Source organism: Siniperca chuatsi, linkage group LG13 (genome assembly GCF_020085105.1).
Source record: "Siniperca chuatsi isolate FFG_IHB_CAS linkage group LG13, ASM2008510v1, whole genome shotgun sequence".
Lineage (NCBI taxonomy): Eukaryota > Metazoa > Chordata > Actinopteri > Centrarchiformes > Sinipercidae > Siniperca > Siniperca chuatsi.
In genome coordinates this window covers 14,621,292-14,743,859 of record NC_058054.1, presented here as the reverse complement: position 1 = coordinate 14,743,859, position 122,568 = coordinate 14,621,292, and the positions used below count along the sequence as shown (strand labels likewise).

The 122,568-nt window shown below is 39.9% G+C and overlaps 8 protein-coding genes, 1 long non-coding RNA gene and 4 other non-coding genes across 22 annotated transcripts; 7 read left to right on the top strand and 6 right to left on the bottom strand.

The window, feature by feature from the left end:
* Positions 1–1,887: 1,887 nt before the first annotated feature.
* hes6 (hes family bHLH transcription factor 6) lies at positions 1,888–3,667 on the bottom strand. The gene is made up of 4 exons (XM_044219252.1): positions 3,530–3,667; positions 3,349–3,435; positions 3,129–3,210; positions 1,888–2,798 (listed from the first exon to the last, which is right to left on the bottom strand). The coding sequence occupies exons 1-4, from the start codon at positions 3,602–3,604 to the stop codon at positions 2,377–2,379; spliced, it is 666 nt and encodes a 221-aa protein (XP_044075187.1). The 5' UTR covers positions 3,605–3,667; the 3' UTR covers positions 1,888–2,376.
* On the top strand, positions 3,306–4,000 carry LOC122886724. Its single transcript, XR_006380416.1, has 2 exons — positions 3,306–3,446; positions 3,541–4,000. It is a non-coding gene; the product is annotated as an uncharacterized LOC122886724 (long non-coding RNA).
* Positions 4,001–5,552: 1,552 nt separating this feature from the next.
* On the top strand, positions 5,553–10,759 carry itm2cb (integral membrane protein 2Cb). 2 transcript variants are annotated; one of them, XM_044219251.1, is made up of 6 exons: positions 5,553–5,800; positions 7,861–7,998; positions 8,154–8,342; positions 8,447–8,557; positions 8,734–8,884; positions 9,571–10,759. In XM_044219251.1, the coding sequence occupies exons 1-6, from the start codon at positions 5,714–5,716 to the stop codon at positions 9,660–9,662; spliced, it is 768 nt and encodes a 255-aa protein (XP_044075186.1). In that variant the 5' UTR covers positions 5,553–5,713; the 3' UTR covers positions 9,663–10,759. The 2 variants fall into 2 exon arrangements, with proteins under 2 accessions (XP_044075186.1, XP_044075184.1); XM_044219249.1 differs by having other exon boundaries at positions 5,557–5,800; positions 8,151–8,342.
* Positions 10,166–17,174, bottom strand: LOC122886721 (G-protein coupled receptor 55). 2 transcript variants are annotated; one of them, XM_044219247.1, is made up of 3 exons: positions 16,754–17,174; positions 14,977–15,721; positions 10,166–13,692 (listed from the first exon to the last, which is right to left on the bottom strand). In XM_044219247.1, the coding sequence occupies exons 1-3, from the start codon at positions 16,972–16,974 to the stop codon at positions 13,486–13,488; spliced, it is 1,173 nt and encodes a 390-aa protein (XP_044075182.1). In that variant the 5' UTR covers positions 16,975–17,174; the 3' UTR covers positions 10,166–13,485. The 2 variants fall into 2 exon arrangements, with proteins under 2 accessions (XP_044075182.1, XP_044075183.1); XM_044219248.1 differs by having other exon boundaries at positions 14,977–17,170.
* Positions 17,175–19,181: 2,007 nt separating this feature from the next.
* snorc (secondary ossification center associated regulator of chondrocyte maturation) lies at positions 19,182–26,826 on the bottom strand. 2 transcript variants are annotated; one of them, XM_044220114.1, is made up of 3 exons: positions 24,336–26,826; positions 20,408–20,575; positions 19,182–20,293 (listed from the first exon to the last, which is right to left on the bottom strand). In XM_044220114.1, the coding sequence occupies exons 1-3, from the start codon at positions 24,409–24,411 to the stop codon at positions 20,184–20,186; spliced, it is 354 nt and encodes a 117-aa protein (XP_044076049.1). In that variant the 5' UTR covers positions 24,412–26,826; the 3' UTR covers positions 19,182–20,183. The 2 variants fall into 2 exon arrangements, with proteins under 2 accessions (XP_044076049.1, XP_044076050.1); XM_044220115.1 differs by having other exon boundaries at positions 20,408–20,569.
* A 127-nt stretch (positions 26,827–26,953) lies between these two features.
* On the bottom strand, positions 26,954–47,656 carry gigyf2 (GRB10 interacting GYF protein 2). 2 transcript variants are annotated; one of them, XM_044220104.1, is made up of 29 exons: positions 47,506–47,656; positions 42,439–42,490; positions 42,091–42,250; positions 41,812–41,907; positions 41,495–41,603; positions 40,279–40,384; positions 40,077–40,117; positions 39,946–39,978; positions 39,560–39,736; positions 38,789–38,991; positions 38,512–38,659; positions 37,315–37,560; positions 37,032–37,204; positions 35,123–35,279; positions 34,848–35,014; positions 33,409–33,503; positions 32,954–33,082; positions 32,660–32,790; positions 32,458–32,558; positions 32,181–32,321; positions 31,904–32,062; positions 31,566–31,814; positions 31,359–31,481; positions 30,933–31,175; positions 29,971–30,167; positions 29,683–29,834; positions 29,371–29,576; positions 27,919–28,063; positions 26,954–27,818 (listed from the first exon to the last, which is right to left on the bottom strand). In XM_044220104.1, the coding sequence occupies exons 2-29, from the start codon at positions 42,474–42,476 to the stop codon at positions 27,751–27,753; spliced, it is 3,993 nt and encodes a 1,330-aa protein (XP_044076039.1). In that variant the 5' UTR covers positions 42,477–42,490; positions 47,506–47,656; the 3' UTR covers positions 26,954–27,750. The 2 variants fall into 2 exon arrangements, with proteins under 2 accessions (XP_044076039.1, XP_044076040.1); XM_044220105.1 differs by having other exon boundaries at positions 39,635–39,736; positions 47,506–47,655.
* Positions 47,657–47,933: 277 nt separating this feature from the next.
* Positions 47,934–58,866, top strand: kncn (kinocilin). Of its 6 annotated transcripts, none has more exons than XM_044220109.1 (7): positions 47,934–47,983; positions 48,108–48,188; positions 52,047–52,221; positions 54,418–54,486; positions 54,623–54,694; positions 55,854–55,947; positions 58,565–58,866. In XM_044220109.1, exons 3-7 carry the CDS (start codon positions 52,074–52,076, stop codon positions 58,638–58,640), a joined length of 459 nt encoding a protein of 152 aa, XP_044076044.1. In that variant the 5' UTR covers positions 47,934–47,983; positions 48,108–48,188; positions 52,047–52,073; the 3' UTR covers positions 58,641–58,866. The 6 variants fall into 6 exon arrangements, with proteins under 6 accessions (XP_044076044.1, XP_044076046.1, XP_044076047.1 ...); XM_044220111.1 differs by having other exon boundaries at positions 47,935–47,983; positions 52,052–52,221; XM_044220112.1 differs by having other exon boundaries at positions 47,965–47,983; positions 48,144–48,188.
* On the top strand, positions 48,961–49,032 carry trnap-agg. The gene has a single exon. It is a non-coding gene; the product is annotated as a tRNA-Pro (tRNA).
* Positions 49,814–49,885, bottom strand: trnaw-cca. Its single transcript has one exon. It is a non-coding gene; the product is annotated as a tRNA-Trp (tRNA).
* trnai-aau lies at positions 50,119–50,192 on the top strand. Its single transcript has one exon. It is a non-coding gene; the product is annotated as a tRNA-Ile (tRNA).
* Positions 50,425–50,496, top strand: trnag-ucc. Its single transcript has one exon. It is a non-coding gene; the product is annotated as a tRNA-Gly (tRNA).
* A 1,955-nt stretch (positions 58,867–60,821) lies between the features above and the next one.
* Positions 60,822–65,061, top strand: tmem275a (transmembrane protein 275a). Its single transcript, XM_044220107.1, has 2 exons — positions 60,822–61,336; positions 62,418–65,061. Exon 2 carries the CDS (start codon positions 62,538–62,540, stop codon positions 63,156–63,158), a length of 621 nt encoding a protein of 206 aa, XP_044076042.1. The 5' UTR covers positions 60,822–61,336; positions 62,418–62,537; the 3' UTR covers positions 63,159–65,061.
* A 31,462-nt stretch (positions 65,062–96,523) lies between these two features.
* On the bottom strand, positions 96,524–100,369 carry LOC122887155 (glutamine synthetase). Its single transcript, XM_044220103.1, has 7 exons — positions 100,225–100,369; positions 99,286–99,473; positions 99,036–99,197; positions 98,118–98,264; positions 97,901–98,028; positions 97,595–97,794; positions 96,524–97,493 (listed from the first exon to the last, which is right to left on the bottom strand). The coding sequence occupies exons 2-7, from the start codon at positions 99,449–99,451 to the stop codon at positions 97,181–97,183; spliced, it is 1,116 nt and encodes a 371-aa protein (XP_044076038.1). The 5' UTR covers positions 99,452–99,473; positions 100,225–100,369; the 3' UTR covers positions 96,524–97,180.
* Positions 100,370–122,568: the final 22,199 nt, after the last annotated feature.

The following is a 122,568-nucleotide window of genomic DNA, read 5'->3' as shown; positions in this document are numbered from 1 at the left end:
GGCTATAATAACAGCTTCTACAAACTATTTTTAAATAATAAATATGGGCCTAATGTTTAAAAAACACCGTAAGCAATTTGTTCTTCTCCATCCTGAAGTCATGACATTCACCTTCCCAATGCAAATGGCTGTCTGGCAGACCACTGAAACAATAGCTGCTTGTGGTGTCCTCTCTGCAGACAGTCGACGGATCAGCAGGCCTGATCAAAGCGACCCTCTCCCCTCCCTCCGCCACTGTTCACACCTTCATACTTGATCCAAGTTGAGGACGAGGTGCGAAAATTAACAAACTGCCCTCCTGCAGCGGTCATTTGCACCTCTGGGGACCCGCAAATCCGGTCTACTCACCACAGCCTCACAGATCCGAGCGGAGTGTTTCAGGTTCTTCGTCCTGGAATAAGCTCTTCTTTCTTTCTTTCTTTCTTTCTTTCTTTCTTTCTTTCTTTCTTTCTTTCTTTCAATAACCTTCTAGGAGTTAAACAGTTAAAAGGATAACATTTATAATTTGTCAGCTAGTGAAATCTGCAGTGGTGGAAGAAGCAGGTCCACAACACAACACAATGTACAAATACTCATAATGCAGAATGTCCCCTTTCAAACGTTTATATTATCATATATTATGTTATTAGATCATTATTGTTTTTGATGCATTAACATGTAAGCAGCATTTTGTACCTACAAAAGTCTCAACCTTACCTCAAAAGTAATTTAGCTGCAGCTGTCAGATAAATGTAGTGGAGTAAAAAGTATAACACTTCCCTCAGGTATGTAGTGAAGTGGAAGTATAAAGTAGCATAAAATGGAAATACTCAAGTAAAGTATGTTGTAGCTGGTCGAGCTAATTTTAACTACTTTAAATACTGTTGCAGTTTAATCTATAATAATGAATCACATTTTATAGATTGATCATTGTTTTGTTTGAACAATCGTAATCTAACTGAAATGAAGTGGGGTGGCATAAAATAAACATATAAAGTACAAGTAGCTATCTAAGAATTATACTTAATTAAAGCACTTGAGGACGTAGTGACTTTCAAACACTAGAGATATGTAATGCTAAATAGGAGAAATGCTCCACCATAATTCAAGGCTTTGTATATTAATCTTTTTCCCTCTCAGTACGGGTGTTTTTAAGACTGTGGACAGTGTAAGAAGTGACACTTGGGAGTGAACATCACAGAAACACCAGAGGAGGGGCCTCTGACTAGAGATAGATTCAGGCTGGGTTCAGGATTGCTGTCTTTTCTTATTCATTTGTGGTTGTGCAGCTGATGGTCCAGAGGCAGAACCACGTCTGAGGCTCTCACCAGGACCACAGAGGTCATGCAGACACAAGCTTTCAAGTGTCTCTCTGAATTAGCATGGGAATCTTGACCCCCTATAGGATGGTATTACAGATTTTACAGATGGCAAAAAAAAATTTTTGTTGCCCTGCATGAAAACCCCATATACAGTGTAATACAGTACAATATAGCTGATATAGCCTACACTCAATACAAACTGATCGGTTGATAAAATAATGCTTGTGGTGGCTTTGTTAGTTAGAGCCCAGTTCCATGACTGAGCAAGTTATTTGTTCCTATGTTAATTTAAAACTGTAACATCAAAAAAAAAGCTAAAGTCAAGTAGCGTTATAAAACCCATTTGTCAAGTCCACAACTAGGCCTATATAAGGAGTGGATTACTCATTTCACACCTCACAAATGCCTACGATGTGTTAAAGGATCTTGGAGAGAGAGTGCACACAAATGGCCCACAATTGCCGAGTAATAACTAATATCTTGAAAACAGCCGTGGGTGGGTGGATAGTGGGATCCTTGTGTGTGAAATGTGGCTTCATTTTTTAAAAAAATAGGAAGCTGCTGCACAAATAGAATTTAAAACAAGTAGTTTGTCAAAAAGATATTTATTGAAACTTTTTAGGTGAGGTAGCCTACTAAATGTCATTTGACACTTATAAATACAAAGTTAAAGACATCCTACATAAAAAATAATTTACACACAACTAACAATGCGTTTCTAGCTATCTTCTATACAGCCCAGTCATATTCAACAATATTTACATATGCGTTTACCCCTTCACTGAAGGCAGGCCCATACAAGTCCAATACACTTCCAAATGAAGACCCTACATGTCTCTGACCTCTGCAAAACAGATTTAATTACATACTTTATTTATTAAATACATTTTAGTTTATTTGTAGTTCCCCAATAATTACACAAAGAGCTTCTCAGATGCCTTTCAACAAGTTTCAAAGTTGTCATCTCAGTAGTGTTTTTGTCATGTACTGAGGCCTACCCCACAAAACATCCTAACACAAAGCATTAAATCATCTACTGTGGTTTAAAACATGCTGTTCCTTTTTTTAAAATGATCTACCATGGTCTCCACATTGACTTGGAGTACGTTAATGAGGGCAAGCTCAACACATCCTGGCTGTCAGCCTCCTCTGAAGAAGAAACATGACTATGCTCTGAGTCAGTCTCATCCAGGTCAGAGCAGAGGTCATCGGTGGAGGTGGTGGAGGGGGCTGGGGACACCAGAACCGTGTACATGCTCTCTGACAGGGACCAGGTGCTGTTACTGCGGGGATACTCTGCCACCGTGTCCGGCAGCATCACCCGGAGGCGGTCTTCGTCGTTCAGGGGCATGCTCTCCAGGAGGTGGTTCAACAGCTCCGCGGCTACTGCTGGGTCAATCCCAGGACAGCTGGACACAAAAGTGTGCACGTCATGCATACACTGGATGTAGCCTGCAGCAAACCGCTCACAGGCCTCCCGGTTCACGGCGTCCATTTCTACGGATAGATACAATAAAATAACCGTTAGCTCAGTTAGCAAAATTCAACTGCAAACGGTCAGTTACAAACGTCGAGCTCTCTGTTCTGATTGGCTGAGCTGCGCTCGAAGATGCACACGCGCACCTGTGGCCGCAGTACAGTTGATTAGAATATTAATGCGCTAACCGTTATTAATTAATGCGTAGGTTAGTTTTAAAGAACTATATTGTTCGGCGGAAGAATGGCATGTAAGTAATGTGCTAGTTTAGGTTCATCAAAGTAAAATATTTAATTAACTGTTAATGAAAGTTAATGGCGTACTCTAAAGTAAACGTAAATATATAATACCTTGAGCCCGGTTTTGCAGGATGCTCTCCACACGTTTCACTGTCATCTCCAGCACTTCGGCATTCTCCATCTTTGATTCTAACTGCAGCGGTTGACAAAAAAGCGTAAGCAACAAGCGCTGGCAACGCAAGCTAGCTAAAACAAGACATCAGTTTAGTTCATTTTGAGGAACAACACTACATGAAACAGGGGCCTAAAAATATAACACATATTATCTTACGTCTGCATCCGCGATGAGAACTCTGAGTTCTTGTAAACTTTCATTGATGCGAGCCCTTCTTTTCTTCTCGACCAGAGGTTTCCTCATCTGCCAAATCAGTAAGGACAATGGAGTTACTTTGTCAGTTATCAGCCAAGTTAAAACAGAAATACTGGCAGTAAGTGCTTACACAGGCCCTTACCTTTCTGTCAGATTTTATCCCACTGCAGTTATCACCTCTGTCCATTCCGTTTGTGTTGCTACGGATGGGGGCCATGTTGTTGAAGTTTAACCCAGGCGCTGCCAGAAGCCCACTGGACTGGAGGTTGGTGTGTAATCCTAAGAGCCGTTACAGCGTGTCAATGGGTGGGACAGATGGCCGGGCGATCCCAGCGACCAACAAAGCTTGCAGAGAGACTTGGCTCCTTAATGCTGCTCCGAGGGGGTATGTACTAGGTATATATGACGGTTCATTTACATGTGAATGGATGAACTGGCTACGAGAGCAAGACACATCGAGGGCGCGCAACGCTCGTACCCGCCAATCATCAGTGGTCATGTTAGCTTGTGTCCCCAACTTCAGTCTGAACCATTGACTGTATATAAAGATGGTATTAACCTACATACAGATTAAAAACATAAACTGCTGAGATACATTCTACAAGAAAAGGGCCCAAAACAATGGCCACAACTTCTGTAGCCACAGCTGAAACAAATGAGATATAACCAAGTAAATCGGTGGAAATAATCATTAACATTTATCTTGGATAGAAATGCATGACAACAAACACTCTAGACTGCTCTAAAAACAATTAAACAATCATTTACATGTAGGTTATTCCAGTATATCAAGCTCTTCTTGCAAAAAAACAAAAACAACACACAACATTTAACCTTTAATGTTAACTTTCTTAAGCACTCTTTTATTGTGTCACCACTATAGGCTATATATCTGCCAATTCTCACATTGCATCATTAGTCAGGTGGGCCTATTTCAAGCTTGATTGTGAGCTATCAGTCCACTTATGAGGACTAAGCTAGTGCTCCACTAAAAAAAAAAAAACTAATGTGAATTGGAAGATATGAGCCATTTGTCAAGTACATTACTCTCATGTGTAAAGAGTGTAAGAGCTTGTAGCCTGATGAACAAGCAGCCTCAAACAGTACTGGCTCTATTGTAGTGACAAACAGAAAAATAGGTCATTCCTGTATTTGGAAGGTTTCATGACATGTTTCCATTGCCTATTCTGGTATAATTTGTAGAGCTTTTCAGAAAATGTAATTGTATCATCAACTCAAATGTCCTATATAGTTCAAATGTAACACACTGTGTGGCTTATGTCTGTAGTGAGTCATATGGACACACTGTCATGACTGTTCACATATGGTGAAGAGAGCCATGTGCATTTCTGTGCAAATTTGCATGTGTTGTGTAATTTGCATTTTGAGGGGTTTGCAGTGATCCACTGTTTAAAAGTTTTATTCATGAATAGACTTTGGATTAGATTTTGTAAAATAATTCTTAAATATTTAAATTATCTACAGCACTAAGACGGTGTAGTCCCTCATTCGTCCAGGACGATATCTACAGCACTAATACCCCATTTTGTAACCACATGCAGTGACCTATTTTAGAAATGTTTTTGCTTTAAGGTCCACTTACAGGTGTATACATACTAAAGACTCCATTATATTGCATTACATTAAAATATACATGAATTGCCCAAACCAAGGCACAGATAATTCACAGTACACACTGTACTGTACAACACTGTATGCATTACATGCCGTGATGAGCCCATAAATAAGTGCAAACAGTCATTACTATTATTATTAGTGGTAGTAGTATCATTGGTATAATTCTTATTATTATCACTAGTAGTGACCTAGTGATAACTTTATTGCAGTCTAGTAGCTGGCTGAGAGTTTGAAACATCTTTACATTTCCGGATGATAGTGTTGAGAACAGGAGATGCAGCTTTAAATAAAATACGGAAAACACTACCATATCTGGCACTTGCCTTCAGAATAAGGGCACGATGTAGTTTAATATCAACTCACAGGAGATTCATTTTGAATTTTTCATCCTAAACAGCTATAAATGTTCAAGTATATTCATTTGTTTAACAAAGAGCCCACGAACTGTGTATTATGTGTTAAATTTAAACGTTTTAGCCGGACTCGGACTCTTATTTTGACAGCGGCGAGGCGGCTTTTCCTTCAGACCCACACAACGCATGTTCGTCAGAGAAGACGCTCTTCTGATGTCACTGAACCCCGGGGGCGAGAGTGGTCCGCTGCTATATAATGTTCCCGGCTCGGTGGATGAAACCAGCGCACTAAAATCAGATACGAGATAAAGCAAATATACACTGAACAAACAAACATGGTGAAGATCACTTTCCAGACAGTTTCGGCGCAGAAGCCTGAAAAAGAGAACGATGAAGAGAAGATCATTATACCTCAGGCTCACGTGAGTGTGCACACTTCGTGTTTCTTTGTCTATTTGTCTTGTGTCTCAGTATAGCACGAGTAGCATATACTCCTTTTGCATGTGTTATAACTAAGTAGATTAACGTTCTGTTTATTCCCGGTTGTAATGTTTGATTTGTCTGTCGATGTATCATCATGTCACTTGATGGGATTTATACTGGTAATCTATGATCTATTTAATTATGCAAACAATTTTATATACAAACATAAGGCAGTATATGCTTAAAATAATATATTGCATGCGTTTTCTTTTACTATAACCTTAATGCAACTGAATGGTTGAAAATCACACCACGTATTGCAGTTTATTAGATTGCTTTTGCTGGTGCAGTTACCATAGGACAGCTTATTATGCGATAATGTTATAATAACAAGGGTATAGACCCAACATTGCAGGCCATCCCAGCCTGGGGGATGTTGACATTACGCCACCTTGTTTGGCCACCGCGAGGACACGCTGCAGATGGTTGTCCTGTGTGTGAGCCTTCAGCAGAATGTGACACCAAAAGTGGTTCATAAAGTACGCAAACAGAAAATAAAAATCTCCCCTTTTTATCAGTATGGGCAGCAGAGTGGTCACTGCACCAGTCAGTTACATCACGAGGTGTTATGCCACGTGAGTCCTGAGAGCCTGTGAGTGAGAGTGGTAATCCAGGATTACTGTGTGTTGTATATAAATAGTGTGCAGGGTCTAAAGGCATCTTATCTTTTTATTCTCTCTCAAAATTGTCTATTGGCATAAAAACTCAGGAGCAAAAATATGGACAAATACTCCAGTTTTATTATACTTTAGGTATTCCTGTATTCTATGAATAGGATCTATAGTAGATTTTCATTTGAAGGTTCATTTGAAGGACCAGGGGGTTCAGAAAGGAACTGAACATCTAATTTTGTTACAATGACAAAACTACACTGCAACATGGCAGCTCCCAGGTCCTTAATTTTCAGCCTCTAATTCTCAAACATAGGGCTCAACTGGTGTTACAACATTTTGAACAGAATGAAACTGTGCTTTAAAGTTGATAGATAGATAGATAGATAGATAGATAGATAGATAGATAGATAGATAGATAGAGTAGTTTATTGTGCACATGACGGCATCTTATCTTAAATTAGCCTGATCATGTTATCTCTGAGATTGTAGCATGGCTTAAATTAAATATTTAGCCAGTCAGGCATGTCACAATAAGTCCAGTTTCTCTTAGCTTCCGTTCTGGACTACCTCCCAGGAGTTAAACATTAGATATCTGGCACACAATGGATGTACGCCTGTCTAAGTCTCATGTTTTTTTCCCCCAGCACACTGTATACAATGAATACCACTTGATGACGCATCCATCACGTCTGCAAACACATTTCTTCACCTGTTTGTTACGTCAGCAGACGAATAAGACATGATCTTGAAGGCTGTGTGGATTCAGATTGGCTGCGACAGTAGGCTAGGCGTCAGAGCCAATGTGTGTAGTTCTATTAATATGGCCGCCTCTACTGAGGGACTCCTGCTCCACGCAATTGTTCTCATTTTGACTCCCACTGAGGGTGCTAGCTAACTGCAAATATGGAGTGTGGAAGTAGGCCTCTAAGAATAGACCCAGATGGCCACGTGCCAGCATCTTCGTCAGAGCCTGGCACTGTCTGTTCTCTCTACTTCCGCTCTCCATAGCAACAGTAGTAGGGAAAGGCAGCAGATTGACTGAGAGACTGTGGGTGGGCATCGGGCATGCCTCATTCCAGTCCGTCCTACGTCTACCAGATCTCCTTGCTTGACTAACGACTTGGCATCTGCCTCTTGTCAGAATTAATTCTGTTACGATTTGGACTTTGTATTTTAAAGCATGGCAGCGTGAGAGGACATTTTGTCCACTGATACTCCATCATAAACTTGTGGCCGTAACTAGAATTGAAAATAAAACTATATGTTTTACAAAATACCCTCCCAAAAGATCCAGTTCACACCACAATCTCCTGGCTATCTATCTGACTTTTCCTTCCTTGTCGATCCTGACTTGTCTTCTAACCGAACTGCGTTTCTCTTTACAGGAGCAGCTGGTTCTTCCTGTCAGGCCCAAGAAGCCTTTTCCAAACGGCCTCTGCTGCCTCACCTTTGGCCTGTTGGTCTTCATGTCAGGACTAGTGCTGGCCTCTATCTACATCTATCGCTACTACTTTATACCTCAGGTCAGTTCACTCTACCTCCCTTTTCTTACATTATATCCTGAACCCAGTGGCACAGACTGTTAATGAACGAAAATGTAAAACAAACAACAACAAAAAAAGATAGAATCTAAAGTCACTTCACATGCTAACTCAGCTCTGTTGCGTCCCATTAGCAGATCCCAGAAGACAGCTTGTTCCACTGCCGGGTTGTCTTTGAGGACTCTGTGTACGCTCCTCTGAGGGGCCGGCAAGAACTCGAGGAGAATGTCGGCATCTATCTTGACGACAACTACGAACAGATCAGTGTACCTGTGCCACACTTTGGAGGCAGTGACCCTGCTGATATCATCCACGACTTTCAGAGGGTAGGTTAAGGCATCCATGTGTTCACTGGTTTGCTCTCATTACATTCTCTTGTTAAAGTGTTTCCTTATGGCTTAGGCTTTAACATTTTTGTTATTGATTCCAGGGCCTCACAGCTTATCATGACATTGCTCTGGACAAATGCTACATCACTGAGCTGAACACAACCTTGGTGATGCCTCCACGGAACCTGTGGGAGCTGCTCGTCAACGTCAAGGTGAGGCACTCACTACAGTCGCTGTTGATGTCACCAGTGAAGCTGTTGTGAAAGCATTGTTAGAGATAAATGGCTGTGTGAGAGAGTGAAGGACTGCATCTTTCCACCTTCCTGTCTGCAGTGTTCCTCCCACAAACAGATCGACTGAGTGATTAATTTGTGTCTCTTTGCCACAGAGAGGGACGTACCTTCCTCAGACTTACATCATCCAGGAGGAGATGGTGGTGACGGGTAGGGTGAGGAACATGAGGCAGCTGGGCCCGTTCATTCACAGGCTCTGCTACGGCAAAGAAACCTACCGCCTCAGACGCCGCAACCAGCGCAGACGTGAGTGCACACATCCACTTCCTTTTACGATCTACTCAGGCAATATGAGGGATGAGTGCTGGGTTACGTCTGCTAATTTGTCACCCTCTTTCACACCAAGTCTTGTGAGATGTTGAGTCATGTGACATGTGCTGGGTCACTGTGAGCTCTCTGAACTCACGGAGGAAAGTATTCCTCCGGTGAGTCACAGGGGATGCAGTGTTCAGTTTTGGTGTGTAGGAGCAAACAGAGAGCGAGTGACCTTGCAGAAAACAAATACAACCAGAACCAAATAGGGGCTTCCTAGTGGACATTTCAGACAGTGTGTCCGCAGTGTAAAATCCTCCTCTAACAGCCCGGCAGCCTGAGTATCATATCTGTGTGTGTATATGTGGGCGCAGCCTGGGAACTTCCTGCTATGTGAGTCACTCGTAGTGCAGTGGACACATCCACACACTATGTAGGAGGTAGTGATGCACATGAGTGTTATCTCTGTTGTTGCTGCCTTTTGATTGGAGCGAGAGCGTTAGAAATGATGCAACAAACTTCCCCTGAGTACATATATGGATGTGGTTTGCAGGGATCCCCACAATTGATTCAAAATAGACTTTGCTCGCAGGCACGGTAGCAATAGAAGTGTAATGAACACTGCAAACCTCCACTTTCAGTACTGAACAGATTTTCTGAATGTGTCTTCTCTCTTCCAGGTATTGAGCGCCGCGAGACAAAGAAGTGCCACAGCATCCGTCACTTCGAAAACACCTTTGTGGTTGAGACCATCATCTGCGACAGGGTCTAAATCTGAGGCGGAAATCACAGCCATCTAACACTGAAGCCAATTCCAAACCATACCTCTTGAATTCTTTAGGCTTTTAACTGCACTTTAAGAGCGAGTATTTGTCCAACAGTTTTGTTTCAGTTGAAATATTTGTTTTTTTGTCTCGAGTTGGAAATGCTCTTTTATTGTTCACGCACAATGTTAATGTCTTTTTTATTCAGATAGTCTGTATATTTGGATGAAATGTGTTTGGATATATCTGTAGCTTGTCATGTTGTGCGTAAGATGTTAATGTGTGCCAGTTTGTGACATTTTCATCAGACGACTTAATTTAGTTTCATTTTAGACTCGTCCTTATTGTTATTTGGTAACCCAGTGCACTGTGGGTGGTGGTAAGGATTCTTGGAAGCTGCTTGCACTGTGCACTCGTGTTAATATCCGTTTCTCGGTTGTTATTTTATTTTGTTTTGAATGTCAGAAAATGGCAAAACATACCTCATGTAGTTTAGACGTTTCTTTGTTGGTTTATATCATTAATGAATGGTGTATATAACTTTGATTGTTCCTAAGCAATATATAATGTAAAATGATTTTGAACATATTGTTACATGCATAGATTTTTATCTGAAATCGACTTGTTTTGTGAACAATCATTTCCTTTGGTATCACACTTTCCTACTCCTTGGATATAATAGCTTTAGACTGTAATTAGTAGCAGTGCTTTAGAGGGACAGAAGGAACCAAAGTCTGCAGTCAGCGATGCTATGCTTATTGTTAAGGATTTATAAAATATTTAGAAAGAATGCTTTTTACTGTAGATGATATCAAAGGCTAAAACAAAATGATTTTTGTCTTGCTCTTCCTCCTCTTGGATTTGCCTGTTGTCTTTAGCTCTTGCCAGTTCCCAGTCCTTCCTATCTTGGCATTATAATCTCTACAATGTTGATTTGTCCCAACTTTGGGGTGTCTTTCTAATGTGCAACCTGGATCAAATAAGTCTCTGTTGAGAGAGACCCGTGATATGTGCTCATATTTCATCGTCTTGGATACCTTATTTTGCTGTACAGTCGATTTTTCTTGCAATATCTTGCTGCTTTAAGAATAAATGATCAAACTTTCTTTTTGTCTTTTGAATGTTCATCAGTATCAGTTTCAGTAACACATACACATTATCAATCTGCAAATTATGGGTTGGAATAATTGGAGATTGTGCTAACAATGTTCTGACATGTAAAAATTGTTAAGGAGAACAAAGACTGTATTTTTCCTTTGTGAAGTAAAGACATAATGTAACTGGGACATTGGCACAGCCCTGATCAGTTCTGTTTCTGTGGGACATGCTACCCGTATTTTAATGTGTTGCTTAGGATGTGTGGATGATTGTTTGTACAGAACATTAAACTGCAGCTTCATTGTGGTGAATGTAACGCACATCACAAGATAAATCTCTTGTGGTTAGCTGTACTTGAAAAATGGAAGAGGAAAATTTTGGTTTCGAAATTGATGTCTTGCCAGTTGTTGAGAAACGTTGAGTAAATGAATTATTTCTGCAATTTTCTTCAAAGGCCAAATTGATCCATGTGTCATGTCTAACATAAATGTGAGCTTTAAGTTTCAGAACAGACATCAGCCATAGAAATAAAACTTATGCTATAAAAATACAAACACCTTCTGTGAGTCAACAAAATCTACACTATCCTTTTGTAGAGGGCTTTGCTCTGATAAATAGTCATTTTACATCATTATGTTTTTGTCTGGGCTTTCTTTATTTTACAGACCAGTTGCACAAAAGAACAGAAAAAGACCAGATGAAGATGCTCCATGGTTTCACAAAAACAAATTTCACTTGAGAAAAATGACAGAAACAGAAATAAAAACAAACAGAAACTAAACGGAATTAAGCCCAAACAAATAACATTGAAACTTAACAAAGAGGAGGATAGTGCAAAATGAAAGTAACAAGACACAAGTAATGCAAGTAAACCAAAACACAACAGTTTTATGACTTGTTTCTGGTTTCAGAAGAGAGCTTTACACTGATTATTTTGTACAATAAAAACAGCAATAATATAATCGGGTGATGTGTAGACTTATGAACACTTTCCACTGTTACCACGAGTTGACTCTGTTCAACATGAGCAAAATAAGACAGAGAGCGGCTTCATGTACTACATGTACAACTTTCCATTTGGGTTTAGCTTTAACTGCATTCACATAACTCCTATGTCCTCTTGTAAACAAACGAATATCAAAATAGTCTCCTTAACAGTCTTGTAGTACAGAGGTCAGGCTGACTGCCATTAACAGTTGGCTTTTAACAACTTTAATAATATTATTGCACATGTTTGAAGCTACAAAAAATAAACAATTCAAATAAAAAGTACATATAAAATTATATTTACATATGTCATGACCATATTTATGCAATGTGGTGAGTCTAAGGAAGTTGATAAGTAAGAATACATTTAGAAAAAAACAGTCAGTCGGTTTGCATTCATAAAACTTTCAGCCGAACTTGCCTCCTTTGTCATATTAGGACAATCATAAGAAATGTGTTATAATCCCCTGAACATTATTTGAGATTGCATTAATAAAGTCAGAGATCAATTTTAAATCTATACAAGTAGAAAATCTTTGCCACTCAGCCTTAGGCTTTATTTACATATTAATTTACAGGATGGATACAGAAATGTAATTTTAATTAATGTCTCAGCATCAAATTCTCAAAAATGTGAGAATACCCAGAATTTATTTGTTACATATATTTCTGATGCTATATTTACAGTAACTTATTAATCAATGATAGATATACTTACTTGTATTAGAAGTAAGTAATATTTCTTCAGTCACAATGTGCCAAAGAACCAAACTAAGAAAACATCAGCAATTAAGACAGTAATGAAACGTTTTGTCATTTAAAGTTTATAAAAACCTGTTATTAAGATAGTAATTCTAAATAATTATTAATGAATGCTAATTAATTACATTCATGTGTTTCAAGATCACAATTGGTTGGTGTCTTTGTGAGATTTACAGATCGTGATTTATTCATGTACTAGATACGTAAATATGGAAATATGTATATTATGAATGTTTAAATGAACATTTTAATTTGACTTTTTATATAAATCTGCATTTTATATATGTGAGATGCTTTATAAATAATCCTATGATTATTATCATAATTAGTTGTGTCTTATAAGAAGTTTCACAATTTACTAATTGTATTTATTGAGCCATATTGGTCTGAAATGTATCGGCCCTGATCTCAGATGGTTGGTGTTGTCTTTAATGACGGCTTCAGAACAGACTCGACTTCTTGAGCACAGATTACAAAACTCTGCAATGAGCTGCTGGTGCCCAGTTTTACTGTTTTAAAATGAATCGTACACCGCATCAGTTTCTCACTCATTGTCAGTGTGCACGACTAGGTGACCCGAGTGTGCTTTGAGCCATCTCACAAGCTCTTCCTTAAATCATTTTAGAAATAAGTCACATTGTTTTTGCAACGTTTGGTTTAGCTCTTTGAGGTTACAGAGGTGCCTACCGGCTTCCTGTCACTGGACCAAATCATATATCACTGCTCGTCAGATCTTCTCCCTATACAACACTGTAGCTTTACTCTCAGCACTGTGGTTAATTGAGATTGCACTCTAACCTGCTTCATTTCCACACCTTGCTCTTAGTGCTTGCCACATTTGCCTAAATCACCTACTGGAAACAACACTGGCCCTTTTTCAGTTTCGCTGCCTAGCTAAAACTCAAGAAGCCAGCGCTTGTATTCACTACCAGCAGTGCTCTGAGGACAAATTATGTTTTTACTTGAATTGTCTTTGTCCTGTGTTTAGACCTCTGAAGAGCTGAAGGTGGCTCTTCTTTGGCTGATCATTGACAGCCTGAAGGTGCTTTTGGTGCTCCTCACCTCATGAGCGATGAAGTAGTAGCACAGGGCGTCCAGACAGCAGGTGATGTTGGACAGGCACATGGCTATCTGTATGAACAGGCTGATCCTGGTCTTGTTGCCGCAGTCCTGAATCACTCCTTGGTGCACCTGGAGTTGAGCACAGAGAAACATCAGTCAGCCATCCTCCCTACACGCATGAAAATCTTAAAATCTTATAATAACACTAGAGGTAACCCAGTAGGCTCTGCTGTAGTTTTGCATGTTCTTATCTTTTCTGAAGATGATCTCTTCGTACATCATCTGTACTTGTTACATGTTGTTATATTGTCGAACTCTGTAGTAATGATTTTGTTCCAGATGAGATCTCTTACATTTAAATAAAGATTATACCAACCATCCGAGTATCAGGGCTGTAACTGAGATACACCACTGAGGACACTGAGGTCATGTCCTCAGCATTTCCTCATTTAAACAATCTGTTATTATGTGTTGCTTTCAATTTTGATGAAAAACAGGTGCTAAAACAGTTGTCCAGGACAACGTCAGTGATTAGTTTGACTTATTCTTTCAAATGTATGCCTCGGATCCAGGATGTCAGGATCTTTTATAATTCTATATAGCCTTTTTTTGTTGTGGCTGAAATGAAATGGTCACAGATACCACGTATTATAATACCGGTTAAATTGGCTGCTTTTTTGTTTTCATGCACATATTTTTGTAACATTTACATAAAAAAAAGACCTTAAGAAATTAGTCACTTAAGAAATGTGTCAGAAAATGATCAAATAGTGTAACCATAAGCCTACTGGTTTGTCATTTTTCTAACCAAACCAGGCAAAAAATACTTAATATCCTGGTCACAGCCCTGCCCTGTATGCCTGTTGCTATAAAAGTTAAGTAGTTTGTTTGATGTAGTGTAAAAAACAAGGCAGGCAGCGCTACTTCTGACAGCGATGTAACACAAAGAAGGTGCTCCTGATGCACGGGTTGGCAAATACTGACTGTTCATGGGAAAGCCAATAATTTCCCCCCAAAACAATCAAGGCACACTGCTCCAGTAAAGTGATTTGGGAATCCATTCCCTTTCTCGTGGACCTGATTTAGTATAAGATAGAAGTCATCTTAAGTCATTTCGATCATTTGTTAATTGCAAAATGAATTATGATTTTTTTAGACATTGCTTGATACATTTTTATGGATATATTGTGTTTTGGAATAAAATCCATGAGAAGTCCTTCAAGTGGTCAGAAAAAAACAGAAATTTAAACATTTACAATTCCATGAGAGCTGGGCAAAACCCCATTTGGTGATGAAGATTATGTAATGTGATCGAAAGCTCCAGAACAGCTACTAAATGGGCCTTGAGGTGAGATTGTTTAGCTTTCATCACTCAGTTCAGTTTGCTTAAAATTAATTTGCAGTTGATCTCACCAGGAACTGCAGGAGGATGCCCAGGTGGCTGGGGGTGAAAGGCACCAGGAAGGCACTCAGACTGCTGTAGATGATCTTCACGCAGGCTCGGCTCCTGGGGCTACGCTTGCCGGACTGCTGAAGCACCCAGATGGTCTGGACCGAACAGTAAACCACCACCAGCGCAGGCACCAGGAACCCAAACAACTGCAGACATATGATCACTTGAGGACTCCAGCCATTCTCTGAAAACCTGTGGAAGCAGTGGAAGTCCGTCTCCCCGGCCTGCCTGAAGCGATAGATGATTGGAGTGATCACAACCAGCACCAGCACCCAGACCCCCATGCAGGTCCCCAGAGCCGCTTTGGGTGAACGCAGTTGCTTGGCTTTGAACGGGTGACAGATAGCCAACCATCGGTCTACAGCTATGCACATGATGGTGTAGATGCTGCCGTATATCCCAACAAAATACAGGCTTTCCAAGACTGAACAGAGAGGTTGGAGGTAGGCCGGCCAGTGGTGAGTGGTGGCGTGCATTTTGAAGGGAAGAGGGAAGAGGAGGAGCAGGTCCATCAGAGCCAAGCTGGTCATGTAGATAGTTGACTCCATCCATTTTTGCAGAAAGATGCAGAACACTAACAGAGCTACAACATTAAGGATCAGACCAAAGGGGAATATGGGGATGTAGATGACCAGCTCCAGATATCTCATCAGGTTGTCCACCTCTTCAAATGAACAGTTGCTTGTCATGGTGTCGCTGCCGCTGCTGCAGGGAATGTAGATTTGATTTGATTTAATTTCAACAGCTTTGTCAGGATTTCAAAGTGAACTTGTCTTTCCTGTCATTACTCTTTGTTCCCACACAGATATGCTCCTGTATCAAGCCACTTGAAACCTCTCAGTTGTGTGAGTTCACTAGCTGAGAACTAGTTTTTTGTATCTGCTTTCTGATGTAAAGGCCAAAAACACCAAGAGAACATGTTGTATTAGTTTAAATCACATGCTCTAAATGTTCATTGTAAGTTTAAATTAGAAGTAATACATCAGGTATATGTTGAAGTAAATTGATGAATTATTTAGACTTTTAATTTAATTTAGATTTGAAAAGAAATATCTTAATCTTGACTCTTGATCTATCAGATTAGGCACCTGCAGCAACATAGCTATGTGTTTTCACTGGCTGTTGGACCTTTCCAGTGCACCTGTCTTTATTAAACACACGAGTCCCTTAAGGATCTGAGAGTTTAGAGATTTTAATACAAAGAATCAGGTCTTTTGTGGAACCTGGAGTTACTCTGCAGTCGTCTCTAGAGGAAAATGTCAGCTCGTGACAAAGAAACCCCAAGCTGTTATAACACAATGGTTGTACAGAGAAAAACCAAAATCATATCTCTGAACTCTGTGGCCGTGCATCTAGAAGAAAAAAAATAAATAAATAAAACATCCACTTGACCTCCAAGATGATAAAAGTGACAATAATTTTGGCAGATATATACACTGTATGTTGCTGGCTCATATAAGTGATCAAGATTGAGGCCCTTTCCAATTAGTTCAATGTCGTTCCCAATAAAATTAATTAATATTTTGTAATTCCTTTACACTTATTCGTTACTTAAATCTTCTCATTTTAGAGTATTTGCAATAAAAGTCTGGCTTGTAATTTAAACATTTAAACAAAAGTGCTACACACACGTTTGGTTCGTCGTTAACTGCAACCCTTAAAAAGTCTTAACCTGGCACTGTTTTGCTGTTAGGGATCTTGTACAGTGGAAAATGTGAAATGTAGTTGTGCTCTTACCTCACGGATGCCAGTCTCTCAGTGGAACGTTCAGTGTGTCTGTCTGACTGTCTGCACTGTGCCAGACACACTTCTGCTTTCTCTGGCTTTGTTGTTTCATTACCACTTCCTGATTCATGCCACACATCATGCCATGTGCATTGTAGCCGTTTAAAATCAAAGCAGCGGTGAATTCGTCCCGCAGTTCTTAATCTAGTATGCATTTTTAAAGATACATGCATGCATGATCACTGCAAACTGCTAGAACAAAAGATTTAATTTGTATTTGTAACACCTGAAGAAATCAACAGTATGTGAATGATACTCATAATGCATACATGTGTTGTTTGTGTTGTGCTTTGTAAGTGCCGAGAAGTGTTTCATAAACACATAAAAAATACAATAATTACAGCTGGAACAATTCATTGATTAAATCTAAAATGTGATGATTTGCTGCTTCTCTTTCTTTTTTATCGTTGTAAACTGAATATCATTTTGTTTGAACCGCTGCTCGGGCAAAACAAGACATTTAAAGACATCACTTTGGGCTCTGAGAAATTGTGATGGGCATTATTTCACTATTTTTTGACATTTCATAGACTAAATGATTAATTGATTAATCAAAGAATAATCTGCAAACTAATCGATAATGAAAATAATCGAATGAAAATTAGTTGCAGCCCTAATAATAGTATTAAAACAAAAGATAAAAAGACTTCATTCAAATTCATACATGAATCAACATGAATAATTGAAGAAACAAGACTGAGAGTCTACAGACGTGCCATTGGCTTTGGGAGACTGTGCATATACACAGCAATGCTTTGAGCTAAATGCTAACATCAGCATGCTAACATGCTCACAATGACAGTGCCAACATGCTGATGTTTAGCAGGTATAATGTTTACCATGTTCACCATTTTAGTTAAAAATGCTAACCTTTGCTAATTAGTGTGTTAATTGCTAACACACAGCTGTGACTGATGGGAATGTCAATAGTTTTACAGGTATTTGGTCATAAACCAAAGTATTGGATAAATTGAAATGTTGGCTTGTTGGTGGCAAAAGGGAAAAGTCAGGGGATCAACAGTCAGTAGGGTTCATTCTCTAGGGACGATGAATGTCTGTACAAAATTTTATCTTAAACCATCCAGTAGTCTTTGAGATATTTCAGTCTGGACCAAAGTTGTGGACCGTCAGACTGGGACGAAAAACCACGTCCCTTGTGTGGCTAAAGATTAGATGAAAGACTATAAAGACAAATATCAAATATGGACACAAACTTAAACAGTGTAAACTGTATAAACAGAAATACAATTGAGGAAACTGTAGTATTGGCTAACACCACAAGTATTTCTGTTAGATTGTGGTATTATATTTCCTCAGACTGGAATTTCCATCACTATACAACAGTTAAGTCACATACGTTGTGTTCACTGCATCTCGTGAATGTAGGTGTTTAATAAGTGTCAGGAGGTTGAGATGATTATCAAATCAAATCTGATCTTATTTGTGCTGGTATTAGTTCTGAGCGTCTGTGGAAGTCAGTCTTCTTCTCAAAAAGAAAGACTGAAAGGCATTCAAAGCGTTCCTTTAAGTCTGTGAAGCTGCAGAAGCAGATTTAGGCTGATAACATTTGAGGGTTTCCTGGTTTCAGGTGGTGAAATAACTGTATTTAAAGTGTGAGAAAGATGTTGCCCCCTTTTTTAGAGATGAAAAACGAGACTTGTTAATGACGATGTTTGTGGAGGACACTTTGAACTTAAATCCTCATCAGTCAGCAGAGAAATGTTTTTGAATTGGAATGGTTTAGGGCACATTACTGTAAGATGACACTTTCATTTTATGGAAAACTATAACCTTCTTTCTGTAAATGAAAATGAAGCTGCCAGCCACACTGCCACCTACTGTTGTGACTGAAGTGAGGCCAGTGGTCTCTATAGATAAACTCAAATTTCTTCTCACTTAAAATTACATTCTCCTCTGTGTTTTGGGACCCTAAGGGCTTGGATGGATTTCTTTTGTATAGACACACGTCTTTTTAAAATTAACATATGCTGCTGCATTTTCTTTTATATCAATGTATTTATTTAAGTACATTTTAACACAACACAAACAGCAATAGAATAAAGGGATTTCAATTATATAGTAATAATGTGGTTATGATTTGTCGCAACTATAGGCAAAGATTACAAACTACAGAAAATGAAAAATGAATGTTGTGCAGGCACTTTGTCATCTTTTGTGAAAACATGACTTGTCTATTTTGTATCAGTCTATTTTTTATCACTAGGTTTGGCATTACAGTACCTCAATGCTAACTTACAAAAAAGACATGGTTATAATAATTAAGACATTTAAAGAAATCCTCCATAAATATCATTCTCTTCACTGTGTTGACTCTGGTAATGTGGTAAAAAAAAAAAAAAAAACGCAGCAGTCACAGACGTTTTGGCATATGATTTATTTATTCAACTTAAATCTCAAACAAAATAATTGGGCAGTGACATTACCACGGCAACATCCAGCTGAATGGCTGAAGTACTGAGGACTCTGAGGCGTATAGAAAAAAGACAATAATTTTACTAAAATATCCCCCCAAATAAAACAACAACAAAAAACTACAAACACTCACTTGAGTGCGAACACACATTCATCCACGCTCTAACTTTATATTTGCTCTGCAGGTAAAACAAACAACCCAAATACCCTGTTTACATTCATCGAAGAAGCCTTTTTAAAAATGTTTTCTTCTTATTTTGACTCCACAAATGTTTGTAAATGGTGCAATACAAACTTCGAAACTTGTACACGGGTGACACCAAGGGAATATTTTAGAAATTATTTTGGCACAAGTTAAAATCATTGTGAAAGACTAATACAAACCTCATCTGTAGGCACATAAATCTCAAATAACTTTCTTATTGAAAGAAAAAAAGTAAGGCACGGACTAACAAAAGCACACAAATACACACACACACTTCATGTACAAATAAAGGCAAAGACATGCAGGACACTTCACATCAAACTCTCAAGACAAACAGCCCACAAACGTTAAAAACCCTTTAGAGCATGCATGTAAGACCTTAAAAAGAAAGAAGAAAAATGGACATGGACATGCTATGATTTCCACTGGAAGAGCCAGCCAGTTCTAACATTATACCTTTAGTAACAAGTGGACATGTTGAGCAACAACTAAGAGTGTTTACAGGAGTACATCTGTAAATAGTCAGTCAAGGGACCTGCCACATTTTTTTAGCATCTACAGAAAAGCAAAAGACACAACTCATCTTTGAAAGAAAGACAAGGAGCGAGTTAAGAGTTGAGAAATTGAGATGAGAGGCAAAAGAGAAACGCTGACACACTCATGACATACAAACATACACACACACACACACACACACATACACACACACACACACACACACACACAAGATGGGATGTATTCACTCTAGGAGGTGGTGAACTTCCTGAGCGTGATGACAATGAGGGCGAGGAGGACTGATGCTCCAAGGAAAACTGCTATAACAATGGCTGTGATGGCCCCTGGCCCCAGTACCCCTGCACGCACACACACACAAACACACATAAAGAGATGCAGTTTTAATCACTTGAATACATAAGATTGACACAAATTTGGTGGCTCTGAAATGCTAGATCAAGTGTCAGGTTCACCTTCCTCCTCGTCCATGGGCTGGGAGTGTGTGGTGTCCTCGTAGTCGAAGGTGAAGGGCTGCTCCGTCATGTCCTGGAAAGGGTCTTTGGTGGTGACGTCACTGGGTGGCTCTCCAGACATGGTGTCCTGGTTGTCCCTGGTTGTTGAGGCAGGGTCTGCAGCTGTCTCTGCAGACCAAGAAAAAAGTCACTTAATCCCTGTACTGCCAAAGACTGCCTGCTGTGCAGTATTGACTTACTGTGTGTTTTCTTAAGGCAGTAATTTCACAGACGAGGCGCACGGCTTTGCTAATGGCTCTGTTTGACTTTTCTCTGGGCGCTGAGGCCTTGGGGATGCAGAGCTGCATACATGGCCCCGTATGTAATGGCTCCAACAGCCTCTCTCTGTCTCACTACGGCTCGGGCCTGGGCATAAGGATGTCTTTGTAGAGGATGAACATTTTGTCCGTTTGAGCTACAGACATGTTTCTCTTTTGCCCAAGGGTTTAACCAAGCTTGTCTATTGTCTAAAAAACTAATTGAGCCAAGGTTTGGTTAATTATCTCAGTGGAGTAGTAGATCTGTTTAACAGTTTGTAGGAGAGAAAGTGATTTGCTAACTAGTGCATGAAGCTCAGGTTCTGTACAACTCTTTGCTCTCTTGTCCTCTGCCAATCGATTGTCTGTTCTCTTTCCATCCCAAATTGTCTTTTGACATTCCTCTCGTCTGAGCATGAAGTTACCCTGAGACTTTTCACACCTCCACAGCAGCCAGAGAAACAAAGTCTCTTTCTAGGCCACATTTCTGTTTCCTAAGACAACTTTTAGAACCTAGATTCCCGGAAATGCTCATTTTGAAGAGAAACCACAAACATGACTGTGATTGTGGTTGCTGCCATCGTGATGGTATCTGAACGGCTGCACAGCTTTTCTTTTGATATCCAGAGGAAAAGGATGAAAATTTGATCTTCATCTCCCCTGAAAAAATAAACTCGTCACACACACGCCCACCCACTCACTGATTCACTTATCCTATCCACAACTTGACGCATACCAACAAAACCGTAATCCAAACATATTTACACTCAGTTTATTTAATGCTACATATTTATTTTGTAGCCTCTGACGCCCTCAGTAAACTCCTTCACCCTGTTTTACATCTCGGTTGTCTTTTCTATGGCATTATCAAAGAAGCCTCATATTATTCTCTCTCAAAGAGCTGAATACATGTTATGATTAATAAGAAATTAGTGCATATGATATAATCTCAAGTGTTTCACATCAGCAATTCTGATATGCACTTCTGATGTGAGTATTTTGATGCTGCTGTGTTGACTCTGAGTCGTGTGCAGCTTCCTGTCCTGTAGCTGGCTGGAGGTTTGGAGGCCCGGGCCTCTGGCCAGCTCAGCCATCAATGAGGCCTTCAGCCGAGCTCACAAAAGGTAGCTTGTGCGGTCGCGGAGGGCGGCCGGGCTGCAACCGGTAACAACCGGCCAGGCCCAAACCAGGCACCGGCTGGGCACTGGATGTCAAACAAACTTGTTTATTAAATAGTCCCTGTGTGTAAAAGGCTGTGCCTTCTGGACAGCTTGATTTAATAGGAAGGCAAAAAATAATAACATGATGTTTTCCGTTGGCGTTTGTTTCCACGAGGAGGGGTTCACTCGAGCTTGAAATTTCTGTTTAATGGAATTAACATCAACTGAAGCCTCTAGAAAAACTATTATTCTCAGCTGACAGCTACCTAGGTCGGTGGTTCCCAACTTCTGTTGTCTGATGTACCCCCACAGCCCTATCAAATGAGCAAGCACCCCTTCATCGTCATGTTCCAACTTAACTGTTAGCTCAATATTTTCAACTGTTTATTCATTACTTTTAGCTAGATATTAGTTTTTCCATGACTTATTATTTCAACTTCTCTTCTTGTTCGCTTACGACTTTTTAACGCACGCTCAACTGCAACACATGATGATAATGTGCTGAAACGGTCTCAGATATGGCAGCTTGTTTATTGTATCACAACAAATTTGTAATCCTTTTTGGCTGTTTGAAGGCTGATTTCAGACACTAAAAACACAGAAGGCCATTTGTTGGTACCTCAGGCCTCTTCAGTCAGGATTTCACACCAGCCAGAGAGATGACAAAGCGCGCACACGGGTGTGTGTGAAAAGCAACCTGGCCAAGCATCTAAACCACGAGCGACACATCCCAAACATGACATCGGTAGTGTCGTTTGTCCTTGCTTTAACCTCTTTGACTTCCACAAGTGGTGACCGCATTTTCCTTTGTAAAATATTTGACAAATGACCATTGTGTTTTATTCTAAAACTAGGAGAGTAGGAATGGGGCTAGGTTGCTAGAATTGGCCTCCATGTCCAGTTACAAAACTAGTGATGAACCCTTCTCTAGCACAAGGCTCTGCGTCTCGCACACTTTATCAGCCATTTTGAGGAAGATCAAGGAGAGAGTGTGTGAGTAATTATGACACTGTGTTGCTTAAACTTCTTATTTGACACGTTTCGGTTTGTTTCTCATGTTGCGTCAACCATCGGGGCTGCATATCATGCTGGTTCAGTCAGTAGGTTGGTGTCGTGGTCAACACGACCTGATGACACTACTTGAAAACAACACTGTACGTGACAGCCACATCACTCACGACAGACAGATAAGAGATGGCTGCAGAGTGGAGACTCACTACACAGCCAAGCTGAATGCAGTCGTTCTTAATAACATTTCTCTTGGCTGTGTTTGAACTCTATAAATGGGAAATTAATTTTCCTGAGTGTTGCATTAAAAATATGTTTCCACCTTAAAATTGTACAGTCCAAAGTAAGAAGAGATACTTTTATAAAGGTGTAGGCAAGTCATAGCACCTCAGTGTGAGAAACCATGACATAGTGTTTTGGCCCAGAGCATTTTTTTCTACCACAGTAGGTTTTGTATCCCATGTAAGAGGTGACACTTCAAAGCTATGTTTTTTCTTTTTTCACAGCACAGGGAGGACATTGTGGACTTGCTATATCCCTGTCATCCCATTGCCCCCTTGACCTCTACTGTGACCTCTGGGCCTGAGATCTGCTCTACTGTGTCCAGTGCCTTTTTCAAGTTGATTTGTGAGATGTCACAAAGAGGAACATAGAAATACAGACAGAAGTAAGTGAAAGTGAAAGGTAGACCAGTGAGTGTGCTGATCTGTCAAGTCTTAAATACCACTTGTGCTAAGAACCGGTTGGTGTTAGGTGTAAACGCTTTGTACATCACATAAAATGTTCACAGATGAAGACAGAATCATTCTTATTACTACCTCAAAATTTCTACACTTACATGAAATAAACTCCACACTTTTGGGCGTTTCACTACGTCAAACTGATACTACACAGAATTAATTCAGCTTTATAGCTTGAGTCAGAGGGCAGCAGGTATTCAGTTTCATGTGAACATCAGGCATCATGAAAGCAACTGAGTCATCCTGTTTGTCAAAGAGCAGCTTTCACAGCTCTCAACAACTGCATCATTTACATCAGGCTGCAGACTCACACATACAGGCATGCGAATGTGTGTGTGTGTGTGGAAAAGAGGGCAAAAATGACACGTGTACACACATCTTTGATTTCATACTTACAGAGGACAAAAACATCAGTCTATGAATCGAATACAGTAAGATAAGCAAACAACTATAATAAGAATAATAGTAATAATAATAATAAGAAGAATAGAATATAAAACCTTAAATTTACCCATTCTAAAATAGTGCACAAATGTAAAGACACAGCGTTAGGGGAAAAAAAACAAAAGATGTTTTCTACTACTGTGCTTTTGCATGCTTTGTCTTCCCTTTCTTGGAAAATTTCTACCATAATTAGTTGCAGCACACACAGGCGAGGTTACATATTTGTCATGCAACCAATGAAATTAAATAAAAATATCAATCACACCAAAAGGAGGTTTACCTGTGTGTACAAAGGCTACCATGAGGCCTAGGAGCACAAGGAGGAGGAATCTGCAGATACTGCTGCTGTGAACCATGGTGGCTGTGAAGGATGAGCGTCAGACAGAGCAAAGCGTCTCCAAAAAACTTCTCGAGGAGTAACTTCAAACGAGTAACTGACCCCGGGAGAGGAGCAGAAGAGTACAGGGGAGCAAAGGAGGGAGAGAGGTAGGCAACTGAGGGGGTGAGAGAAGGGGTGGGACTAGGTGTGCACACAGGACTGTCTGGACACTGTGGACTTTGTGAGCACATCATTGCAGGGCACACCCACTCCAAACTCCTCCGGGCCACATAGTTGGGTGTGAGGGGTCAACATTCGGTAGCCGCTGACCTTGGCCAGGTCACGTCACGAAGGTCTCTGCTGGACATTTTACGCCTGTATTCTAAGAAGGAAGTACCGGACAGCAAAGAAATTATTAATTTTCAAAATCAAAATCTAAAGATTGCAGTGGTGGAGGTGGTATTGAGATCTAAAAGTACCAATATCCAATAATTCATTAAACAAGTAGTAGAAGTACAGAATTATTAGGAGCAAAAAGTTTCAAAAAGTTTAAGTATTCATTGAATTGAATACAGCATTTTAAATGAATGAATACAGTGTATAATACAGCATTTTAAAGGGTTACTCCAGCAATTTAGTATTACACTTCCAAAAAGTTGAGAGACTCACAAGAGAGAAGTAGAAAAAGAATGGTCGAAGTTGTAGTTGCTGAGATATTCTGACATTTAGTTCCCAGTGTGGGTCAAGCTCCACGAATGCTGGGTCCTACATTTCCCATAATGCAACAACTGATAATCAGACTGAATTGCCATTATGTTTCACTTAATTCATTCAGCCTGACGTTGTTTTCATGTTAGTCGATTTCTTGTTGGGAGGGGACTATGTATTCGTCCCACATACACCATTTTCAGTTGACATGGAAGCTGCTACAGCGGTTGCTAGGAGCAATTAAAGTTTTTCACATTGATCAAGGAAACATATTGATTTAAGAGTTGTTTCTGTAAAGGAAGTTACAGCAACTTGTGCAACTGTGTCGATCTCACCTACACTTGTCGCCATCTTTCTGTTGCTATTTTTCATGGATGTAGCCTGGTAGCTAGCTACGTAGATAGATGACGTCCCCATTCTTAATCCTGCCGACTAAGGTCTGATTGGTCAATTGTTGGTCAGTAACTGAGAGAAACAGCTGTAAATGGGCACGATGTCAGACCTACATAAATCGCTGAACAGATCTGAGATGCGGGTGATAATTCAGAGGTCTGGAACCAGGCTAGAATGCAACCAGCAATTTCTTCGTTATAAATTCATAGTCTGCAAACCCACATCATCAGATTTATATTCTGACTTGACAAAGCTCTTCCTGAGCCACAGACCACACTCAACTGTTTTGTTTCACTCTTCATCTTTCGTAAACTGACCCTGATGTCAAAGGTCCTGATCATTAGTTTTGTAAGTTAAAGTTTTGTCTGCAAAGTAAGTAGTAACTCTAGCTGTCACATAAATGAAGTTGACTAAAAGGTACAATATTTGCCCAAATAAAGTATAAAGCAACATAAATTTAATAATAAATTAATTATTTATTAATTAATGTATTAAAAGTACAAATACCCCAAAAATGTACTTAAGTCGGTGGTTATCAAAGTTGGGGGCATAGAGTCACGGCGTGGATGTTGAGCGGACCTAAAGTTGCATGAATATGAATCATGTGGTGACATAAACAAAAGTGCTCTGATGCTAGCATGGCTATCTTGCAGAATCTTTTCTTTCCTTCATTCGCCTGTATTGCTAATGATTGTTAAAATTAAATCCACTTTTACTGCTAGGGGGTTGGGGGCATGAACTTTTTTCGGCTTCTGAAGGGGGGCGTGACAGAAATAATTTGAGAACCACTGACTTAAGTACAGTACTTGAGTTAATGTACTGACTTTTACTGTTGGAGGGAGAGGAAAACAGTAACAGTTTGATATTTTGTTGATCTGAGAATCAAGTCAAGAGTGTCACATCAGCTAAAGAACAATTAGCCTGAGATTATAAGGGTTTGGTATATTGTTAAGGGGCATTTTGACAGAACAAATGCTGACCAAATCTCATTTTTGTCCATGGCCTATTTCTTTTGGAAGTGTCAACACATTCAGTATTGACAGTGAAGGTTTTTGCTTCAGTATGGTGGCGATTGGTGTGCGTGCTTACAGTATGTTGTTGCTTTTCATTAAAAGGAATTAGCGGGTTTCATTTCCTCTTTGAAGAGTAATAGTCAGCAGAATATATGTAGAAGATGACTGGGGAAAAAGGCATGTGATAGGATTACTCGGTCAATTTTGAATCTTAATTCTCACACCGAGAGGGATTTAAAATGTTCTCTAATTAATTAACATTGTGAATGCTGATACCTGGCTTCAACTCATGTTCTCTGTAACACCTGGCAATGAATTATGTTTATTTATACATTTCCAGCTCTTAATAGGATCTCTGTAAAATGCGATTTATCGTAGTGTGACTGGGTGAATGCATGTGAATCAAATTAATTCTGCACATGGTTTTTCTGAATAGTTCAGACACAGGTGTGAACAGCCCACACATCAGACTGTTTTTTTTTTATTTCATACCGCAATAAAAAAGTATGACTCCAGCAGATCTTTTTCATATATTATAATACAGATGCAGAATTGAAAGTTTATTCTTTAAACAGCCTAGTATTTTACAAGAAATAGATAACTACTTGGAACTTTTGAACATGTCCTTAAAACAGGACATAAGTGGGCACGAATCCTTGGGCTCTACTTTGCTGTCATTATCCATGAACACCCAGCAGAAAACAGGGAGGGAAGGGGGGGAGATTAAAGTGTGAGGGGAAAACTTTCAATAAATAAAACAAAAACAATGGATATAATCTCTCCAATCTTTCCCATGATACCCCAACCACCCCACACATATATCCACACTTAAAAAAATCCCATACAATAGAGGCCAAATTTGAAATTTGTTGTCACTGTGATTTTCTACAACAGGACGTGAGGACTGAGCAGCTGATGCTGAACAGACATCAATGCCTCTGCAGACGTTCTCCAGAAATTTTAGTTCATTTGGTGATTGCTCTCTTGGCTGGTCGGATGTTTCACTGGCCAGTTTGCTCCAGTCCATTTCTCTCAATGGTTTTCATCAGATTATAGGTCCGTAAGCAACAGGAAAACACACCCTGCCTCAGAGATCACAATTGGGAATTTATGAGGGATTACCAGAGTATGTCTGATAAATGGGAAACTGAAAATAAAAGGTGAAAGTTGTGGAAGCAGTCGGGGGACGCGGCAGGGGTTCAGGTAAAACAGCTGCTGTTCAAATAGGATACAGTCAGTGGGGTTTGCTTGGCTGCAGTCCCTTAAAAGTCCTCCAAAGTCTCAATCTCTCCCATATTCAGTCTCTCAGATGACGCATTCACAGAAAAACCTGAAAAATTAACAAAAGAAACATCCAATTAGCAGATGAGATATAAAAAGCAGCGACGCATCGTTGCAGATTTTTCAGATGCTCAGGTGTTTGCTCTCACCTAGAAGGCTGGGGTCTGCACGGACCATCTTCTGCTTCTTTTTCTTCTTCCCTGAGGTGACGGTCTCAAAGCGCTGCTGCTGCTGGCCACTCGTATGGTTGGACTGGTAGAGTGACGAAGATCCTGTTCCACCCCATACAGAATCCTGGGCAAGACAGAAATGTGGATTTAAAAGACTGATTGGAGAAAAAGCTATTCTGTTAAGTTCTGGTCTATGATGCCAGCAAAGTCAAAATGTTACCACTTGACTTAATGTGGTCCAGTAAATTTTTTATTTCAGTACCAATTAAAATCACCATGACAATCAACCAGTTTGCTTTTTCAAAACTGCACAAAGAATGAGCTAGGGCTACGATTATTCAAAATTATGATGAGTGATTTTCTGGTACAATTAAATGCAAACATGACTTTCATGTAACCTGATGACAAAACATTGGACCAGATTGAGCTAAACTGCAATATTCAATATGTTTCTCAAAACATGTTTTGTGGTGCGTTTTAAGTACTTTACACCAGATATTGTATCTTTGGACAAATTTATAGGAACCATTACTGCAGAGTTATTTTGCCAATAAATGGTGTTTAGCCAAAAAAACAAAAAAAACCCAAAACACTTTTCCAGCAGGATGAAAATGTTTTCAGTGTAGCGATTCTTTAAGTTCAATGAATCAAAGTTCCCACTTGTGACAAGCAAAAAGAAAGTGTTGATGGTTGAAAGTAGTCGCCTCAAGACAGTCAAAATATTGAAGATAAAGACAATGCTACCTTCAGAAGTTACAGTGCACACCAGGTGTGGGCAATTTGGATTCATATTCACATCAATGCAAAAATAATTTATAAAATTGAATGTTGCCATACAACCGTCCTGCCCAGTTATATTCCAACATTGCCTACAAAGGCCTAACACGCCCAGAAAAACTAAAGGGAGACAGACCACAGAGCGGTGCAGAATTTTTTTTATCATCTCATGATATACAATATATCATCATAACACCCAACCCTAACAGACATCTGATTTACATTTTGAGAAAAAAAAGGAGAAAAAAGTAATGTTAGCATACGTAGCTTTAACAAGCCTGACCAGTTTTGAAAAAGGATCAGATTTGGTCTTCATCCCCATTGGGAAACAAGGAATAAGAAGTGCTACAACATCTTTTGGGGCTGATCCAAAGGGGTGACGCAAGAGAGATTTACACCAGAAATGTAAACAGTAGTGGTCATGAAGTATGACGGCATTGGCTATGTCAGATGACTTGAACTGATTGGTCTGAACATGCCAGGCAGAAATGCCCCAGAGAGAAAAACCATGTTTGGGGAGTGAAAGGGACAGATGTTTCTCTTTTTGATCACATTACAAGACTCACATGGCTTTGCGAGGCTAAATGGAACCAAAACATTTAGTACCCATATACGGTGCCTTTAACTCACTGGTACCACTTCAGTCTCGCTCACCTGCTGCTGCTGCTGCTGCTGCTTGAGGGCTTGCTGTTGGTTCTGCGGTGCCTGTTTCTGTTGGTTAGCGTTCTCTTTGGCACGTCGTTCCAGGAACTGCTTGGCAAAGTCCTTGGCTTCGGGAGTGTCCCCCAGATAGGCCCTGACATAGTCGTGCACCTCGTATGGAGAGTCCACTTCTTTCAGGAAGGATGCAAATGTTGGAACTGGCATGGAGACAGATGGAGAATATTTGTGAGTTTGGTTTCCAGAAATGGTCCATCAATAGTTGTGGGTGGATTTCCTTTGCAAAACATATTTTTATAGTCTTACCATCCAGATTGTTGGCTGTGTTGAGGGTGTGAAGGGTTTGCTCACACCATAGCATGAAGGTGTCCTGCTGGCTCTTACTGACCCCTTGAAACAACTTTAGCAGCTTCTCCTCCTCTTCTACCTTCTTATTGACCCGCCCACTCACAGAGTTACTTTACACGTACATACAAATACAGGAGGAAGACGAAAAGAAGTCATTAAGATCTGTGTATTACTCATATCCTTCATATGGTAAGTCATGCTTGTCATCAGAGGTTGTGACTAAGACGTGGCATTCTTAATTAATACCTGAGGTTGGCGTTGCCTTTGTTGTTCTTCTGCGTGCTGGCTTTCTTGGGTTGGGGAGGTTGCTGCACAGCCTCTTTCACAGCCTCATCCCAGAAGCCCATGTTAGAGTTGTGGGTGTCACCCCAGATACTGTCTGAGCCCCAATTAGTGCAGGTGCTGGTATTCACAGACCCCCACACTGAGTTACTCAGAGATGTCTGTGACGAGAGTGAGATACTGTTACTGACACAACACTTGTTTTTAAGTCTGCAAGTCACAATTAATGTCATTACTGATTAATCTTCCTATTACTTGATTAATCAGTTGCTTGGTATAAAATGTCAGAAAATGGTGGAAAAACACCCATCGCAATTTCCTAAAGTGATGTTTACAATTTGCTTGTTTTGTATTTTTGTTTAGTGACATTTCAAACCCCCAAGATATTCAGGTTTCTATCATATAATACACAGAAAAACATAAGATACTCACAACTGAAAAGTTGGAACTAAGGAATGTTTTGCATTTGTGCTTAGAAAATTGCTGAAAGAATTAATCAGTGATGACAATAGTTGCCGATTAATTTTCTGCCAGCTGACTTACTGATTGATCTACTAATAATTTCAGCCTTGCTGCCTTCTCTTGCAAAAGATCACTCGACGTAGAATTAAAGGGTGAAAAACAACATGGCCTTATCGACATTTTACATGATCATTTCAATTTCTAAAAGATTTGTGAAGTGAGACTGTTTAGAGCCAGTCATATCTTCAAGCAGCCATTCCTGAGATTTAGAAACTGCCTAGAGTAATTGAGCATTGAAATGAAAACTGCATTAAACAAAATTTTGGATATTAACATTGAATTTCTAATGTAAAAATGTTGCTTTAAGTGCTGAATCCACTAAAAATCCACACCCAACTTGGTGGCTCTACATAACTTTTATCCTCTTTTAGCGAATAAGACGCAGTATCACATAGGTCACGTACAGTTCTGGTTTGAGTGCGGATCTGTTGGGTGACAATGGGGTGTTGTTGTGGCTGCTGCTGCTGATGCTCCTTCCGCTGTTTCATCTGCTGGGCTTCTTCCCTTTGAATCTCCAGCAAAGATTTGGTAATAACTGGCTGTTTGGGCACACTACCCCAACCAGACAGCTTAGCCTGGGGCTGCTGAGCCAGTTGCAAGGCCTGCTGCTGCTGTAGCTTCAGGAGCTCTTGTTGCTGACGTCGATGCTGTGAGGAGTGAGGAGGGAAGAACAGGACATGAATTAGTGTGCATTCTTGCTAAATGACAAGAATTTGTCAAAAAGCATTACATTTAACTCTAGAGAGGAACTGAAACATTGCTGGTGATATAGACACAGAACACAACCAGGCTGACTTGAAAAAAGAAGGACCTCTACTTGCTGCCCTTACCTCCTCCCGCGCCTGTCGTTCTCTCTCCTCTTCCAGTTTCTGGATCTCGGCTAGTGACAGGGCATTCTGAGTCTGGTTTATAGCGTTGGTCGACTGCTGGCCCCACTTTGAAGAGGATGGAAGCTGAGGAGCAGGACAAGGTGTTTTGTCAACTTTAAATACATTTTGCACTGTCTATTTTTGCTGACTAATCCTCTGTGCCCTTACCTTCATTTGTGCAAGCTGCTGCTGCTGCTGCTGTAGTTGTTGAAGTCTCCTGAGGGCCTCTTGTTGCTGCTGCCTCTGTCTCTGCAGCTCCTGCTGTCTTTGGGCCTCCTGCTCTCTCCTCTTCTGCTCCTCCTCCTGTTGTTGGACCAGAGCAGCTGCTGCAGCAGCTGCTGCCTCTTCCTCCACTCGCCTCTCCTCCTCACGCCTCCTCAATGCTTCAAGTTCCTCCTGCTTTCTGCGCTCCTCTTCCTGGTAAGGTAGAAAACATTGCAATTTAGGGAGACATTTCACAAGTCCAGAAAGGAGGTAAAGCATATGACTTGTTTTCATTAGCTTACCTGTTTGCGAAGGAAATCCTCCCGTTTCTTTCTCTCCTCCTCTTCCCTCCGCCTCTCCTCTAATCTACGGAGAGCTTCCTCCTGTGCCAGTCTCTCCTCTTCCTCTTTTTGCCTACGCTGTGCCTCTTCTTGCTCTCGCTGCCGTCTTAATGCCTCCTCCTAAAATTTTACAACACTGAGTCAGTCTCAATGCCAATCGAGAAAAATTACTCACAATGAAAGAGTAGCGCTCAAAAGGCTTTAAGTGCTTCAGATGGATATTGTTCAAATGCGTGACCTGTTTTTGCCGTGACAGCTCTTCTTCTTCCAAGCGTTTACGTTCCTCCTCCTGTCGAGCTCTCAGGGCCTCCTCCAGCCGCTTCCTCTCCTCTTCCTCCCTTTTGGCTCTCATTTCTGCCTCACGCCTCTCCAGCTCCAACTATTGGATGAGAAATTTTATTTAGAGATATCAGACAAACAGACTTTTTCAGAACCATTTTACACTGACAAAAAACAAAACAAAAAAACAAAAAAAAAAAACAAAAAAACAGGGAAGTGGACAGAACTACTTTTACCTTTGCAGACTTTGACTTCTCTAACTGTTGCATCTGCTCAATGGTTGGAGCCTGTGCCATGGAGTCTATAGGTAAATCCCACACACTGCTGCCATCCCACGCTGTTGAGAGTGATAGAATATCATGCTTTACACCTGCTATAACATGAGAACGTGATTCAAAAAGAAACCAACACTGAAGAATCTTTACGGGAGAAACTCACTGCTTGGAGTAGCTTGTTGAAGGTTGGGTGTGCAGGAAGCCTGAGAGGACGGGTTCTGCATTTCCCACACAGAACCAGAGTCTGGTACAGACAGGGACCGGGTAACAGGAGGTAGGAGGCTCTCAGACGCTCTACAAAAACATAAAAAAATTAAAGAATACACATTAATAAATGCCATGATGCTCCCTTGATGTCAATGCAAGGTAAGATTGCTAAACACTGAACAGGTACTGATGTATTTAAAGGTATGGCAATACAGACATAATTGTGCAATAGTGTGTGTGTGTTAGCAACCTTATCTTGAGAGCCTGGTATTGCTGTAGAAGCAGGTTGATCTGCTGTTGGTGTTGCTGCTGCTGTTGAAGAGGAGCTGAGCTAAGAGCTGCAGCTTTCTGCTGGGCCAGGGCCTGAGCATACTGCTGCCTGAAAGGTGAAAGACAAATGGTTAGGAGAAATGAGAGAAAAACTTAACATTTGAATGAATATCAGTGGATGAATTTGTACTCTGCATGTTAGATGTTATTATTTATTATTTCCTATATGCATTAATGTGATTTAATGTTGGATGTATATTTTATTATTAGGTGTGGTGGAGAGTAATTTTCATTGTGAGGTAGATCAACTCTGTAACCCTTTTCTGTTTTAAAGAAGGCAGTTTATAAATGTGTATATTTGGATATTTTTATCACATGACACATGAACAATCATGCTGCAAATAAATAAAAGTGTTAGATCTGAGTCTGGCATACCTGAGGAGGTATTGATATTGGAGCTGCTGTAACTGATAAAGGTTGAGAGCAGTGAGCTCTTGCTGCCTCTTCAACCTCTCTTGATCACCATCCCCCTGCATTACATAAGATGACGCAGTCAGAATAAATCATAGCAGTCAAACAAGCAAAAGGTAAACTTCTGGGCCGAAATCCTGATGGTGGCTTAGCAAAAAAACTGGAAGAGTTTAGACCTCAAAACTGCTGTTCACTCATGGCCTGTGAACAATTTGACAGTTTGAACATCGAGTTGTGCAAAAGCAAATACAGACATTTCCATATTCAACCAAGGCTGCAATTACCACTTAAGGTGCCTCTACTAAATATCAACTTCAAGGGGGTGAATACTTACGCAATTGATTATTTTGTGTTTTTTTATTTGTACTTGACACAGATCAACAAGTAAAGATTTCTTTTCACTTTGAAAACAAGGTCAGTTGGTCACAAAAACATATCCACCACTGTTATAAAAAATAAATTACAATTTAATATAGTACATTAAATAATTAAAATGGAAACATTTTCCTTGTCTTTTAGAATGACAACTTTTATTTTAAAAAATGATAAATAATAAAAACATGTTGCTGGCTGTTAAGACATTCGCTCACTTGGTTCAAATGGATAAAGGGTCCACTTACACTTGTCATTTTGAGTATCTCATATCCAGATAAAAACCGTATGAGATTTAAGAAACTTTCATTCACGCTACATGCAAATCAGGGTTGGCCCTCCTCCAGTCCAGGAGGTGATAATGCACCTGAAGCAGTTTGGTAAATGGGATTATAATTGCTTCAGGTCAGACTTTCTCAAAGTCTGCTAATTTAATATCAAAATAGAAAACTTCACAATTTCAATGATGATTTGCAGGGAAGAGAAAGAAAAAAAACTATTCAAAAAACTCAATTGTTACATGAAAAACCTCGACAAAATTGAAAAAGGGTCTTAAAACACTTAACAACTGATACATGAAGGATTCCCCTAACACATCTTACTGGTAAAAAGAGTGGAACACCACACCACCTACAGGTCATGGCTAGTACTGCCAGACATAAGGAATACAACAGGCCACATTAAAGTGACAGTTCACCCCAAAATCAAAAAAACATATTTTTCCTCTTACTTGTAGTTTTATTTATCCATCTAGATTGTTTTGATGTGAGTTGCCGAGTTTTGGAGATATCGGCCGTAGAGATGTCTGCATTTTTTGAATATAATGGGACTATATGGCACTCGGCCTGTGGTGCTCAAAGCGCTAAAAAAAACAATACATTTGAAAAACTCAACAGCAATGTCTCTTTCCAGAAATCATGACCCGGTTCCTCAAGATAATCCACTATCCATCTAGATGGACAAATAGCACTACAGGTAAGAGAGAAAAATACGTATTTTGGGGTGAACTGTCCCGTTAAGCAAACACATACCTGTAGAGGTGGAGGTGCAGGGCCTGGAGTGAACGGTACCCTCCCCCATATCTTCATGATCTCTCCAAGTGCTTGAAATACTTCGTCACACCCTCTTTTGACTAAGAGAGACATTGTGAAGTAACCAGCCTGGAACCACTCAGCCATTTCATGGTTACTGAATGGACCTGAGAGAACACCAAAAGAGAGCAGATGAGATTCAGGGGTGATACTGGAGCAGTTTTGAAAATAATGTACAGTATTTTGAGTGCATAAAACCTCTTTTCCAATCTCACCCTGTATCTCCCCTTGGGGGTCTTTGTAGAACCACTTGAGAGCAGCCTCATGGGTGAGTGGCAGGCCTGCAGGTTTGGGCTTCTCTGAAGTCTTTGCTGCAAGTCTGTCATCATCCAGCACACCATCCTGTAGGTATGCTACCATCTTTTCTGCCTCCTGGGGAAAGACGGGAGCCAAGACACAGAGAGACAAATTTTAAAAAGATATTACATTATCCATAGTCCTGTTCAAAGCAATACAACCTAACATAACATAGCTGCCTACTCTTAGCTGATTAGTCAACTAATTGGTCGTTGGGTTTTAGTGGACAGAAATTGTGTGACAACTTGTTTTATCGTCTTTTATGGGAATTTTAAATTCACCGCAAAATAAAAACATATGTTTCCTCATACCTGTAGTGCTATTTATCCATCTAGATTGTTTTAGTGTGAGTTGCCGAGTTTTGGAGATATTGACCGTAGAGAAGTCTGCATTATTTGAATATAATGGGATTAGATGGCACTCAAGTTTGCGGTGCTCAAAGCGTCAAAAACGTTTGAAAAACTCAACAGCAGCATCTCTTTCCAGAAATCATGACCCGGTTACTCAGACACAGACCTTGCTGTGATTCATTTTATGTAGGAACTACATTTTCTTTCTTCCGATAGTTCCCAACAAGGTCTGTGGATTATCTTGAGTAACCGGGTCATGATTTCTGGAAAGAGATGCTGCAGCCCCTAAGTTCATCCTCTGTCTGAAACGAGCTGTTTTAACTCCTGTCTCTTTAAGGTCCCCCTCCCTAAAAGCCCACTTTCTTCTGATTGGCCAACTTCCAGGAAGCCTACCAAGGGGCAGCACCCAGTGCTTGTGAGATGAACACCACCCCACACAGCCTCATCCTAAAAATAGCAATATGGGGCACTTAATTTGATGAATTTACCATTTATCAGACCATTAATGAAATAAGAATTAGGTTGGAAAAACAACAGAAGCCGCTGGAGCGGAGTGTTTCTGAGGGCCAGGCCTTATTGATTACTGTACAAAAACACAAAACGTTTATAACTTTATTCATTGATTTTGGTGAAACTGGATCATATTTTCTGGAGAAATATTTTTCTGGTTGTCCCACTGATGCCCTCAAGCTGCTATGCCTCAACTCTTGGTGATTTATGGAGTTTCCTGATGGACAGATAGCTTTAACATAACTGTAGCTGCCGTTAGCTAGTTAGCTCCTATTAGCTTAGCTGACTCAGCCCAGACTGGGAGCTTGGGCCTGAAAACCTCTGCCTCCCAGCGGTCCAAAGCTCCTGAGCTAGCGGTGTAAACACCAGTTTACTGCCAGTTCAGGCAGATAGCAGTAGTTAGCAGTTACTTTAGCAACAAGTAAAGCTATCTGTCCATCAAGAAAAAAAAACTAACTTTCCTTCACAACCGAAAAAGCAAAAGTATGCGAGACATACTGAACAACCTCCTAAAACTTTTAGAGTAGTCCTGAGCAGAGCAGTCAAATAACTTGGACAGACTGAACGGGTGGATGGCCGTGTCCTTGTACTTCATGGGTGTGCTGTGCCCACAACAGATCATGAGCAGATGCGCTCGGCACGAAAGTAGAAAAAAACCCAAAAACAAACAAAAAAACCTTGGATAATTAGTATTCAGAGCAGTCTGAAGCCTGAGCTTTTTGCTCACAAGGATTACTTTTACCTAATTATTTGAAACTTTAATATGAATATCTGACATTGTAACACACATTATATATAGAAAATAAGGTAAAGCATAATAGGTCCCCTTTCATAATTTACAAAGGGTTCATTTGAAGTATCATAATATTATCTATAATCTATATCTTGCAACTGTTAGTGGAATTGTAGTTGACGATAGCTCTACCATCTCATGACAGTTTTTCATGTTAAACGGCTACTAACTTACCTGCTCAAAGTGTTTCAGACCCTCATCTTCATCTGTGTCGTGTGGCACAGTGGTGGGCCTGCCAATCGGTGCCAATATACTTGAAGGAAAGGGCAAAGGATTATTCATCACCACAGGAACCTCAATGGGCTTTTGCTGCGGTAGCTGGACAGTGGGCGATGTAGCAGATACTTCTGCATAGAACAGTATGAGGAAAAAGCAGATATTAGGAGGTTTTCCAGGTAGGTGGAACCAACTGGCAAAAAAATACTATTTTCAGTGTAATTGAAGATCCAAATCCCACCTGCAAGGGTGGTAGAAATGTGGGTCATGGGTAGGGACTCCAGCATGCTGTTTGACATGGGTATATGCAGGGGGACTTTGCAGGGCTCTGGCGGGAGCTCCAGGGGCAGCTGCCGTTCAGCTGGCCTCTCAGACTCTTCTGTTCTGCTGGGCTGGCTCGGGGGCTGGGCAGGAGCCTGGGGCTCTGACAATGGGGGAGCAACAGGTGAAGCAACAGGTGGAGCCTCCTCTGCCACTCTTGCCAACTCTTAATAAAAAAAAATAAAATAAAAAAAAGACATGAGATCATAACCAATATACCTATGATCCTTGAACATGAGAACTTCTTCTACATCACAGCCATTTTCCTTTTCTTTGGTCATTCTCACATCACATGGCTTTGACTGCTATGAAATTGCCGTCAGTAAATTCCTATTTTAACATGATGGCTGCTGGACAAAGCAGCCACCATCTGCCAAGTAATCTATTGTGTGACCATAAAACTTTTCCCTGTTTTGGTCTGAAAAGTATATTTTAATCCTGTGTGACTTCTTAAATCTGGTGCCAGCATCCCGTTTCACAATTGCAGATAAATTTGCTAGTCCATTTAGTCCTCTTTCATGCTCGTACATGCATCCCAAGTATGGTGTCTGTAAGCTTAGGTGCTTCCATGCAAGACACTACAGTTTTAACGGTACTTTTCTGTAGCTGAATTTAAAATTCTGACCACAATGTACAAAGAGGCTGAGGAAAATTCAAACAATGTAAAAATAATTTTAAGGCAAAAGATAACTTAACTATGAACATAGAATTCCAATTCTTGCACAAAGTTCATTTATTTTAAATGCATTAAAAAAAATAAATAAATCAGCACTGAAACTATCAAAAGCCCTTTTTAAAACAGAGAACCTTTTTTAACCTGAACCAAACAATGATGGCATAATGTGTGTGATTTTAGATAGCATGCCGGCGTTCCGGAAGCAAAAGAGGCGAAACGTTTAACACAAAAGATACAGCGTACCATCCTGCCGGCTCCCTCGTTTTACACGTTTTTTGGCTCTGTTACTAACCTCTGCTCTGTTACTAACCTCTGCTGCCGGCTTAACAACAACGCATCCCCATTCCATGTTCGTACATTTTATACAGAACGGCAGGGTCGCATAATGGCGCAACATTCCCGCTTTGAACAGGCTGTATATAAAAGGCTAAAGTGACTGACCTTTACGTTCGGCCTCTCTTTTGGCCTCTGTTTCCGTTTCTTTGGTCTCCTTCAGATGACTGTCCTCCTCCTCCAGGCCCTCTTCACACTCTTCCAAGGGTTTGAAGTCGAGCTCAGCCTCCTCCAGGATCGGCTCCTTGGAGGCTTTCTGAATGCACAAGAAAAAACACAATTACTATAACATACATTTATATAAACAAATGGCACATCAATACTTCATTTAAAAGTCTTTGTAATTCATTGAGTTATTCAAAACTCTTCTCAGGTCTCATCTTACCTTGAGTGACAGAAAGGCCCCTGAGGAGTCAAAAGTGCCCGCCTCTTCGTCTGCGTCCTCCAGACACCACTCTGGCAGGCTATCCCTCTCGTCCTCCAGGCTACCGCTGCCTGACCGTGGCCTCCTGTAGCCACGCTCGTCTTCTCTAGCATCAAATGGGAAACGGCGCCGCTGATCTGGCCACCCTGCTGACCGAGGCCCGTCTGGGGAAAATGGGAAAATAGTTAGTCTTGTACATCCAATCTTTATCTCATGATCCACCTTAGCATCATCAAGATGGACAGCAAACTTTTGGGCCACCAGTTGTGCTACTGAACAAAGTGCATTCACATACAATAACACAAAATAACAGCATGATTTTTGAGCATGTACATTAAGACGTGCAGTTCAAAAGCACAGGGAAGTGAAGAAAGGAGACACCAGTGCACCACTGAATTGACTGAAAATGTGCCCTTAATTAGTATCTGTCATATGTAATATCATTCTGATAATTCATTCATTGCCAAGCTGACAAACCAGCCACTACAGAAAGAAATAGTGGAGCTGGAGAATACCCTTTAATTCAAGCAGGTTGTTTTGTAAGAATGTGTATTTCCTGTGTGCTACAATGAAATAACAGACCACACAACTGTTTACAGACTGCAATACGCAAAAGGTACCTTATTCAGAAACAAGCCATACGACAAACCTGGCAGGACACCACAAATACATTTATCAAAGATAATTTATCAAAGATAAATGTATTGGTAATGTGGTCAGTGCAGTGCCCACCTGGGCTTGGGGGGCACCACCGGTCACTGTCCCGTCGAGTACCCGCCAGGCGCCAGCCCCCCTCATCATCCTCACCGTTCTGATCATCACGAGAAGTACGCCAGTTCTCACTCTCTGAACGCGTGAAGTCGTGCTTCCTCGGTAGGCCTGTTCCAGCATCCTCATAGTTGCCTCGGACTGCGAAGAATAGTGGGTAGGGGGAGGGTTAAAGGTTAAGCCATCATCATTTTATTGATGGCTGACATTAAAGCAGGATTAGCAAACTTACTTAATGCTGTTAATCAAAAAAAAAAAACAACAACTGGCATTTGTGTCATTTACACCTACTAAAGAAATCTGAACTTTCTATAGGTCAGTTATTGAACTTGTACAAAAGGCACACTTACTGTGATTCATCGGAAAATGTCCTGCAGCAACATCTGCCAGGTTGATAGAGAACAACAAGTAGATAAGGCAGTGCATTTGCCAATGAGTACATCATGTATTGATTATTTGAGCTACAAAATTTAACACCAACCTGGGTCTTTTCGACCTGGCTTTTCAAACCTTCTATCTCCCCTGGTGAGAAAACAAAACCACAGATTTTGTAAAGTCATCAAACAAAAACAAAAAGATGTTTAATTGCTGTCTAGCAAAAACTCATACTGAATATCTGTACACGGTCAAAACAAGGGCAGATTTCTAACAAATCTTGACCACACAAGTGGGTGTTTTGATACCTTTCTTCCCAGCTTTGGGAGCGATGCATCTCTCTCCCTCCACGACCAAAACCTTCCACATCATCAAAACTTCTTTGGTAAAACCCTCCATCTCCCCTTCCTCGGCCTGAAAACAACCACAGGTTGACGTGACCCAATGTGAGGTCTAGTTACTATTGACTGTGTGCAACTGCTAAGCAGTAGGTAGGATATTTAAAATTGTGATCAAAGGACCAAATGTGGTTCAAACATCAGGAGAGGGTTGCACAAAACGTTTGACATTTTCCACAACAATGATCAGAAAGTCTATACCCACTTTCTACAGCTATTGGTCACGGGTGCTCAGGTGAATAAATTGGCTGAATTCTAAATGGTTTACATATTCTTTACCCCCCCCCCCAACACACACAGCTGAACTACCATCCTCCATTGCACAAACCTGCTGAATCATGATGCTGTACTTTCCCTTTCCTTTTTCATCCAGAAGATATAACAATAAACCAGCTCTTGTGGTTTTCAATTAATCTTTCCTCTCCGTGATTCATAGACAATATCCTCTAAGATTGTAGTTTGCCTATAGTATGCTGTTGCGTTTTCCTCATACTCTCTTAGTGTCTGCCAGACGACAAACAACAATATTGTGCACTATTGTCAACATCTGATTTTTGTACCTAATAATAATAATGATGTAACCCTCTATATGACATGACTTCTCAAACAACCTTCAATTTAGGTGGTTCAGAAAAAAGTTCACACACAGTTCATTTGAAGCACACAGAAGCCAGCGTTGCTATATACTGAACTTGTTTAAACACTTAAGGCTGACCAACAGTCAACAGTAAGTTAAGCACATACAGGATGTATATAGGTATCTGAGTGTGTGCGTGCTACTAGCATTCCGATTTCAAACATAGTTTTTCACATTTGAGACACATCAATTATGAGTTCAAGCAGCTGGGGAAGAGTATGCTGAGTAAGCACAGCACCTTCAGAGTACTAATATCACACCCCTTGTCTCAAGCTGTGGCCCAATTGGTGGGATTCTTCAAAAGGTATATCAACTATCTGCAGTTGTTAAGACTTCTGAAACTGCATAGACAGAATAGCTAAATAGCTAAAATAAAGGCTCATTAAAAAATTAAATACACCATAGTGCTTCCACAGAATAACCTCCTACTTGTCCTTGATATGAGAAAAGGAAACATGACACATTCAAGTACGATCTTTAAATTCTTACCTCTACCCCTTGAGGTACTTCGGCCTCTTGGTGCCGGTAATATCGGACCACCTCCTCGTCCTGTCAGCCGAAGTACAGCTGCACTGTTTACAGACATGGAAAAATTTCTCTGCAAATACAAACAGGGGGAGGGGAGCAAGGGGACGAACAGCAAGCTCTCAGCTCTCTCTGTATAATCCAAGAAATTACAATAAGTAGCCAACTGGCCCGAGGCCAATATGGCATTTAATTTAGTCTGGTTGGCGAGTCAGAAACTGTTTCTGATCTTAACATTTCTAACCAAGAAGGAGACCTGATATTATAACAAGCACTCCTACCTGTTCCTCTTCTGTAAAAGACACGAGTGCCAGAGGCGGCAATGGCTCCTCTTGCAATATGGGCAGGAACTCCTTATCGTGTAGGTCTATAGGGATCTGGACGAGAGAAATATACAATCACACTTCACTGTTGAGATGCATACAGGTTTGAAAGAATGTGTTATAACACACCAAATAAGATGTAAATCTAATATTGGCAGGAACATAATTTGCTAGCAAATCACACTGACTGCAAGCCTGCATCAACAGCTACGATGCGGATGTTACAGGCCTACCAACCTTGTTATCCTTTACATAAAGTGCTAACATTTCTTCTCTCCCGTAGCGATAGTCTGCAAGTTTATACTTTGGCAATGCAGGTGAGAGGGGTGGAGAGGCAACCGCACAGCTGCTTCCACCACCACCACTACTGCCACCACCTCCAGACAGGGCACGGAGCCTGCAGAGAGAGAGAAAGGGTAGTAAAAGCAGAAAGAACAGAGGATTGGGGGACAACACTAAAGCTGAGGTGGCAATTGGCATGTCTGAACATGTATGGAGCTACACTGGGCTCCAACAGAAAACCAGTTTCACAACCTACAAATCATTTCCTTCAGATTAATCATGAATTCATGCCAGTTCATTTACCATTCTGGTCCAAAGTTAAGTGTCTGGGTTTCGGCCATTCTTCCTTGAAGTTCTACAAATACGAAAAGGGAGGAAAAGGATTAGTGCCACTCAGTATATAACATTATGGTATAACAGTACTATTGCTGAAAAATAAATTAAATGCAAGAAGACAAATGTACACATCTAGTTTTGTTCCCACCTTGCACAGAAAAGTCCTACTTATTTACTTATGTAGCCTGTTTTGCTTAAACATTTACTAATATTTTAGTGGTCTGTGATTTCAGTTTTGTTCATATACTAGCGATGCAACACTTAGCTGTATTAATTTTACCTCTTCAAAAATACTTTTGTGTATGTTCTGACTAGGAAAATTAGCTTAGGCTCAAGGTTGTGCGATATGACGGTATATATCGTGCAACGGTAGAAATGTGTCCACCGGTAGAGATTTGGCAACACCGTTTGCACTGCATGAATAGCTCATGCAGTGTCCCATCCCTTAGTGTCTCTGCTATATATTTGGGGCAGGCTACGTAGCTATGTGTGATCTCACAAATCCAGCTGCCTTTCAAGCAGGGTACGAAATTAACACTTGCCAAATGTGGGTAGATTTTCCGTTTGGCGAGTAAATTTCAGAAGGCTATCCTCCACACTGGCGGGTAAATGTTTGTACCAAAAATGTAATTTAATAACAAACTATGCTGAGTGTCTCTACCATGTTTTGGTGTCATATACAGGTGTCCTGTGTTTGACCCATTACTTTAATATTTGAGCCTTAAGTACATTTAATAGCAAATACTTCAGTAGAGTTTTGAGATCAAGATTTCTTTAGTTGTATTCAGGCTTGATTGATTAACCATTTATCAATAGGCTATATTAAAATAATTTTGCTTTGGCCTCTTTAAGTTTATATTCAACATAATACCTTATTGTCTCAATGAAATGTACTGAAACGAATGTGACACAAAAAGGCAATTTATTGTTTTGGCTGGTAAAAAATATGCATGGCTGGTGGATTTTTTTTCATTGACCAGTCCACTTGGCTGGTGAATCAAAAAGTTAATTTCGGACACTGCTCGCAAGGTAATTTGATTTGGGCAGCAGGACTGCTTACCGCGTTCTCGCGTGACGTGAGAGCAACAGTTGTTGGTGGTAATGCACCTCTAAGGTAGGCTTGGCGCAGTAGTCAGTGTTACATGGTGTTAGGGTATACACAGATTAAATTACTTGCTTCTTTTTTATAGTAATAAAACCCATTTAGTTCCACGTTCATCAAATAAAAAAACTCTAATTTGTAAAACACTTAGTGTGTTATCAATAGTCTGACTACGGAACTACAATTATAAATTAAGAGCGTCTGCTTCATGCAACAGCAGCAGTTTAGCATGTCAAGAGAGTCAATAAAAACAAATGGAATGGTCAAAGTTGTCATATTGACATTTAAGGTGTGTTGACTGATTCACGGCGTCAACTCATGCATTGAGTAACATGGAAAAAAACATTCTACCTTTAAAGTTGCCGGTAGCTGCCGGAAGCCTTTGAGCTGCAGTCTGTAGCTAGCTAACGTTAACTAGTACCGATGAAAAGGCAGCAAATCATCATTCACTCTGACGGTTTCTTTATTTGTGATGCATTTGCAAAGAAACATTACAAAGCCAGGCTGCTAAACTTGGCCAGGTTGTGCTGCATCCACAATGCCTGCAGAAAATGAAAGCTTGCTTAGCTATGTTTTCAAGGCCTAGCCTATTAGATGAGCCTGACCTCCACATGCACTGCAACTGTTCCTCAGAAAGGATGTTTTGAATGCGGTTTCATTTGTTCGGCACGAGAATGTAAATTAAATCATTCAAAACACAAATTACTTGTGTTCATTCACCTATAAGTTACTGCTTAATGCCATGCTACATCCATGGTATCGCCTAATACTACTTAGCTAGATGTTTGGCTGACTGCTGTGTAATATTCTCAACATGATGAAACTATTCATAAAGTCAGTAACATTTGATTGTGTGATCAATTATAGTTGACTAATGTATGTAAACTTGCCACCGCAGGAACAGTGGCTAAATAACCTTCTAAATGAGCCACAACTTAACCATGCGTGTTCATCGTAGGTGCGGTTCGGTACTTAAACAAATAGTACTATATCTCAGTAAATTTTTTCTGATGAATGTGGAAGCATGTGGAAGCAACACCTCTAATCTACACACACACCTTCAAGCACACCACAACAGGCTGCCAAAATGGGCCCCGCAGCACTACAGATATTGAGTGTCATCGATGCATATCTTTTCTTGTAAAATGTCCAGTGTAATCGTTAACACTGGTGTTGTCATGAGTGTATTAACCGCACTGACTGATGTCAGTCTGGTATTTATTTGCACCTGATAAATCTTAAAACCTCTAATACTTGAATTTATTGTTTTCATGTGGAACCTTAAAGCTTCCATTTTGAAGGAATGTTAGTTTTACTGTTTTGAGTCTTTTGTTTTTAGCTCAAGTGTTGTCTCATGTGAGGCAGCTGTTTTTGTTTTTATGGAAGTTCCAAATAAAAGAAGAAAATAATCGAATGTGATAAACATGTAGAAAAGCGGTCCGCAGTTTCTCATCCACCGCCGCTGTGTTTTACACAAGCACAGCATGCTAGCTCGGCTAATAGCGAATTGTTACAAACAACTAAAAAGAAAGCTGTCTGTATGTAGTCTAACTGTTTAGCTTAGTTTGCCATGATTCTTAAAATTTGGCAAATTATTGTAAACTTACTGCTGGCTGAGACAAACCAGCCCCTCCTCCTCTCTACCAGCGTTAACTTACCTGCAGCAGCAGAGCGAGGAGGACAGAGGGCAGGAGGAAGGAATGATACTGTCTGAGTTCTTTATTCTTTCTAAACTTCACAGTATTTTGAAGTCAGGAATATGATTTATTTTATTGACATTTTAGATTTGTTTCCAGTGGGATATTAGTGAGTTTATATAGTGACTTTGCCGTTGTAAATATTACTGTTGCTGTATTCGTAATAACATTTAGTTATATTTGAAATATTACATTCTAATCCTGTTCTGAATTTAAAGACAACTAGGCTGACATAGAAACTGTATAGCTAATATGCACATTTCAATATTTCTTTATTTATCGCAAGTCATATCATCATCATCGCAATATTGAACAATGTTATCACACATCGGAGATTTTCCTCATATTGTGCAGGTCTACTATACATACAGGTGTTGCGTATGTTGATTCATTATCACTTACTATATACTGAAATCAGGATAACCAAAATCCCATAATTTTTCCATCCCAAACACATCTGAAATCAATTTATATCTACACAAATATTATCTCACCTACGTCGTTTTACCATATCAGTTTGAGTAAATGTTTTATTTGACTGAGGCAATTAATTTACCATGGCATTATTCTGCTGGGCAGAATTTGGAAAAATACTTTTTGTGACCCTGTTTCCTTTAATGTATTCCAACTCCTCAGGATATACAGCCCTCCCTCTAGCAGTGTACAATTTCTATCTGCTAAAGCTATTTTAGGAAGTCTCCTAGCCTGCAAGGAGGGTATGTCAGACACCTGTAATTGACAACAGAAGTTGCCTTTACTTCAGCAAATAAATAATCATGTTTTGCTAACAAGGGTAGTTGTTTGTTTACGTGAGTGTCTCCACTGCCAAGACTTTCCTTTTCACTTAGGCTTTAAACAAGGATTAATTACTAAGCGAGCCTTCCTCAAATATCGGGCACAAAAGGCGACAGTGGACTCTCAATACCACTGACCATATGGAAGCCAGGATAAGCCACGTGTAAGTTGGTAGTTAACTTAAAGTAATAAATACAGCAACTCAATTTAAGTTAGCGATATTTGTGTCAATTCTCCCGCACGTTTTGCATTTTGCCATTGAAAACCGAAAGACTGGCTGAGTTTACATAACGTTATGACTTGTCAGAAATTATTTAAGAGTCAAAACTCGCCAACTACCCAATCTGTTCACAACACAACTTTTATCAGTTTGATTATGTCAGACTTGAAAATTTGATTGGGGGGGGTTCCAGTCAGCGGAAAAAATTACTGACTATTATGTTATTGCAAAGTTTTCCTTGTGTAAAGCACTGAGTCTACCGTGTAACGTTAAAGCTAAGTTAACCAATCTAAGCAGGGAATACACAGCTATACTACCCAACGTTAGTCAGACCGATCCATCATGTTGTTATCATGGTCATACTGAAGCTAACGTTAGTTACGTTACTGAACAATGTTAAAAGTTGGCTTGCAATGTTCACTACGAGCCGTGATGGTCCCTCCGCAAGGTTAAGTTGAAATCATCCTCGGTTAGCTAACGTTAACATAACAAGCTAACCAGTTAAATAAACAACTAATATGGATAATTGAGCTAATCGCAGGACACTAGTAACTGGTATTAGCCAACGCATTTCCTAACGGCTAAAAGTTGACAGTAGAGATAAAAGTTAGTTAGTTATGTTGAAAGGTGGCAGCAGAGTTGTAGATAGTCAAAGTGCCACTTGCTACATGCTGGTGCCACACCAGGGTATTTTCGCTAGCCAGCAAGACGATAGCTAACGGTGGTTATGCTAGCGGGTTAGCTAGCTGCAATTGGCCATCTAACGCTAGCTAGCAGCGTTTTATCCCAACGTAGCTAATGTATGCCTGTCATACATGAAGATACAGCTAGATACATATGTATTGACACTCAGTTAGTTTACCATATGAGACGACGTCTTGTCACAGTTCTATATAACAATTGAAACACTGCTCTGGCATGAGTTAATCTATATCCTCCACACTTGTAGTTAGCACGCTAACAGGTTGGCTAACTAGCCACACGCGGCCTTCGAGCAGCACTGGATCCACAACAAAATTTCCTTGTCACTCCGTTCCGCACTCCACACGGCCCGGGCGCGCACACAGAGACACCGGAGCCCGGTGCTGCAAGGCCAAGTAAACATGGTGGTTTAACAACAGTCCCAAGGACCCCAGCTCGCCAGTATATGGCTCTCTGACATGGCACTTTACTTAAACGTACGATCTCTTTGCTAGTGTATTAAACTTCGGCTGTCTTACCTCTGCTTGTTCTGACAGCACAAGGTTTGTATGCGAGTTGTGTGGCTCTCTCCGGTCGGTCGGGCTCGCTCGCTCGCTCGCTCTCTCTCTCTCTCTCTCTCTCTCTCCGTTTTCCACAAGATGGCTGAGTATGGGTCACGTGACACCGGATGAAACCTGTGTGCTGTAGAAAGACTTGCTGACTAGTCACAAACGTATTCACAAACTACGAGGTGAATATTACCACTGTATTTATCACTGTCACTATGTTATATGCGCCTTCAGGCATACCAACCATGTCACATTAAATTACTTTTAAATAAAGCGGCTATTACTTTGTTTTTGCACATCAGAAGTATTCAGGAAGGGACATGGCACGAGCCCAACGTGCCACCCCCAAGTACACACTGTAACGTTAAAGTAACGTTAATGTAACGTTAAAGTAACGTTAAAGTAACGTTAAAGTAAGCTTCTCATATACACCCTCTGAATGTGACAGGTATTTAAATGGTTCTCAACAGAATAATTACTGTATAGACTACAGCCATGAATGAGTAACTCAAGTTGTCGTTAAAATTTTGGTTAAATCTCAATTAAGCAAACAATTCTTCCATTAACATTAGATCCTTTTTTTCGGGGGGCAATTTCTGTGTCCAAAGTGGCGACAGGTCTTGTCGCACCTCGACTCTACAGAACAAATTAAGGTATGTGATTTTGCTAATAGTGAATAGCCATTTCCCAAACAGTTAACGCTTGATAGCAATAAAAAAAACCTTTATGTTTACCAACTAACAGCTAACTACAAGTCAAACAGTCTCTAGCTAGCTAACATAACATGCTAATAATTAGCGAACACAGCTCCTGCGCACATTTAGCGGTTAAAGTTAGCTAGTTTGGGGACTGCCACATTTAAAGGTAATGCCAATGCTGGCAAACTTCTAATAGAATATAATATAATGTAAAGGCTCACAAGAGCCTCTATTACTTTATTTTGTCTCATTGGAAAATATCTAACGAAAGTCTAAGGTTTTAAACCTTGAATACCGTTCTTCGTGTGAGCTTTTGCAACAGCGGGACATTTCACTCACTAAAGTTATAACGTTACCTTTATACCTAACGTTATATATACACTATAGTGGCTTAATTTGTGGAAACAACTGTTTATAGTAAAAACATAACAGTTTACTAATAGGGAATCTTTTAAAGCATCCTCTAAGTAGGAACATACACATAACTAGGAAGGCCTTTGTGGAAAAAATCTTGTGTTTGTGATCTAATGATTGTCACAATAATAATTATAATGTTGTACAGTCAGTCCACATTGCTATGAAATTACTGCAGGGCCTTGGTGACAGAGTTCGTGGGTACTTTGAAATACGAAGTTTGTGAACTCCTGTATAATAAAATGTTCCGGAAAATAACTTTAATTTGAAGCAGGAATTTTCTCAAGTCTCACAGCGCGAAGCTGTGCACGTCGGCTCGTTGGTCTAGGGGTATGATTCTCGCTTAGGGTGCGAGAGGTCCCGGGTTCAAATCCCGGACGAGCCCAGTTTTCTTCTGACGGTTATTGCCTCAGTCTAATTTTTATTAACTTTTATTATTATGTCTGTCCTGCAGTAATGCGGAGGACGACAATTACAACGGATGTAAGATGTGGGTCCTGCCAAAGTAATAACTAACCATAATGCTATAGGAGTATTTGTCGCTGCAGATATGTGATCGTACTCTACGTCTAGAGAATACAGGATTTATGTATACGGTCAAAATCCTTGAGCTCTGCTACAATGTGCCTTCACGTGTGCATGTTAGTCAGTCCGTTGTGCAGCTCTTTATAAACGAGCACAAGTTCAGGAGTTATCAACAGGTCAGAGTCTTACGATGGAGCCTGACTTACTTATTATTTATTTGTGTTATTTATTTTTTCATATTAACAATATGCCCGTATTTGAGTGCCTTATCTGTTACAGCAAGAATTATGGCCAATGAGCCACTGTTGAATGTTTACATTTTTTTCAAAATAAATGACACGAAGTTTATTTAAAACCCTAAAACTGAGGTACATACCGAACTGTGAATTTTGTGTACCATTACACACCTAACGAAAGTATAACCATATAAAATCAAACACGAATTTAACACTACAATTTGTCAAATAAAACCCCACATTTTATAGGGACCTACTCAATTTTCATTTCTATATAATCGTATAAAAGAGCATGTTAACATGTACACCAGTTTACCAGTTGACTTTACCAGTCAGTGGGATGACAGAGGTACGTTAGTCAATAGAGCATGTAAAAAATGTGAGAGTAAAAAAAAAAAAAAAACATGACCCCGACGTGATTTGAACACGCAACCTTCTGATCTGGAGTCAGACGCGCTACCGTTGCGCCACGAGGTCTGAAATGTGTTTTCGCCATAGTTTATAGATAAACATATCACTACTTTGTTGTGTTGGTCAACAATGTTGTTGTGTAAATAGACTAAAATAAATATTCACATCATGGATTTATATATAAACGGTGGTATGGGGAAGTCTTTATTGCTGCTCATTATTGGCACGTAATAGTATCATTCAAATAAGTTCTACATTCATCTTAATAATGAAATTTGACAGACATGCGCGTTGCGAATGGCCGGTTAGCTCAGCTGGTTAGAGCGTGGTGCTAATAACGCCAAGGTCGCGGGTTCGATCCCCGTACGGGCCACTCCCTGTTTTTTCCATATTAAACAGATCATACTGTGTATTTACCCTGTGAGACCCACACTTCACTGCCACCACCACCGGCGAGCACAATGTCTACCGTTTCAATCGTCCACAGCCATGGTAAAGTTACGGCTAACAACGCCACATGGTGGACTTGATCCCCATTTTATAACTAACATCCACAGCTAATGTCTGTCAACAAGAATTAGTCTCTCCCACTTGCATTATCCCAGGCGTTGGTGGTATAGTGGTTAGCATAGCTGCCTTCCAAGCAGTTGACCCGGGTTCGATTCCCGGCCAACGCAATCACATTTTTGTAGTCTCCTCTCATTCAAAAACAACCGATTTACTAGTAACTGTTGTATGTACAGAGCTGTTATTATTATTATTATTATTATTATAACAATCCCTTTAATTTAGATAGACAAGAAGTCAGCAATTAAAAGTAAATAGAAATCAATCATTGCTAATATTTTTGCACAGTTAGATTGTTTTTATTGCACATTGTTATCCCTCTTTTTTTTAAATGAATGTGTTATGTGTGGGAAGGCAAGTGATACTTGATAATTAAAGTCACAGAGAGATTGCAACGGTTGGGATAAAATTATGCAGCAATGTCATCAGGTCTGTTTTTTGTATGCTAAGTGTTTTGAAGCTGTTTTTTTTTTTTTTGATTGTTTTTAAGTTATTTGAGAACCTAAGTAATTTTTTCTTGAGCAATCAAAAGTCTCCCGAGACCTTTGAGAGGGCACAGTGCTGGTGACCTCAGAGACGTTAGAGAGATGAGTTACATTTGTGTCGTTAATTTGTGGTTATTGCTTCACATGAGTGTGCTCAGCCTCCCACACTAATAGCTCAAGGTGTGGTGGTTGAGGTAAACCAACCATTTAGTGTGTTCATTATGTGAACACTAGAGACTTTGCTTCATTTTGAAGGGTCACAAGCCACAAAGACTACAATAACTCAATAGGTATGGGCTGCGTATGACACACACACACACACACACGCACGCACACATTAAATCACCAGTATTGATTAATAATAGATGTAGACATGGTGGCTCTAGAGAAAGATAGAAGGAATTTACCTGCTGAACAGGAAATGTGTCACTGTTTCTCCTCTACCCAGTAAGTTAATTTGCTATCCTATTCACCAGTGTTTATCCTGCTTACCCTCTTTTTCCCTCTGTTGCCATGGATATGCTATTCCTATGGCAACTGCAGGCCTTTATGGATGGCCTCGGGCCCCCACCGTAGAGGACTCTCTGAACCTTTCATTACACATTCCCTTCAAGCTCACAGACAAATCACACAAGTAGCACATACTCTAACTCTGTCTAACTGTCACCCTTTTTGCCCTCCCCCTTCTCTCCTTGTGTCTTTGTGCTGCTCTGTCTTACTTTTAAGTCCTTGATGCACTGCACGTGTCCACAAGACAGCCACACAGTGTACATTTGTCCTAAATGACACTCTAGGCATTCACTGCGTACGTGATACTTGATGCCGGTACTAGTGGCAAGAGGGCTGTGATCAGATTTGTGACATTCGTATCGCTGTCATAAGAGTCAGCGCCACCAAGCTTTCTAATTTTCGGTGGCAATGGAAACCAGAGCTCCATCTTTAAAGATGCATGAGACGTCTTGAGCAGCGGAGAACAGAGATGGAGGCTCTGCCAGAGAAAGTGGTTCTGTGTCAGAGAGAGTGCAAGAAAGGGAGGGGCGAGGCTCGTGCAGGTGACAGTAAAGTTGCCAGTGGCAGTCAGGGCCCAAGTTGAAGCACAGTGTCAGGACTGTTCACTGTCTGTGTGTGTGTATGTGTGTGTGTGTGTGTGTTTGTGTGTGTGTGTGTCTTTGAAGGGCAGGTGGGGGGCCTCCACCTGCTGAATGAACCCCATCAGCGTCGGGGAGTACCATGGGCTACGGGTGGGCTCAGCCCTGCTCAGCATTGTGGCGGGCTGCATCATCATTGGGGTCTCCAGGGAGTGTGACGCTGATGCTGTAGGAGGTATCTTCCTGGGAGCGGGGGGCCTCGGTGAGTGTGTGTGAAACTGTTTAGGAACTACTGACCCAGTTGTGGGAAATTTAGTAATTGTGAAAAGTAATTGAGTCATTGGTTGTCTAAAGCCATACATTAGTCTTTTTCTTTAGTGTTACTGAATATTGATAGAAGATTAGTTAGTGTAATAGTGGTCCCGGAGACCCCTGGCCCTCTTTAACAGCTAAAAAACATACTTAACATTGTTTTATTACCTTGACGCTTCATGAATTTTCCTATTTTTACGAGAATTGCTTTTAAGCATGATTTTGACCTCATAACATGTTTCGGGAGGCCGCTACAGAAAATGTCACTTTACTTCTGTTTGTAGTCTCAGAGACCGCAGCTGTAAAACATGGTTAAATGCAATGGATTTTCATATGCTCTATATCTGTGATTGGTTAAATTAGTCAAGTTGAATTTCTCTTTTTGTAGTTTTATAGCGCTTCTTCATAAGAGGTCAAACAGGGAGACCTCTTTGGGGAATAACTGAGCCCAAATTTTAAGTTACGTCACTATGTAGGAATAATCTACTCTACATTTGTTTGTGAATGAGTTATTGGAAAACAAAAGATATATATATATATATGTGTATATATATATGTGTATATATATATATGTATATATAATACAGAATTTTTCATGCATAGCCCATAAAACATATAATAATTATCATATTTTGTCACCGTCATCAAATGTGCAAGCTAAGGTTGTGGCAAAAGGAAAGGTTACCACTTAAGTACTTTTCTACATATTGGGTTTTAATAAGGTCAGAAGGAAAACAAAATCTATCTATCTATCTATCTATCTATCTATCTATCTATCTATCTATCTATCTATATATATATATATATATATATATATATATATATATATATATATATAGAGAGAGAGAGAGAGAGAGAGAGAAAGAGAGAGAAAGAAAAATTGTTGATTTTACAATTATTATTATTATTTTCATTCATGCAGCAGTGGGATCTGTGCGACCAAAAATAGTGAGGAACTGAAGCTTCTGTCAACAAAGCACAAGGGTTAAAACGATCTCAAGAATGTTGTTTGGTTCAAGGAGGACACACTCATACCTGACGGATGGGCAAACAGGAATATTTGGGTTTTTTTTTTAAAAGAACAGAAATTCATGATGAAAGATCTGTGGCCTGTGACATTTTCCATCCACTGCTCTTGAAAAACGCACCATGTGATTATTTGTAATTGGATCAACAGTGTAACTGGAACCAACTGCAGCCTGATGAGTTGCACTGCCAAGATAAAGGAGTGTCTTAACTGCTTTCCTGGAGTGAAGAGCGAAGGGCAGGGCTTTTGATCTGAGGAAGACAACATCAGCATGCATTGTTAATGTGAAATGTATTCTCACTGCTGATTTGATCAACTTTCAATAATTTATTTCTCTTTCTAATGTGCACAAGAATTTGGCAAATCCAAACTGCACAGCAGCTTGACAGAGACATTCACTTTGGCTGCACTTGTGCAGCTAAGTAGCATCTAATTATGTGTTTTGGGGCTTATCTGCCTTGGTGCCTCCTCCGACACACAGGCTGACTAATGCGTATGAACACAGTGTTCTCGGCAGATTCTTTTCACTCCTTCTGCAGTTTCATGACATTTTGAGCACATACATGCATCACAGCCACCCCGAGGACCTGCCAGGGTTTAATGCCAGCTCTTGTGACTTGTAAGGGAAATCAATAACTGTGTTGAATTGGAGCTGAGTACCACTGAGAGGCACACAAGCCCTGCGGTTCAGATATTACTTTATACTTAGAGTTGAACAGGAAGAAACATCACACACTGTATCTGGTACACTGAAAATAATCTGAAGGCTATTTCATCAAACAATCTTATTGTTGGTTGTGATGTCTACAAGTATGAGAAACTTCTACCACGAAAAAGGGAAGAGAGCTTTTCTATCTTCTGGTGTGACTTGCAGGCAATCTATGGTGCTTAAAGTTTGTATTCCAAACACTTAAGCAAATGATGAGCAGATTGCAATAAATTAGACTATGAAAATTCAGGGCAAAGAATACGTATGATTGATTATAATTTATTTTAAACCCAAGATAAACACTGCAATTAATCTGTTATTACTTCTTATTTAGTCAACCGATAGGACACTATAGTAAAAACTGTGTGTTTATATCATTCATCAAATTAATTATGCTATCTGCTTTCCAGGCCTGCTCATATCGATCTACCCCTTCATAAAAGCCTGGCTGAACATCAACCACATACTTCCATCCTTTGGTAAGTTGTTTGATGTTTTTGTTTGTTATTTTAAAATCCAATTTAAATACTTTCATCACATGTACTGTGATAAATATCAAAATGTGTTCACTACATTAATGACAATAATGGGTACATTATTTTGTCTTCTTTACAGGAAACTTCAGAGTGCACCCCACACCTGCCAATCCAGCTCCTGATCAACCCGTAGAGACACTAAGAAGAGAGGGTGAGTGAGTGTGTGAGCCAGCCTTTTCCTTAATGTTTCAACCAAAAGGCAGCCAAGCATATACAGGTATCATAAAACCTTCAAAGATATTGTGTTCAGTTTGCTACTTGAAAGTGAGCCATCAAGTCCATGTCCCCTACTTGCTGATAACCAATCTGAAACCTGTCTGCACACTGGAGAGCTAATAGTAAACACCAGTGAGAGAGGTGCTGTGTCTAGGTGGTTATTGCAGCGCATCAGTCATCTCTCTAATATCACATGGGGTGCAGTTGAATAGTCAAAGACATGCTTTCTTCTTTCACAAACACTTTTACCTAGATGGAAAACATGAGATCAAGGAAAGACGTAAGAGTGAAAAGAGCCACTGTGCTGAGAGAATCTGAAATTTTACAAGGTGACATGAACATGTAACACCTAGTAAATATTTTCATATAAATGTTAGTTCATCCAAAAATCAAGGACAAAATATACTGTACATAGCCAACCATACAGACATGAAAATAGATTAATACAATTTGAAAAGAAGACCTCCAATGAAAATAACTGAAATAAAAAATCTAAAATAATATGCATATTCAAATCAAACACTGTTAATGATATTTTATCTATTCATGTAACACAGAGGTAATTTGAACGTGTATATTTGGTTTGCATTCATCTTTGAGATTCCATTTAAAGTAACTCCCCATGATAATTTCTCAAAGAGAGGTGGCTTTGTGCATGAGAAATGTTGCCAAATTAAGTGAAACATTTCTTAATAGTATTTTATTTAATGCCACTTTCTCCTTTCATTTCCTCAGCATTCAGAGTTGTCATCATGGCTGCAGAGATAATGCTGTGTCAATTCCCTCTGTTATGGCTATTTAACGGCACCCATGCACTCATATGAGATGGAGATGGGTGTTGTTGTTTTTTTAGAAGCTGCAGCTGCTTATATATGCCCATAACAGCTTTCCAGTTGATCCAGTTTATCTAGTTTATCTTGTGGTGAAGACAGACAGCTAAGTGAATACAGGACAATCATATGTGTACGTGTGTACCTTTTTCCTGCCAGCCTTCCTAATACGACACAGCTCTCCAATTTCCACAGATTGGTGAAACATGTAATGTCATACTGAAAGTTGCAGTGTGGTTATCTGCTCTCCTGTGCTCTTGGCAGGAACGCAGAGTCAACTGAATCTGGAACGTTCTAAGAGTCGAATGGGAACCTTTGTGGAGGGCGGACCGATGGCTGAACCCAACCCAGATGAGGGGTACGAGACTAATATTATATCTTGTGAATTAAGTTCATATGCAGTTAATGTGGATTAGCGATTTACTTGCAAGAGCAAGAAGTAGTGTGACGTTCCTGTGGTGCAAGAAACGTAATGGTGAGCAGGATGGGTGTACAATACAATTGGCTTCAACACCAGAGGCTTGGGTTCACATCCCATTTGAAGTCACAACCACAGTCATTTCCTCACCTTAAAGATCATAATGTTTCCCTAACCTCAATGTGCTTTTAATACCTTGAACTTAACTATACTTTATTCAGGTTTTGCCACAAGCAGGTTGTAAGAAAAATAGTGAACATTTTGCAGATATATTCCATATGAATGTTTTGTGTTTTATGTTGATAAAAATGTAATCTGGGCGGCGTTACATTTCCTCCAAACTATATTAAACTAATCCAAAATATTGCAAATGAACATTATTCTTAGTAAAAAAATATGAGACATGCCTCTAAAAGAATACATGCACATACAGGTACATGCATGGTGAAAGCATCGAAAGTTTGAAGATTTGCATACCCAACCTAAGCACTGAGCAGGAGGTTGTCTTGCCTCTCTTGTAGGTTTAGCGTAGGTCTTGGTGAGAGTAAATTATCCATCCAGAGCTCTTGGTGATCCAGCAGCGCTTGGCCTAATTTTATTCAATTTACATGCAGGAAACACCTATCTCTCACTCACAATATCAGTTTCCAATTTATGCACAATACACATTTAATTGAGCTGTGATCCAAAAAGAGGTGATCAGTGATCAGATCAGCATGAGTCGTTGGTTCGCTATGTTTAACGTTTAACTTCTGGCGGCCATGTGAATTGTGAGTGTTGTCTGTCAGGAGCTCAGGCAGGTGCAGTGTGAGAGGAGACAGCTCTTCACTCTCCGTTTCTTCCCGACAGTCAACATTGTTTTCTTTAAACCATGATGGTGATCTTTCCCTCACCTCAACCAAGTAGTTCTTCTTACAAGATCCTCAGTCTAACCAAATTTTAATCATTTAATCATCAATGGTTTCTGTAACTGACAGACAATATATGTTGTCATTTCATTTGGAGGACTTGTTACCTAAAAAACAGTGTCTCTCTCCACAGTTCTCTTCATTCCAGTGTGTCTCAGAACTTCCTGCAATAGAAATCTCAGATCCCCATATTTAACCCAAAATCCGTAAACCTCCTGATGTGCCCTTGGTTATTGTAATGTTATACTGTTTTGACACTCTGTTTTCTACCAGTGTATGTCATCTGTCAACAAATACTTCAGGAATGTTTTTGGATGCATCACAAATTCTCATGTAAATGTCCAGAGATTAATTAACTGAAACTTCAAAGACTTTTGGTGACACATTTTCTAGTCTATAAAGTTGTGTGTTAACACAAGTGGAACAATCACTTTTACTTACTATAGTAACAGAGATCTTCTAGAATAATGTTCAGTAGCAGTGTAGTCATGTAGTCACTGTTGTAAGGTTACGCTGCCCTGCCAGACAGAGACTCTATGCCACTTCAAAGCAGTGCAATGATTTGACCTACACTGTTTACACTGTGTCTGCTTTCATTTCACAGAGTTAATTTTGGGTTTGAGGCAGTCACTGCAATGCATGAGTTGATATGGATTGATCTACGTGATTTGATGGCTAATTGATCTTATTCTATGTTGCTCTTTTTGTGGTATGTCCAGTTTTTATATACATGACATAAAATATGATGAGGTGCCAAAAACTTAGTTTACTTTGACAAGATTAAGCTGTAGCACTGATTGATGGGCAAAATTGTTGTTGATGATAGGAGGACAGGTAAGTAGTAAACTTCTTATTTTTTTATCATAGCAAAATTGTCAGAATAGCCAAAAATGTACTTTTTTGTTGCCTTTTCAAGCCATTTAGAGGATAAAATGGGAGTTTCAAAAGTGAACATGACAAGATATCACCTCCTTTTCATAGTCAAATAGTCACTGTGTGTGTTTTTGCTATGGTAACCCAGAGACTGGATAGATTTCAATCATGTCAGATTAGATCTGTGTGACACCAAACATACACACACACACACACACACACACACATATATATATATATGTGTGTGTGTGTGTGTATATAAGCATTTTTACAAACCTGTGAGTGACATATATTCTTAAATCTAGATGATTAAGGTCACGTTTATTGCAATGCCAATAGGTTTCCATGATCCAAAGAGGCCATAAATTGTGTGGGACAATCATGTAAAATGATGATTTCTATCTTTTGAAGAAAATAACAGGTTAACTGGGCGATACTGGGAAAAAATCATCAAGATTTAACCTCACTCTTTAAAGAATAACGCATAAAGAATAAATCGTTGATTCATTCACAGAGGTTCATTTTAATGCATTATACACATACCAACACACAAATTATGCAGTACAGTCATTTTAAAACTCTATTTTAAATGTTGGGGAATAAAGTGATATAGGTTGTCACAAATTGAAGAAAGACATTGTCAACAGATAAACAAATAATCTTCTAAACTTTCTTTTTTTCCCCTCAGAGATGTTTTAGTTTAGCTTTATCAGACAAACACACAGACACAATACAACATCCCTTGCTAACATGAGTCATGCTGTGGTGTGTTGCAGGACATCTTCAGACATGCCAGACGTCTTATCTAGACGGAAACTTAAGCAATCACCTCCTGATCAAGACCTGCCATGATGTCACCACATGACCTGACTGACCAATGTTATTCATCTTCCCCGCTAATCTTCTTCATTAGGTTTCTTTCAAATGTGGGACAAAAGACTTTGATTTGAATCTTTCTGGGTCATAATTCTTTTTCTGTAGAATTGTTGTACCTCCTGAACTTGATGTTTGTTGAGATTACCTCATGATATTGTACTTATGTGGTCTAATAAACTCTCCAAAGATTCGGTTGTGATTGTTAGTGAAGTATTTCCATACTTCCTGACAGTGAGTGAAGCAAATTAACCACAGTAGTCCCCCTTGTGTGCAGTACATCTCATCATCGCACAATGTTCTCAGCCAGCAATTAAGAAATAATTGTGATCGTTATATGATGAAGGGACTCGTACACTATTCCACTCAAGTTCTCCTGCATGTATTTGTCATGAGCAAAACAAATTGGAATACATGCATGTGTACAGATGCACACACACACACACACACACACACACACACACACACACACACACACACACACAGACAAATAGCTACATCCATTGCTTGCATACAGTGAACTGCACCCCCGCAGTGAAACGTAATACATTGATATTCAAGACAGCACAGGCAGAATGGCTGCTGCATGGGAAGTGGCGTGGGGAAGAACACTGTGCTCTGACAAAAACTGTGACGTGCTGTGAGGCTGAATAATGAAGGCAACAGGAGCCCGAGGAGTCTGCAGCGCCTTGATGACAACCAGCAGTTTGATTGTCAGGCCTCAAATCACAATGCCTCTCCACAGTCCTCTGTGTCTGTGCGAAGGTAAACAATGGAGGGACACATACTGAACACACATCATCCAGAACTGACAATTAAAACATGTGAATATACATTTTTATAAAAATCACCTGAATGAAAGCCAGAGGGTATAAACCATTTTACCACCTGTAAACCATCCAGCCATACAGTTACCTATCCCAGCATGCACTTGTAAAAAGGCAGTCAAAGACCCTTGACCTCACCTTAAAATCAGAACTAGGAACATTTAAAGCATCACTTCACCCAAATCACAAAAAACACATTTTTCCAATTAGCCCTAAAGGTGTCCAGCCACATATATATTTTTGTTTAATTTAAAGAGATTTTGAGGTATCCATCCATGAGAAGTCTGTCACTGCCCAATGCAACAGACATGAATGGAATTTCAATTGTGAGGCTCAAAGCACTGAAAAATTACATTTGGAAAAACACATTTCCCCAGAAACAATGTCTTGGTCACTCTGGATAATCCACAGACTTCCCTATGAAAATAATTTTCTTTGTAACTAAATTCTGTTGAATAAATAGTCGAGATACCACTAGAAAAACTTATGGTCTCACGGTCGAAAGCACCGGAGTGAGCGAGTGAGAGGACCTTGTGTTGGGATTGTGGGACATTTTAAACATGCAATGGGTTTTAAAGAAAAAAGCTAGTAAGTGGACCTTGAGTTGCGATTATTTTGTCAACTACAACCAAGATCTAGAATGAGCTTTAAGGTATTATTGGTGCCAGTTTCTAACACAGCAACCTCTCTGAAGGATTGTAGAGTTGTAACTCATTTTACCAGTTACAACTTTTTACATCATCTACTGATGCTTTATAAACAGTTATCCGCCCTTAATAAGCTTTTGGGTTGCCAGGTGGTGTTTATCCTCCACCAGCATTTCATTTGCTTTGTCTTTTTAGCTCTTTAAATCATCAGAAAGACGCTCCAATGGACTGTCTGACCTCTGAATCCTTTCTTAATGATTGATTAACATTTAATTACAGACGACTTACTAACTTCTGTTGTTGGCTTATTAGGTGACTCTTGACCGTTTATTAATGACTTATTAATGACTTGATTATTAATGACCAAGCATCCTGGCAACCATAAGGTCGTTCTAATTAATGACGTATAATTGATTTATTAGCCATGAATCAAGCCATTAGTTACAACTCACGAACCCTTTATAAAGGGTCCCTTATTAGAAAGTGGCGTCATGTTATTTAAGGGCATGGCTGAATACACGGTGATTGTAAATACAATACTTTTAATTTAAATTTCAAAGGGGAAATCGGATTTCGAAAGAAGAAATGGTGAAATTAAAATTGTTTTAAAAATCAGCAACAAGTAAATAAAGGTGAGCTGGTGACTTACAGGCAAGGTGCAACACACACACGCACGGACACACGCACGCTCACGCACACACCAGGTTGACTACGGTAAAGGATGGATCGGTGAGGAGGAGGCAGGAGAGTCGCATCCAGAGGTCCTCAGAGGAGGGATATGACATAATGAAATGTGACGACTTCGCGCCGACTGCCAGAGATGTCTCGCATATTTTGGCGTTTTCCTTCCATTTCCGTTGCAGGATGACCTGTCAGGTGCTACGTGAGTCTCGGTCCACATCAGGAGCAGCGCGCGGTGTTGCGTCTGTGTGTCAACTCAGAGGAAATGCCCTCGGATTTAATATTCCTCAGCGGGTCGGATCGCCTTTGCCTTGTATTTCCGCGGCCACTGATTGAATGGCTGTCATAACTTGTGCCCTCAGGACTGTAAAGCTACGAAAGCAGGATGAAAATCCCTCGTTTGGTGTTAATGCGTCCTTTCAACCCTCTCAGTAATTACACCCGGTAATTAAGACTGGGAATCTCGGTGAAAATCTACTGATTAAACAATGGAAAAATCTTCAGTATATCTACACAAAGGGTAAGATCTTTTCTTACGGTTTAATTTTTACCGGAATGCAACACATCAGTGCAGTAAGCATGCATTTCAATGTGTTCTCAGCAAAGCCTGGTTCATAATTAAACGTACTGTTTGTAATATATTCAGGGTCATAGATTTACTGATATACACATTTACAAACAAAAATGAGCCTTTCCCCACATCCCCTCTCTTCATTTGTTCTGGATGCTCTTGAATGGGCTACATGCTGGAATGAAAAGGCTGATTTGATTGCAACTAAATACTGAAATGCTTTCCCCCAGTGGCCTAGCTGGCACCAATGAAGCAGCTGCAGGCACATGTTTTACTTCACAAAACAAGATGAAATAAATAGAGATTTTCATAGATCATGTTAAATTATGGCAGTTGGGACTTGGAGATGCAAGAGTCACTGGGTGCATGCATCTAATGTATACTGAGGCTTAGTTATCATGTTATTATGCAACAATATGAATCGTTGAATTCCCCATTGATGGGGAACACCTCTCAACTGTTGTACTATTATTGTTTATTTACATGTTGTGTATTTTTCTTATGTGTAGTTTTACATGCAAGAGTTTGTTTTTTTAGCAAAACAAGCCAATTGCTATTATAAAAGCAATAGTTTAGTTCATTTTTCAAGATTTAAATGTACAGTATTGGACAGTATTCTCAGCAGTCCTTCCACACATGTGGGACAAGCTTCTGGTGTCACCAGTACAGACGACCAGTCAGATGTCTTTAACTGTACCACTCACCTATATGCATACAGTAGTGGCCAGTGTATTCTACTTGTAGATAATTATCATAATATGTCCGTCCACAACCTCTCCTGATATTAGTAATTTATAGGAGTAGCAGGGCAGAGTGATGACTGTTCAGAGCTCATTGATGGATTACACAGACCCTCTCAGGGAGGACACTTCACTATGCCCACAATGATCATTAGACAGATGTCCAGTGATAGTGCACAGAACAAGGGCAGTGTAATGAGTGCACTTAATCAGAGGCAGAGTATATTTTCTTTCACTGTGTGTATCTAAAAAAAGAAACTCTTACAGCTGTCATGTATTATCATTCACAGACAAAGACGTTTCCTGGCTGTGAATTTATTTAAACGTTGCCATGGGGAAGAGTTTGGGCTGAAACACAGGGAGATTTGATAACACAGTGGAAGAGAGCCCAAGAGCCTGGAGGTGAAGACATGGTCATCACTGACAGAAACACCGGCACCCCTGTACCTAAAAAGGAGTCCCAGAAGAAGACGAGGAGGAAGTCTCGCCCTCATGGCCTCCCCTCTCCGGCGCTCTGCTGTGCCTGCGGCCTATGCATCATGCTGGCCGGACTCAACATCACCCTGGTGGGAGCATTCGCCTTCAGCACACTGGTGCCTTCTGCCAATCCCCCGATCATCATCGGACCTATCCTACTGCTGGTGGCCTTTTCCTTTTTCGGGGCCTGTTGCGTGTGCAGCCGCCTCCCCCCTCCCCATAGCTCACGGAGGTCTAAGGTGGGCGGCAGGGGCACGGGGCTGATGGGACATGGCGGGCTGGTCGGTGGGGCAGCGTTTGAAATTGAGACCAGCGAGCACACGCTGCAGGATACTACAGCCGTGCAGCTCAGCCCCACATCCTCCCCTGGATCATCCCAGGCGTCCAGCCCGGAAAAGGAGGCTCCTGATGTGGCCCTACCAAGTTCCTGCAAGCTCTTCACCATGGAGACCAACGGCCCTTCTTCTGTTTCCGCCACAGCAGTCTACTCAGCCTCCACAGCAGCAGGGGGGGAGGTGAGACTCAACCTGCCACGTGAAGAAGTGGTCACCTAGCAGCACAAAAACTCTTCCAAGGCCAGAGTGCTAGCAGTGTAAATATCCTTCTGGGCTTAGGGCTTGCTGAGTGTGATTGTGTCCTCTAGTTTAGTACCATATTTCTGGTTGTGACAAGTTGTCAACAGTATGCTTTTGATTTTCTTGCTGTGCAGTCAACTAGTAATTAGCATGCAAAGTTAATGAAACATCATGTATTTGTGGATCATAGGTTTTGGAATTCAAATTCCTACCTCTCTTGTGCTGTTTTCTTCCAGGTCTTTGTTTTTAACGTGGGGCATTATGATGCTTATAAAGTTTTATCTTTCACTGTTACTCTGGTTTGTGGAAACCTCACCTGTCAGCAGTGATTTGAGAGGGCTCACCTGAAGAATGTGATTGCTGATTTGTTCTTAAAACTTAAAGATTAGATGTGAATGGTCAACAGTGAAAACCTGAGTTGAACTGTACAGGTACATTTGTAGTGACATTTGGCATTTTGTGTGCCATTCTCAGTGCTGAACTTGTTTTGGGTGCACAAAATATTATAGGTCACAGGGGTCCCAAAGCAATATTCTCTCAATTCAATTCTTGGCATTTACAGTTCTTTTCACATGTGATCACACACTACCTGTCTACAGTCAATACATTTGTAATGAACAATGTGCATATAAAGTGTTACAGTATATTTACATGTAACTGTGTACAATGTTGGATCGTGAAAGCATCATTCCCGTAGCTTGACAAACTTTTGTCATCGCACCAACATTAACACTGTGAATATTACGTTTCTCACCACATTCATAATTGACAGTTTCTGATTTAACAAGATTTAACAGGATAACTCAAATCACAGTTTTAAGGTCACGTTCATCATGATATTTACATCATCATTTACTTCATTTATATACAGGTGGAATAGGGACTTACCTCACTGTAAGGCATAAAAATGTGTCATAATGATGATTTTGTCGTCATGGATTTGAATTTATTGAATTTAAATTTGAGTTATTGTTTTACAAATGTGAACATGTAAGTCTCATTTTTAATGTCTGATATGACAAACTGTAACTTCAGCAGTGGTTAACCTCCACTGGACCTAATGAACAACATTATGAGCCAGAGTCTGACAGAGTTTAGATATTCAGATTGCATAAAAAAGTATCTGCTCCCCATCACTGTGATGTCTTCTTGTCAGTTATGAACTTGACTGGTCAAAAGAGACATTCAAACCCTGATTTCCTTTGAAAGGAAAGTTGCCTTAGACTGAGATATCAGGATCAAACTAATGAGGGCTATAATAAAAGTGCACAATAGCATTTTTCTTCAGAAAGCCTTTGTTTGGCTCTGGATTTCTATTCCATATTGTTAGGAAAGCCTCACCAAGATTTTGTTTTTTGTAGATGTTACAAATGCATGCAAATGACTTAAATGTTCCATCTCAGAAATTAATGGAGTAGCAGGAGAGTGAACACCTGCATACAGGTACACAGTCCGGTGACCAGAGCATTCGCTTATTTACCTTCATTATTTGTGACACAGCTCCTCAAAGGGACCAGTTTATCTGTCAAAGCTCTCTCTCTCTCTTGTGCCAAATTAGAGTGCTGAGCTTATTTTTGCATGTTCAGAGAACTGACTCATGGAAATGCAAACAACCTGTTGTGAAGTGTTGGTGTTATCTGTGCATTTTAATTTGTGTAGCACTTATACAAAAATCTGTAAAGGATAGAATATTTTTGTGAAAATTATAATTTGTTTATTTTAAAAGTAACCAAATGTGAATCCTTCAAAAGATATAAATAAAAAAAGCTCTTTCAGTAGCACACAAGGTTGCTCATTATGTATGCGTGGCATGACACCATGTTCTTGCTACATTGCGTTTTGTGTCATCATGAAGTGAAATGAATAAAAATGTCCAAATGGATTTGTTATATATTCAAATTTCAAACAAGTTCAGTGTGATCTTGTAGGATAACAGTTGTTTCTTTGGGGCATGATAATCGTTACAAGCATTATTTATCCCAAGAGGGAGTCGGTAAAGATTCTTTTACAGCAGTTTGTGGGGAAACAACAAGACATAAAGCATAAATGTTTCCCCAGATGTGTCAGTAATCAGTTGGTGACTTTATGCTTCAGTATATCTTTCCATGCCAAACCAGCCTCTTGTACACCCGAAGCAAGGCTCCTTCCAGTGTCACATCTAGGGATGCAACTAACGATTGTTTTCATTAATGATTAATCTGCCGATTATTCTCTGAAATAATATATTTATCATTTGGTTTACAAAATGTCAGAAAAGAGTCCAAAAGCCAAAGATATTCAATGTACAGTAATATAAAACAGAGAAAAGCAGAAACTGTCACATGTGAGATCCTGGAACCAGCAAACTTTTTGCCTCTACTGTGAAAATCCAATGCTGGCTGGTCGAAAGTCTGGTCTGAAGAAGCGAACAAGAAATGCTCTCCCATCCCTTAACAGATCACAACAAGATGGCCTTGAGTAAAGAACTCAAAATGAGCCCTATCTGGTACAAGTGTTTATGTGTGTTTAAAGTTGTTGCCACTGGATGGCATCAGAGCCACATCTATGTTTTAGTGTTATATAAAATATGGTGTTTTAAATCAAGCCAGTGGATATCAGTAGATCATTTATTGTTGAGGCTGTCAGAGAACAAATTGTGTAGTAGATTATATTTAAGTCAGTTTGGTGACATTGTAAACTGCATATCGAGTAATGGTATGCAAAATCATTAGAAACACAATGCATTGTGTTGAGAAGTTTGCAAGCTAAACCTGCCAAACATGTCACTAGTCTACATCATATTTCTAGATGATTTCTTCTCACTGTGTGAAAACATGGGAGTTTGATATGTTTGGCAATCTCGGCTGAAACCACTAATTACATCAAAGTTATGAGAGTATCCACAATGCTGATAAAGCTCCCTCGTGCTCATGAGATGATGAAGGCCCAGATCTGAGGTGCCCTACTTTCTGAGGCAGCTCGCAGATGACAAAATGGAATCAGGATCTTTTTTTCTATCAGCGAGGCTCCAAAAACCTCTGATGTTCAATTTCACAGCTGAATTTTTGATAAATGTTTAAATTTAGAGTTGCAGTAGTAGGAGTGTTACATCCACTGAGTCTTGGTTGGCAGTACATACAATGAAAGGCTATAGGGACAGAGAGGCATTGATTTAATGATTTAAAATCTAGTTTACTTTGGTTTTATAATACATATAAAAACAACAAGATTGTGTCTGACCCATTTCTCTATTCTGCTCCTAATAATGCCCGATGCATTTTCACATAAGTTTACAGTAACAATGAAGTAAAAAACTGACTTTGACTTTGAAGCAGCAGATGGTGGGTTTAGACTGGTCACTGTATGAGCCAGGCGAGGAACTCAGCCAAGACACTGAGGCTGTCATATACATTTTTTTTTATTAAGCCCTGCACCAGAACAGTTAATATTTTGGGAAAACGTCAAACCCCCTCCCTTTCAACTTCTTCCAGGTTTATGTTACACAAAATGGTCAAACATGCCTACTTCCTGCATCTTCTGCCTGTTGGTCTTGACTGAAGAGGCTCATAAGACATTAAATGTTTAGCCAGCTGGAGGCTGGAGGATTTACTGCCTTCTGGAGGTGCACAGGTTTGTGGGTAAGCAGCGGCCTGATGAGAATATTATATATATATATTATATTATATATATATATATATAATATGTTTATGCTCCTGGTGAGCAAAGGTCAGGGAGAGGGGTAATGGTCTATCGCTGCAGTTACGCACAAAAAAGGGACCAGATGGAAGCCACCTTTTGCCCTTCGAACCTCCGTGTCTCCCTGTGTCCTCAGAGCTCTTTTAAACTCCATTTTTATGAGCACTTTCAGTGGGAAAAGCACAAGAACAAAGTCTGCATGCTGTTACGACCCCTTTCCCTTTCCATACCTTTTAGCAATGGCCAAAGTACAAGAATGCAGACTTCCTTATTGCTAAAATTAAGTTACAGTTCTTTGATAGCTTGATTGGCGTGACTGTTTCATGACGAATGATAGGTAATGATAAACGTTTTACGCAGACACACTGTCTAAGCCTTTGACCTGGATTTCTCTTTTATCACAGCAGCTATCAAATGTACCGTGTGACTGCAAAATGCTGACTTTTGTTGTTCAGCAATTTCTGTCAGATAATCAAAGAGAAAAACATCTGAAGACACACAGACATACCTTAAACAAACAGTTAACGCTACCACTGTTTGTCTCTTTCATAATACTCTATTTGCAAGTTGCATCCATATTAATTGCAGGAACACTTCCAGTATCAGCAGTCTTCTTTCTGCACCAGTGTTACAAAACCACTGACAAGGCAGTTGGTATGTCAAATATTATTAGTGTACAGGGTCTCTTCGAGCAGATTGTAACATCGCTCTCGTTCACACAGATATCAAGCTGCAGTATGACTGAGACTGATTGTTCGTGATGGTAAGATAAAGTGTAAACAACTGGAAAGGTCTGGAAATCAAAGGCGTAAGGCTGGCGAACATGCACAGCTAACCTCAGATGCGGTCGCATGCCTCCTTGTTTGTCATGACGAGACGCTGTAGCCCTACACACACTCACACCTGCAATCTCAAGCATCCCATCCGCTCTAAACCGGAGCGTGGCGGATCCTGACACTCTGTTCATGTGCTCCTGTGTGGATGTGCTTGTGTGTGAGAACACTCTCAGTTGAATGAGTCGGCAGAGGAGGGGGATGGAGGGTGTAATCAAGCTGAAAAGATTAGGGGAAGACGAGCTGCTGAGGATCTATGGGAGCAGACACTGGTTATATAACCCTAACCCAGTTCAGTCCGCTTCCAAAGACGGACAGGGAGGGAGGAGAAGGAGGATTTACTGAACTTGGGTGAATCCTTGTGTTCAGGCTTAAAAGAACCAAAACAGCTGATTATCTGCATCAGTTCAGATAGCAATGGGTGTCAAATTCTTATTCAAACACTGTTTCTTCAGGTCAACAAGGAGGTTACAGATTACTTTGTCAGAATAATTGACTTAGTGTAGGACAGGAGAAAATTCTATAATGATTTTGTTGTTAATGACTAAGTGTCCACCTTTGGTTATTGCTTAATTGTACTGAGAGTACAACAACATATTTCAGGCCCTCCTGCAACCCTGCAAAGTGTTTACTCAAGATTGGTCTCCAAGTACCTTTGAACACATGATTTGAACAGAAAACATATCAGACAAAGTTTGCTTCATTCTAAGTGTTGATTAGGGATGTTTAGGTCCTCCATGTGCCATGCATGGACGGGTCTTGGGCCTCGTGACTGGGCTGTTTCTGTTGGTCTCTATGGCCAGAGCAGTTTGAGGGCGACATGGAGAAGAAAGCTCCCTACAGATCAGGGGGTAAAGATACAGCAGATTTTGATCAAAACCAATGAGGGGCCTAATAGTATTGCTGCAGTGCTCTGCATACCAATGATGGCTGACAATGGATCCCTCGCCATTCTTAACTCCTCCATTCACTCTCAGTAAATGGCAGTTTATTCAAGTGGCCGAGCTGTTGCATAACCTTGCTTTTCACAAGTCTATATGTGGGCCCTGGGAGAAGGAAACATACACAGTAGTGTACAGGGAGAGGATCCCAGTGCAGTTCCGGGAAAATACAAAAGAAAAAGGTTGCAAATAATAGTGTGACCACCAGGACATGATGTGAATAGCATTAATGCAGGAGCGGTCAAATCAATCACTCTTTCCTATATCCAGTTATTAAGAAAGCCGATCAGTGTTTCTTCAGTAATGCTCCGCTTCCATGCACACTGTGTGGACAGTCAGGCCTGTTTCTCTTCACCTCGACTGGGTGTATTTGACCTGTTCTGTGAATGTTATCCTATTGCATGTGACCCACTGTTTAACCAAGCAAATCAATAGACTGACCGAAAATAGAACGGTGTTGTGCCAATATTTAAGCGTGATGACTGGTCAAACATTCAACTCGTGAGTCCAACAAGCAAAATTATATTATTATATTATATATTTTATATTGTATTGAGTAGGCTGTGAAGTGAACCTTACCGAGGTTAGAGCATTGTGAACATATTATTTCTCTGGTGTCAGGTCAGGATAGTGTGAACAGTACAGCGTTTTTAGGAATTATTAAATTATGTCAGATGGAGCAACATGCTATGGTTACAGAGCAAAATGAGCCCACTGAATACTGTATCAGGATCTCCTGCGGTGCGAAAGGGTTCATAAACAACATGTGGTACCACTGGATTCCAGCAGAGGTCCCCCTTTTTTAAAGAAATACAGGGACAATGGATGAATAACACTTGTCCTCAGCAGACTGCTTCAGACCAGTTTCTGTGCTCCACTTTTAAGGGAGGTTGTCATACTCTAAAATGCAACTTTAGACTCAGCTGTCAGCTGTTTCTGTGCCACTATCTTACTGCACCACCTTACTGGGATCTTTACATAGTGTACCTGCTGCTCATTTATGAATTGGCAAGTGAATCACCTCTGATTGTTTTATGTGCAGCAGTTGAACTTGCATAAAGGGAAATCCCACAATGTGTTTTTGCAGTAAAGGTAATCTTCTGCCATTACAATGTAGTGCAAATGGCTACTTATTGTGCCTTTGTCCCAACATGCTGATACATCTCCCTTTGTGGTTTTGTAATGCTATGATAATAGCCTGCCATGTGGGTCATCTCACTGGAGAAAGGATGATAGGTAGTTTTGTACTTACCTGTGCACTGTCCAGTTCACCACTTAAATATATATTGCATGGAATAATAATGATGTGATCAGTAAGAGGAGACGGTTGAGGAATGACCCTGATTACATTAAAGGCCTCATGTCAGAATCCCTAAGGTATCAGGTATTCACTAAGTCTCCTTTAAATAAATAATGACAGGCTGATCTTTGGATCACATGACAGAATACCCACCATACAACTCACTACCAACAGCCACCAAAGTGACTGAAAGTCCTTTTCCTGTTGGAAGAAAAGGTCTGATTTAGTAGTTTGCTGGTAGACACTGGCCACCTGTGGAAGAGAGGAAGCCCTTCTCGCCGTGCGTCAGGCCGGTTTCATAGCAGAGAATCGGTTTGCCATGGCAGCAGCTATCGGCACATACAGCACTGCGGGGGTGGCCAGTCTGTGTCAGCACTCATTACCATCCACTCCCTTAGTGGATGTCTCTTCCAGGAGTCCTTTAGAAAGAAAGAGAGATACTTTACACTTTAATGACTTTCCCACAGTGGCTCTCCAAAACAACAGCTCCCCTTAAATTACTGTGCCCTGGCTGAGAGTGGAGGAGAGTCCCCACTGCTCAACAGAGGAAGGGAAATACTGAGTCCAGTGTCTGTCCACTCAGCAAGGCCAGCCAACAGGGCGGGGGGGATAATCAGGTTCTTTATGTGGCATGGGGCCTACAGGGGACAGCCTCGGTATTGTCCCCACAGCACCCTCCCTTATCCTGGTTTGATTGTTCCTCTGGATCCAACACATAGTCACGTTGTGAAACCACCACAACCCAAACTAGGGTTTGTGCATCTACTTCCCCCAACAAACCCTGACCCATCAGCCAGTGGACGTCCAGTTTAAAGCAAACAGATGAGGCAACGTGTTCTCTCACATGTAATTTAATTTTCCAGGTAGGTGTTCTTGTTCAGATCTTCTGTTGGCAGATTTATAAAAGTAAATATCCAGAGCTGTGATTTAAGTGGCTTACTACGATCACATGGCCACCCTCTCCTTCATTTGTAAAGGATTATCTGTTTTGTTGGAGTTGACTGTTGACAGAAGAACAAATGGACGATTTCCAAAGTGTGACACTGCCAGTGTAACAGTGCAATTGGACTGATATACACATTTCTACTAAATGGAAACAGGAAAGCAATGTTGCTGTTCTTTCTTTAACTTTAATCTTCTGGAACGTTATGAAAATAGATTACCACTCTGCTGCCATAAATACGTATTTTTAAATGATTAAAATATTTTGATTCTGTGGCTCTGATCTGTGTTAAAATGTTTCACATTTCCCCTAAATTATTCAAAGAAGTCTTGGCTAACACGACCCATAAACATTTCCATATTTTTTGTATGTATAAAAGCATTTATTCATTCTGAAAAGCTACAAAGCAACAACTATCGGATTGAAAAGATAAGAAGGTGGTGAGTCAACATCAAATAAATGTCATAACATAAATGACTAACAATGCTAATTTTAGCCATGACTTTGAGTGAATAATTCTCTCTTTCAGTTGCATGTTCTATCTGCAAGATGTCAGCAAACAAGGCACTGTTAAAGTGGATTACAGCCAGTGATGATGTGTAATAAAATATAATCTCTGCTGTAGCTTTAAATCCTCACTGAGCCTGCTGTGTGTGTGTGTCTGTGTATATCATGAGGGTATCTATGTACTCTGTCTAACCTTTCCTTTAAAACATCGGTGTCAAACAATATGCAGTACTGTGTAGTAATACTGACAACTTAAAAATAAAATGTCACCTTATTTTTGCTGCTGCAGTAAGTAGGTCATTTAGTCTTGTGATTTTCTTTTTAAACTGCTATCTAAAAACCTGGTGACCTGTCCAGAACATTGCCCTGTTATCTGTCTACTGCATGCTGGGAAATGCCCCAGGACCCGCTTTTACCCTGAATAAGAAGGAATAGGAATGAGACTGAATGACAGTATGATGAACTAATGAACTATATAAATGTTTTATTTATATAATTTTAGTTTTATATATATTTTTTAAAATTCTTAGTTTTTTTTGTTTCAGTTTATGATGTCTACAGTATGTATCTGTTTTGTTTTGCCTTTTCTGTTCTTATTAATTGTGGAAAAGAACTGAAAACTATCATAATCAGTATATTCAACTAAACAATGAATTCGTTATGAATGTTTCTGCATTTTTACCCACGTAGAAATGAAATTTCATGCTCCCCAGAGGATGAAGACCAATGACTTTGGTGATCTCCTGACTTTTCCTGTAGAGCCACCATGAGGTCGACATTTGTGGTTTTGGGTGAAATGTCTCGACAACTAATGGATGGATTTCTTCTAGCGCAATCATCAAGTCAAAATGTCAATTTAATGTCCAGTCCAGTAGTTTGTTTTATGACCAAATTCTTGCAAAACTAATACCATTTCCATCAGCCTCAGATGTGCTTTGTGTTTAGCGATAATTACATGGTAAACATTATACCTGCTTAACATCAGTCATTGTGAACATACTAGTATGCTGACGTTAGCATATAGCTTAAAGCACAGCCTCACAGAGCTGCTAACGTGGTTGTAGATTCTTAGTCTTGTTATCACATTGAAGCATAAGAGCAAGTGGACAGCTTTTTTCCTTTTAATGCCAGGAAATCTCTGTCTTAAAAGCACACACAAATTAGCATTTCATGAATCCCTGGATGGCTGGTTATTTTTGCTATGACATGTCGTAGTTATCTCGTCCTCACCAGCAGGAGCACAAACAGCAGGAACTAAAAGAAGAAATGACCGAGAAAGCTGAACAACAGGCTGTGAAATCAAGGCACTGGTCAAACCAGTAATTGTGCTGTTCATGTTCAAGTTTGTTTTGAATAGGTGTTAGCGGTGGACCTGAAACTAAACAAAACTCAACTCCTCCTCTCGTCCCGATCCGATTACATGTATTCAACTGTTGGTATCCGAGCTGAAGAAAGACTGAGAGAAAGAAGGAAAGAAAGAATTGCATGAAACTGGAAACCAGGCATGAAGATGTCTAACTGAAATGGCAAAAGTCCAGACAGACAACATAAATAGACTATTGTTTTAACACCTGGTCATTAAGAGGTCAAACCAAATTCTACACTGTTTTTCTTTTCTGGAGATTTGATCGCCTCTAAATAAGTGACAGCATGATGCATAGTATGACCTGAGCAAATTACCATGTCCTATGTGTTGGAAAGACTATTGAGCATTTACAACTATGGCTTTACAACTGCTGTAAAAGGAAGCCAGGTTTATTAGTTCACAGTGGAAAAATTAGGCAACACAAGGAAGCAGCTAGTTTCCTTGACTTTCCCTGACTCATGTCATTGACACAGCTGACTCATGAAGAACCTAGTCACCTTCCTTGCATCATATTGCTTAGTTAGAGGTCTGACACTGTGAAGACGGTGGAGGCAGTGTTTTTTTTCCTTTTACATGTTTGTAGACGTCATTACTGTACAAGTGTAGACTAAAAAAAGTGTAAGGGAGGATTGGTGCAACTTTGAAGTATTTTAAATCATGCAATTAAAAAAGCTATCAATAGTTTTTTTTATTTATTATTATATGTCACGATTGTGGGATTGAATTAGCTTTTTGTTCATCAACACTGTAAAGATGTCTTCATGTAAAGAAATGCAGACAATTAGCATTTCAATAGTAAAAATTAAATAAGGTCTACAGAGCAGTAATCATTTTCAGTGGTGTGAGCTTATTTCTGGCCACCTGACAAATATAAGTCCAATTTTTACTCTCATTTTAGTTAATTTTGTTGTCTGCCAATTCTCAGGAGCAATATCTGTCTCTTTAGCTTGCAAAATGTTTTACTGCTATCTTCACCAGTTAGTCGCTAACTTGTGTCTGTCTGTCTACCGTTTGGTAACGTTTCTGTACAGCGGATGCAGCTTCAGCTAGCTAAACAATGGCTGACAGGGGTGGGGATGGTTGTAACACCTTTTTAAAAGGTGATACAACTAACCCCATAATGACAACTAAAAACATCAGATGAGGTACTGAGAATGAGAATACTCTATCTGCCATGTGACATTGAGCAGATACTGCAAGAAATTACAATTTAACCTCAGAGAACAAAAGTAAAACTTTACAGCAGTGGTAAGCAAATAGTGCATAGTACAACCCTGGTAGTGGGGCAGGTTGTAACAATGGAACTCCTCGCCTTTAATTAATTATTACTGTAATAGGGCGGTGCGAAATATCCAATCTATTCGATATGTTTGAATATTAATTAATGTGCGATATAGCAGATGACCGTATCGTCATATTCAAGTTTTCAGTGTTTCCACCGGTCGCCGCTGAGGGGTAGTTATGTAACCCTGTTTTTATTAATTTTCTGTGGCAGCAAACACAACACACAGCCGTCCAGTAGCTATTACACTGCAACCTGAGCTCATCTACACACTTTATGGCTGACTAAAGTAACGTAAGGGAAAGGCTCACTTTCACAAAGGCCACAAGGCCATCTTCCTTAAAGGGGAAGGCTCGGCCAGGAACACACATGTGCAGTTAGGCTGTGGGTGTGCTAACCAGAGGTGGAAGAAATATTCAGGTCCATTACTTAAGCAAAAGTACTAATATCAACCCCACTGAAAATACTCCACTACAAGTAAAAGTTCTGCATTCTAAACCTTACTAAGTAAAACTATGTAAGTATTATAGCAGCATTCACTTATGTGCAGTAAAATGGTTCCTGTCAGTGTTTTATTATTATATCTGATGTTTCTGGATTAATGTTACTGCTGTTGCATTAATAAATGTTGCATTTGACTGTAGATGTTTAAGGTTGAGCTAATTTTAACTACTTTATATACTGTTGGGTAGTTTAATCTACAGCAATGCATCATATTCTACAAGATCATCACATGTTTGCACTATTTGAGAATTTACGGTATTTTATTTTAGAGAATGTGTATAACAAGATATCAGAATCAGAATCAGAAATACTTTATTGTTCCCTGAGGGGAAACTCTTTTGCTACAGCAAAATAAATTAAGTACCAAGTGGGTATAAGTATAAAATAAAATAAAACAAGTGTGAAGTACAAAGTGGGTTTACCAGTTGATGATAATAATATGGTATAAAGTACTAGTGCATGAACTGCCAAGTTAAGTGTAGCTTATTTATAATGAGACGGAGGATATTGCACAGCAGTAATAGTGGTATGAATAAATATTAATATCAATAAATAGGGAATTTTAAAATGAAAAAGGTATACTGCACAGGAGTATTAACACAGGATATTGCACAATTATGTCAAGTATTGCAGAGATGTTAATGATTCAATGTCCACTTTAATGACTTAGGGTCATACAGACTAACACTTAGAAGGAGGAGTTAAAGAGTTTGATGGCCACAGGCAGGAATGACTTCCTGTGGCGCTCTGTGGTGCATTTTGGGGGAACGAGTCTTCCGCTGAAGGTAGTCCTTTGTTTGACCAGCGCGTCATGGAGTGGGTGGGAGACACTGTCCAAGATGGCATGTAGTTTGGCCAGCATCCTCCTCTCTGACACCACCGCCAGAGAGTCCAGCTCCACCCCCACAATGTCACTGGCCTTACAGATCAGTTTGTTGAGCCTGTTAGCGTCCGCTACCCTCAGCCTGCTGTCCCAGCATGCAACAGCATACAGGATAGCACTGGCCACCACAGACTCATAAAACATCCTCAGCATTGTCCGGCAGATGTTGAAGGACCTCAGCCTCCTCAGAAAATAGAGGCGGCTCTGGCCCTTCCTGTAAACAGCTTGAGTGTTCTTGGTCCAGTCCAGTTTATTGTCCATGTGTACTCCCAGGTACTTGTAATCCTCTACAATGTCCACACTGTCCTCTCCTCTCTAGTAGGGCAATTCACATACTGGGTGAAATTAGTCAGTGTTGTTGAAACAGCCACAACAATGGCATGTGAGAATTCATGTGGCAGATAATATGGCCGGAGTCCCGCAGCTAACAGTTCAATGTCCGGGCTACAGGTACTCTGCTTGATAGCAATGTGACCAGGGTTACACCATCTGTTGTCGACCAGCACAGCAAGCCCGCTGCCTTTCCGCTCCCGTTGTGATCCCTGTTGGCCTGAATAGTCTGAAAGCCATTGATGGAAACGTTATGGTCCGGGATATCCTGGTGTAGACATGTCTCAGAGAAGCACATCAAACTACACTTACGGAACTCCGTCTGACTCCGGGCTAACGCCGTTAGCTCGTCCATTTTATTCGCCAGCGATCTCACGTTGCCCATGACGAGAGAAGGCAGACACAGCTTAAATCTCTTGTTTTTAAGTCTCTTTTGTCTGCACCCCTCTCTCTTCCCTTGCCGCTTCGTTCCACCTCTGCATCCTCGGTGTGTCCTCCTCCAGATCTCAGTGGGGACATTGGTTGTCCTGGGTGCCATGCCGCTCGGCTTCAGCACAATCAGCTGTTCCCTGGTGTAAACAATGCGGCCAAATAGCTGATCTGCAGCAGTGCCCCGACCGAGTAGCAGGAGAAGAAGTTCCACGGCGAAAAAAAGTACTAAAACACTTTCTACTCTCATTTTTCGTAAAGAGCGTAGTTTAAATTATACTTACACACAAGTTACCCAAGTTTGGAAGAAAAAGGAAAGCTAAAAGTTGGAAAAAAGTAAGACGACAAGACAGAGCTACGTATTGTATATCACAGCATAGCCTAAAAATAGCGCAATATTATTTATTTGCCCAACCCTATTCTGTGATATAGTTGGAGAAGTTGGAAACTTGCTATTTGTAGTAGACAAATAAGAGTACTTTGTGCTGAGACAAAAAGTGTTACAACCATCCCCGGTCTCCCCTACATCATGATTAATTCGCTATGTCTGTTTCCATTGCACTTTGTCACATTTTACTTTTATTGATACACCAACTTTTCCACTTCAGCCAAGTGTAAAAAATGTTTTTGCAATGTTTCGACTTTTTTTTCAAATGTCATGTGTTTCCACTCGGGTTTTATAATGTGCAAAAAACAGATGGATGGAAACTCACTTACTGAGAATATTGAGTGGTTTTTGTGCACATTGAAAACACCTCAGCTGGCAAGTGACATCACTTCAGAGGCAAATTCCTCCCTTATTTGCAACTTAATTTAATTGTTGAGTTTTTCTGTGCAGTTTCGTATAATTTTGTCATTTAGTTTCGGGCGCTTTCCCTGTCAGCTGAGCTCAAAGGCTTATTGAGATGCCAGCATAACTGTGCCCGGTGTCAGTCATTTACCCTGTGACTGGCATATGGCAAGCCATGTGACGCAGCCAGCATGATGGTGAGATCAGCGTAATCAAGAATCAAGAGACACTGGTTTCACACAACTAGGCGATGAATGACTCCTGTCTTTTCATCTTCAGATCTGTGGCTCCTCTGGCAATTGATACAATATTACACGTCAAACAGCTTAACAACATTATAAAATAAGATATAATGTACCAGCAATGATGAGAAAAAGATTCACATATCTGTTACACCAGAGCTTTAGCCTCTCTTTCTGTGCAAAGGAAATCAGACTGTTAGAACACAAATATTGTTGCGCAGATCAGTGATATGAGGATTATGTTCTTTTTTTGGCATTTAGTTGGCGCTATTGGGAACCACTATCCTCTGCACACAGGAAAATATTATGGAAGTGAGTTTTGGTAGAAGAAGAGCACTTCTATTTTCAAATTTCCTCAATGAGCTAACCCTCCACCAGCTTTCTGGTGAATAGGGGAAAGGTATTGCCCTCTCCATACACAGCCCAATAATAAAGCTAACATATGTATCTGGTGTTGGAATGTTTAGTATATCCGTGTGGAACTGTTTCTTCCTTAAACCAGGATTTAAACACGCAACTTTCTGGTTTTAAGGTGCAGCCTGTGCTCGCTGCGCTCTACCTGGTTCAGAGGCTTATAGTCATCCGCTCATAATGAGGCTTTGCATACTCCAGGACCCCTGTCAAGAACAATGAGCCAACTGTGTGTGGTCCTTTTCTCTTTGGTGTCGTAGAACATACGGAAAGCTCTGTTAGCAGGTCAGTGGAAATGTAATGAGTCCTCAGGGTTTGTCTGTATATTTATGTGCTGTTGCGGCCACAGATCAAACACGGCTGCATGTTATTTATTGCCCAGACTGCATCAGGAATACAGCGTACTCAGGGGTTTCACAGACTGTTCATCAAAGGTATAGAACTTGCATAATGTTTTGGGACACAATAATAGAGAACAGGACTCATGTATTCAGATTTTATCATTCTGCTGCTTATGCAGCATGACCAATTTCAGTTTTTGCAGATCACCAGGCCAGTGTGCCTGAGTAGGACGCTTCTTATGTTTGAAGTTTGAAAGAGGCTTTAACCACTCACCTAATAATGGAGCCATTGAGATCTGATGGGGCTTTCGCACAAGCTGAACCCACTATGAATAAACAAGCCCCTCTTACATAAACAGCTAGCAAGGCCAACTCTAATTATCATACAGCCATAAACAATGGGCTTCCGAGTTGAATTTGATGGTGTCAGAATTGGTTTGGACTTTGCCTTATGATGGGTTTAGACATTTTGAGACATCACCCTGCCTGCACTGCAGCGTGATACAGTCATAAAATCAAAGCTGCAAAGGATATCTCTCTGCAAGGACATATGTATGTTTTTCATCTGGTGTTAAAAAGCAATTATAGGATTAAAAAATATGAATCTGATTTCAAAGCATTTTCGATTTAAAGGGATTTTGAGGCACATACATGTACCTCTCTGCACTGTTGTAAAATACAATGACCACAAAACCATTATTCATTCTGCAGGTAATGCTTAGTCCAATAGTCCAAGAGGGAAGTTATTGATTAGATTTCTTATCCAGTTATGGCCACTTTGACATGCTGGTAATGTTAACCCTGGCCTCTCATTGAACTCTTGACAAGTGAACAATCGTGCACAGTCAGCTATGGACCAATAGCTTCAGAGTTAACTATAGCAAAATGCTGTGTTATTTTATAACTAAACCAGTAGTTCAAAAAGTTTGTTGTTAAAAACAAACTTATCGTGATTTATTTTGTTTTAAAAATGTTTAAATGCAATTAGGGCTAAAATTATTAGTCAGTAGTCGATTAATAGACTAGTTGATAGATGTAAAATTAACCAGCAACTATTTTGATAATCAAAGGATTTTTCAAGCACAAATGCCAACCATTCTCTAGTTCTACCTTCTCAAATGTGAGGATTTGCTGCTGTTCTTTGTCTTTCTGTATGTGATCAGAAACTGAATATTGTTCGTGGTCTGGTGTTCGGACAAAACAACCTTTTTAAAGACACCACCTTGGATTTTAGTAAACTGTGATGGTCATCTTTTACAACCTGACCAAAGGACTAATCGAAAATAGCTGGCAGTTTAATCAATAATGAAAATTTGTTTCAGCCCGAAATACAGTAATTTACTAAATGGTTGATGTAGAAATTTTCAGATGATCAGTAAGTTCTTCTAAGTAGGGCTGCAACTCTTGCATTATCAGTTTGTACAGTACAAAACCCAAATGTATTTAATTGAAAATTATTTAAAACAAAGAAAAGCAGCAAACCCTCACATTTGAGAAGCCTGAACCAGGAAATGTTTGCTTTATTAAACAACTGCAACATTTAATCAGTTATCAAAATTGTTGCAGAACATTTTTCTGTCGACCATCTAATCGATTCAGCTCTGTTTGTAAGTATAATGTGTTATGACCATTGTTGTTGTTATCGCTATATAATATCTGTTATCACTGATACAGATATATCTCCCCTAAAATGAGTCTACAACCCAACATTTTGTTACTGATCACACAGTTTAAAGTCATTTTCCATAAAGTTAACCGTCATCACAATGTGCTGAGAATATTAGGGTGACAATAAAAAGGAAACTGAAAACAAGGCTGAATCGAGCCTCATCCCATAATAAAATGATGTATTCTCATGTTAAATTTCATGCATAGAAAAATATTGAATCTACATTTGTGAAAACACTGTCAAAGGTTCAACTCCTGCCACAGAAAACAGGTGTCAGAGAGTAAACTTTAACCTGATTGTTGATCCTGTTAAAGAGATTTTCACTCAAAGCTCTGGAAAAAACATAAAGAGGCCATTTGTTGTCTTTGTGTTCAAGTTTTAATTAAGATGGCTCAGCTAAATGTCTCTGTCGGTGTATCCATGTGCTGCACTGTAGCAGGGAAGGTTGAATAATAGTGCCTTCAGTCTGTACTCAGTGTTGCACCCCAGAGAGGAACAATCAGATGCTTCTAGCCTGACTTGGTTCGGGTCAAGTCGGGTGATGTTACACGAATAGGCTGCTGTGTGCCAGCTAAATGAATTGGGTCCATGCTGAAGGACAATTCCTGTTTTATCCCACTGTACCTCCTGACAGCTCCTTTGCCACAATGCGCTGCTCTCCACGGATACAGTTCCCACGGTACGGTGGGCAACCTGGGACACACTGTGTGGTTAATGGTGTAAGAGAGCACCAGTGTGTGCTTTACCAGAGTGTCTGTTTAGCAGTCCAGCATGCAAGGGAACTGATTGAATGACACCCAGAGAACAGGGACGAGGAAACTTTAAGATAAAAAGAAAAAAAAGCAGACAATAACACCTTTTTAAAAATGCCACTATGAGAGTTTAAAGGACTGGTGAAGCTTTTATAGGTAGACATGAATGACCCTTTTGGCGTGCTATTGTGAAAACTTTCTTTGGGAACCCAAAATGACAAAGAAGATGTGAAACTCCCAGACAAGGAAAAAGAGAGAAAAAGTGCATCTAGGTCAAGGTGTGTGTGTTTTTCCAGACACATGCTTTCAGGCTGTTTGGGTTTTGAACATAAAGAATTTCCCTTTAGGCAACTTTATTTTGGGAGGATTTGTAAACCCTTTCAGGACAATCTCTTCCTTCAGTTTTATTTTAGACCAAACATGAACAGGTTTTAGTTTACTTCGGTTCCCATCGGAGTTACATGAAAGTTGAGTTTCATATGTACCAGAGAAAATTTCCACAGAAAAGATCCAGATGTATGCAGAAAGTTGTACCACAGTTCTGCTGTTTTCAATTACAACAGACAAAGGCTCAGACATTTCCCAGCCTGTTTTCTAGTTTTATTTCTTGCAGTCTCTCAGCCTTGCACTATATGTGGATTTTTGTTACAGTTCAGAACAGCTACTGTACATATCTGGTGCTTTAATGACAGTGCCAACATTACTGCCATGTTAATTAATTAATTAATTAATAAGAAAACTAATAAAAAAGAGTTTGGTTTGCTTTGTTTGTTGCTAAACCTTTGCAGTTATACAACTGCTTATACTCTAATGTTGCATAGGATAGTGTTGGGCCCATCATGCAGTGCATGTGTATAATATTCCTGAGCAATGCTATCTTGAGGTTGCCTCAAGGTAGCATCAAGGTTTCTGCAAAACCCCCTGTCCTTTGGCCACTGGAGGGCAATCCCTAGCTTCAGAGTTGGTTTCACTGGGTCATGAATCTTGAGATTTCAAATTGTGCACCTCAGAGGAAGAGTTGAGCAGGACGAATAGTTTAAAGATATACTGGAATGAGAGGTGTTCTGCTAACCGACCTCTTGGGAAATTTCAAATAAAATTTATATTTTTCATCATCTACCTCAAGTACAAAAACTTGCCAGGTATGATGTGCTCTTTTCGTGGCAAAGAGCTCTTCTCAGTAAACCACATCACACTTAGTAAGTCAAAACCACTGTCTGTCAATGCAATGCAGTTGTCATTTAGTTCAGTTCCACGCATTTCACTAAAGGTTTATAATTTCATCTTTGTCCCACTACTAACTTATTTCTCATCATGTAAATAAGCACATTATCATACCTGTGCCTAAAATGGATCAAGACAAATTACAAGTATTTTGGCTGATTATTTTAACAACATGCAGCCAGACAGAACAATATTTGTTCAGTAGCCATTAGTGCCATCCTTCTGTTGACCTACCAAGCTCTGGAGAAATTGGCAGGGTAGTTAAGCCTAAAATGGAAAGGAACTCAGCAGTGCCTCTAAGTTGTTTGATTGTGCCAACAACGAAGGGTTTGCCTCTTCTTAGCTGATAGACACACCTACAGTAGTTTGATTTTGACATTAATATGTTGTATAGAGATGCCACACCACAGTTTGGTGAGATGAACAAACTCACCACGACGTTTGATGTAAATCCATTCCTAACCTTTTTAGACACACTCAACATACTGGTGGAGGTCATGAACCTGTGGTTTACTGTAGTGGACAAACAGCAAGTTACTCCCGATGTATCTGATCATCCAACAGTCAGTGTTTATGAAGTTCACAATCTATTTTTCGAGTGTCACATTCACCCCCTGTAGACTTGAAAAGTGGACGTAAATGGTTTGTAGTTTTCTACGTCATGGAAAGCAGAGCTGCTACACTGGATTCCAGTGGTGACAAAATGTCCCAGGAAAATGCTACTCATGTAGCATGATGCACTTCTCCACTGTCCATTTGTATCCGTATGTTCCAAGCAGTCAGTTTTTCTGCTTCTCTTTCAGTCCTCATGTGCAACCATATTGAGCTTGCAAGTAAAGGAGTGCATTGAATGTTTGATTACAAAAAGCATTTTAAAGACCAAATCTAGTATTTTATTGAATATATTATTTATGCTACTGACAATGGTCATTCCTAAATGACCATTAAGATGCTTAGGTTCCTACTATAATTCTAAATAGTCATTCATTCTGATCTAATATAAATACTTGTAGAGGGGACTCATGTCTGAACAACTCTCTAAATATCTCATATACAGAAATGTATCATTTCAACCACTTAAATTTAAAAAATATATTTAGATTTAAATTTAAATATAGCCTCAGTATGTGTAACCATGTCCATTCATGTCCACTTCAATATATTTCATGGCAGTGTGTAGAAAAAAATTAAAAAAGGATGTCAGAAACATAAATCACTGAAATATTATGGGTTAATATGGGTTTTGAGATGTCCTGGTGACAGATCAACAAACTAACTGGTACAAAAACATAGCTGGCAGGAAATAAAGCCCTCGCTCTTCCTTTTTTTATCAGTCCTGAGCCTCTGAAGACTTCTCAGAGTGAAAAAAGTTTTTGGTCCAGTGAGTTTTTGGTCCAACAAGTAATAACTACAAATGGTATCAGATATGAAAACACACTAATGTTTGCATTATAAAACCGATAAACTGATAGCATTTTTTTATCTAAAGGGTAGAGTTGCATGTCCCCGTCTCCTTAGTGCACTGTTTGAGCTGGTAGAAGTCAAACATCTGTAGGAAAGATTACAATCCGTCTATCCACCCTGTAATCTCAGTATTTTCACCTTGCTGCTGACGTACGTTGTCTTACAGAGACAGCTGCTCTGCTTGGCTTTTCACAAGAGTGATTATCAATGTGATATGTACTTTATTTACTTTGTAAAGACTAGCCCTGAATATGTAAGCACATTCAGAGGAGCCCTCAAGGTTAGTGCTTTACTTAAAGGCACAGTGAGTGGTGTGAACACAGTTGGGGGTTGAAGCCTGCCTCACGTGATGATGATGAGGAAGAGGTAGATTTTGACAGACAAGATGGCAGTGATGATTCTTTATTGTTGTTCATATAACAATTTGCCACAAAGACACCATGTTTATTATCAAAATGTAAAACTGATACGAATAATAACTTGTCCCAATTGGTTTAATAGATTTTTACAGCCAAGAGACCTCAACACTACAAGATATTGACTATAACCTAGCATTAGCCTTTTACTAGTTACTACTGTTCTTATCAGTTTTTAGAGTCCCATGGGAACTTGTTTAACTTAAGGCGTCAGTAACAGCATCTGAAACCCCCTCCTCCCACACTTTACCATTACCAGAATTGGGGGGGACCCACTTCACACAGCGATTAGCCAGGTGTACGAAGGTGAGGAAGTGTGCAGGGTTTGGACTTTATTTCATTCTTCACACAACTACTTTCACCACTACTGAGTGCAACACCATGATGCTCTTGAGGAGAGAAAGTGTCTGAAAGTGTGCACTGTTATTCCTATTTGCACGATAATCATGTCTTTCCTCTCTGAAGACTGGCTATGCATTAAATATATAAATGTATTGTATTTATTGCACATATCTCTGTTAATTGTATTTTATTGTCATTTTAAGTAATTTGTAATGCTGTCAAAAACGTGAAGGATACATTATCATTACTTCTGTTAGTTGCAGATTTTTATTACATTAATGGGAATTTATAACATTAAACAATTATTAAAAACATCACCATTATTGCAACTCACATTGTCAAAATGTGGCTTAAGAGCCTCTTTTTCACACTTCACAACCAGCTCTCATTCTCTCCACACATGTTTTGACGCATGTTTTTCGGCTTCAAAGAGGACTAGACATGCATCTGTCCAATCACTGGTCTCTCAGCAGCCTGCTGCACCCCTACTGCTTCATGACCTAAAACCTCTGCCCTCCATTGCAGTGATCCTATTACTCGGAACAGGCTGCACATGGACATCAAGAACACAGACTTATGGGAAAATGCGTCATTCCTGTCTGCTGTGCATCATTCTGTTTTGATTACTGGCCGTGGATTAGAAGAAAATTGATTCACCCTGATGACAATCCTTTGAGTAGCGACACAGCAGTTTTTATTCCTTGCTCCTACTTCGCTCATTTACTCTACATGTTGTTGTGCCTCAGTGAAGGCGTGCAGCAGTGTGTGTTGGATGTACTGAGGAAAATAAAGGATTTGCTGGGATTAGGCCCTTGCAACAGACTAAAAGCAGTAGGAAACTTGCTGTGGCACCATCAGATACATGATCAGCCCTTAATCTTACAGGAGCTCAAGGGGGTGTGGAGAGTTGGAAAGGGCACTGCTTTCGTGTAATCATTTTTAAATCTCTGGGTTAGCGGGAGGCCTCAAATGTTCAGCGAGTGATTTATCCGCTGTTGTTGTGCAGGCAGATTGCAACAATCTGACAAAAACTTTAGTAAACTGCATGACTGCATTGGCATGCCTACATGTATGGAAAGTGAAGCGGACCATAAACATCTCAGAAATGTAGTGCACCATCCAACAGGCACGTTACAAAAACACCTGCCACGGCTACAATGAACCCCTCTGCAGGCTGCAGTTGTTGCCTGGGTGAGGCCAAGGCAACAATTGTAGCCTCGCCCAGGTGATGATTGTAGCCTGCCGAGGCAACAGTTGTAGCCTACCGAGGTAGCAATTGTATGCTCGCCGAGGCAACAATCGTAGCAACAGTTATAGAAAAAAAACAAACAGTTGCCCATCTGGGTTCCAGCACCAAAGGCTTCCACTGAGCTATTTGAGAAACTGGAGAGAGAGTGTTTATTAGTTAAGACAGGCTACAATTGTTGCCTCTGCAGGCTACAAGTGTAGCCTCACCAAGGGGTTCATTGTAGCCTTGGCAGGCATTTTGTAATGTGCCTGTTTGATGGTATACTACATTTCTGAGATGTTTATGGTCCACTTGGCTTTCCATAAACGTGTGTGTGTGTGTGTGTGTGTGGACTCAGCATTTGTCTGTCTGAGATGCCTTGCTTACCCTGACACACTGTTGGCAATTATGCAACAAAGAAACTAGTCTGTTTCTGTGATTTGAATCAGCCCTTGATGGGAACAAAGATTAGAGACTGGGTCTGGTTTATTTTCACGACATAACAAATTATGTGTTTGTCTGTTAGAATAAGAAACACAAATAATCAAAAATAAATGAAAAAAGTATGAGTGCAAATGAGAAAAAAAATTATAAAAAAATTATTGCATTTGCATTTTAACATGATACAAGTTTGACATCCTTCGAGGACTTTGGGTAGTCTATTGAAAACATACTTATAAATATTACATTCCATTTCTGCCAATAGCTCCTCCTAAATGTTACACACTGGACCTTTAAATGTCTGTCTGCAATTTAGAATAATGACAAATTTTAAACAAGACACGTTAGTGGCTCTCTGAGGCTGTAATTAGGCACAGTGGTGCTTCGAGCTAAATGATAATATCAGCACATTAACATGCTGACAATGACAATGCTAAAATGCTGATGTTTATCATAATGTTAGCATTACCATGCTAACATTTGTTAATAAGCACTAAACAGCTAGCTAGTGTGGCTAAGAATTTTACCATTTCTAAGCCTAAACTGGTTATTTTCTCATACTTAAAAGAGGACATTACACAACTGTTTTCACAGGCTGAGTAATACTCCCTGTGAATTAACTGACCTTGTGAGAAATCCCCCTTTAAATGTAGGCTAAAGCTGTAAGCTGTACTGAATGAAAACTGAGGATTGAATTTAGACATAAACAACACATGTAGACAAAAGCTAAAACACAGAAAAGATAAGACAAATACAACTGACAGTAACTGAGAAACTAATTGCTAGAATGTGCTGCTTTCACAATGTAGTCATCAAATTATAACCATCATGTGAGCTTTGTCTTTTTATGTCATCTCACACGTAAGTAATTACAGTTTCTTTGCGTTATGTATGGTAGAGAACATGTTAATTATGTGAATTGGTACAAAATCCAGCAGCTTTAGGCAGAGGGTCATTGTGTTTTATATGCCTAATCGTGTGTGTAAAATCTGCTCATGTGTTGTAGCACACACACTCACACATGTACCATACATCCTGAAGATTACATAAGCCCACTGTAGGTCACCATCACTCATGGAAGGCAGTGGGTGAACGCAGGTGCAGAGCAGAACATTCAAAATTCAAGATTCAAAATATATTTATTTCTGTTATCATTACTAATCTAACCGTTACAGATGTCATTTTATCACCTGTTTACACCACACGGTTATCTAACGTTTAGACCCTCAGTGTTTCAACTGTTCACACTGTAGGCTGTTCTTATATCGCCTGTGTTTGTCAGCCTTGTTGAGCTGGTTGACATGTCTTTTCCCGTAACATCCACCACAGCATGACTAACTAGGGAGGAGCCCTGTAAGTCCTCTGTCATGGCTTTCATTTCTCTGCTCCGGCCTATGATTATCAAAGAAAGAATGAGAAACTTTGCGGAAGTAGGCAAGGCTTATCTCTGGGTATGTCTCTGAATGGCCAGTACACTCACTCAGCTACTAGTTAAACCTGTTTGAGGTACTTGTAATTGAGTATTTTAATTTTTTACTACTTAACACTTCTACCTTCTACATTTCCATTATTGTTAATTTTTCTCCTGTACATTTATTTGACAGTTAGTTTGCAATTAAGATTTCATACAGAACATGTTTTAAACCAAGACCAAGAGTCAGCCATGCTAGCAGCTCTGTGAGGTTATACAGTGGTGCTTTGAGCTGAATGCTAATGTCAGCATGCTAACATGCTCACAATGACAATTTTATCATGCTGATGTTAAGCAGATATAATGTTTAACATGTTCATTGTGGTATTTTACATTACTTCTTCTACAATACTTATTCCACCACAGCGGTTAACAAGTTAAAAATGAGGTAAAAATCAATAACACATAAAATCAATGAAGAGATAAAACAGAATTAAACTGGTGAAGGGAAGGAAAAAATAAAATAAATAAATACAATCTTTTAAAATGTTTTAAGACTCTTCTCTTCTCTCTTCTCAAAAGCCTCAACTGGATCAATAGCCTTCAAATTGCATATTTGCTCATTCTTGCCAATGTCCAGCTACTTTGATGAACATTTAATTCCTTCAACATTACAAAGTCACGTCATCTACCTCTCTGCCTCACCCAATCAGCCGATCATCTTACGTAATATTAACTTGCCATATCTGCGTCTTAAAGCCAAAACAAACAGAAACAAGATTAAATTAATATAATGTATAATCTCTCTCGTTTTCCAGCTAACTGTTTTGTGCCTTATCAAGACTCAGGCACACTGTATAATGTTATTTAAAGATGAAGAAACACTTTGACTTTGGGGTTTGTCCCCTCAGTTTTGAGTACCTTTAATGAGCATGCTTTATAATCACATCCCAATATGGCCAGGCTTCAAGTTGCCAGAGACGTGTGTGTATTGTAGCATCTGTGTGTGTGCGTGTGTGTGCTTAAAGGGAGGTGACAATCAGGTCACCCTGAATCCTGGAAGAATAAGCATTCCCTTTGTTAGGCCTATAAACAATTGTGAGATGTGTTCAATAGGAAAATGACAAATGGGCTTCTCCTGTCTTAGCTAGTCAGGGCTGGAAGCACATGGATGGATGAACAATGAAAGGCAAAACTGTTGTGTTTTTACTCTCTGTCCCACCACCATTCTCTGGGCTTTAGGGAGTGCCTGTTCACCATAACCACCAATGGACTTTACCCGGGTTGTTTGCCTTATGCAGAGTTCAGCCCTGTCTTAATAGGACTTCAGGACATGGAGTATGTTGTTTGTGTAGTGTGTAGTGTGGTGCCAGGCCAGCGGATGGTAGGATTGGAGTTAAGCTGTACAAAAGGAACGATGCCCTTGATCAGTTGCATGCAAGGAATTTATCTATTTATTTATTTAGCGCCAATTCACAACAGAAGTTTTCTCATTGCACTTCTTCTATAGAGCAGGTCTAGACCGTACTCTTTATAATATTATTTACAGAGACCCAACAAATCCCACCGTGAGCAAGCACTTGGCGACAGTGGCAAGGAAAAACTTCATTTAAGAGGCAGAAACCTCGAACAGAACCAGACTCAATGGTGGGCGGCCATCCGCCGCTGCCGTGTTGGGTTGAGAGTGAGAGAGTGAGAGGGAGAGAGAGAGAAGGGGGGTGGGGGAGAGGGAAGCACAATGCAAATTCCACCTAGAATTTTAAAACAGTAATAATGTAATGGTAGTGGTAATATTAATATTAATAAAGTCATAATAATAGGATTGATACCCCTAGGAATAATAATGACAATAAAAGTAACAGAGCCAATAACAACAACTGTAGTAGCAAATGTCGAGCAGGAACACGAGGGCAGCAGGTGGCCCACAACCAAAGATCAAGTCTCTGCAGCTCCGGAGGTAGAAATACCTGCTGAAAACGACAAGGAGAGAGGAGAGAGACGAGAAAGCACAAAACTACCGGAGAGAGAAAATGTCGAGTTAGTAACATGCAGTAATAGGTTAAAAATGCATACAGACGGAGAGGGAGAGGAGGAGAGAGGAAAGAGGTGCATCATGGGAAGTCTCCCGGCAGTCTAGGCCTATAACTAAGCATAACTAAGGGATGTTCAGGACTCACCCAAGCCAGCCCTAACTATAAGCTTTATCAAAGAGGAAAGTCTTAAACGTGGAGATGGTGTCTGCCTCCCGAACCCAAACTGGGACCTGATTCCACTGGAAAGGAGCTTGATAACTGAAGGCTCTGGCTCCCGTTCTACTTTTGGAGACGCTAGGAGAAGGATTTTAAATTCTATTCTGGATTTTACAGGGAGCCAGTGTAGAGGAGCTAATATTGGAGAAATATGATCTCTTTTCCTAGTTCTTGTCAGTACACGTGCCGCAGCATTCTGGATCAACTGGAGAGTCTTAAGGGACTTAATTGCAATAGTCCAGCCTAGAAGTAACAAACACATGGACTAGTTTTTCGGCATCATTTTGAGACAGGATGTGCCTGATTTTTGCAACCAAGCAACCAATTTTGAATTTAGTGGCTGAACCCATTAGATTTTTCAAACTGTAGATAGTAATAGTCTTTTCTTAAGCACCATTTTGGCCCCAAAATTAAAAGTACTCAGTTTTTAAGACTTTTTACTATAAATAACAACATCAGCAGTTTCCTTGTTGCTACAGTAACAGTTTTGACTGCTTTTATTTCCTCATATTGTTGAAAAACGTCAGTTGAAAGACAACAGAAGTCACCAGGAAGTACAAAAGAGGTTACACAAGTATGAACCAACTCTGCTGTATATTAGAGAACAGAACATTCAGATATCAGGAAGTTTACTGTAGCTTAGTCATTTCTTAACTGTAGTTAAGTCTACATATATTGTAAATATTATGTCCAGCCATACCCACAAATTTAGTGCACTATATTTACTGTTGTCTGGGATTTTATTTCAGTGTCTGAGTGTGAAATGTATCCACTATATAGTGCCCTCAAAAATTGCACAATGAACCGAAAAAAGGAGTCACAGTGTACTACTCACTACAGAGTGTACTATTAAGTGTTTTTTATATAGAAAGTAGTGTTAGTTACATAGATAAAGAGGGAGTGATTTTGGAGATTTTAAACATATTTTTGAGGTGTTAACTAGACTAAATGAGCAGACCACTTATTAGACTTATTAGATTATTAGACATTACCCCCATAAATATGTGTATGTTGAACAGCTGATGTTTCTGGTGGTAAATCCATCTCATCCCTTCTTCTTTGAGCTACTAGAAAGCACTACCCACATGTATAGAATTATACTGTATAGCTACCTTATTGTATTATTGAGCTTATGGCCAGGATTCTAATATTTGCACTGATATCACAGAATCAGACTCTAGTATTTTTCTTGTGTGTGTTTGTTTTTGTTATCTTGCTCATGAGGCTTCAGGCTTCTCTTCAGGCTTTGGTTTTGATGAATAAAAACCTGTGTGAAACAAATCAGCTTTGAAACATGTTAGGAAGCAAGGTATAGTATATGCATAGCTATAGTGTTCTATCATCACATCAAATTTATTAACTAATGGTTAGAATTTAGATTAGTATAAGAGTTTAGACATGACAATACTTCCACATATCTTGAAACATTTTCATTTGCTGATGGGTGTCATTATAGAGAAGAGCGTCAATGTATTATAACAACACATGTCTCATGTGTCCACTGAGGGCAGTTAACAGACATTTGTGTGTAAACAGGTCAAAACAGGATCCTGGTCAGTTTAACTTTAACACCATACTGCATCAGAAGGGACTGAGATGAATAGCCACATGTCTCCGAAAGCCAGAAGCTGCTCGCTGCGGTCCAAAGTGTGGACGTCTGTCTCGTGACAAATATAGAAGTTTATGCAACAAATAACCCCCCCCCCCCACCCACACACGCACACACACACACACACACACACAACCATGCAGATTGTATTGGTTCCTTCTTGCGTGTGACTGACTAATCTGATGAAGTTTTATTCCCTTTTACATCCAAAGTCACCTGATCTGCCTCACGGTCTCACCCAGCCACTGTGGGTCATACTTGATGACATGAGACAAGTGTATTATTGTGCTGTCACTGGAGGACAGTAACTAAGTACATTTATTCAAGTACTATACTTAAGTACACTATTGAGGTATTTGCACTTTACTTGAGGACTTCCATTTTATGCAACTTTATACTTCTACTCCACTACATTTCAAAAGAGAAATATTGTACTTTTTACTGCATTACATTTATCTGACAGCTATAGTTACTGGCTACTTTTCAGATAAAGATTTCACATTTAAAATATAACAAGGTTTAAAAAATACATTGTTAAAGATTAAACCAGTGGCCAATGTGTTTAGCTTGTGACTCCTTACACGAATGCTGTCTAGTCTAAATTTCTCAGATGGTTTCATTTAAATAACTGTTATGTTATACAACAAAACAAAACAAACAAAAAACTATGATTAGAGAAAAGTTAAAAAAGAACAATTTTGGGTTTTGTTGTTTTTTCTCCTTTCCTACCTCACTAATCATCTCACAACCCCTCAGATTTGTCTTGTGACCCTTTAGAGGGGCCTGACCCCTGAGTTGGGAACCACTGGACTAAGCTACATCTAACTGTATATACAAAGGCAACTTACCCACTGTATGTACTGTACAGTACATACAGTAGTACAGAGTACTTTTACTTTTCATACTTTAGGTACATTTAGCTAATAATACTTCTGTTCTTTTACTTAAGTAGGATTTTGAATGCTTTTACTTGTAATGGAGTATTTTTAAATTAATGTATTGGTAGTTTTACTCAAGTGAAGGATCTGAGTACTTCTTCCACCTCTGCCCTTCCCTGATATTGGAACATTGTTAATTTTACATGACGCACTGAGTATGAGTATGTTGCCTAACTGTTAGTGTGATGTCTTTTAATTTAGAAAAGGTGTGTACAGCTGTGACTTATGCTGTGCGTGGTTGTGAGGGAGGGTGCTTTCTGGCGTGTAAGAATTTGTGGCTGACTCATGTTACAGATGGTGGTGTTGTTCATTAAGTGTCCATTTGGCAAAAGTGTCCATTCACTGCTGTGGTTGACCCAAAACGACCTGTTAGTGGGTCAATCTTTTAAACAAACAGGCTTAGTATAATGGCTGCCATGTGAGAGGCAGCTGTGCAATTTCATATTTTGCATGTTTTAGTATTCTGAGTATCCTCAACTTTTATTTCCACTTCGTTCTTTGTTGTTTTATATTTATACTGTCTGCTGCTGCAGAGATCCAGTGTCCCTACATGAAGCAATAAAGTTTCATATTATTATCAGTTTTTACATTTGACTTAATGCAGTTTCATTGAACAAACATAAGGACTATCAAAAGCTGAAGAATCATTTGGAGGCCATTGGGGGAGTGGAGCACTTCTTGTGAATTTGGAGTTGCAGGAGTACTGGCATCCGGGTATTCACTCTGCCAGCCATTCAAGTCATGGAAGTGTGGAGTGTTTGAACTGCTTGAACTTTGGTGAAACTGACTGGAACTGTTTGTTACAGGACCAGTTTGTGAGCTAAAATGTCAAAGCTACATTTGGTTGATTATAAATTCACCACTTGTTTTCCTCCCAGGACTAATGTACAAGAGTGGATGAACAATTCTTTAGCAACAATTTTAAAACAAAGAAACATTTTAGTATTGCTGGATGCTTGTGCAAAAGAAATGCTTACTCAAGTGCAAAGAATTTTAATACAGGTTCTGCCCAGAAATCCAAGTAGGTCAAGTATGACTGTGGAAGAACATGTGTGGCGCCACCTTTTTCCACAAGGGGATTATAATCCTTAAAGCTTTAAATGTGGAAATTACTTTGGTTTATAAATAACTGAGCAGATGTCTGTGCTTGATTCCACCTTTACAGTTTTTATTTTCAAAAGCAGACTGTAAACACATTTCACCTTTATTTACCCCGCTGCACTGCAAAAAACAACACATCTATCTGCTGTCTGAAAGAAACAAAGACAGAGAACTGTCTGTGCTGCAGTAGTACAGTCAAAACTGTGTCACTGTGTCATACGTAAACTTGCAGCAGCTTGTTCTCGGCCGCTGCAGACAGGCCCGAGAGCTAATGTGAGCATGTGTGATCAGCTTCCCCTTGTGTGTAAATACATGTGAGAGTGAAGATTGTGTGCAAGTGTGGGAGAGGGATCTGCACGAAAGGTTAAAGTTGTCCTTAGAAAACAAGATTTGGTTATTGATGAAATCACGTTCACATAAACAGCAACACTTTTGTCACTATTGTTATATAAAAAGCTCAAAACCCCCTTCATATGTACCCAGAGTCATCCTGTTCCTTCCTGTCTCTTTTTCTCTTTAATAGGATTATACATGCTTCTTGCCAAGAAACGAGCCATGAGATAACTTTGTCCTCTGCTGACATTTCCTCTCCATCTCTTGCCATTTTCTTATGCAGTATTTTGCACAAAACAAGCTACAGTTTTCCTTTCTAAGCTTTTTTTGTTGCTAATTTCAACACTCCCTCATCCTTCCTAACACATGGCTTTAAAGCAGAGTTCCCTTCTTCTGTTGAGCCAGAGCCAGCACTGGTTTGAACTAGTATGATGTGTTACACAACAACACAGCACAAGTGAGGAGAATCATAGTGTGCATGCACATTCTCAGTGCATGTGCTGTTCTTGCAGCTCCATGTGCTATTTTATGTTAGATTACCAAAATGTCAGTCACTATTTTTACTAATATGTGAAAACTGTACAACGTAGGAGGTCATTTGCACTGTCACAGTGCGCCAAACTGTGAGTGCATGCTAACTGACTAGCATCTTAACGTTGTGTTTGGCCAGGGGGGGTTATTGTGCAGCTCCCTTTCTGAGACCCCATTTTTTCCTCCTTACATAATGTGTGTTTTTTTCTTTCTCCCACTCCACACAAGAACCACCATGATCCAGCCTGTGCATTCCGGTGGTCGTCATAGCAACAGGGCAGCATCCCTCTCCATCCTTTGTCCAGTGTCTCCCCTTCGTTTGAGCTTCCCAAGCAGAAGGTGGTTTGGATTCTGCATGCAAATCGAACCCCCTAATTGAGCTTTGAAGCGAGGAAGTGGAAGGGATTTTAAATGGTGACTGAATGTCATTAGGTGCTTTTCATAGATCGTAGCGAGGTGGTAAACTCCCCACATGCTGCAGTGGCTTTACAGCACTCAAGTGTACGAGGATGAGAACACCCAATCAAGAGCTGAATACAACAGATCCACGCAGTTTTCTGTCAAATATGTAAACAGAAACACAGTTAGAGGGAGGGATTAAGGTTAAAGGCATGCACTTCTATTTAAATGTTGCTTTTAGGCAATGTTTTGACTATCCACATGTCCAAAGGGATATAAAAACAAATATCGGCACAGGTGGGGTGAGTGGGTGAATTAGGGAAAGGAACATTGTGTCCCTGTTTGCTTCTGGGAACATAGGAAGTTTTACTGGGAATAATGGAGTGCAATGCAGTTTTTGAGCCAGTTTATTTCCCCAGTAACTGTGTGCAGCAGTCAGTGGATGGAGTTTTTGGATGTGGGTCTGTGTCATCTTTGTTAGGGTCTCAGTTTTTGGTCCATGGCAAGAATAAGTGCATATCTGTGCAGAGTTTAACTTTGCATTTTCTCCACTATCCCTCCACTGTTTTCTAGCTGCACTGTATAACAGCTTCTATATGAATGTAGGCAGAAACAGAAGTATGAATAAAGAATATGTTTGTGCCAGATTAGCCCCATTGTTGTTTCATGACACTTTTTAAGCTGTTCTCCAAACTATGCATTCTGTACCACATGTTTTCACTTGACAATCTAACACAAATTCTTGGAAACCTGCAAAGGTGTGCACGAAACAGTTAAAAAGTTAAAATGACAGAGAGGTTGCAGATTTGGGCAGAAAAAAATGACCAAAACAATGTAAGAGAACATGTGTTGGCTTCAAGCCAGCCAACATCCTCTGAAACAGAACTGAACTGCCCCTCAAATTTATGATTGGTTAACTTGTTCCTGGCAAAGCCAATCAGCGAGTTGACTAACATTCTGCTGTGAAGGCATTTGGGATGTAGGGGAAAGGTCTCAAAGCACTCTTTCTAACCCTTCCCCCAAGTGGGGAGAGTACACCAGAAATAAATGTTTATGTGCCGTGATGTGAGGATGTTGTTTGCTTCTTAAGTGCGGTTGAAATGTCTCGTTCTGTCGCTAAGGAAATAAAGGATTCTTTCACTGTGTTTACATCTGTGAAGTTCTGACTCCCAGCTCTCTCCTTAAGACAGTTTCACTTAAATACTGCTGAATTGGCACATATGTTCTTAACAAGCTGCAAAGCTTGGTCACAGACATCATGTGCAGGCACTATAAATATGCTGAGGTATTTAGGAAATCTTTACATTAGCATTTTACAGTTACACTTTGCCTGTATTAGGATAAATTCAGAAGTCCCATTCAGCTCTAAGCTGTACCCGAAAAAATAATGTATTTCTGTGTCTGGTTTGTTTTTTAGTTAACAGGAACCAGACAAGGTAAGACTCACCCACAGCAATAAGAGGTGCTGTGTAGTTCATGACACAGCACTTCTGGGAATTGGCCTCGGGCTGTTGCAGTGAAGGAGTTTAATAACTGTCTTGTGAGTACACCAGTTTCCAGTTACCTCCCACAGGGTGCTAAACACCAGCCTGAACAAAGCTGCTGTTGAGCTCCTGCCAAGATAACAGCCAGTCTGAAACACCAGAACATTTGGCAAAAGAAAGCACAACCGGACAGCTTTTACTAGTTACCTTTAGGGGCACTTCATGTTACAGTGCTTTTTAAAAAAAGGCAAAGCAAAAAAATGTTATGTTTGGTGCTTACAGCAAACTGCTGTGGCACCAGATGTTTGAACAGCTTTGCATTTATGTTTTAGACTTCCTCAACTGATCCTGCAGCCAACTAGAGACTACAAAATTCTGTTAATGAATTGTGTTTTCACGATGACCGAGTTGTAAGAAGTTAGCACCAGAGTTTTATGGGATGTCTGCTTGACCATTATCAATTAATGTGTTGAAAAAGCTTTGGGCGCCAGCCTTCTGAGTGTCGACCGAGAGCACATTACTCCAGTTCTAAATATTTTTTTACACTGGCTTCAGTTAGTTACAGGAGAGATTTTAAAGTGCTACTAGTCTATAAATCACTGACTATCTTCGGGCGAGAATTTCTGATAGGACTTAAAAAAAAAAAAAAAAAAAATCAAGTAGTGCTCAGGTCAGCTATACAGCTGAGAGTCCAAACTAAACAAGATTTTGTTACTGTCAGACAGAGCCAGGTTAACCGTTTCCCTGTTCCCAGTCTTTATGCTAAGCTAGAACATGGCTGCGAGCTGTAGCGTTTTATTTACAGACCAACATCGATATTCTGATCGAACTCTCGAATGAGCACATGTCCCCAAAATGTCAAACTACTCCTTTAAAGTCTTGAAGTCAAGAGTCACACAGTCCTGCTGTGATAAAAATAAAAGTTTTAAATGCATCAATAAAAAAAACAAAAAAAAAAATAAAAAAAAACACCAGGTTCAGTAAACGTGATGTTTTACCAAATCAGGTACATTACAATATCTCAGTTAACAAAAGGATAAAACTCCTTGAGGAAATCTACAAATGGCATTATGGACAGATCAACCACATTTGAACAACATACGTCTGGGTACAGACATCCAAGTGTACCATACAAGTTGACCCACTGTCAGTATCTGAAGACAAACGTTGCCATTTAAAAAATAGACGCTTCGTAAAATCAAAGAATTAGTAACATTGAAGACTGGATAGTTGAAAAGGCAGGTCAACATATTCACAGTACATGAACTAGTCAGATTTATTAAGTTACATATGCTGCCCAGCCTTAGCAGCTCTATACGCTAGCGTCCGTGTGCTTTAGTTCATTTTAGTCACCAAAAGACAAAAAAGGGAATATTATGACATGGGCTATAAAACAGTTACAAAAGCTGATCCCTTCTAAAGAGGGGAAGACATACCCTGCCATTACCTGCTCATAACTACCAAGGATATCATTACCTTGTCATGTTTTAAGTTGACCAGCCAACTTTAAACCATTAAAATTAAAGTTAAAAATCATCTCAGTGGGAGGAAAAAAAATAAAAAAATAGACAGTACTAGTTTAAAGAAAACACAAGTCAGGAGGGCAGTGGGAGTCAGTCTATGAGTTGTGGTTTTAGTAATCCGCAGGTTCCTCTCCTTCCTCGTTCAGCAAACAAGTGCGGATGAGGGCCTCTGTCACACCATACGGGTCGCAGTTGGCAGATGGGCGGCGATCCTCGAAGTAGCCCTTCTTCTCCTGGCCGACATTGCGAGGAATGCGGATGCTGGCACCACGGTTGGCCACACCAGCGGAGAATTCGTTGATGTTTGAGGTTTCATGGTGGCCAGTGAGACGACGGGCGTTGTCGAGCCCCCCTTTAGGATCATAGGCACGGATGTGATAGCTGTGCCTCTTCCCAAGCTTCTCAATGGAGTCTTCAATGGCTCTGAAAGCAGAAATGATAAGATTCCCCTTCAGTAATCAGTCATGCAAAACACTTAATTAGCAGAGCTGTCAAGTCAACCCCATGATGCTTTTGCCACTCACTTTAAGCCACCATCTTCCCGCATCTCCTTTGTGCTAAAGTTTGTATGGCAGCCAGCACCGTTCCAGTTACCAGGGATTGGCTTGGGGTCAAATGAGGCAATAACCCCAAAATCTTCACAGACACGGTGCAGGAGGAAGCGTGCCACCCACAGATGATCACCCATGTTGATCCCTTCACAAGGGCCAACCTGGAACTCCCACTGAACACACAAAAAGAGTTCACCATTATAAAAAGTTACATTTTTAACTGTTAAAACCATGAACATGTGCCAAGTCCAAATATGGATTATGTTTTATTCTTATTACCTGAGCAGGCATCACTTCTGCATTTGTGCCACAAATCTGGACTCCAGCATACAGACAAGCTCTGTAATGGGCCTCCACTATATCTCTGCCATAGGCTTTGTCAGCTCCCACACCACAGTAGTATGGACCTGTAAATATGGTAACTGTTAAACAAACTATCCAGACATTGAGTCTGGAAGGAAACAAATTCACAAAAAATGTAAAACTAGCTGCTTACCTTGGGGTCCAGGGAATCCATTAGATGGCCAGCCAAAAGGGTGTCCGTCTGTGCCCAGAATGGTATACTCCTGCTCCATGCCAAACCAGGGATGCTGGTCCGCCACCATCTCCATCATCTTCTTGCATGTGAGTCGAAGGTTGGTTTCTGCAGAAACCAAACCCTCAGATTAGAAGACTGGCACCAGTACAGTCAAGTCTAGTTACCTGGGTTAGTTTTGCAAATCACCTTTAGTGTAATCTAGATAGCAACAATAGAAGTTCTGCAACAATATAAGAATTGCAAGTGTGAGATGTCCCCTCAAGGCTCAGTTAAAATTGTGCATTAAAAAAAGGGGGCAGTTATAATTTTAAATTTCAGCTTCTGCTCATAATCTGCAATAATTGCAATTAAGGGCTGCGACATCCATCACTCCTACATGTACAAGCCTGAGTTTCTGAATGCCTGCACCAGTGTGCATGCACGCGAGAATGAATGAGTGCATTTGTGTCAGAGCATGTGTATGTGTGCACACCTGTTCAAGTGTGTGCGCTTGCAACTGTGTGCCATATTGTTACATGGAGTTGGAGGGGAACCACAGAGGGTGGCCTATTTCAGGTCAGATTACATGCTTGTTTTATCCAACACATTTAAAGATAGCAACTAAAAATATTCAAAACCATTTTTATGTTTCCTGAGCATGGCATACATGGAAGTGACACATTGAGATCTCCCTCTAAAGAGATGTCCTGCCCACCTTGCACTGTCTGACCAATCAAGTCTGCTTCATGTTAAGTAGGCCTACTCCTACTACAGCATCTTTAAACATATGTATGTTTTATTGTCATATTGTAGAAATAGTTACCATGTTTTTTACACTGCTGCAAATTATTCCATTCATTACAGCTTACAACTTTACAGTTTGAGATTCTTTGTTACCTGCAGGTTTGCCGTTGTACTTCAGCACTTCACACAGCACCAGCTTGTTGGGGTCTTTACGGAAGGGATCGCGGAACATGGCAGCGGGAATCAGATACATGTCGCTGTTGGAGCCCTCAGCCTGGTAGGTACTGGAGCCATCAAAGTTCCACTCAGGCAGGTCTACATGACGAGGAGGGCAGATCTATTACAATCTAGGACTAAGGGTACCATTAGAAAACGTCGCAGTAAGATTCAGGAGACTGCTTACCTTCGATACTCTTGGGCTCAAAATCCAGCGTCCTGGTTTTGCACCGGAGCCCCTCTCCAGTTCCATCAATCCAGATATACATGGCTTGGACTTTATCCCCCTGAGGGAGCTCCATGTACTGCTGCTTGACAGCTTTACTCAGTGTGGCGCTGGCGGACGTGGCCATCTTATTTCCTACGATAACACACCTGAGGATAACAAGAGCAGAGGAGAGGCAGGTATGAGACATCGGTGCTCTCTGGATCACATGTTACCTAACCGGGTCTGGGGGCGCAACGCACACACACAGCGCACATTATCTTTTCTTCCAGAAAGACAGAGGGGTGAAAACGCGTTGAGGATGTTAAAAAAATAAAGGAGAAAATAAAAGGCACATTTCCAGTCTTTTCCCCCTCCCGCTCCACTTTGGAAACAAAGGACAAAGCCACTTGTCACCGCATGTGCATGACTTTGAGATCAAGTTTAACGAGACAGGATGGCAGCTCACAAAAGGACGCCTCACGGAAAACCACATAAAATGGCATTAAACACACACACACACACAGACTGACTAACAACCTAAGCAAACACGCATCTCTTCTACTGTACATCATGTTGCCAATATGCCTGTTGTAGTCATGGTTACAATAGCTGACTACCAGGGCGATGCAATATTACATCATAGGCTTCCTCGTTGTGAGCCATCAGCTACTACCTACAACTAAATGCCTTATTTAAAAACATAAGAACCACATAATCCAACAGAAAACAGACAAAATCACGAGCTGAAGCCACTGAAGCGAGATACAAGCCCATGGTAAGTAGGACGCCATTGTCTAAAGTCTGTAATAGTAAAAAGCCTGGTAGTTACAGTGAGGAGGCTACATTAAGCGGAGTCTATGCCCTGTTCCGACGAAGTTAAACACGGAACAAAACCAGAGAAAAACAAGAACAATGTACCTGGAGAAACGTGGAAATTGAAATAAAAACTAAAGGACTGACAGGTCCCGTGTCTTGTCGTCTGATGTCTCGCTAGTATCTCTCTCATTCTCGGTACCGAAGCGCCTTTTTCGAGCACATTTATAAGAGCAGGAACTGGGACGTCGCGTCTTTGATTGGTGGGAGAGACCGCAGCGTGTTTACTCAAAGGTGCATGCAGCCCGATCATTGGACAGGCTGCGGGACTGCTACGCCCTCTAGCAGGGGCTCAGCCGCGTGCTACTATGCGTGTGAACCTCCACTTGTGTGTGTGTGTGTGTGTGTGTGTGTGTGTGTGTGTGTGTGTGTGTGTGTGTGTGTGTGTGAGTGTGAGTGTGCATCCTCACCCCCACATGTACTCATGACCTGAGGAATTACAATTAAAGCAAACATAAAAAAAGCGAGAACGAGGCTGTGATGGAGGATGGTCACTTTTCCAAAACGTGCTTCATTGCTGGAGACTCAACCGTGTGGGACAAAATGTAGCCTACAACATCCTCAGTCTCAGCTCAAAACCACCAGGTAGGCCTAATTCTCAGTCCAAGACGCCACCATGTGGTAGGAGTCAGTTGCAACCAGAGTGTACTGGTTTTAATGGACGGCATTATGTAATCCCACTAAGAAACAACAGGGGTTTGCCCTGGGTGCCCACGTGAGCAGATATATATATATATGTATATGTGTATATATATGTATATATGTATATATATGTATATATGCATATATATCTATACATGTATATATGTGTATACATGTATATATATATGCATATATATGTATATATGTGTATAAATATAAATATATATATATATATATCCATCCATCCATCCATTTTCTACCGCTTGGTCCCGTTAGGGGTCGCGGGTGACTGGAGCCTATCCCAGTGACTTTGGGCCTTAGGCAGGGTACACCCTGGACAGTGGCCAACTCGTCAGCAGGGCTTATATATATATATATATATATATATATATATATATATATATATATATATATATATATATATATATGTATGTATGTATGTATATAATGTGTGTGTTTTTCAGCATGACAAACTTTCTCACATATTTTAACTGCTGATTAAACCTGCACTGGTGATGCAGTGAAAATATGAGTAACCCTGTGCTATTGTTTTGTTTTGCCGTTCAGTGGATGTACAGCACCACCTGATGGTCTCAGAGCTCCAGAGCAGCAGATGAAGATGAGGAGGAAGGCTCTGTTTCAGGCTTTCTGTCGCAACGCTGCAATAACACTGAGCCATTAGTAGACTGGACTTTTATCACCTCTGGAAGGAGAAGTTCCCACTACCTGCACTTTACAAAGACGAGTAAGATAAAAAGACAAAGGACAGTTCATTGGAAAGCATCAGTTTTCAGTTGGAATCATATTTGTTGTTGAAAGATAATGATATTTATTTTTCTTAAAGCTGGCCAATATGTTTTGAAATCAATATCATGACATCGATATATTGCTATATCTAGAAATATCATGATGTAGCAAATAAATGCAAAGTCGCATGTAAAATAATCAAAATGAATGAACATAAATGTTTATTCTCAACCTTAGTAGTTATAGTAGTAGTTTCACAAAATCATCTTAACTCAAAGTCTACTTAGTCTCTTTTTTTTTTAGCTTTTAACTGCATCTCGGAGTCTTCATCGGTGGTTGGAGTTTGTTCAGTTGTCATGGAGACGGACCGATGCCAAAGACCAACCGTCACCAGAGACAGGGGTTACAGTTTCCCCTCCAGCTATGACCACCTGCTATCACGTGACCAAAGTTCCATACTTAGGTGAAATTCATCTGAGAACACTTTGAGTCAAGATTATTTGGTCAAAATCAAGTTAATATTTAATGCTGTGTGTTACACTAGTATGACAAAATTCTTCACACATGTCAAACAAAAACTTGAATGACACTTCTATTTTAAGTTGTTTTTAAATGCAATTTGCTTGAAAACATTCATTTTGTATTATAAAATGTTAACATGAGCATATCATCACCATACGATTCCACAAAAAGTCAACAAATAATATCTGGATAATGAAATCACAGCCCGTGTTAAACAACTTGTTGTTCTCAGACAAAACATGTCAAGTTATCACAGTTTAATCATTGTAACATTTGCCTGAAGGCACCATGCAAGCTTCTCCGCCAGTCTGTCGTGAGTTTTCTGTGAATTGTTGCCTAATATAGAGGGAGGATACCACTGGTCACCAAAGGGACGTGACTCTCTTACATATGCGTCTCATCTTACACACAAAAACGTACGTATGTGGAAAGTTCTCACCAGTTTTACTGGAAGTGTGAGGATACATTTTGGACCTACGATGAGCACTACCAGACTGATTTCTCCATGCTGATAAAAGAACAATCTCTGATATGAAAAGATGGTGAAAAACAAAGTCATAACATTTCAATTTCCAATCAATGACCCGTCCTTGATTAGAGGTGTGGAATCTTTTTTTATTTTGGTTTCAGTTTTTTGACAGAATAACATTTTTATACTATTTTCTAATAGATTTGTGGATTCAGCCCATGCAGTATGATCATTTCTAACTTAAGACTTTTTCTTTAACAGTAAGACAATTTGGTGTTTAAATGGTGTTTACATAAAAATGACATCAACGGGATAATTTGTTGTGTATATAACTGGGCCATTCTTCATCATAAAGAGATATTTATCCCTATATTTTTAAATTCTGAAATACCTCTCTAACTCAGGGTGCTGTGCTGTAGACATTTCAACCAGATCACATCAGTGCAGTGTGTAGACTTGCTGATACTGTCGGAATCTGATGTCGGTACAAGTCTTATCAGTATGATGACACTCACTTCATAGCAGAACTGAAGTGACTTGAAGGAGTTTTCCTGCGTTTACATCTTGTGAATTTGTCTCCATCTCACCATATCATGCTGTTTATCCTGATACAGAAAAACATATCAAAGCAAATGAGTGGCTTCGTAGGAGAGTCTTTCTCTCAGGGCAAAGAGCTCAGAGGACTCCTCTTTGATGCCAAGCATGATGCAGTATTTTCCAATTTCATCAGCACTTGTAAGGATGACTGGACAGGGAAAGTGCTACTGCTACATCTCTGCGTGGACAAATTGAATATAAACTCATTGGAGGAAAATTCATCCAGTACGATAGGAAGACATTAGTGAATCTATGTACTTCTCATAACTTTTCTTTTTAAAAAGCTTTTTATTAATGCTAGCACACTGTTTTATTTCCCACATATCTGTTTTATTATTATTACTGTTTTTATCTTATGCTATTGTTGGGTATTTTATTCCATTTTATTTTATTCTATTTTATTATTTTTATTTGTCTAATTGATTGTCTAATTGATTGTATTTGCCTCATTGCAGTCCTGAAATGTTTTAATCCTGGTTCAACCATGTAAAACACTTTGTAAATTTGTTTTGGGAAGTGCTGTTTAAATAAAGTGTATTATTATTATTATTCATAACACATTTTGAAATTAAAACATCTGATTTTTAAAATTAAATAAATCATGAATTTAAAAAGAGAATAATGAAATATGATTATTAATTGGCAATTTAATCATCATAACTATTATGTTCTTACTAGTTTCTTTGTTTTGGATTGCACGATTTAAATGCAATTTTAATTAATCACTTTATAGATTGTTTTTTAAACATGTATAGTAAAGAATTACTTATTTAACCACTGATTTACTGAAGTCACTTTATTTATTTATAATTTATTTATTCCCAATTATTTAACAATATGAAAATCAGCATTGCAGAAACTTGAAACTTAGCTGAGACACTGCAATGATCCATAACAGTGAAAATTCACCCTGTCTTACTTTGTCAGTGGTGACAGGAACTGATAAGAGCAGGAACTGTTTTGGAAACTTTTCCTAGTTGGTGCGTTCATGTGCTCATGGGAAACGTGTACATCTGAGGTTTGAGTCGACTGCCAAAGAACCAAACTTTTAATTGATTTGATTGATTTCCCAAAAACACTTTCTCATTAAATCAGTGCTTTTTAGCAACGGATGCACTGATCCGATCCATCTGATTGGTATCAGCACTGACAACTGTCCTGTTATCCGCCATGATGTGACCGATCCACATTAAATACAGTTTTTTTTATCATTGTCATTATAAAATAGTGTTTGCTCGATCCGTTACCTTTATTCAGTCATGGCAGCTTTTGGTACCATAGAAATCCCTGGCCACATGTTACTGTACATAAAAATGATAATGAGTTCAGCGCAGTTTTTGGAAAAAGAGATCGCTGATATTGGATTGGCACTTGTTGGCAGAAATCCTGAGTTGAGGTATCGGAATCTGCAACCAACTGTCAAATGAGAGTGTCCTTAAAAGGTCTGCGTTAAAGTATACAGAGTGTGTAGTTAAATGGCTAAAAGATAAACACTAGTTTGTTGTTATAGTAGTTTTTGCAGGGTGCTGTACTTATCACTGAACTGTGTGTGATTCATTTTACAAACATTTACAAAAAACTCTTAACATGTTAGTCTTTAATGTTGCAAAAACAGACATTCACTAACTACTGATCAGATTCACTGCACTGCTCTGTAATGTTCTCTTTAGCAATGACCATCTTATTTGGGTTTCCCACTACCACATGTTAAGCATCATACAGCTTCTTTAGCTTCAGTCTCATAAATAATCAAAGATACAAATGAGAAAGATTTAAAAATGCATTTCAACAGGATTGTAAGGTGTTGTGATAAAACAGATATTTCTTTGTTTTGGAGAATCACTTGATATTCCAGCAGAGGGCAGCAGCTACCAACATAGGACTTCATCTGGCAGAACCAGGGTCCATGGTTTCTATTTTTAACCATCGAGCAACTAAAGTGGCATTTTCCCCTGTAACCTGTGTTTTTTTTTTATTGGACTCAACATGTATTCAGCAGAGAAATATTAAAGCCAAAGAACTTCATACAAAGCCAATCGTTTCTGTGATTTTAAAGGCAATATTCACCATTCACTTGGATGAAAATGATTATTTATGATGTAATGCAAAATATAATTAAAGGCCTCTATAGAGGAAACTGGAGTGACAGGGCAGGGTACAGTGGTGCTATTTTTAGCAAAGATATCATAATGTATTGAGGCGAGGTTTTTGAAGTCAGAGATACAAATGAAGGATGTTTTTGAACGTGTGACTCTTCCAATGGAGCTGTACTGTATAACTGTCTATTCTCAGAAAAGGATTTTAAGTAAAGTGCACGACAAACTTTCTCTCCAGACTTTAAAACTCACATCCTGCTTTGCAGCACAGAGGTTGATGAATAACCCACTTCACATCTTACGCCTTCACCCCACTCAACCTTTTAACAATTAGGCCCTAACCCCTGCGATCCCCTGGCCGTCATATATCATAATGTCCTCTACAATCCACAGGACAACACTCTACCTTAAAAATTAATAAGGCGGACAACATACTTGTCACTATTTCAATGCCCAGCATGTCCTCTGTGACTCATCGGTTCAGCTGTAAATCAGGCCAGGAGGAGCCTCGAGGGATTGTGTTCCTCTAAAGCTCCTTCAGAACACTTTATATGGAGCATCAATAACCAAACACTTTGCAATAACACTTATTGGCACGGCAGCATGAAATATTATTGATTGTTCAGATGAAAATCAGCAGGAGCACTAGCTGCTGCCAGGATTGTTGCCTTTGCTTGATTTTTGTCTATATTCTCTCTCTGGTATCAGCGAGGATGAAGGCAGAGCAGCGTGAGGCATCATGGGTTATATTTAATCCAGCCCTGCTCTTCTTTGGGATAATAACTTTTTTGCTCCATTCCAGGACTTGTCTGTCATCTTGACATGGCAATATCTCCCAACTCCACTGTTTCATAGTCAGTTTCATTTACTTCCAAATACCATTTCACACCCTGCTGGCTTTAACTAGGTATTATACAGCATGTGGGGAGTGTGCTGCAGATTGAATCGTGACAGAGACAACAACGTTTCTGGTGAAAAATAAGTGAATATTGTAAGTGGCAGACTATATAAAATTATTTTCTGCTTCATTTTCTTGACATGAATTTGTGTTTGTCATCCTGGTCTCCTGAATGTATGTGGGATGTCTACAGTTGATAACATTTGCTGCTTTTATTTTGTTTTTGTTTTTAAATCAAGATTGGTATCAAGACAGAGAACAGTGAACACAGAATTCATGCTCCTGTGAACCACAATTTTAAATGGAAATAGTAGTGTTATGCTTTATTATAATAGCTGATATACTACATTAATATGGATAATTTTATGATAGTTTTTAACCTCTATATATTCTTATTTATATATATATATATATATATATATATTTACAGCTTCATCAGTTCAGTTTCCAGTCACTCGATACTCTAATGTACACTTGACTTTCAATTTAATAAAAGTGCAGCATGAAGTCGAACAAGACCGTTACCAATTGTTCCACAAATTCTTACAAAATGAATGCAAAGCCAACAGCAGACCAGTGTGAGCTTCAATGCAATATTGTAAAAACTAAACTAAAAATTAACACTATTCCAAAAAGAAGATATTATTTTTATGCTCAGTATCTAAGATCATTTATAAGTCATGTGACTGACTGTTGGACCATATATAAGGAGAAACCACCCTGAATAATAAATAAGGCTTGGTATACTGTATTTTGGCCTACTGTAGCTGTCATGGATTGTGGCTGTAGCATTTAGTTCAAAAAGTTGGACTTATTTATGCTCACACTTCTTTTCTTGGGATTGACAAGAAACCTTGTCCATATCCATAAACCTCTATGGATTGTAAAATCGTAAACATCTTTATATATGTATGTTTTAATATCCATAACACGCGAACAAGTACCTGAACAAAAAACTGTTGACAAAAAAGTATTAACATGATGGTAGGATAATGCACTGCGATTTTGATGATGTGATGTGTCACTCATTTTAAATCTGGTCTGATATTTCTGTACTTTTGTACCTTTTGTGCACCTGTTATAGATAAAGTTAAAGGAATAGGTCGACATTTTGGGAGATGCTTATTTGCTTTCTTGCCGAGAGTTAGATCAGGAGGTTGATACTTCTCTTATGTCTCTCAGTTATGATAGAGACAGGAGACGGTTAACTTAGCTTTGCATAAAAACTGGAAACAGGGGGTAAAACAGCTAGCTTGGTTCTGTCAAAGGATAACATAACCTGCCTACCGGCTCCACTAAAGCTCACCATGTTACACTATATCTTGTTTGTTTAATCTGTATAAAACCAAAGTGTAAAAACGACAAGTAGCAATTGTTCTGTGGGTTATGTGCTGGACAATTTCTTTGGTCAGGATCAGTAACTTCCAGGATTTCTTTACCTGTTGTTTCCAGTCTTTATGCTAAGCTAAGCTAACCATCTTCTGGCTCCAGCTTCATAATGAACAGAGATATGAGAGTGGTCTTAGTCTCATCTAACTCTTGGCAAGAAAGTGAAAAAGAATATTTCCAAAAATGTCAAACTATTCCTTTTTCCAGTTTCTTTAGAATTACCATTTTAAATAACATATGAATTGAATTATGCTCTGATGTGTCAGTTACAGTAGCTGTCAGTTAAATGCCTGTTAATGCTAAGTGTTAGCTAGCCAACTAGTTCAACTTCTAACATTAACCATCAACTGAAAATTTCAAGCTGAATCGTCAATGTATTTTGGATAACTATTTTAGTAAACTAGGTGGGTCACTAAGCAGTCTTATGTAGTAATGTAGAAAAAGATATGCTAATGCTAGCTAACATTAGCCAAACAGGTGAGCCAGAAGGATTCTATGTGATTTGTCCCTCATTTTACTAACCATCTCCTGACCCCAGCTCTGTATTAAACGAGTGATACGAGAGTGGTATCAATCTTCTCATCTAACTCTTGGCAAGAAAGTGAATAAGTGTATTTCCTAAAACGTAATTTTTTTTCATAATTGCTTTGGTGATCATCATTCTTGTTTGTTTTTGCTGGTGCGTCAATCGCAATCGACAACAGGAAGTTGTTTGTACTGTGTCGGCTAATGTCCTGTTTGTTCTTGTCATGCGTAAAGTAGTAGCAGCCTTGCGTGTACCTGCTGTAAACTGAGAATATTGTGGACTTTATTTGTATTGTGAGGACACATCAGCCACTCAATGAAAACCTGTTGCCCGCCTGTTTTAATTTGTTCTGGAGCCGACCCTGTTCTCCCATATTCATAAAGTGCAAAATCAAATAAACGCCACTTGTTTATGTCACATAGATAAACTTAAGCACAAGAAAACCAGGATGAATTATATTTTTTTGCTCACAGATGTTATTGCATAATTTACCTTCAGAGTCTCTTGCACAACAATGAAATCAAGAGACAGAAATGTTTTTGTTGTTTATTTATTCTTCTCCAGTAATCGCCCTGCTAACCCCCACAGGGGCCTCCATATGGAGAGATTGCCCACAGATGTGTGTGCTGTGATGCCAGTAGGTGGTCCTGGTGGTCCTGGTCCTACCCATGGCTTGGTGGGTGAGCATGGTGTAGTCCCTGCTGCCACTGCTGCTGACATATCAGAGCTGTTTATTAAGAGGATGACAACTCTATCAAGCCCCATAAGCGGGCCCTCGTGCACAGGAGTTCTTTTGTTACTTTCAGGGAGGGTGTCATCAATCTTGCTGCCATGCTACTCTCTTGAGCTGTTGATGGCAAACACGATTCCTCCCTTTCTGCCTGGCCTCTCCCGCCTCGCAGTCTGGAATCAGGCGTGGTGAGGGGGATCAGGGAGATAGGAGGACTTTCCCCGAGAGTGCCTTTTCTTGACAGGCAACAGAGCGGACCGTTTGGACACCAGGGGTGGATATATGGGACCATATAATGAAAAGACGTTGACAGGACCTGCTTGCTCTGTAATGAAGGTCCTCTGGAGCTGTGAATGGATACACACATCTTTCATGCTTTTGTCTCTCTGCCTTTCCCACAGAATCTATCTCATCCATTTTAACCAAAAAAGAAGGTGTAAGAGAAGCATCCCAGACAACAGCTCACAGTGTTAAACATTTACATGCAACGACGTGGTGTGAATTTTTAATGAATCAGCGACTAAGTTGATTTACACCCACGATTTGTAGCTAAATCCCCTCTGCATCAGCCCATGAAGGTGCAGTTGAATGTTCAGCCTCTTTCCACTCTCTGTCAGTGTTACTCAAGACTCAGTGTAGCTCATAGAGATGGACTATGATGTATGTACTCCACTTTAGCATGGGCTGAGGTCACAGACTCCATAAATGTCTTAGACAAGTCTGATATTTTAATCTCTTTTTAGTGAGGGGATGTTGGACCTTTGCCCAATCAATACACAGGGCAATAGTCTTGACAAGATAACTCATGGTAGCTTTTCATTGTTCTGTCTGGAAGCTGAAATGTCAACCAGAATAGCACTGCTCAAACTCAAGATGAAATACGGCTGTCTGTAGTCAAAAATATAATTTTTTATGATCTAGAAGCTTCTGACAATGATGAACTCAGAAATCGTAGTCTGAAGATTATTCTCGTCTGAGGAAGAGGGGGCAGACTGACACCTGAAATTTCCTTTTTTTTATTCTCAAATCAAGTCCAATCTCAATCTGTTTAATTCATCAGTCAACAATAGCCCAAAAAGCCAGAGTGTGTGTGTGTGTGTGTGTGTATGTGTGCTGGGGGTGCCTTTGTGAGCACACACAACCAAAAATATCAAGACACTCTCTCACATTAACATTGCTAATTTGTTTGCCAATGGTTTCCAAGGTGCTGAATAATTCGCTGTGAGATATTGTTTGCTCAGGTGTTCCGCATAATTGAATTCTGTATTGAAAATACTGTGAATGAATGTTGGAAGAATACTGAAAAGAAGCATGTACTTTGTGATACATTTTCTTTGAAATGAAGCTATTGGTGTAGATTAATTCTCATCCCAATAGCGACTAGTGATGATTGCAGCACATTAATTATCTGGCTAATATATGAAGTGCACACATTTTGAATTTTAAAACAACTTAACTCGTGTTCATCCGTTTCCAATTAATGTCCTCTTGTTGGGTTTCTTTTAGAGATGATATGGTTTCTTTGCACATGATGACCTTTTGAAACTCACAGATTGATTTCATGCATCCATTATTCCACTGAAACGCTGCTTTTGTCAGGGCTCTGCTTTGAGCTGCATGCTGATAAGCCCATTAATGTGTGTTGCCGTGTAGCTCAGCCCATATGCACATGTGGAAGTGATATAGCGTCCAGCTGGACACATGTGTTGACAGAGCCAGATGATGTATTTGATCATAGTTAGTTGTGAGGAGAGTCTCGGTTGGGTTTGATTCAGCTGCCCGACGCTGACCTAATGCTTCAGCTCAATCAGTCACCTTGTCCTCCCCTTGACTCCTCACCTCGTGATCCTTCTCTCCCACCCGAAGGACTCAAGAAAAACAACCCAAGTGCTTAAGACCCTCCCTTCACTCAAACCCCTGTCTGGACTGAAATAAATTAGATATGAAATCAATGCTGGGTTCTCAGGTTGTTGTTTTTTCAGAGCACCCTGTACTATGTCTCTCCACTGTGGCGTAGCACAAAAATCTGGGTCCCATAGAAATACAGCCTGAGTGGGCCCCCTTCTCCTATTAATATATCCATTGTCACGCCTGTACAAATAATTGAATCAACAAGTTAACATGTGCATTTGTAAAAAAAAAAAGATGGAAAGCCATCTTACTCTGGCCCCTACGATGAGAAAGGATTACTGTATTACTGCATTTCATAGAAGTTCATACACTTTCAACAAATGCTAGCCCAGTCTGTTGCAACATAGAAGTTGCAAAATAAAACTTTACACCAATTTTACACATCAAAAATCTGGGGGTGTGGAGTTGAAGAAGTGAGCTTATCAGACTTCTGTAGCTCCACATCTCTGACTGAGGCTAGCGGCTAGAGGCTACATTAGCAGCTACAAGCATAACACACACACACACACACTGACTGCAGTTGAGTTGCATCGTATAATGTCAGGTTTTTACATGGAAGAAGGATGCATGGAATAAAAAAAGAGGATATCTCTGGTTCTGCTGCATTGATTTAGATCCTTTAAAGAAAAATTTAATCATGAGTCCGACACAACTTGCTGGCCCTAAAGGTGAGAAAACTCTAAAAGATTTTTGCAGCTGGTTGCTGCTTGTTTAAGTTTTCTCAGTATCTATGATCTTACAGTGTTCTTCATTATGTCAATCTCTTCACCAAAACACCCTTTTTATTTTCCAAATCTGTGTCATATGATTCCTTCAGTGTTATTACAGCTCCTCTTGTGCTTCTGTTTAGCAGCCCGACATTGTGTGTGTGTGCGTGCGTGTGTGTGTGTGTGTGTGTGTGTGTACGACTCTCCGGTCTGATAATCAGTGACAGAGATGTTATAGGAGTGTGACAGAGTTCCATTTGCCATAACTGACATCTTTATCCCATCACTTTCCTTGTTTGTTTGTTTTTTTTGTAACTTACCAAGTGCTAGCATCTGTGGTGTTTCCAGGCGGATACACTGCAGAGCACTGGGAATTCAGAGGATTCAGACAAGGCCACAACAGCTCAGGCAGGTGGAGAGAAGGAAGAGCTGTGCACACAAACAGTACAGGAAGAGAGGAGAGAAAGAAAGAGATAAAGGGAGAGAGAGAAAAACTGACTTGCTTCTTGGAGTCTTATACTTGAAGTGTTTAGCAGACATGCTGTCAGAATCAGAGGTCAGAGGGGATGATTGTATCGACGGGTTTTATTCGCTGGTCATAAGTGAAAAAGAGATGGAAGGCAGGCTCCAACAGCAAAAGCTTGTGATGCAGAAAAGCACTATAAATCACCACATACAGTTTGTGCTGAATGAAAGCATGAAACATTGTTGAATATGTGGCCAATATTCACAATACTCCAGCATATTTGCTTTCACAGCTGACATGTCCGGTTTAATTTGGCCCACACAGCTTTTGAATTGGATTTACACTTGGAATCATCATCTAAAGGCAAAACCTCAACTCCATTCATTTGTAAATACTTTATGATTTATTGATATCATGATTGGCAATTCTAGACTTAGAGAGTAATTGACTGTAGCACCCCATAATTTAATGTACATTGCAAACAATGCAAATACCCAACTTATAACTGGTCAGTTGTAAACTTCTCAATATCAAGCACATTACACTTTGATGTTAAAAAAACCCCACCGCCATCAACACAATGTTGTGATGCTAAATAGACAATGAACAGGCTTTAATTTAGTTTACTTGGGTCTGTGAGAACGTCAAGTTTTGTAATTCAGTGATTTGTATTTACAGTATTCAAATCAACACCCACTAAAGGTACTGATAGCAACATGTAAACTCTTCTTTGTGTGCATGTAAGCACATAAATTTGTATACCACGGCTTTGAGCTTTTCTCTCTTCACCACACTCATTTGTACTTTCACAATTTAGGTCTAAAATCAGAAACACAGTCCATGTCACATACTGAACTGCATTTGTGGTCGTAACAAAGAGCAGTTGGCAACGTGAGACATCCATCATTATCAAATAAAAACAACTCGTGTTAACAGACTGATAGCACAACATTAGCATGTGTGTTTGTGACAACCTATTCTCATCGTCCAGTGAAAGCCATGTATTTCCAAAATGTCAACTTTTCCTGAAACAAGACAAAACTGCCTTGTTTTATGCTTTGTGACAACACATTTCTTAATTTCATAATTTTTTTAACTGAGAATTTTCTCAACCAACAAAGGGGAAAAACCAAAACATCTGCACACTAACCTACATGGCAAACACTTAATTTACTGTCTAAGCTTTACATCACATAGTCTGTCGTCAGAGCACAACCATCATGATGATAAAGGTACATGTGAGCAGTAGCTTCAAATACATTCATTTGCTATTTTCTTGCATCTAGCAAGTCTTGTGGTAGTGTGTGGTAGTTTTGAAAAGTTAAACCCATAAAAGCATGTTTAATCCTTCAATTTATCTGATTACTTACAAATAATTTAATATAAATGTAATATAAATTTGAGGATACTTTGTTTTCACTAAGAGGTGAAGTCAAAAAGGACAAAATGTAAATGTTTGCTTGACAAAATGATATGACTTCTGCTGACCAGCAGATGTGTATTGCCTAGATATTGAATGATTGCAATCAGGTTTACAGCAGGTCTGCTACAAAGCATGACATGCTTTAACTCACTGAAGGATTGTCCAGTGTTTATTAGCTAACAGAAGATCCGCTGATATTTAAAGCATATAGTATAAAAGTAGAGTTACTTCAAGCTTGAAACTGCTCATATGTCTTTTTTTGGAGAGTCTCCACTGCGTTACTGCAGAATAATTTCTTTACAGAGATCCTGTATGCAGCTGACTTGCTGGTAATGACATTCTTTATACATGTAACTGAATGGACACTTTAAGAATACAGTGTTTGTGACACAAAGTAAAAAGGGTGTTGTGTTTCACAGGGCAGTTTGCAGAGGCTTTTCAGTTGCCAGTGGCCCATGATGCCTCACCCCTCCCTTTCTTTGTCACCGCTGGCGCTGTACTCTGTTTTCACCCATCTCCTTGGCAACCAGCGCTGCATGCTATTGTGTTGATGTTTGTCCACAGCTAAGGTGTCGCCTATGTGTTTAATAGACCTCCCAGTCCGCTTCAGTGTCCGCTTCAGAGTCCCTCAGCAAAGCAGAGCGGCTGAGCCCTGCCACTGTTTGTCCCTGGGTGTCAGTGAGTCGAGGCAGGGTGGGGATGAGATAGGGCTGATAATGGCTGCTTTGTTCCTTTGCTAGATGTGTTGAAGCTGTGCTGCTGTGGACCAGGAGACGCCTGGTCAAACAGAGACACACAAAGGCTCTGGAAACGGCTGGCCGTGGCCCATTCTCCACAGTCTGCCATGCTGCCAACATACACCACCTTCTGCCGCCGTGCTGAATTACTACCGTCACAACCTTTCACACATATAAAAGCACTCCTTCACTCAGTGGGAACGCTGACATTTGCCTTTTGTTGGATACAAAAGATTTTTTAATACTAAGTTTTTTTTTTAGGTGATCACTCCGAGGCCATATACACCATTAGAATCAGTATGGGGGATCTCTTTTGAAGGGCATTCAATTTATTCACTCGTAAAAGCCACACAGGCATTACCTGATTCAGTCGAGCTTAAGTCAAGATTGATGCTTTTCCACTGCCTTTGATGTGAAAGTGGTGCATTCTGCTTTTAAGATATTATTTTCACTTGATTGATTGACAAAGTTGGCGCAAAAGAGCCCTGATATCCTCACTAGTGTTAGAAATTGAGGAGAAATTACTCTTCATTATTGAGCTTTTAACATTTGCAGAAAGGATTCATAGCTGCACAGAGAATAGTCATGTTTTGTAGTTCTGTGGAGATGATGGTGAATTTAACAATCAATAACAGTGAAAACCTTTAAAATGCCAAGAAATAATCTCTAGAGCTAATGTGCCACATATCCTCCTCTACCGGCTGGTGTTTTAACCTCTTTAACATAGCCCCTTGAGGAAATGGGGGATATGATTAGGAATTCGTTAGCGGGCTTCTATTTTTATGCTGATGACACACTTTCTTCTCCCAGGCTCTCAATGTTGCTGGCTCTTGACTTTCTCACTGTCTTTTCTAAACTAGATCAGCTGTTTACCACCATGTAGGAACGTGATATGTAGTTCACTGACTAAAGTAGCTGCAAGCAGAAAACTCCTCTGTCATTTGAAATCCATTCACAGCCTTCTTTAAATCCCTTCTTCTTTAAAAAAAGAAAAAGATCCTGCAGCTCAAAAGGTGTGTTTGTGTTGTTTTTTTTTTGTAACTGCTCCATTTACATTTCACCAGTTGGACCTGCAGTTGTGCCACCTGCCTCAACTATTGACTGCGAGATACAAAAAGGATGTACAAAACTAATAAAGGGTGCCATACAATTTTGTTGAAATCTGGCGTTTTTGTTCATCCCATCATGTTTGGAGCAGATTACAGTGTGTCCACACATCCCCGCTCCCCAGGGTGCCTTCTCTGTGGTGCAGGTATTGTGACCAGGCAGGCGGGCTGGTGGCCCTGGGCCCTGGGTGCTTTGGAGAAGAGAGGACAGTGGCTGCATTTGTTTCCCACTGAAAAGGATTACAGGTCCTGACGGCCATGATTAATCACCCAGAGGCAGACATCTGAATACGGCCAGGGAAAGGTTCAACTTTTTAATTCATCCCACACACAATCTATTCAAACCAGCTGTTGGCGCTCCTTTCCCTCATCTCCCTGCTCTTTCTTCTCAGTGACCATTGCCTTCTACTGTCTTTCTCTCCCCATTTATGGCTCACATAATTATCTGGGGACGCAGAGTTGTTGTAATTGTGGGGGTGCTTGGACGACGCTTTGCACTCTATTTTTATTGGAGATGGGTTCCTTTCTTCTTTGTCGGAGAATAGTTAATTGACTTTGTTAATACATTTGGGGATCAGTGATTTCTCAGCAACAAATGACCTTTATGGAGCTCAGCGTCACATATTGTTTATTGTGCCTAAACAAGTGTGTAAGCCTGTGTGTGTTGCATCACTGCATGCGTGTATGTGTGTGTTGATCCATTGTGACCTTTTCTTGTGTCAGGTGTGTTTGTGCAGAGACAGAGAAATATTTCCCTCAAAGCTTCTTTTCCAAAACACTTCAAATTCATAAACATTTCCATACTGCTACTCTACGCTGACAGACAGCTGAATTCTTGTGTTTTGAATAAATTTCACATCTCACCATGTTCATATCCACTCATATGAGCAGGCCTTCTCATTAAGACTCAGCAGGTTATATGATGGTATTGCTAGAATCCCTGGAGCAAAATGAACAGGGACAGCTACACTGCTTAATGCAAGGTAGCCTAGCAACAGATAGTGGGATGGCGGTGGAAACATACCCTCATATTTATGTTTACATGAGAGAATGATTTGTCTGTCAGCCTGATGGATCCTAATGTTCTCCTCTCCCCGGGGCTTTTCTTGTGCCGCACGCAGGCCTGACACTTACCCTGAAGGACAGGCACCACCTTCCCCAACACGCATGAATACTTAATACTGTTAGACTGCATTTATGCAAAGAATGGAAATAGCACTAGACGAGGAGAGGTTGGCCAAAATGCATGACACAGTATGCATCATGAACATGGGGTGGGTAGGGGGTGGTGGTAAGAATGAAGGCAGACATGAGGAAAGACACATTTGCATGTTGTTTCTTTTCTGCAGTTTATTCCCCATAACAGCATGCAAGTAGTCAGATTGTAGTTTAGTAAAAACCAGTAGTTTCATATACATGGCGACCGTTGACAACTGTGACAATATAAACGTGTCACTTCCAGTAACTACTGTACATGAGCTATATGACTTGATAGAGTCTGTCTTTACTGTATGTCCAGCTCCTCCAGGGACAGACTACATCAACTCAATTAGCCTGGCACAGCCTGAGTATCAGCACCATAGATTAGATTTCACTCTGCCTTGTTTACCAGAGAGCGGCCCGCAGAATAATATCTATACAATTTGTGCTTTCAGAAAAATGATGATGGTATCATAGCAGCGGGGAGCAGCAGATATAAGCTTCTCCTGTGTTGTGGTATAGGGTAACTTGTTGGAAGAGATATAAAAAAGCCTTTTGTCAGGAGATAGGCATATCCCTGTTCATCTTGGGAACTTGTTTCCATAGTTACATCAATGTTGTTGAAGTGAGAAGATCAGGTATTCCAGTGAGTGATCCTTTACATGAGCTTTGCTCCTCTCATATTGATTTTCATCCCACGTTGAAAAAAACCCAGCCCACTGTAAACTGTCTCAGAGATATTGTGGAAGTAATGAAATGGGCGAAATGTGTTGGAAATGTGCTGGACAAGAAAAGAGAAGAAAAGCCTCTCAAAAAGCATTGAGAGATTTTGAGATGTCATGTCCGGCTCCTCTGGGGGTCAGGTAATGCTGTCAGAACCACAAACCACAAAGCGTGACAGTGGCTGAGACTAAAAACTAATCGCTGCCTCTAACAGTCGATGATCGCCGTGTTGTTAGCCACATGCTTATGTGTTCATATGAAATCTCCTCAACAGCGTGCTGCTTGCTGTAATGCTAATGGCTCTGAAAAGAGAGTTAATCACTGCTGCGTGGTTAGCCACATGCTTGCCTCTTGCAGCATGGCTGGTGTGTTCCAGGGGTTAGCAAAACACTGGCGTAACACATCATCACTCTTTATGAGGCTGGGGCCTGCAAGAGAGAGAGGGGGCCCACAGACGATGCTAAAAAGATGGTAATGACAGCCATTCACCGCAATCCAATTATGCAAAAGGGAGTCTAAACAATTCCATCATCCCGTAAATTAGATTGTCCTAACGAGATAAAGGCACCAATTAATCCTGAATTAATTTCTACAGCTCATTTTCCCCAGAAAACACTCTAATATGCAAATGCCAATGAGAGACAGAGAGGCATCTTTCTGCAAGGTTTATGCCACCTCTGCTTGTTGGCTTTTCTCTTTGAGTGAACTTATAAACTTGGACACATATTGTGAGGATAAAATTAAGGAATATAATGCATGTCAGGTGTGGCACTGAAGAGAAATTGTGGAAGAGTAAAGGCAAATTTTACGTTTATGTTTAGAGTTCAGTGAATGGCATTCTTTTATTGACAGGAGATGCAGTACAGTTCAAAAAACTGTGTTGTAACAGACAAGAAGAAGCCAAAACAAAGCCAATACATCTAATTTGGCATCTGGGTGTAGTTAATGAAACGTAAGGAGCTCAAAGATTCAAATGTTTCTGGTAAGACTGAATAATAGTGATGGTGTCTATACATAGAAATAAAAATGTTTTTTTTGGTCATCTTTGGTCAGCTTTTGTTCTAAAGCTGCAAACTCTACATTGTCGCTGTCCTGTGAAAACCTTGAATCTCCAGAATGAAGAAAAACTGCCCTGTTCTCAGCTTTGTGATAATCATGGACAGATTATAAGATAATGGGCCCCTGGGCACAGACATGTAAAAGGCCCTGCACCCGTTCCACTCTGGAGCGAGATACCCAGACTGAAAGAGTGGTTTGTGATTGTTTTGCATTTCTCTGTTGTCGTTTTGTGTCTCAAAAACACAGTTTTTCATCGGACAGCTGAACCAACGCTGAAATTCACGTTAGCCACAGACAGACTAGAGGTTGCACACTAGCCTGCAAATATCTGCTCACTTTGAAAACAAAGCAATTAAAAATTTTGTTCATGGTAATCATCATTATCATTTTCACACTCCTAATTGTCTCTCTGCCAGCTGTCTCGAGTTGTAATAATTGAGTGATCTGACACATTTTCTCAATAGAGCCTGAGATTCAGCCTCCACCTCTGGAGCAAATGTATGTTTACAGAAATGGCTGTTCAAAGTTTATGTAAAACTTTGACTTTGTAATTGTTGTAATTTATGATTCGTGCTTGAACGACTTTGATTTTTGAGCATAAATCTAAACTCTCCTTCATACCGAAATGAATGAAAATTTAGAAATGCCTCTTTACTCCATATTTTATCAAGGAGGATGTCTTTATGAACCTGGTTTGGACCTTGAAGCACTGTATTTTATCGATTGGCAGTGAGCTACTACCACCTGCACACCCCCCAGTGATGACAGAAACAACCAGGCTGTCAGTTGCCAGGCAATATTCACAACCACTGGCCCACATCAGCTAATTACCAGCAGAAATCACATATTGACAGATGCCCATGCATATTGATCGGCCAGCACTGCCACGTTCTAAATAACCTAGCACTAATGAATAATTTCCCATTTGGGAGAGAGAAGGAAAAAAGCATTAGTCTTCTGCTTGACATCATACCTGTACTGCACATAGCCCATGACGGGAGTACACACAAATCACAGCAAACTCTCCCAAGACTTCAGCTGCTCGTATATGCACCACCAAGCTCTCTGCCTCCACTCTCTTCCTTTCTGTCTGTCTCTCTCTCTTGCCATCTTTCTCACCCCGGCCATCCCTCTCTCTGCTGTGTGGCAGTTATTTTTCATCGCGGCAAGCTGGCCGAGGCAGTAAATACCCCGCTCCTCAGACTGCGGACCCAGAGTGACCCTGCAACCTCCGTGTCTCTGATGCCTCTCCCAAGGTCTCTCATTCCAAGGCCCCTGTGATGCAGCGCTCTGGCTGCAGCGCAGACCCTGTAATTCACCAGCCTGCTAGATCGCCTGCCAGGAGCTATTGATTTTTGTTTCCCCAATCTCCAGGAGAGAGGGAAAGAAAAGATTAAAAACACTTTGTCAGTTTGGTAGGGAATAAGAATTCTGCGCAGGGGGATACCTAGGAGGGCACAGGGTCAGGGCTGAGGTACTGTACGTCTTTATGGCTTTAACTATTTCCACACCACAGATATCTCTGTCTGTTGCTCTCGCCCTCTCACTGTCTTTCTTTCTGTGCAGAGGACGAGAAGCAGAGACTTTGCAGGTGTTGTTGCTCTGGGATGACCTCTCCTGCTGCTCTTAGTATACACTGCACAACATGACATGACTGTGTTTAAATGCACACGCACAAAAAACTGTTTGAAGACAGGAAATCAAATAAAGCGTTTCCATGTGTTGCATTAGTCTGATTACCCCAGCTCAATTGCAGTTTGGTCAGTAATCAGATTTCCTCCTACACCCTCAAAAAAGGTCAGTACTTCACAAACATTTTATTTACATTTTATTTCCATAGGGATGATATGGATATGAACTCCAACCAATTTTATGGCTTGTAATAGCAAAGCTGAGACAAATTTTCATTTTGGTTCAATCCCATCCGATGAGTATGATGTAAACAGTATATTACGTGATTCCTATGAATGACTCACTCTGTATCACAGTGTCACTTGTCCGTGTTGTAACGTCAATTTCTACTCTGCGTAAGTAGCTAGCTAGCATATCTAACCACTGATGGTGGAGACACAATGATAGATTGTTTGTCTCACGTTATACATACAAATTTACAGAGCCCAGGAAGGGACATGGAAGAAATATTTTCAGTGGGAGGGAAAAAAGGATCTACTGTAGCAGGATCTCGCAAAAGTGTCTTTCTATTTTTCCCCCTCCCATCAAATCATTTTCTTCCATGTTTCTTCCCAGGCACCATATACATTTGACCCCTGAAGTGTTTTTGCAGTTACTGTTTATTCACCCCATTGATTGTTGTAGATGTTATCTGTAGCTGGCAACAACATACACACCAACTGTATGTGTGAAGGGTGTGTGTTTGCTATATGTGACAGCTCAGATTGTAGTTGTTTTCTACCAGTTTCTCTCCATTCTCCTCCCATCTCCGTACGTTTATAAAGAGCAGTCATTGGTATAAGTGCAAATTTATTGCTCAAGTTACAACATTTTCCACTTGCATGGAGGCGTCTTTGCCTCAGTTCGGGCCTCATAGGGCATATTTGCATTGACTTGTGTCTTTCCATTTACTTTATAAGCAACTGTGCCACCTCATTGCATTCTTTCTGAACATGAGAGTGGTTACAATCCAAGAGGACTTTTTGGTTTATTTTGTTATGTCTTCTTAACTTGTTGAACATACTGTAGAGTTAGCCAACATTACCGCTAACATTATCCACCTGTTTCCCCTTGTTTTAAACATTTTATTGTTTTAACATTAGCTATCACAGGCATGACTCCATGACATCTTAGCAAACTCCATCCACTGCTGAAGACCATAAAATGCAGCTGAAAGCTTAAAAAAAAAAAGCTAGTAAGTGGACCTTGAGTTAAGAATGCTTTGTGAACTGTCTGGCATAGCTTTCAGCTACGTAGCTTAGCTAACATTACATATTCATATTACATATTTAGTATTTTAAATACTGCATGTTTATTTTATGATGTTGACATGCAATATGTACATAGTCTTATTTGTTTGCATTGTCATTTCTAACTTTGATATAGTGCTTTGTATTTCTTTCTTTTGAAGTTAGTTTGTACATTTTTGTACATTGTTTAGTAAAGTACTTACTATGCAGCCATATGGCGCCCTGTGAGCGTTAAATAATTTTATACTATATTATGGATTACTGTGTTAGCAGTATTTTAATGTTGTAGTTGACGGAGGTACAGCTAATTTTAACTACTATATATGCTGTTGGGTAGTTTATTCCATTACAATGCACTATATATACAGAATTATAAGGTGATCATATTTTTTGTATGTAAAATCTTAGCAAGCCTCAGCAAAGGAACTAGTAACTATATCTGTCAAATAAATGTATAAACTAGCATCAAATGTACGGATGCTACTTCATATGTACTGATAATTAAGTAAACTGTCTGCCTTTGTGTCCCTGAAACCAAACCCATGCTCTTTCACTTGTTTATTAGTTGCAACATAGTTGCAATATAGCCTTTTCCATGCACATGCGCACACTTAAAAAACCTGCAAAAAACTTGGTATATTCTGCCAAATAATCAGGTTTCTCCAGCAGGAATCTAACTGGGATATTCTTAGCCTGAAAAAGGAAAAAAAACTATTCAAAAGTCAGATTATTGGTCTGAACATTAATGCACTGACTGTGTGTGAGTTGTGTTTTTAAACATTTTTGACTTTTGTTCCTTCTCACCAGATGAGCGAGATGATAAATTGAAAACCCTTGTACCGAGATCCCAAGTTGTTCATTTGAGTCATTTGGGAAAACCTACACACACACACACACACACACAGTGCCATGCAGTCAAACACAGTCATGCTAATGTGATGCCAATGCATTACCCCATCAGACTGTGTTACGCTTGGACGGCTCTTATCATTTCACCCTAACTTTCAACTAAATGTGGAGAATGTTTTCCCCCTGACATTAGGATTTGGTAATGGTGCCTTTCAGGGCCACTCTATTTTCTGAAATTAAATATTCATTCATTGGCGAGGACAGTCTTAGAGGAAGTCTGTCTGAAATATGAATTCATGGTTCCAGCAGACATTTCTTCAATATTTGATGGGTCATCAGAGCTCTGTGTCTAATACTGCGCAGTTCTTCCAAATATTCATTCTCTCTCTGTTTTGCTTCATTATCTTCAGATGGTTCTTCTTCCAGTTAACCAAAACAGGCCTGAAAAATGTTCGCAAAAGCACCTTCTAGGATAATTCTGGTACATATTTTGGTGAAATTTTAAACATAAACCCTTTCTCAGATTTTCCTTTTGCTTTGGTGACAGTGTTTTTTTTTCTTTGTCAACAGGTTAACATCTCATAAAGTCCAATCCATTGTGTGAAACCATCAGCCACTGCACACTAAATCAGCTTGATTGCATGCCAACAAGAAGATAAAAGGCTCGGAGG

Excerpts from the sequence above, each read along its gene's own strand:
- hes6 (XM_044219252.1), bottom strand. The coding sequence starts at position 3,604 with ATGGCCCCCATCCGTAGCAACACAAACGGAATGGACAGAGGTGATAAC. Across the intron at positions 3,436-3,529 it reads GGATAAAATCTGACAGAAAG|ATGAGGAAACCTCTGGTCGA; the intron begins GTAAGGGCCTGT and ends CTGATTTGGCAG. Across the intron at positions 3,211-3,348 it reads TTCTCATCGCGGATGCAGAC|TTAGAATCAAAGATGGAGAA; the intron begins GTAAGATAATAT and ends CAACCGCTGCAG.
- itm2cb (XM_044219249.1), top strand. The coding sequence starts at position 5,714 with ATGGTGAAGATCACTTTCCAGACAGTTTCGGCGCAGAAGCCTGAAAAA. Across the intron at positions 7,999-8,150 it reads GCTACTACTTTATACCTCAG|CAGATCCCAGAAGACAGCTT; the intron begins GTCAGTTCACTC and ends GCGTCCCATTAG. Across the intron at positions 8,343-8,446 it reads TCATCCACGACTTTCAGAGG|GGCCTCACAGCTTATCATGA; the intron begins GTAGGTTAAGGC and ends TATTGATTCCAG.
- LOC122886721 (XM_044219247.1), bottom strand. The coding sequence starts at position 16,974 with ATGCATGTATCTTTAAAAATGCATACTAGATTAAGAACTGCGGGACGA. Across the intron at positions 15,722-16,753 it reads GAGAGACTGGCATCCGTGAG|CAGCGGCAGCGACACCATGA; the intron begins GTAAGAGCACAA and ends CATTCCCTGCAG. Across the intron at positions 13,693-14,976 it reads GCATCCTCCTGCAGTTCCTG|GTGCACCAAGGAGTGATTCA; the intron begins GTGAGATCAACT and ends GCTCAACTCCAG.
- snorc (XM_044220114.1), bottom strand. The coding sequence starts at position 24,411 with ATGGTTCACAGCAGCAGTATCTGCAGATTCCTCCTCCTTGTGCTCCTA. Across the intron at positions 20,576-24,335 it reads GGTAGCCTTTGTACACACAG|AGACAGCTGCAGACCCTGCC; the intron begins GTAAACCTCCTT and ends CTTGGTCTGCAG. Across the intron at positions 20,294-20,407 it reads GCCCATGGACGAGGAGGAAG|GGGTACTGGGGCCAGGGGCC; the intron begins GTGAACCTGACA and ends GTGTGCGTGCAG.
- gigyf2 (XM_044220104.1), bottom strand. The coding sequence starts at position 42,476 with ATGGCCGAAACCCAGACACTTAACTTTGGACCAGAATG. Across the intron at positions 38,660-38,788 it reads GGGCCTTTCTGTCACTCAAG|AAAGCCTCCAAGGAGCCGAT; the intron begins GTAAGATGAGAC and ends TTGTGCATTCAG. Across the intron at positions 33,504-34,847 it reads CTGCACCTCCACCTCTACAG|GGGGATGGTGATCAAGAGAG; the intron begins GTATGTGTTTGC and ends TATGTAATGCAG.
- kncn (XM_044220109.1), top strand. The coding sequence starts at position 52,074 with ATGAACCCCATCAGCGTCGGGGAGTACCATGGGCTACGGGTGGGCTCA. Across the intron at positions 52,222-54,417 it reads CCTGGGAGCGGGGGGCCTCG|GCCTGCTCATATCGATCTAC; the intron begins GTGAGTGTGTGT and ends TCTGCTTTCCAG. Across the intron at positions 54,487-54,622 it reads CCACATACTTCCATCCTTTG|GAAACTTCAGAGTGCACCCC; the intron begins GTAAGTTGTTTG and ends TCTTCTTTACAG.
- tmem275a (XM_044220107.1), top strand. The coding sequence starts at position 62,538 with ATGGTCATCACTGACAGAAACACCGGCACCCCTGTACCTAAAAAGGAG.
- LOC122887155 (XM_044220103.1), bottom strand. The coding sequence starts at position 99,451 with ATGGCCACGTCCGCCAGCGCCACACTGAGTAAAGCTGTCAAGCAGCAG. Across the intron at positions 98,265-99,035 it reads GTACAACGGCAAACCTGCAG|AAACCAACCTTCGACTCACA; the intron begins GTAACAAAGAAT and ends TGGTTTCTGCAG. Across the intron at positions 98,029-98,117 it reads TGGATTCCCTGGACCCCAAG|GTCCATACTACTGTGGTGTG; the intron begins GTAAGCAGCTAG and ends CCATATTTACAG.